At 50.6% G+C, this 142,202-nt stretch overlaps 2 protein-coding genes across 2 annotated transcripts; one reads left to right on the forward strand and one right to left on the reverse strand.

Annotated features, from left to right (window-relative positions):
- Positions 1–13,159: 13,159 nt before the first annotated feature.
- Positions 13,160–70,251, forward strand: PPP4R1 (protein phosphatase 4 regulatory subunit 1; the record flags this gene model as incomplete). The annotated part of the gene is made up of 23 exons (XM_080714728.1): positions 13,160–13,166; positions 13,235–13,279; positions 33,824–33,959; positions 35,413–35,519; positions 36,291–36,433; positions 37,246–37,392; positions 41,312–41,419; positions 42,011–42,076; positions 42,680–42,838; positions 43,621–43,748; positions 45,771–45,912; positions 50,241–50,319; positions 50,650–50,730; positions 51,597–51,980; positions 56,082–56,245; positions 57,639–57,731; positions 59,629–59,814; positions 61,229–61,390; positions 63,963–64,063; positions 66,096–66,216; positions 66,297–66,431; positions 67,147–67,288; positions 70,088–70,251. 23 exons carry the CDS (start codon positions 13,160–13,162, stop codon positions 70,249–70,251), a joined length of 3,000 nt encoding a protein of 999 aa, XP_080570854.1.
- Positions 70,252–100,334: 30,083 nt separating this feature from the next.
- Positions 100,335–117,401, reverse strand: RALBP1 (ralA binding protein 1; the record flags this gene model as incomplete). The annotated part of the gene is made up of 9 exons (XM_080714390.1): positions 117,107–117,401; positions 114,678–115,121; positions 111,330–111,679; positions 109,390–109,551; positions 108,070–108,201; positions 104,725–104,832; positions 101,691–101,812; positions 100,702–100,825; positions 100,335–100,577 (listed from the first exon to the last, which is right to left on the reverse strand). The coding sequence occupies exons 1-9, from the start codon at positions 117,348–117,350 to the stop codon at positions 100,335–100,337; spliced, it is 1,929 nt and encodes a 642-aa protein (XP_080570516.1). The 5' UTR covers positions 117,351–117,401.
- Between the last annotated feature and the right edge of the window lie 24,801 nt (positions 117,402–142,202).

Genomic DNA, 142,202 nt, shown 5'->3' on the forward strand with positions numbered 1-142,202 from the left:
ACCACGCCCGGTGACAAACATTCATGGTAGATGTGGATAGTGCCCATCTCCTGGTCTTGTCTGACTCCTGTGAGGACTGGAAAGAGAAGTCTAAACCAGGCATGGTGCACACGCCTGTGGTCCCAGTGCTTAAGAGGCTAAGACAGGAGGATCACAGGTTCCAGGACAGCCTCAGCAAGTACTGAGCCTCTCACTAAACTAGGGAGACCCTGTTTCCAAATAAAAAAGTAAAATAAGGCTTGTGGTGTAGCTTGGAGGTAGAAGGTCCCTGGGCTCAATTCCCAGTACCACACACACACGTTTAAAAAAATAATAAGTAGAACTGGGGTGTAGCTCAAAGGTGGAATGCCCCAGGGTTTAATCCTCTATACCATACAGAAAAGAGGAAGGAGGAGGAGGAGGAGGAGGAGGAGGAGGAGGAGGAGGAGGAGGAGATCTATAGTTATGGCTTAGTGAAAACCATATCAAAGAATTAAATCCGTGGTCTGAAGAATTTCCTAAAAATTTTTGATTTCTAGTATTTAAGGATTTGGAATTTCACATCGTTCTCAGTTCTACTTCTACAAACGCTTTCTTTTTTATGGAAATAAATTGTGGTTTTGCTTCCGAAGATGGAGTCAGCCTGAGATGACGGGTATCTGTTCCATACTAAATTTAAGAGACATTTTTGTTGTTTCAAGTCCTGAGGGAGGAAGATAAGCCAGGTGCTATCCTTCGGATGCTAAGCTCCCTCCGAGCTTGGTGACAGTGGCCAGGACCCTGAAGAGGCGGGGCCTAGAGGGAAGTCCCCAAGTCGCTGGAGGCGTGTCCTTGAGGGGATGGGGGCGGGGCTTAGCGGGAGGTCTGGAAGTCTCCAGTTGGGAGGGGGGTTGTAAATTCGTTTGAAAACCAGTGCTTCGGAACAATAGATTTGAGGATGTTTGCTTTAATTCAATTAAATAAACAGTAGTTGAGCCCCACTACGTATAGGGCCTTAGTTACAAAACTTGCGGGGAGTACAAAAAGGTTTTTTGGTGTATGTGGTACTGAGGATGAAACCCAGGGGCATTCTACCTCCGAGATACACCTCCAGCCCTATTTTTTATTCTTTATTTTGAAACAGGGTCTCACTGAGTTGCAAAGGGCCTCACTAAGTAGCTGGGGCTGTCCACGAACCCAGATCCTCCTGTCTCAGCCTTGAATGCTGGGATTACAAGCGTGCGCCACCACGCCCGGCTCAAAAAGAATTTTAGTTTCATAATCGTGCAGTGCCAACCCAGTTCCTGGTAGAGAAAACAAAAGTGAGGGTGAGAACAAACTGAGATCATGTCAGAGCTGAACCCGCTCTGCCCTCAGCCGCTGTGGGAGCTCGAGGTCCCGCCAATGGCGCAGTGGTTGGGCCCAGGAGCCTCTCATTGTGGAGTCCCCCTGGCTGGCCAAACACCCCTGGAGAAGGAGGTCACACTGAGGAATGGTCAAGGTCACTGGAACTGCACGGGCAGCTGTGGGGTGGCTGTGTGGAAAAAGAAGGACCTTAGATCCTGAGCCCTGGACAGGAACTGACATAGCTCATTTCACACACACACACACACACAAAAAAAAGGAGGAGGAGGAGGAGGAGGAAGGAGGAGAAAGGAGGAAGGAGGAGGACTGAAGGACTCTCACATTCTTTCTGTAAGCCATGTGCTTCAAAGATAATGAGACTATGCATATTATATAAGAAGTTAAACGCTCACCTCTATTAGGTGACAGGGACAGGGCTGAGTCTCAGCCGCTGCTTCACAGCCATACTTTCCGTGTTCATGGACAGATCGACTAGTTTATTACTTCACTTAAGTGCCAAGTGGTCAGCCGGGTCTGTGTTCCCAGTACTTGGGAGGTTGCAACAGGAGAATCACAGGTTCATGGCCAGCCTCAGCCACTTAGTGAGCTCTAGTTTCAAAATAAAAAAGGGCTGGGTGTAGCTTATGCCCCCAGTTTCAATCCCCAGTGCCACCAAAAACCAACAAACCAACAAATAGTCCTGCCCTGTTCCTTCATTTGTTAGATTCTAAGGAGAAACTTTTAATCAAAGGCAAAATGAACAGCTTGACAGAGGGCTCGCTTCCCCCTGGACTCACGCACCTCCTTTGGCTTAGACCTGGGCGTCTTCCAAGGGGCTCAAATGCTGGAGCCCAGTCCCCGGTCGCAAGGTGCAAGGTGGGCCTGGTGGGCCTGGCTGGAGGGCACCTGGGACAGGGCCTTGGCTGTTACCGTGCCGGCCTCCTCTGCCCTGTGTCCTCACTGCTGTGCCCTGAGCAGCAGTCCTCTCCCACGCCCGGCTGCCATGACGTTTCTGCCTTGGAGCCAGCCATCCCTGGACTGAACCCCCGAAGCCACGAGCCACATAGCCCTTCCTTCCTCTAAGCTGTTCTTGTTGGGTGCTCCAGTCACCGCAGTGCCAAGCTCACGCAGCACCTAGCCCACAAATCATTGGCTCGTTTTAGATAATGTGTGATTGTAGCCCTAACCTTGGTTGTTATTTAATGCTTTTAAACAAGATTTCTTTCCTCCTCACCTGCAGGGAAGAAAAAAGGACCAGAAAAGCCATGTCCTAGATGTCACCTACTGAGAGTCTTGAAAATTGTGGCTCAGTGCGCAGCGGACCCCAGTCCCACCATGGCTTCCCTTCCCAATGTTTTGGTTACTCAAAGTTTGAAAATAGTAAAAGTTCCACAAACAGGCAATTCAAAAGCTTTACTTATTTATATCTGTGGTGCTGGGGATGGAACCCAGGGGCATTCTACCTCCAAGCCACACCCTGCCCTGCCCTACTTTATTTTTTATTGGAAACTGGTCTCACTCGGTTATGGAGGAATCTCACTAAGTTTATGCGGCTGGCCTCAAACCCCAGCTCCTCCTGTTTGAGCCTAATTCCTACACTTTACATTACACAGTGTTGAGAATAGACTCCGTCCCCCACGATGTGGGAGCGGCTGCCCTCCACACGCCCTGCCGCTGTGACTGCTGACAGTCATGCGCTGGAGCAGGCCGCATGGGCTGAAATCTTCCAAACAGTGAGTCCTAATAAGTCTTTCCTCCTCTAAGAAAACAAAACAAAACAGAGGTGGCTGGGGATGTGGCGTGAAGGTGGACTTCCCCTGAGTTCGAGTCCCAGTACCAATGGATAAATTAAAAACAGGCACTCTTCTGAGTAGTGTGGTGAGGTCCCGTGCACCCGTTCCACCCCACACGGGACAGGGCGGGACGGGAGTCGTCCCGTGGCCAGGCCGGGCGCGGTAGCTACCACTAGCCACGCTGCCTGTCGCTTATCCCACGTTTTACTTCGCGGCTCTATCAGCCATCAGGTAGACCGGTACAGCACTGCGGGGCCTGTTTTCAAATAACCCTTATTTTACTTGTTAACGGGCCAGTGTAGTGATGCTGGCAATTTTACAATTATTCTATTTTATTAGTAGCTATTGTCATCAACCTCACCGTGCCTAATTTATAAATTAACCCTTGTAACTGCATGTTGCTAGGGTTGGAGAGGGCTGGAACCTGCCCCCTAAGAGTTGGAGTGCTGGCATGAAACCCCCACTGTGACGTATGAGGACGGCGACAAACTGATGCTGCCTCTGACGCTTAGGGGCGGGACTTGGGAGTTGATCAAGATTAAAGAAGGGCATCGGGGTAGAGCTCCAATCCCTGCTTTAAAAGGCTTTCCCGGGGAGGAGCCGCTGGCTGCACTCTGAGAACGGAGGTGCAATCCTGCCCCTCAACCCCAGGGGGCAGTCAATCCCTGCTGACAAAATGTTCTCAGCTATTGATCGAAAATGCAGATGTTCTCCAATAAACAGCACCGCTGAGGTAACAAAGAAAACCACATAAATATGCTACAGAAATTCTTCTGACATCTTGTGTTCTAGATGAAGACAGGCAGACAAAATAGACCGCTCGGTGGCGCAGGGGTCAGGAAACTATTTCCTGTGATGTTGTTTTCTCCGAAGCCTCGATCTGTTTTCCTTTCTCTGTTTCTTCTGCCCACTATTGTCAAATAAGCCCATTTCCTACACATAAATTTTGAAAATGTAAGTTTTTGCTGGGTGTGGTAGTAGAGACCTACAATCCCACTACCTGGGAGGCTGAGACAGGAGGAACTGAGTTTGAGGCCAGTCACAGCAACTTAGCAAGGCCTTCCCCAGCAACTTAGTGATATCCTGCTTCAAAATAAAAAATAAAGGCCAGGTGTGGTGGTGCACGCTTGTAATCCCAGCATTCGGAAGGCAGAGACCGGAGGATCGCCGTTCTGGGACAGCCTCAGCCCCTTAGTGAGCCTCACAACTCAGTGGGACCCTGTTTCAGAAATGAAAAGACTAAAAAATAGGTCTGGGGGTGTAGCTCAGAGGTACAATGCCCCTGGGCTCCACCCCCAGTATCAAACAAATAAATAAATATAAATAAATAAATAAATAAATAAATAAATAAATAATAGGGCTGGGCGTGTAGCTCAGGGGTACGATAGCCCTCAGTCCAATCCAAAGTACAAAAAAAAATAAAAGTCCATGTCCTAATTCCTAGAGTCTTATGTAGCCAAAGGAATCTTGTAGTCATGATTAAATTAATGGTCTTGGTATGGGAAAGGAATACTGGTTTAGAAGGTGGGCCTGATATAATCGTAAAAGTCCTAAAAAAAAAAAATGGCATAGAAAGAGAGGTGGTTGGCCTGTGTTGGAACGGCCAGAGACAAGTTTGCTGGTTTGGAAGAAGCAGGGAGGAGCCCAAGGAAGGCATGGCTCCTCCAGCAAGGACCCCAGCGCCGCGGCTTCCAGCCGGCCTCTGCCCCAGCACTGAGAACATGGGTTGAGTCGTTCAAAGCTGAGCTTTGCGAAGCTGTGACAGCATCAGTGGAAGAGGGTGCACTGCTCTGACGCTAGCTGCTAGGCCTCAGAGGCTTCCAGTCACGTGGCCCAGCTATTCCGCTCCTAGAGAGTCAAAAGCTCACATCCACAAAAACACGCGGAGATGAATGTCTGTTGTTCGTATCAGGTGAAAAGTGCCAGGCACGGTGGCGCGTGCCTGCGAGCCCAGTACACAGGAGGCCGAGACAGGAGGGTCACAGGTTCTAGGCCAGCCTCCACAATTTAGTGAGACTCTGTTTCAAATAAAAAATAAAAAAATAAAAAGGGCTGAAGACGTAGCTCCGAGGTAGAATGCCCCTGGGCTTCACCCCTAGCAACACACACACACACACACACACACCCCTCAGGAGTTTTACAGAATTGTTATGACACAAAAAAAGATCTTTTTTGCATACTTGGCCTGAATAAATTGAAAAAGAGTAGTTAGAAAGTTACAGCATGGACCTGAAGTGTTGAGACCTTGGGGAGCACTTCTGAAGAGAGACAGGAGTGTGACTCGAGACGTTTCAGTCACAGAATCATCAGGATGAGCGGTGGCGTGGACGGGGCCGCGGGCGGGAGGCAGGAGCGCCCCTCGACGCGGTGCGGTGGCCCAGCGCCTGTGATGGGCGTCTCAGGATGGCACACGCTCTACTTCCATTATTCTGGGGACTTCCACATTCAAATTCTAACCCTCCGCCTCGCTCACTGACCCTTGTGGAAATATTTGTATGCACTTTGGCTTCATTTTGTTTTGTTTTATGGGGCATGGACAGAAGACAGGAACATTCTACCTCCAAATTATGCCCCGGACCTTTTGTTTTGTTTTGCTTTGAAACAGAGTCTTGCTCAAACACGTAATCCTCCTGTCTCAGTCGCCCAAGCACTGGGATTACAAGTGTGCACCACTACGTCCAGCACGGCTTCCTTTTTAAAAATGGTAATATCAATATCCAGTTCCTAGGGCCGTTTTTATAGTTAAGTCAGAAAGTAAGTACACAAGACCACTCAACATAATGTCTTGTACATTTATCTAGAAATATTTCAAATCTAGTGCATGTCATCAAGGGGAAGTGGGGAGGAAGAGGCACAGGATATCCCGGTACATTTTTTTGCAACTTCCTGTAAATCTGTAATTATTTCAAAATAAAAAGCTAAAAAAATGTCCTCGCGGTCGTGTGTGAACTGTATTGTGGGGTCCTGCTAACACTCATAAAGTGAAGGAATCAAGATTCAGGGACACAAGCACCTTCTGTCACCAAAGCGTGTAACTCGTGTTACAAAGAGTCAGATTAGAAGACAAGCACATTCTTGTGCTGTGACAGGGCGGAGAGAGTGGTTGGTGTGAAGGGGATTTGGAATCAAGGTAAGGTCCAAGCTTCTCCAGCGTTGAAAATAAGGTTTGCAGCCAGGGTGGCGGCGCATGCCTGTGATCCCGGTACTTGGGAGGCTGAGACAGGAGGATCGCAGCTTCCAGACCAGACTCAACAACTTGGTGAGGCCCCCAGCGACTCAGAGAGACCTTTCTGAAAACAAAGCATACTAAAAAAAAAAAAAAAAAAAAAAAAAACCAACAACAGAAACTGAGCAAACGGCAAACCGTCTTCTCTTAGTTTCGTTTGACTCCTCCATTGGGACTCAGGGTTATAAACATTTCCTCAATACGTGCTCTACCAGAGATGATTCTGGTAGGTTCTTCCATGTTGCTGTAATTGTGATCGCCGCTAGTGCTCCCTGGAGCCTAAGAAAGGCGGGAGGAAAATTAGTACTGCTGTTTTGTTTTTTGTTTTATTTGAGGGTCTGGGGAAGGAACCCAGGGGCATTCGACCTCTGAGCTACACCCCCTGCCCTATTTTTTATTCTTCATTTTTATTTTTATTTTTTTAGTGGTACTGGGGTTCCTGGAAGCCCTTCTACCTCCGGGCTACACTCCCAGACCTATTTTATATTTTTGAAACAGGGTCTCTTAAGCCAGCGCGGCTGGCCTCGAACCTGCGCGATCCTCCTGTCTCCGCCTCCCAAGCGCGGGGATTACAAGCGTGCGCCACCACGCCCGGCATATTCTTTATTTTTTTGAAACAGGCTTTCACTACCTTGGCAGAGGGCCTCACTAAGTAGCTGAGGCTGTCTGTGAACCTGGATCCTCCCGTCTCAGCCTCCCGCATGCTGGGATGACAAGCGTGCCACCACGCCCGGCTAAGCACTGCTGCTTTGATCAGCTCATGCTTACTGTTTCCACATCTTAACTTTTCTTTTGTCTCTTTTTGGTGCTGGCGATTGAACCCAGGGGCCTTCTACCCCGGGATGTATCCCTAGCCCTATTTTTTATTTTGAAACACGTGTCACTAAGCTATTGACAGTCTTGCTAAGTTGCTGAGGCTGGCTGGACCCTGTGATCCTCCTGTCTGGGCCTCCCAGGTACTGGGATCAGAGGCCAGCCCCACTGTGCTCAGCATGTCTTGGTTTTTCTAAAGAAATTTAATGTGTGGAACAAATTGTCCAGGATGTCTGTACCTTGGCTGGAGGAAATACAGAATTCCTCAGTAGAGAATCCTTTTAGCTCCACTAACCTGGAATGTTCTGGAAAGCCCTAGAGTATTCCCCAGCAAGTAAGAAACAGGGGCTTTGTTTTTGTTGATACAGTTTACAGTCATGGTTGTAACCAGATGTCTTGTTTTGCTCAGAGCAAGGCTGTGCTAGGAAATTTGGAGCTGGGCTAGGTGCAGTGGGCAGGCCTGGGCTTCTGTTGTGACCACAGGCACCTCCTGCTCCTGTACATGCAAAAAGAACAGCCCAGATGGGGTGACGCTGGGGGATTCAACTCCTTAGTTGCGCCTCCCCCTCCCTCCCTCCCCTTCCTTTCTTCTTCTCCCCCCCCCCACCCTCTCTCGTACTGGGAATTAAACCCAGGGGCATTCTATCTCTGGGCTATACCCCCAGCCCTTTTTCTCTTTCTTTCTTTCTTTCTTTCTTTCTTTCTTTCTTTCTTTCTTTCTTTCTCTCTTTTTTCTTTGTTTCTTTTTTTGTGGTACTGGGGACAGAACCCAGGGGCATTGTACCTCTGAGCTACACCCCAAGCCTATTTTTTAGTCTTATTTTTTTTGAAACAGGGTCTCACTGAGTTGCGAAGGTCCTTGCTAAGTAGCTGAGGTTGTCCACGAACCGTGATCCTCTGGTTTCAGCCTCCCAAATGCCGGGATTACAAGCATGCACCACCATGCCCGGCACCTTTTTCTTCTGAAACGGGGTCCCCCTTGGTTGCTGAGAGTGTCACTATGCTGCTGAGGCTGTCCTCGAGCCTGCGATCTTCCTGTCTCAGCCTCCCAAGAACTGGGACTACAGGTGTGTACCACCATGCTCAGCTTCTCCTCCCTTTTGGGGGGAGGGAAAGCGGGAGGACGAGGCCAGGGTCTTGTGCGCGCTGGGCACGCAGTCTACCTCTGAGCTAAATTCCGGCCCTCCTTCACTTCTATCTTGAGGCAGGGTCTCGCTAAATTGTCCACACTGGCCTCGAATTTGTTATCTTCCTGCCTCAGTCTCCAGGCAGCGGGAACTCCAGGCGTGCGCACTACGCCCAGCTGGCTTTCCTTTCTCGGGGGTGTGTGAAAATGTATCTTTGGCTGATGTGACCAAAAAGAGATCAAGTGTCTTTGAAAAACAAAACCGTAAACGATGAAAGCTCGGGGAAAGGCTAAGGTTTCCCGCTGTGGAATGTCAACTTGACACTGAGCTTTAGCAGGGGCTAGAAGGAGCCGAGAGATGGGGATGAGAAAATTTCACACCAATATTCACCTGAAGCAATACACGGAGACGCACGGGCATGAGCCTTCAGGTAGCAGATAGGCAATTCACTTTAATTTATTTTCTTGCCAGGCATGGTGCTGACATCTGTAATCACAATACGTGGGAGGCAGAGACAAGAGGATCATAGGTTCAGGGACAGCTTTGGAAACAGAGCAAGACCTTCAGCAACCTAGACACCATGTTTCAAAATGTAAAATAAAATATTCCCTGGGTACAACTCAGAGGCAGAACATCCATGGGTTCAACCCCTAGTACCAAAGAAAAGAAAAAGGATTTTTTAAAATTCGAGAGAGGCAATCTATGAGGGGCAATACAGCAACCTGGTTCTAAAACCAGAGGTAAATAAAATGAAGGTTTAAAAAATTATTTAGCCAGGCGCAGTGGTGCACGTGTGTAATCCCAGCACTGGGGAGGCTGAGACAGGAGGACAGTGATTCGCAGACAGCCTCAACTACTTAGTGAGGCCCTGTTTCAAAATAAAGAACAGAAAATAGGGCTGGGAGTGTAGCTCGGAAGTAGAATGTCCCTGGGTTCCATCCCCAGTACCGCAAAATAAATAAGTAAATAAATAAATAAAAATAAATAAAACACTAATAGATCTGCCTTTTATGTGCTTTAACCTTCAGGAATTATTCTAAAGTAAAAAGTAAATGGTTCAGTCAGTGATATAAAGAGTAATGGAATAGTTATGCAGTGTCAGGTGGGGCCTTTCAGGTTTTGTTCTCTTCATTACCAGTATTCTCCCCAAGATTATATATTTGTGTTTGAAAAACGAAGTACATAAATTTCCAAGGTTCCTGGGCAGCTAATGGAAGTTTTTGCTGTCATTTGGAAGAGGGTTTATTTTTAAAAAGACCTTAAGGATGGGCGTGGTGGTATATGCCTATAATCCCAGTTCATGGGAGGCTGAGACAGGAGGATTGCAGGTTGGTGGCCAGCCTCAGCAACTCAGTGAGACCCTGTTTCAAAAGAACGAATAAAACAGGGCTGGGAGTGTAGCTCAGAGGTAGAATGCCCCTGGGTTCAACCCCCAGTACCGCAAAAATTAACAAACAAACGAATGAATGAATGAATATAAAAATAAATTGACCCGACGCTTTCCCTAATCTGCCGATGTCAATGGCAGAGCAGAGAAAGAATTCTGAGTTCCACAAGGCAACAGAGGCACCAGTCTATAAGCCCAGCTCCGCAGGAGTCTGAGGCAGGAGGATTGCAAGGTGGGGGCCAGCCTGGGTAATTTAGTGAGACCCTGTCTCAAAACAAGAGACACGAGCCTCCAGCCTTCATGACAGGGAGTCCCAGCCACCGGGATGTGAGTGCAACTTCTGTCCTTCATGTTGTGAAAGCAGACCCCGGGCACCACGTGGGAGAGGGGCTTCTGCCCATGACGGGAGAGGGACGTCCATTGTCCACGACGTGGGAGCGGCTTCCTGCCTCCATGATGCGAGAGTGACTTCTGTCCCCGGTGATGTGAGCGCGGCTTCCGGTCTCCATGACGTCCGCGCGGTGTCCCTCCATGCTCCCTGCCGCGGTTGCCACTGGCATTTACACTTCGGAGTCAGCCTTATATGGACTGAAACATCTAAGACCATGAGTCCTAGTGAATCTCTCCTCCTCTAATAAAATAAATAAGGCAAAATAGTAACTATTACCTTATTATCTGTCAACAGGTAGGATTATTAAGATAAAAAGTGACCGGGCGTGGTGGCGCACGCTTGTCATCCCCGCGCTTGGGAGGCGGAGACAGGAGGATCGCGCAGGTTCGAAGCCAGCCGCGCTGGCTTAAGAGACCCTGTTTCCAAATAAAAATATAAAATAGGTCTGGGAGTGTAGCCCAGAGGTAGAAGGGCTTCCAGGAACCCCAGCACCACACACACACACAAAGTGAACATCTATAGCAGTGCTTAGCCTTGGAACATGGTGTTTGATATTAGTATAATCAGCATTTGACATTTTTCTAGGGAATGTGATTTTGATGTCTAAGAGTTTGTGATCAGAGTCAAACTATCAGAGTAAACATTCCCAGTTCACTGATTTTTAAGTTGTGTGACCCTGGACATGGTACTAACTCTTCTAAACCTTAGTTTTTTTTTGGGGGGGGGGAGTTAGGGAAGGAACCCAGGGGCATTTGACCTCCGAGCCACACCCTGTGCCCTATTTTTTATTCTTTATTTTGAAACAGGGTCTCACTGAGTTGCAGAGGGCCTCACTAAGTAGCTGAGGCTGTCCGCGAACCGCGATCCTCCGGTCTCAGCCTCCCGAATGCTGGGATTACAAGCGTGTGCCACCACGCCCGGCTGCCTTAGTTATTTGGACTATAAATTGAGATGGTAAGAGTGCCTACCTAATAGGATTATTGTATACAATTTTTGTGCAGTAAATTTTCAATGACTAATAGTTAATATTTCTATCATTCTCAGCATGAGGCACAGAATCAGGCACAGAATGAATTTTTTTATAAGTATTTGCTGAATGACTAAATCAATCTGAATACTAAAAACACACACACACACACACACACACACACACACACACAAAAAAGACACAGAGGGATGGGAATGTTAGCTCAGGAAGAAAGTGCCTCCTGAGCATTGTAAAAATAAATTAATAAATAAAGGTATAGTTCAGTAGTAGAGCACACATGAAACTCTGGGTTTGATCCCCAGTATCACAGAAAATAATAATAATTCTGACCTCTTATTGTTCTCTGGCTGCTGGACAAGCCATAGTTTCTGTTATCCACAGGCTATATTGTAAGTAGATCTAAGGTTAGGGGTGCATAGAACAGGGTTGTAGTTCTTTGTTTAAATAGAATTTTTATAAGGAAGAAGTAGTGCATTTTAAGAGATAAAACCATTTATCTTTGAGAAAGGAATACAGAGAGAAAGTCAAATATAAAAAATATATATATATATATATATGAGGCTGGGAATGTATGTAGCAGCCACTTGTAATCCCAGTACTTGGGAGGCTGAGACAGGAGGATCACAGGTTCGAGGACGGGGCAGGGGCAGTAGCTCAGAGGTAGAATGCCCCTGGGTTCCAACCCCAGGAACATAGAAAACAAACAAAAAAAAAACAAGTGATGTGACTACAAACCATACTTTGTAAAGAGCCTGTCACAATGTATAACTCAGCTGAGAAATGACATGGGAAGGCAGCCGCCCTCCCTCTAGAGGACACTGAGACACCACTTTGGCTGCCCGGCTACCAGTGAGGCGTCCTGGGTCCTCGGCTAGCATCTGGCAGGTAACCTTTATTTTCTCACCATCTCTGAGAATTTCTTTTTTTATTTTTATTTTCTTGCGGTAATGGGAATCAAACCCAGGACCATTCTAACTCCAAGATACACCCAGCCCTTTAATTCTTCATTTGGAAACAGGGTCTCACCAGGTGGCAGAGGGCCTCACTAAGTAGCTGAGGCTGGCTGCTAGGCCGCGTTCGTCCTCAGCCTCCACGTGCTGATCACAGGCGTGCGGCACCGTGCCCGGCTCTCTAGAACTTAAGCCTGGCTGCCCTGGGCAGCTGTCTTTGTCAGCCCTGGCCGAGGCAGTGTGGGCACGCTAGGTTTTGTGTTGTTATGAGGAGACCACAGGTTAGCCGGACAGCTGATTGGCTGCTTGCCTTCTGCCGAGGACCGCTGTGGGTATCAACACAGCCAGTGTGGAAGGGCTGCTGCCCATGACTGGAGTCCATTGAGACTGGTTTCTGCAGGCAGTCTATGAATTTCCAACTCCCTGTGGGCCAGAGTTAGCGTCGGCTGACTTCACAGGGGGACTTCTGCAAGGGAAGGAGACGTGACAGTTTGGCTTTTAGTCTTAATTATTTTATATCTGTGAAAGTTAGATACACATTTGGAGTTAGTCTATTTTTGTATGTATGTATGTATGTATGTATGTATGTATGTATGTATGTATTTAGCGGGTCTGGGGATGGAACCCAGAGGCATTCGACCTCTGAGCTACACCTCCTGCCCATTTTTTTGTTCTTTATTTTGAAACCGGTCAGTAGAGTTGCGGAGGGCCTCAGTAAGCAGCTGAGGCTGTCCCTGGCTGGGATGACAAGCGGGCGCCACCAGCCCGGCTCCCTGTTTTTATCACTCAGATTTGTGCGTGTGCGTGTGCGTGTGTGTGTGCGTGCGTGTGTCTACCTCAAACCTCTACCCAAGCCTATCTCTTTCACCTGACGCGGTGTCTGCGTTGCAGAGGGCCTGGCCTGGCGTCCCCGGCCCGGCTGGCCGCCGTCCTCCCCGTCCTCCCCCCCGCGGAGGCCCCCGCCCGCCGGCTCCCGCCTCGGCGCCGGCGCCCTGGTCGCGCCCGCGGCCCGGGTTCGAGGCCAGCCCCGCGGTCCGCACGGGCCGGCCTGGCGCGGGCGGCGCGGGTTCGAGGCCCGCCGGCCGGGCGCGGCCGCGCCGTGACCCCACAAAGGCCGCCGCCGCTCGCGCCGCCCGCCGAGGCCGGAGCCGGGCGGCCGCCCCGCCCCACGCAGCCGGCAAGATGGCGGGTAGGCCGCGGCGGGCCGGGCGGCGGGCGGCGGGCGGGCGCGGGCTCACGCTCCCCTCTCTCCCGCAGACCTGGCGCTGCTGCAGGAGGACCTGGCGGAGGACGCGGACGCCGGTGAGTGCGGGCGGCGGGCGGCGGGCGGCGGGCGGCGGGCCCCGGGCGGGAAGCGGCCTCCGCCCCGCCGCGCCGGCCTCCCGACCCTGCGGCCGCAGGTCGCCGCCCTCCCGGCCCTCATCCTCCCCGCTCCCGGTCCTCCCGGGCTCTCGATCCTCCCCGCTCACCGTCCTCCCCGCCACCCCCCCCCCGGCTCCTCATCCTCCCCGCTCCCGGTCCTCCCGGCCCTCATCCTCCCCGCTCCCGGTCCTCCCGGGCTCCCGGTCCTCCCCGCTCACCGTCCTCCCCGCCACCCCCCCCCCCGGCTCCTCATCCTCCCGGCCCTCATCCTCCCCGGCTCCCGGTCCTCCCCTCCATCCCCGCTCTCCGTCCTCCCCGGCTCCTCATCCTCCCGGCCCCCGTCCTCCCGGCTCTCGGTCCTCCCCTCCATCCCCGCTCTCCGTCCTCCCCGGCTCTCGGTCCTCCCCGCCACCCCCAGCTCCTCATCCTCCCAGGCGCCCCGGCCTTCCGTCCTCCCCGCCTCTCCCTCCATCCCCGCTCGCCGTCCTCCCTGCGTCCCCAAATCGCCGTCCTCCCGCTCCCCACCCTCCCCGCTCGCCGTCCTCCCCTGGCCTCCTGCAGGCGAGGTGTACCGAAGGTGTTGAGCGCGCCCGCAGGTTGCCTGGGAGGCCTGGAAGTTGTTTTTTTTTTAAGAGTTGATCCTTTTATGTAGGAAAACAGGAACAAGGAACCCGCATGTTTCTTGCCACTCGCGCCGCCGCCCGGGAGCCCGAGGCGGTGGGCAGAGGGAGCCCGCTCGGACGGGCCGGGCTCCGCGTCCGGGAGGAGCGTGGACCGGGCTGGAGACAAAGGAGAGCCGGTGGGGGTGGGCCGGCCTGCGAAGGAGGCCCGGCCCGGGCCGGGGGAGTGACGCTGAGCCCGCTGCGGTGCCGGAGCCCCGACCTGGGCAGCCCCGGCGACGCACTGATAACCCGGCTCTCCCGACCTCACTAAACTCTGTTATTTTTAAGGCAACTGTATCTTGTTTCAAACTTACCTATTGCTAAATATGTCTTGGCTTATTTTCTTAAATAGCTGCCTTAAAGGGAGCAGTGAAGTCCAGCTTTTCCGTTGCATTTGATGGGTTTCCTTGGCCACTCGTGTGCCTAATAGTATGTTTAAGATACTAGTGGGGGCAGCTGTTGATTCACATCGCGTGTGAGCTCAGGACTGGAGAGGAGGCCTCCGTGCCATCACAGGACAGGGGCTGTTCTTACGTTCAGACTGGCAGGTGCGTTGGTCCGGTTATAACTACTGATGGTGGTGTGGTGCTGAAGGACAGGTGCGGTGGTAGCTCTTCCTCCACATCCAGAGCACACACCTGGAGGGAGGCGCCGGGGAGACCACAGCGAGCTGCCCAGGCCGGGAGGGCGCAGCGTGCCCCGGAGGGCGTTCGCGGTTTAGTGAAGGCAGAGGACCCAGGCTGGGGCGCACTTGGCCGACTCACACCACCTCTCAGTGTCTGCGTGCCGCCACTGGTGGATGGGCAGAAAGACGGGAGTCTTCTTCATGGAGTTGTTCGGCCGGCACACAGTAACGTGGTTGAGTCAGCTGGGACCGTATCTGGTCAATAGCGGTGGCTGTGTGTGCTGTTCTGGGTTAGCAGCAAGGGTGGCTTGAAGCAAAAGCGAGGAGGGAAATACTGGAGTCACATTACGCCACAGAATCCGCATCCTTACAGATGCTGCTAATGCTTGCGTGCATGTGTGTGTGTGTGTGTGTGTGTGTGTGTGCATGCGTGCGTGTGCGTGTTGCTGGGAATCTTTGTTTTTGTTTTGAAACAGGGGCTTTGCTAGGTTTCCCTGAGTCTTGCTAAGTTGCTGAGGCTGGCCTTGAACCTGCGATCCTCCTGTCTTGGCCTCCTGAGTACTGGGACTGCAGGCCACCACACCCAGCGCATTCAGCTTCTTAAAGGTTTTGCTCCTCGTCTGCTTTAATTTAGGATAAAACCACAGATATTTGAAGGCACCGTCTATTTGCAGTTATGATTTAGTTGAACTTTGTTAGAGAAACAGCTCGTTTTTCTTGGTTGAAGTTTTTACACAAGGTTTTTTCCCAGAATGTTGAGGAACAGAGGATCTTTGGCCAGTTAAGAAGCACTTGGCCTGTGTGGTGAAGGGAGGGAGACTGAGGCAATCTGGCCGTGCTGTCTGTCCAGAGGGAGTTAGGGAGGGAGGGAGAACTGGAGGAAGGAGGAGGCTAGAGATGAGTGGGGCTGGGGAGCCCAGAGCTGGGCCGCCAGCTTGAGCGTGAGTTCTCAGGCAGTTAAGGAGGCCAGCCTCCCCAGGTGGTCACTCGGCCGCCCACTTCAGCCCTCTAGGTCTGGGCCAGCCCTGGGAAGAAGATATGTTCTAGGCGGTTCCAGGCATGCTCCAGGCCCCGGTTGCCTTTCTAAGTGCAGAATGGCAGTGATTGTGTAGGGTGGACCCCAGGGAGGTACATGGGCCGCATCTTGAAAGGGTGGCTACTGCCAGGCTCTTCAGGAAGTCTCGGGCCTTTTGTTTAATGTGTTTCAAGCCCCAAAGTCTTTGTATTCTGGGGGAAGGGACAGTGACTGGCTTGGCTTTGAGAAAAAAATCCCTTAATCCGAGTAAGCCAAAATGGGTATATTGTGCTAAATATCAAATAGCCAGAAGGTAAATAAGTAAGGTCATTATTAGGTACTATTAAAATTGGGTCTAGAAGAATAATACAATAAAAAAATTTCTTTTAAGTTTAAAGGTAATATCCTCACCGGATTTGTACCTCGGTGGTACAACACTTGCCTGGCAGACTTGAGGCCCTGGGTTCAGTCCCCACTAGTGGGGAAAAGAGTTTTCAATGTTGTCTCAGGAAATATCCTTTGAATTACAAAATGAAAGCACACAAGTTACTCCATTTGAATATGTGTCTGCAGATTTCAGACTTGGGTAAAAATTCTTCATTTTTTTTTCTTTTGGTACTGGCAGTGGAACCCAGGGACATTCTACCTCTGAGCTACACCCCTGCCCTATTTTTTATTCTTTATTTTGAAACAGGGTCTCACTGAGTTGCAGAGGGCCTCACTAAGTATTCGCTGAGGGCATTTTATTTCTTTTTTGGAAACAGGGTCTTATGCCTTGCAGAGGGCCTTACTACGTTGCTTCAAACCTGCCATCCTCCTGTCTCAACCTCCCAGGTACTGGGAGTACAAGCACCACCATACCCGGCCAGATTGCTAGATTTCTAAGATAATTAAGATAAGACTTACGAGATTTGATGAGCTAATGTTCATAAAAATAATTTCATTGAAGAAGTTTGATTTACTGGGCGTGGTGGCGCACGCTTGTGATCCTAGTACTTGGGAGGCTGAGACAGGAGGATCGCGCAGGTTCAAAGCCAGACTCAGCTACTTAGTGAGGCTCTCAGCAACTTAGTGAGACCCTGTTTCCAAATAAAATATTAAGAAATTAGGTCTGGGAGTGTAGCCCTGAGGTAGAAAGCCCCTGGGTTCCACCCCCAGTAACACACACACACACAGTTTGATTAAAGGTTAAACTTTTATCAGAGTAACATATTGAAGAATGCTTTCTTTTTTGTGCTACTAGGGATTGAATTCAGGGGATTCTACCTCCAAGATATACCTCAAGCCCAGTTTTATTTTTTTATTTTGAAACAGGGTCTGCAACTAAGTTGCAGAAGGGCTCAGAAGGTTCCTGAGGCTGGTGGTGAACCTATGCTTCTGTCTTAGCCTCCCAAGTACTGGAATTGCAAGTTTCTAGCACCACGCTAGGCTCTGAAGAATTCTATTTTATTTTATTTATTTATTTTTTGTGGTACTAGGGCATGGAACCCAGGGGCATTCTACTTCTGAGTGACACCTCCAGCCCTATTTTTTATTCTTCCGTTTGAAACAGGGTCCAACTGAGTTGCAAAAGGCCTCACTAAGTAGCTGAGGCTGGCCACGAACCAGGATCCTCAGTCTCAGCCGCCCAAATGCTGGGATTACAATCGTGCGCCACCACACCTGTCTGAAGAACTCTATTTTAAAAGAATGGTTGACTAACATTTTTAAAGAATGGCTAAATAACAGTAGTGTTGGAAATAGTTTATTCTTCCTCGTTGTCTTTGGTATTCTACTATCTAATATTGAAAAGTCAGTTAAAGCCCAAAGGGTCTATATTATTTTCTCAAAGAACAGAACTCAAAGTTCAGACAGAATTTTAACCTAGACCTTTTGATTTTAAATGTTGTCTCCTCTTAAAATCGCCTGGTTTACGACATTCTGCAACCCAAATTTGTCGTGTAGGCAGTTTGTTTGAAACTCTGCTTAAAACACCACTGAAAGTTAATTTAGGGTGCTGCACATGGTTGGGTTTAACCTGGGAAGAAATAGGACGGAGCTTGTGTCAGGTGGCTCCTTTAGTCTTTGTTCGCTTTGTTTTTGGTCCTGGGGATTGAGCCCAGAGCATTCTCCCTCCCAGCACACCCATCGCCCTTTTGCTTTCTGTTTTGAAGAGCACGCGGCCGGGTTGCCTGCTGAGGCTGTCCTGGACCCGCATCCCTCCTGTCTCAGCTCCCGAGTCCTGGGAGAACAGGTGTGCAGGCCGCGCCCACGGTTAACTTCAGCCACAGCGAGGCGTCATGGCGGAGAGCTCTCGAAGCTGTGCCACAGAATATACCATGCCACGGGGCTCTTTCGTTGTGGAAGTTTGGGATCAGTTCACTTTACTCCCTTCTTCCTGTTTGGGCAGGGTTGAATTAGAGTGCAGAAATGGTAAACTCAGAATGAACCCAGGGTAAGTGCCCTGGTGGCATTTCTCTGTCTCTAGCCTTCCATAGAGTGTGTGTGTCTGTGTGTGTGTGTGTCTGTCTGTCTGTCTTACAGTGGGGCTGTTCTACCTCTGAGCTGAGCTGAGCTACCCCTTACCCCAATTTTATTTTTATTTTCAAATAAGGTCTTGTTAAGTTGCTGAGTTTTTTGGCCTCAAACCTGCGATCCTCCTGTCACAGCCTCCCAAGTATTGGGGTTACATGCATGCACCAATGCAGATTTCAGGTTTTTTTGGTTTTTTGCTTTTTTGGAGGGATTAAACCGGACATTCTACCTCCCAGGTACACCCCAGCCGTTCTTTTATGACACAGGGTCTCCCTAGGTTGCTGAGGGTCTGGCCACCTTGATGAGGCTGTCCTCAAACCTGCAATCCCCCCGTCTCCACCACCCTAGTAGTGGATTTCAGGTGTATGCCGCCCCCAGTTCCCTCCCAGCATGTTGATGGTCCCACAGGCCTCGCCACTGGGGGAGGGGAGCAGTAGAAAGGCTGTGTGTGGCTAGTAGGCCGGGGAGTCAGCAGAGCCCCAGGGAGGGGCCCTCAGCCTGCTGCTGTTTGGGTGTTATTTTCCAGGGATTTGAGAGGGTGAGTCATGAGGTTGCCAGCAGGCTTTGATTGCCAGCGACAAGACTGGACAGGAGACGTCCTTACCCAGAGATAGAATGAGATAGCCTGGAATAAGCGCTTTCCCCAGTGTGCACAGCTGGTGATGCCTTGGTGAACGGTTCTTGGCTGAGAATTTTTTTTTTTTTTTTTTTTTTTTTTTTTGGTGGTACTGGGGTTCCTGGAAGCCCTTCTACCTCCAGGCTACGCTCCCAGACCTATTTTATATTTTTGAAACAGGGTCTCTTACGCCAGCGCGGCTGGCTTCGAACCTGCGCGATCCTCCTGTCTCCGCCTCCCAAGTGCGGGGATTACAAGCGTGCCCACCGCGCCCGGCTTGGCTGAGAATTTTTAAACAGCACAAAGGGCAAGCATTTTATAACTCTGCATGGCCTTGGAGCTGCACGGCCAGAACACAAATAAAAAATAAAAAAGTACAAACAAACCCACCCAAACAGAATAGAGTTTTCGTTCATTCTTGCCTTTGAGAGACGCATAGCCTTGCTAAGGAGACTTAGAAGATGGCTGCGCTTCCATCCACTGGTTCAGTTTCTGGTCCTTCGCCTCCGTCTTCCCTCATGTCAGAACGAAGGCTGTATATTCATTTATTAGGCTGCTGTTACGTTGCTCGGTGTCTACGTTGATATACAGGTTCATTTTTTGTGGCACTGGGGATTGAACCCAAAGGCACTTTGTCACTAAGCTACACTTCAGCCCTCAGCCCTTTTTATATTATTTGCTTATTTACTTATGGCACTGAGAATTGAACACCAGGGCACTTTACTCCAAGCCACACCCCCAGTCCAATTTTATTCTTTTTTAAATTTGGAAACAGGGTCTCACTAGGTTGGTGAGAGTCTCACGACTTGCTGAGGCTGTCCTTGAACCTGAGATCCTCCTGACTTAGCCTCCAAAGTACTAGGATTACGCCAAAGTACTGGGATTACAGGCGGCGGCACCACGCCCAGCTGGGTTTTTCTCTCTTAAAGAATTATTGGCTAGCTGGTAGGTTCTGATTTTACTTTGCCTACCTATAGGACCTTGGCCCTGCAGGTTAAGACTACTCCCCATATCAGGTCTGTTAAGGGCCTGGACTCGCCCTCCTTACACCACAGATCCTTTGAATGGACTGGTCACCTCGGGCCCCCTCTTCCTCAGAGACGGCTCCTGACTCGGCTTTGAAGCCATTTCGCTCCTCAGCTCCGTAGCTTTAGGACCAAGTTGCTTTCACCGAAGCCATCATCAGTTGGTTGGTATTTGAGTGTTTATCATGCAGCCATTCCAGGAGATATCTGGAACTACTGCCTGCTGAATGGTGGTGTTCCGGGGAACACTGGCTTCTTAAGTCTTCGGCCTGGGTGTACATTCTGGTCTTGCCGTTTACTGTCTGGATAGCCGAGCAAGTTGCGGTGCCAGCTGTTTTCATGTTGGAATGCTGATGGTTTGGGACCGCCCTCCGCGTTGACTGTTGCAAGTAAAGCTGGTGTGAACATCTCATGTGTGTATTTAGGAATAGAATGGCTGCTCAGCCTTCTTGTTTTCATCTTTTTCTTTGGTTCTGGGGATTGAACCCAGGGGTAACCCACCTCTTGACTGTACACCAGTCTTTTTATTTATTTTTTTTGAAACAGAGTCTCACTAAGTCGCAGAACCTGGCCTTGAACCTGCATTCCTCCTGTCTTACCTTCCAAGTACCCGATTACAGGTGTGTACCACTACTCCCAGCTGAATAAACAGTGCACATCTGGAGTGAGGGCTTCAAATATCCACAAAGGCAGTAAGTTACCATGTAGCCACCACTCAGCTCCGACTTTGACCCAGCCCCTCTAGGGAAGAGGCAGCTGGGTGCTTACCCGGAGTGGTCACTCCAAACGTTGCTGCTGAGACGTGGGCTTGTATTCAGAGTCGGATTTTATATAGCTCATTTTTGCATTCAGGTGTGTCCGATTCATTTTGGTAGAAATAACTTGTTTATTAAAGACATTACTAACTGATGGTAATTTGGACCTGGGTTAAATCACATTTTATATTTGGACCACCTATAGAAAAGGGATTAGTAACCAAGTGCTTGGGGCAGTGAGGGTAAGGAGAGTTTTTTCTCACTGACAGCACATCCCTGATGCGGGATCCACGCCTGCACATCTTGGGTGGGCCACGGGCTGCATGTCAGATAGAGTCCAGCCCCTGACCGTGGTAACTGGTGTGACAGTCAGCGTGCCGCTGCCCTTCCTGTTTCCCTGTGCAGTCTTACCCTGATGGCCACAGGCCTTGATTCCAGGACCCTCCTACCAGAATCTGAGGGTGCCTCGGACCCTGCTACCCATGGCGCGTTTGCATGTAGCTGTGTGCGTCCTTCTGTGTGCATTGAACCATCCCTGGTGGCAGTATCTAATGTAGTGTAAGTGGTGTGTAAGTAGTTGTTGGGGTGTATTGTTTGGGTAATAAGGAAAGTTAGTATGTAGAAGCAAGGGGTGTGTGTGTGTGTGGTACTGGGGATGGAGCCCAGGGGCGTGGCATTCTACCTCCGAGCTATACCCCCAACCCTATTTTTTAAATTTTTTATTTGGAAGCAGTCTCTGAGTTGTGGAGGACCGCACTAAGTAGCTGAGGCTGTCCCTGAACCGTGGTCCTCTGGTCTCAGCCTCCCGAGTGCTGGGATTACAAGTGTGCGCCAGCACGCCTGGCTGGAAGCAGGGTTTTAAAGACTGTTTTGGATCTGAGGTTGTTGAATCCTACTTTGCAAGAACCAACCTATGGCTATGGACTATAGCTATACTGTGGAAAATAGGCTTGCTGCGAATTACAGAATTGTTTGTTTGTTTGTTTGTTTATTGTTTTGCGGTACTGGGGATGGAACCCAGGGGTATTCTACCTCTGAGCAACACCCCCAGCTCAATTTTTATTTTGAAACAGGGTCTCACTGAGTTGCAAAGGGTCTCACTAAGTAGCTGAGGCTGTCTTTGAACCATGATCCTCCTGTCTTGGCCTCCCAAATGCTGGGATTACAAGTGTCCTTATCAGAATTTCTGATAAACATTTATATTGTCTCAAAGCACAGACTGAATTTTGACGTACCTGTTAGCTGAGGCTATGTTTCTAAGGACTGAATTGCATAGTCCTCACACATCTTTTTCTATTACTTTTCTTCCCTCAAGCAGTGACTTAATTGGGTTTTTGCCATGCCACTAGACTGGGTGGGAGAGTTTTCTCAAGGGCCAGGTGGTAAATACGTTAGGTTGTGTACCACATGGTTTCTCTTTTTACTGCTCAGACCTGCCATGGTAGAGTGAGATAGCTAGAGACATTATATAAACGAATAAACATAGATGTCTTCCCATACAGCAACTTAGCAAGACCCCGTTTTGAAATACAAAATTGAGGGAGCGTGATATAGACGCCAGGGCGCGCTCTCGGGCCATGGGTGTGGCGGCTTGAGGCGGTTGTCTGAAGAACTCAGCAGCTCCAGGGCCGGCATGAACCGAGAGGCGCAGGGACAGGGAAGAGAGGTGGGCCTCGGTGGCGCAAGCAGGTGTCATGGCGTCCCCTCCCTCCCGAAGCCAGCTGTCACGGCACGTGGGCATCTTCAAGTTGATGCTCACCACTTCTGGGGAAGGTCTTATCTGCAAAGAATGTAGTGCACCGTGTGTTACAAATATTGACACTGCACAAAAGAAACCAGCGCTAAGGTGAAAGGTGGACGCCGTAGCACGTCGATACACACTTCCATCCATTGAAAATACTCGTGAGTAGACTCCTTAAATTGGGAATTTCACACTGTTATTTCTTCTTCTTGACCTCTTCTCATTTCCCACAGATTTTTGTCCTAATACGGTTTTGGGGAAGGAGCACTGGGAATTGGACCCGGGAGCATTCTACCTCTGAGCCTATTTTATTTTTTTATACTGAAAGGCCTGCCACGTCGCTAAGGGTCTCACTAATGGTGAGGCTGACCTCAGACCTGAGATTCTTTGACATAGCCTCCCAAGTGCCGGGATGCCAGCGTGGGCCACTGCGCCAACTTTATCCTAGTTCATTTTTTATACCGGAGTCTTCGATGGCCTGTGACATTTCTTTGCAGCAAAAATAGATAAAGATTTAAAATTTTAACTTCCTTGGCCATAAAACTTAAATTTTTAAATTATATTTTTATTAGTAGTACTAAAAAATATTTACACTTAATAAGATCTTTTTTATTTTTTTATTTTTTATTGGTGCACTGTGTCATACATCATAGTAGGATACAAAAAAACTTTTGTAGACATACATGCACACATCGCCCAATTAGCCCCTACCCGATCCCCACTCCATTCCCTCCCCATCCCTCCTTCCCATGCTTGGCTTAGTGGTTGACGTCTAGTATTATAGCAATTTATCCAAAATTAGAAATGATAATCTCATGTAACAGTTTGTCTGATACCAAGCTTTTGATAACTTAAAGATAACATTTCAATATTTCTTTTTGCTTTCTTTCTTACCAGAGAATTTTTTTTTAGGCGAAACTATCATATATTTATATATTTATTTTTCAGAAAAAATCTTTCCTAATATGGAATATGGACTCTAGATACCCAAAACGATCTTGAAAAAGAACAAAGCTAGAAGATATATATTTTCTGATTTCAAACCATATAAAGCTACAATAATTGAAACAGTGTAGTACTGTTCTAAAGGCAGATATATAAACCATTGGAGTTAAATAAAAGCCTAGAGATACATTCTTCCATATATTGTCAAGTTATTTTTGACAAGGTTTCCACAAACATTTGGTGGAGGAAATACTAATTTTTTAACTAATATTGTTGAAAAATAATAATTACATGAAAAAGAATAAAATTGGACCCTTACCTAATCCCATATACAAATATTAACTCAAAATAGATAAAAGACCTAAATATAAATCTTAAGACTATAAACTTTTAGAAGAAAATCTGGGTCATAAAACCTCACAACATTGAGATTGGCAGTGATTTCTTGGATATGATTTCAATGGCACAGGCAACAGAAGGGTATACAAACTCCCTAAAAAATAAAAAAAAATATTGTATATCCAAAGACAATGTAAACAGAGTTAAAAGTTACTGATAGAATGGGATAAAATATTTCCAAATGCTATATCTGAAGGTATATTAATATTCCAACTAGAAATCCTAAAAATTAACAACAGTAAAAGCAAACAATACAATTTAGAGATAGGTAAAAGACTAACATAAATAATGAATCTCCACAGATAACCAATCTTAGTTGTCTGTTGGATGGAAACTCTTGTTTCTCTGGTTCTGGTGTGTATTACCTATTTCTTCTTTGTAGTTAATCTCTTTGAGTATTTTCTCTAGCGCTGGTTTTGAAGACATAAATTCCTTCAGTTTCTGTTTGTCATGGAAGCTTCTTATTTCTCCATCTAATTTGATAGAAAGTTTTGCTGGATAGGAAATTTTTGGCTGGAAGTTGTTTTCTTTCAGAGTTTGGAATATGTTACTCCAAGCCCTTCTGGCTCTCATGACTTGGTTTGGGAAGTCTGGAGTGATTCTAATTGGTTTGCCTCTGAATGTCACTTGGCCCTTTGTTTTTGTTGCCTTTAAGATTCTCTGCTTGGCTTCCACATTGGTAATTTTGACAATGATGTGGCGTGGGGATCCTCTTCTCCTATCCTCTCTAAAGGGGGTCCTATAAGTTTCCTGGACCTGTGTATCGACCTCTTGCTCTATGTTTGGAAAATTTTCTGCTATTACTTCCTTGAAGAGATTGTTGATCCCTTTGGTTTCACCTTCTTTTCCCTCCTCTATTCCAATTATTCTTAGGTTGGCTCTCTTAAAATGGGCCCATATTTCTTCAATGTCAGATTCCTGCTGTCGGATATTTTTTTCTAGATTAGAAACTATGCGTTCATTTTTGGAATGATCATCTTCTAAGAGTGAGATTCTAGTCTCCATGTGGTCTAATCGGTTGTTTGTACTTTGAATTGAGGCCTTTACTTCATTAATTGCATCCTTTATCTTTTTTGGCTCTCTCTGAATTCTTTTCAAAACACCTCTATTATTTCTACAGTTATTTTCCTGATTTGATCTTCTATAAATCTCTGAATTTCTGTTTTATTGGGTTCTGATGTTGTGGGGTTGTGGGCATTCATTGCTCCATTGTTATTCCTCTTTCCCATGATTTCGGAAGTTTGTGCCTTATCTGGGTTCTTCCCTGGGTCACTACAACTTCACTTAAGATGCTCTGGATCTCGAGTCTGTAGTATCTCAGACCCCACTTCTCCTTTACTGGGTTGTATTGCAGAGTCTCAGACCCAGGGAGTCAATAGAGGCTGCTTTAGACTGTGGGGGGTGCCAGGTTGTGCCTTCTCCTATGTTGTGATATCTCTGCCACCGCCACTCCCCCACTGTGTCAAGTCCCTGGGAGTACAGTACTGGGATTTCTCCTCTGGGGCCCCCAATTTGACTCACTCTTGTTGAGTACGCAGACGGAGCTTTAGTGGACTTGGTGAATTCACTGCTGCTGCCGCCGGTGGCAATATGGCGCTGCTGCCACGCCCTCGGCTATGAGGCTGGTGTATTTCTTCTCTGGTTTTGAGCTTCGCTCTGAGTCCCTGCAGCGTGTGCTGAGCCCAGCCTCTGGGAGCTTTAGACACTCCCTGTGCCGAAAAATCTGCCGAATCCTGCCCGGCTGTTCCGCAGCGGCTCACCTCGGCTTGTGCCCACCGCTTCTCTCTGGAGCCTGGTGGGCTGTTGAGTGCGTTGGTCTGGAGCCATCTGGTGAAGTTGCCGCTGCCGCCGGCAGTAAGGCACTGCTGCCGCATCCTCGGCCATGAGGCCGGCGTATCTCCTCTGTGGCTCTGAGCTCCATTCTGAGACCCCCTCCTCTCTGGGGCTGGTGATTTTTTTGTTTCTCTGGTGATGGTGTTTTCTGGCTATGAAAGGCGCTGATTTTGTGGTAATAGAGATTGGTTGTTAGCGGGGCTCTTAAGCCCCGCTTTTCTCGGTCGCCATCTTCCTTAATAAGATCTTATTGGAAAGCCATCTAACAGATGGAATGTGTGTGTGTGTGTGTGTGTGGTACTGAGGATGGAACCCATGGGGCATTCTACCTCTGAGCTACACCCCCAGCCTGATTTATTTCTTATTTGGAAATAGAGCCTCACTAGGCTGATGAGTCTCACTACTTGCTGAGGCTGTCTTCGAACCTGTGATCCTCCTGTCTAAACCTCCCAAGTACTGGGATTACGAGCACGCACCACCATGCCTGGCTAACAAATGGAATTTTAAACAATTATATATTCATGTGTGAATAGAATTTATTGTTTAGAATGAGATGTCTAGCATCAGTTTCAGCTGTACATTTTAGAGTTATAAGCACTAAGAAACCTTACTGACATACATAAGCCGATGGGAACAGAAAGCTATCTCAGACTTCCAACTCAATCACCAAACATTTAAAAAATTATTTCTAATGCGCTTTTTAGTCTTTTTTTAAAGCAAATCATTAGAAAGCCCCTGACTGGAAGTGGGCTTAGTCTTTAGAGAGCTGGCCTCTTGCTATCCCAGCAGTATTTTAGAGGCCCCTTTGTTTTGTCTGGAAGGTTTTATGTAGCTTTCAAATAGTTTAGAGGTGTGTCTTTTTTTCCTTTTTTTATTTTAGCTTTTAGTCAAATGGGATACAAGAGATTTGTTGAAAAGGCTCAGCTCCAAGACCTGCAGGCACATTTTCAAGATAGAGAACGGGCCTGGGAGATCCCTCCAAGTTCTCCACTGACACTGCCCAGGAAAGCCCGCGCGCCACAGGGTTCCAGAGCTCAGCTGCTGTAGGAAGGCTCTGCTCTCTGGAGGGTGCTGGGAACCGTAGGAGGAGTACACAGTACTTCCAGCGGCTGGTTAGGTTTGGGGAAAAGAGAGGTGAGGGTCAACATGCCTAGAACTTCATGTTTGCTACTAAGGAAGTGGGGATGCAGAGTCGTGTGGAAGAGCTGATTCCCCAGATTCACACGGGCGGTTTAGTTCGCAGAACAAACGCGGCAGCGAGGTGGCACTTCAGTGAAGCGCTTGCACATGGTGGGGCTGGGCAGGAGAGCAGGAGGGGCCCCGCGATCCCGGTGACAGCCAGCCTGCAGCTCCCCAGGGAGGGGGCAGGCTGTGAGACAGTGTGCCTGAGGTCAAAGGGCCAGAGCCTGAGGTCAAAGGGCCAGAGCCGCACCTGAATCCCAGTACTGGGAGGCTGCACAGAGCTTCACAGCCAGCCTCGGCAACCTACTGAGACCCAGTTTCTAAGTAAGAAGTGAAATAGGGCTGGGGGTGGAGTTCAGAGCCATAACCCCCCGCCCCCCGTTCAATTCCCAGTACCACAAAAAAAGAAGGATCAGAAAAGGAGAAGAGTGCTAAGAGGTGGAAGTCTCAGGATTGTGCGTGTCCAGGAAACCTCGGAATCTGAGCAAGTCGGCTTTGTGAGATGCTGTAGGAAGGGCCTCGAATGGGAGCAGGCCGCGGGGGCTTTGGAGAAGAGGCGCAGGGATGGGAGGAGGAGGGAGGGAGGCTGCCCAGAGAACTGCGCCTTTAAGAAGTGTGATGGCAGCTGGGCGTGTAATCCCCGCGCTTGGGAGGCTGAGACGGGAGGATCGCGCAGGTTCGAAGGCAGCCGCAGCTGGCTTAAGAGACCCTGTTTCCAAATAAAATATAAAATAGGTCTGGGAGTGTACCCTGGAGGTAGAAGGCCCTGGGTTCCATCCCTAGTACCACCAAAAAGAAAAAAAAGAAGTGTGATGGCAGGTCAGACCAGCCAGCCTGGGTTGTAGATTGGGGTGATGCTGCCCTTCTCTGGCTCCCAGAGCGCAGTGGCCACGAGTCTCGGGCCACTTGTTGGCTTCACCATGGAAGCACTTTCTGAGCCGAGTCCTAGGGGAGGTGGCTGGTGTTCAGGGGCTGAGGAGATGGATGTGCTTACACCGGACGAGGCAGTGGAGAGCCGGCCGCCTCCTTCCTCTGCCGCCCCCGTCCCTGGGCAGGCGCTGTCGGAAGTCCTCCCTCACGTCGACCTGGGATGGCTGGCGTTCACACTCGCACAGCACTGTACACTCCTGTGCGCCTGTGTGGATAGTACAGGAGGGAGGAAAGTTGGTTTGCTGACGGTGGTGCCGGGCTCTGCGTGTGCGTGTGTTAGAGGCGCACTCTTCCTCTGCGCTACACCCCTCGCCTTTTTTATTTTTTGCACTTTTAAGAGAATAAAAATTTGGACCACCTTCTGAAAGAATTATAAGGTTTAAGAATAGTAGCCAGGCGTGATGGCATGTAATCTCAGTACTTGGGAGGCTAAGACAGGGTGAGGCAGGTTCGAGGCTAGCCTCGGCAGCTTAGGGTGACCCCATTTCCAAACAAAACCACAGCAGGGCTCGGGTGGAGTTTGGAGGTGGACACACACACGAATAAATAAATAAAATTTAAAATAGCCGGTGGGTTCCATCCCCAGTACCACACACACACGAATAAATAAATAAAATTTAAAATAGCCGGTGGGTTCCATCCCCAGTACCACACACACACGAATAAATAAATAAAAATTTAAAATAGCCGGGCGTGGTGGCGCACGCTTGTCATCCCCGCGCTTGGAAGGCGGAGACAGGAGGATCGCACAGGTTCGAAGCCAGCCGCGCTGGCTTAAGAGACCCTGTTTCCAAATAAAATATAAAATAGGTCTGGGAGTGTAGCCTGGAGGTAGAAGGGCTCCCAGGAACCCCAGTACCACCAAAATAAATAAATTAATTAGTGAAATAAAATAAAACCGTGTCTCTGGTAGATCATCTATGGGAGTGTTGTTTGTCTGCGTGTGTTGTTGCTGGTGATCTTTGCCTTTTAACTGAAATAGTCCACTTTATTTAATCATTCTTTGTTGGATCTAGGTTCACTGTTTTGCTAACTTTTTTTTTTGTCTTTGATTGTTTTTTCTCTTATTCTTTTGCTGAAATTTTTGGGTTAACTGAATATCTTTCTCACGTTCCATTTTAATTCTTCTGTGGGCTTCCTTCTTCCATGTTTTAGAGAGTACTCCTAGAATCGCAGTCTGCATCTTTAACTAGCGCAGTCTACTTAAAGTTAACACGCCGGCTAAGCGTAGGCCCTTGAGCAGGCCAGCTCCGTGCCTGCGCCCTGGTGCCGCTCACGAGGGCGCTGCACTGCCATCCTCAGTAGTGGTCGTGGGAACTTTTTTTTCTTTTTTTTGCGGGTCTGGGGATGGAATCCAGGGGCATTCTACCTTTGAGCTACACCCCCAGCCCTATTTTTTATTCTTTATTTTGAAACAGGTCTCACTGAGTTGCAGAGGGCCTCACTAAGTAGTTGAGGCTGCCCATGAACCACGATCCTCCTGTCTCAGCCTCCCAAATGCTGGGATTACAAGCGTGTTGCCACCATGCCCATCTGGTTATGGGGATTTTTAGTAGAGATTGAACCCAGGGTCATTCTGCCCCTGAGCCAGCTATACCCCAAGCCCTAATTTAATTTTTATTTTGAAACAGAACCTCACTAAGTTGCTGAGGCTGGCTGCGAACCTATGATACTCTCCCAACTTCTGTGACTACTGGTGTGCCCACCATGCCAGGCTTGTGCCAGACTTTTGCAGTGTGACTGAAGTGACTCAGTCATCAAAGCCTTATTGCCTCCATAGAGGCAGGGTCCATAGTCTGACTAGTCCAGTCCGGAATCGGTGAGAAGATTCCTTAGGTAGCGGCTGGGGGGGCGGGGGATGATTGAGGCCAGAATGATTCTGTGACTGTGATGGGCCCGCAGTCTTGGGATATAGAGGTGAACCTTGTCACCAATGTCGGTGCGAGAGTGGAGCCTGGAATACAAACGTCAAACAATAGTGACCAAAGATTGGAACAAAAGCAGGTTTGTTACCTTCTAGGAGTGTGTTTCTCAATATGGTTTTGGACAGTCCATGTTTGAATTAGTGGGACCTTTATTAACCACTCCTCGTTGGGTGTGACTTGGGAAGTACTCGGGAAGCTGAGACAGGAGGATTGCAGGTTTGAGGCCAGCCTCAGCAAATTAGCGAGCTCCTGCTCCAAAATAAAAAAACAGCCAGACCTGCTGGTGCATGCCTGTAGTCCAAGTACAGGGGAGGCGGTGACAGGAGGGTCGCAGGTTTGAGGACAGTCTCAGCAACGACGACTCTCAGCAGCCTAGTGAGACCCTGCTTCAAAATAAAATAGGGCGGCTCGAGGAGTAGTCAGAGGTAGAATGCTCAATCCTCAGTACCAAACAACAACAACAAACATCAATGCGAAGGGTTGTGGGTGTGGCGCAGAGGTAGAGTGCGCGGGGTTCAGTTCCCAGCACCTCCTCCCCCAACCGCAGAACGCTTCTGTGCCTCGCGGGGCGCTCCAGTGCGGCTGGGGTGCGCTCCGCGGTGCTGCCTGGAATGCAGCATGTTTGGCCGTTGTTGCTGGAGGACTCTCCCTGCCCCTGCTTTTAGGAAACAGAATCTTCATAACTGATGTTTATCTTTAAGATGAACAACGTGAGACTCTGATGAAACAGTTTGGTCATAGTCATAGAATTCTAGAGCCTGCATAAGGTGCCTGGGAGGTCATGTTATCTCAACAGTGTCAGGGCCGAAGGAGGAAACTGAGCCCGAATGAGTGTCCGCGTGGCTGTTACAACTCTGATTCATGATGAGTAAGGCACTTCACCATGAGTTGCAGCGCAGAGGCCGTATAAACATTTTCTGCAGTATGTAAGTAATTACGTAGGTGTTATTTCTAATCCAATTTGACAGTCTCGACCTTTTAATTGGGATGTGTAAACCATTTGTGTTTAATTGTACCTCATGATTAATGCTGGGCTTTAAATCGCTGTGCTCTGTGTGTGTGTCACCTCGTCCTTGCTCTTTCGCCCTCTCTTTCTCCTGTTCTTTCTTAGGGCCTTTGTTGGCTCGCAGCTGCCGCCCGGTGGCTTTGGAGTCTGGTGGCGAGCCTCTGGAGCTGGTGAGCAGCCCTTCAGCCGACACGCTCTCCACACCGGGACGGCCACGCAGAGCGCTTCGCCCTCTGCTCTCCTGCTTAGTCGTATATTTTACTCATATATATCAACTCTACATTTTATGTTTCTTATACAGTACATATTCTTTGCTTTAAGCAGTCACTTATCGTTTAAAGATATTTCAACAAATAAGAGAGCCTTTTTGCTGACTCCCGTGAGCCATCGCTGATACTCTTCCTTATTTAGATCCAGATGTCATCTGCTCTCATTTTCCTTTGCTTGAATGACTTTACTGTTTCTTTAGTTGTTGTTGTGGTAATGGGGATCGAACCCAGAACATCCCACCTGTGAATTATACCCTCACCTATTTCTTTCTTTATTTATTTAGCTGGAATCGAGCCCTGGGCATGTCTACCTTTGAGCTACGCTCCCAGTCCCATTTTGTTTTATTTTGAAATAGAGTCTCACTAGGTTGATGAGTTTCACTCATTGCTGAGGCTGTCCTTGAACCTGCATTACTACCGTCTCAGCCTCCTGAATACTAGGATTATAAGCATATGCCACCACTCCCGGATCCTTTTTATTTTTTATTTTGGAACAGGTCTCACTGTGTTGCTGAGACTGGCCTTGAACTTGCGCTCCTCCTGTCTCAGCCTCCCAAGTATTGGGATTACAAGTGTGCACTACCATGCATGACTGGCTTTAGCCTTTCTTTTTCTCTTTCTGTCTTTCTATCTTTGTGTGTGTGTGTGTGTGTGTGTGTGTGTGGTAGTGGGGATTGAACTCAGGGGCATTCTTCCTCCGAATTCCACCCCTAGCCCTATTTTTTATTCTTTATTTTGAAACAGGGTCTCACTAAGTTGTTGAGGGCCTCACTAAGTAGCTGAGGCTGGCCTCTAACCCCGATCCTCCTGTATCAGCCTCCCAAATGCTGGGGTTACAAGCGTGCGCCACCACGCCCGGCTGACAGGCAGAGTTAGAGCAGCCATGGTCTCTCGAGTTACCCCTCCACGAGCCGCCCAGCCCCTTGCTGCCATCGGGTTCCTTCTGGCTGGCTGTTCCTGTCCTCTGTGGCGACGAGGGCGGATCACTGGGCCCTTGACCCTGCCCCTGCCAGGCTCTCTCCTACTGTGGTTCCAGTGTTCACCCCAAGGCTCCCAAAGGTGGTGGGACCCGGGGAGGCCGATGCACCCTGGGAGCGCACCAGGGCAGAGAGCCGAGGAGGGCGCGGGCCAGCCTCCCCAGGACCTCCCCAGGCAGTGCGCGCCAGCCTCCCGCCCCCAAAGGGAGCTTTTACATTTGTAGTTGGATTTTTTCTAGTGTCAAAAATAATAATTTCTTCCAGTTTGTCTATTTTTTTTTTTTACCATTGAAGTATGGGGGTAAATTTGGTCCGTAATGCTCCCATCTTTACCAAAGTGGGGAAAGCATGTTTGGGTGTCTTTCAAAACAAAAGTTAGTTTTGTTTTAGCAAGTTAAAATAGCTAAACGTGGCTGGGCTGCCTTTCGTAGTTTCTTTCTGGGAGTAAATAGCTCTCTCTCAGTATAGGGTTCAGGGCAGGCGGTTCACGCGATGGGCCCATGCTGTGGCTTCAGTACTTTTAAAATAAGCGTTTTACATAGCAGGAGCTGCCCCTGTACAGAGAGCTGGAGCAAGATAAACCCTGCTTGTGAGCGCTGAGCAGACTGGCCACGGGAATGCTGAGCGCTCGCTCACTCTGCGGGAAGTTTCCCTGGGTCAGTGGAGGCGAGGTCCTGCCCTCGCCGCCTTGGCGACAGTAAGAAGACCTAGCAGGCAGAGAGCGCGGGTGCAGCCGACCGGAGGCCAGGCCGGAAGAGTAAGAGGAGCTGTCCAAAGCTCTTACTCTACCAGAAGAGCCAGCTCTCCTTACGTCCTGCTCTGCCCGGCCCTGGTGCGGCGGCCTCATCTCGGGATCTCCCACCGTGTGCCCCCACTCCGAGAACTAGGACTTCTCCTGATTTGTTGACTGTTTCCTTTCGGCACACAACTGCCTTTCAGATCTTTCTGTTCTTGTATTTGAAACAAAACCGTCCCCACTTTTGCTCTGCGGCCTGCTTGACCTAGCCCTGCGGGCGCCCTGGTACACTCCGGGCTCCCTGGGCCTCTGGTGCCCCACCTCTGTTGCTGGCCCCGCTCCCTGCATGGAAAGCGCCTCGAGGTGCCTCAGGTGTCCACCCAGCACGCCCGAGTACAGACTCGCAGTCCTCTCCTCGGCAGTATCTGCCGTGCGATCATACCTTGAAGCTCTCTGCCTGCGTGGTTCTTGGAAATCGTTGCCCTCTGGTTCGTTTCGGCCATTCTGTCTTTTCCTCCCCTGCAGCTTGGCCTGCTTCTAGCCTTGCCATGGTTTTTTGTTTTTGTTTTTGTTTTTACAGTACTGGGGATGGAACCCAGGGGCATTCTACCTCCGAGATATACCCCAGCCCTATTTTTTATTCTGTGTGTGTGTGTGTGTTCCTGGGAATGGAACCCAGGTGCTTTTCTACTTCCTGTCTACACTCCCAGACCTATTTTATTTATTTTGAAACGGGGTCTCACTAAATCGCTGAGAGCCTCACTAAGTAGCTGAGGCTGCCGCGAACCTCCTCGATCCTCCCCTCTCAGCCCGGGATTCCAAGGCTTGCGGTTTCTGCCTGCCTTCTTTCTAATGGCCATCTGAAGTGGGCGTGCTCCCAGTGAATGGTAACTCCTGGAAGCAGAAACAATAGCACTTTTTCCTTCACCTCCCCAGCCTGTAGTCTAGCATGTGGCACAAGGGACTTTAGTAAATATTTCTTTAAGGAATATAAGTACACTGGTGGTTTATTTTCCCTGGCGAGTGAAGTCAGACAGCGGTTTCACTTATCTTCAGACTGCAGAGTTGACGGTGCCAGTGCTTGGCTTGTAAGTGTCCTGACTGAACCGTGGCCCTCCATCCCTCACATGGCCCGTGGCGCTGACCTGTGCGGTCGACACAGTCAGGACTCCTGCAGAGGACGGCGAGGGCCCGGCTGCTCGCGGCTTCTGGGTGGACGCGGCTCTCTGGAGGCCCCGCCCCGCTCCGGGAGCTTTCGCGCTGCTCAGGCAGGCAGAGGCACTTTGTGGTGTCGCAGGACCATAAGAGCATTTCTGATGTCTCTGATAGTTGGTGTGGATGACTACAGCTCAGAGTCTGATGTGATTATTGTACCTTCAGCCCTGGACTTCGTCTCACAAGATGAAATGTTGACGCCACTGGGGAGACTGGACAAGTATGCCGCCAGCGAGAACGTGTTCAACAGGTGCGTGGGGCTGCGCGGGCTGGGAGAGGCCGCCCACTACTGTCAGGAGGAGAGTAAAAGCGCCACTCCAAAGCAGACAGGGCTGAGCCCCAGCCTGTGCTGAGGTGCCTGGGCCATAGGTGTCTGCTCCTCCGTCCTGGTGAGCTAGAGCACTCCTGATCTCCGGCAAGAGGACCGCTGGGAGTGGTGCACTGCTGGGAGTGGTGTACCGCTGGGAGTGGTGTACCGCTGGGAGTGGTGCTGGTGTTCATACAGATCGCTAACTGGGGGATGTTACTCCTTTGACACGGGATGCTGTAGACCTACTGTGTGCAGGGGTGCTCAGGGCACGTCAGCTGTAGCACGCCAGGAGTCAGGGTACATTGTGTCTCCAACTGTGGGCTCCAGACCACTGTCTCAGACTTTTTTCTGGGAGATCAAAAAGTCCTTGTTCAAATTTGTAGAGTACAATTGTACAAAATTCATAATAGCGCCAAAGTGTGGTAGCGCACACCTACAATCCCAGTACTTGGGAGGGTGAGACAGAAGGATTGCAAGTTTCAGGCCAGCCTCAGCAATTTAGGGAGGTCCCCAGCAACTTAACAAGACCCTGTTTCAAAATAAAAAAAAAAAGCCGGGCGAGGTGGTGCACGCTTGTAATCCCCACGCTTGGGAGGCGGAGACAGGAGGATCGCGCTGGTTCGAAGTCAGCCGAGCTAGCTTAAGAGACCCTGTTTCCAAAAATTTTTTTAAAAAAATAGGTCTGGGAGTATAGCCCAGAGGTAGACGGGTTTCCAGGAACCCCAGTACCACCATAAATAAATAAATAAGTAAAATAGGCTGGGAATGTAGCGCAGAGAGAGAATGCCCTGAGTTCAATCCCCGTAACCCCTTCCCTGTCTCCTACACAGTCATAATAGGAAAGACAGCACTTTGTGTAATGAAAAGCAATTATATTTTTCCATCATTATGATAATTGAAGGATAATTGAGATGAATTCTTAGGAACTTTCGAAACTTGCCAAGCCAACTAAAGATAAAAAAATATATTTTGAAAATGTTCAATCTCACCTATAAAATCAATATTGGCACTTGCCACTTAGGAGATTACAGGTTTGTTTTATTTTTTATTTTTTTATTTTTTTGGTGGTGCTGGGGGTGGAACCCAGAGGCTTTCTACCTTCGGGCTATACTCCCAGACCTTTTTTATATTTTATTTGGAAACAGGGTCTCATTAAGTTGCTGAGAACCTCACTAAGGGGCTGAGGCTGGCTTTGAACCTGTGTGATCCTCCTGTCTCAGCCTCCCAAGCACGGGAATTACAGGCGTGCACCACCACACCCGGCTTGATTACAGGTTTGTTTTAAAATGTAGTTAGGAAATAGATGTCTTTAAAAACCATATGGATTTTAACTTTTAAAGTTCTAAATATCTACTGAGACCACTGGACACTATAATTTTCTCTGTCTGTGCAGACAAATGGTGGCCCGGAGTTTGCTAGATACGTTGAGGGAAGTCTGCGACGATGAAAGGGATTGCATCGCTGTGTTGGAGAGAATTAGCAGATTAGCTGACGATTCAGGTATGTGCTTACACAGTACTAAAAAAAAAATAGTGGTTTTTTTTTTTGTGTGTGTGTGTGTGTGTGATATTAGGATTAACCCAGGGGCATTCTACCTCCAAGTTACGCCTCCAGCCTGATTGTATTACTTGGAAACAGGGTCTTCCTAGGGTGCTGAAAGTCTCGTTACGTGCTAAAGCTGTCTTCAAACCTCTTGTCTCAGCCTCCCAAGAATTGGGATTGCAGGTGTGCACCACCCTGCCTGGCTGAAATGTGCGTTTTAATGTAGTAAAATGTACATAACATAAAACTTACCACTTTAAGTGAATATTAAGTTATAAAGTCGTAATCTGCTCACAGTTGTTCTGTGTGTGCTTGTTTTAGAATGGTTTTAGGGAGGGCCGTATTTTTTTACTTGTATCCAGTCTTTAAGATTCGTCCCAGAAGTTCTTGAGTCGTGGCCTTTACAGGTGATGCCATATTGTAGTACTGACGTCGGTATCGGGTGAGGCGTTTAGCCCTTGGCAGGGCGTTACAGTGTAGGCGGTGTACCAGTGTATCCGTTTTCGGGATTATTGCTTGGTGTGTCCTGTGGGTTGGGTTGAGTTCCTCCTCTCGTTCTGTGTGCGTTCTGTTCGTGGTTGTGAAGAGTGCCTGGGACTTAGAGAACATTTCTCTGAGTCCTTTTCATGCGGAATGAGGACCCACGCCCAAGGTGTCCTGCCAAGCAGCCGAGGCCATGGAGGACGAGTGAGGGAGGCTGCGCCCGCTCACGCCACTGTCGTCCAGCAGAGCCCACCGTGCGAGCGGAGCTGATGGAGCAGGTGCCGCACATCGCCTTGTTTTGTCAAGAAAACCGGCCGTCTATACCCTATGCTTTCTCCAAATACTTGCTGCCGATCGTGGTTAGATATCTCGCAGATCAGAATAATCAGGTGAGAGTTCCTTTTCCCTCTTCGTAAAGAAATTTCATGTAGCATAATGTACGCAGAATGGCCTAGCCTAGGTAATCTACTTTACTTTTTCCTCTCTAATTTTATTATTCTGCATTTCAAAAACAACGCGTGGAGCCAGGCGTGGTGGTGCACACTTGTAATACCAGTACTTGGAAGGCTTGAGAGGAGGATTGCAGGGTCAAGGGCGGCCTTGGCAAGTAGTGAGACATCACATCAGCCTAGTGAGACGCTGCTGGAAGTTAAAAAAATAGGCCTGGAAGTAGAATGCCCCTGGGTTCAGTCCCCAGTAAAAATCACACACACACACACGCACACACACACGCACACACACACACACGCACACACACACGTTACTTTGTGAGATCTTTATGGGCGTAGCTCTTGTGTCCTGCGTCATCTGTTATGATATAGTCTAACAAATTCTGTTTTGTAATAGTTGAAGAAAATAGCCCCACATATTTAATCGCAAAGTTTTTCAAGTTATGTATTCTTTTAAGTTGAAACGAGAAGTCTTCAAATTTGTAAAAATCAAGTGATAAAGTTTTACTGCATTGTGTATGTACTTTGTTTATTTAATGTTACCAGGAACTGAGCCCAGGGCAGTCCACCTCTGAGCTGCAACCCCAGCCTTGTCTTCTTCATTATTTTGAAACTAGGCCTAAGTGGCTAGGCTGGCCACAGCCCCGAGCTGCTTCCGTCTCGGCCTGCCCAGTAGTGGGATTGCACACATGCGCCACCGCACCGGCTGGTTCTTTCCTACTGTTTGGATTTGTTCTGTGTTCCCTCCGTAGGTCAGGAAGACAAGCCAGGCGGCATTGCTGGCTCTGCTGGAGCAAGAGCTGATCGAGCGCTGCGACGTGGAGACCAGAGTGTGCCCGGTCCTCATCGAGCTGACCGCCCCCGATAGCAACGACGACGTGAAGACAGAAGCCGTGGCTGTAAGTGGCCCGGCCACAGGGGCTCGACCCCGGGCTGCTTGGTCTCGGTGGCGCAGCAGAGTGGCCATGCGGGGTCAGGGTTGGGGATGCAGAGAGGGCAGAGGCTTGCCTCACACAGGAAGTCACCACGTGAGGCGGGAGCGAGACGAGCGTTGTGCGGTTAGACTTTAAAAGGAGGCGCTCTGCGACGCTTTCCTAGACGCTGCTCGAGGGCAGGGGAGGCACGGGAAGCGATGCGGGCTCCTGCCCCGCACGCCGTGGTCCTCGGGGTCAGCAGAGCCACGCCAGCAATCCTGATGCGCTCTCCGTGGTGACTCTGAGGACACCACACAGATTGTTTAGCTACGCATGGAATCAGGTCATTGTGGGAGGAAGTTCTCTACATGCTGTGCACATTTGGTTATTTGAGAGCCATGGTAATAAACAGGACATCACTCAGAATTTAGTAGTAATGTGATTCACACCTACGGTTTCCTGAGTTCGTATAGTAAGAATTCTGATAGTGAGTTAGAAAAGTAATGCATTCATCTGAAAAATTATTCAGAATGTTGGGATGATAAGTATTCACTATGCCTAAAAAAGTACAGTTTTGTTGATATAAAAATTGCAACAAACTTTTAAAGGTCTTCTGGATCACATCAGGATGAGATAAGTTTGACCCTTTCTCTAATTTCTTTCCCTTGAAAAGCTTCCTGATTTCATCATCTTATCTTTAGATACTCAATTACCACTGAATAATACATCTGGCTACTTTTCAATAATGCTTTTGAGGTAAAATTTGCATAACATAGTGAACCATTTACTAAAGGCAGGGCGCTGTGTACATTCCCACAAGGTGGTGCTGCCTCCTAGTCCACAGTGTTGTTTTGGGGAGCTGGGGCGCTGGGGATGAGCCCAGGGCCATTCTGCTCTGAGCTCCCACGCAGCCCTGTCCACCCTTTATTTTGGAGCAGGTTCTCGCTGGCTGGGAGGGCCTAAGGAGCCGCAGCTGGCCTCCAGCCTGTGTTTCTCCTGTCTCAGCCTCCCGGTTACTGGGATGACAAGGGTGCACCACCACGCCTGGCTCATTTGTTTTTTTCAGGACTTTGTCAACAAATGAACTCAGTTTTGGTGTAGTGGTTGGTTTATATTAAGCAGTTTAACTTGCTGTTATATTTTTTGAGATGGCATTTAAAATGAATAAAACATTATCATAAAAGCTGTCTCCATCACTGGAGGGAAGCCTGCGGTTCCTGTGCAACTGGGTTATGTTTATCTTGTCATGCTTGGCTTTTCCTGCCTCCCAGTATTCTTTTTTAGAAATAACTCATTCTAGACAGGCGTGGTGGCGCAGGCTTGTAATCCCTGCACTTGGGAGGCTGAGACAGGAGGATCGCACGGGTTTGAAGCCAGCCTCAGCTACTTAGTTGAGGGTCTCAGCGACTTACTGAGACCCTGTTTCCAAATAAAATATAAAAAAGGTCTGGGAGTATAGCCCAGAGGTAGAAAGCCTCTGGGTTCCACCCCAGTACCACCAAAAAAAAAAAAAAAGAAAGAAAGAAAGAAAAAGAAAGAAAGAGAGAAAGAAAGAAAGAAAGAAAGAAAGAAAGAAAGAAAGAAAGAAAGAAAGAAAAGAAAAATAACTCATTCTAGGCAGGCGTGGTGGCGCACACTTGTAATCCCAGAGCTTGGGAGGCTGAGACAGAGGATCGTGCAGGTTCGAAGCCAGCCTCAGCTACTCAGTGAGACCCTGTTTCCAAATAAAATGTAAAATAGGCCGGGGTGTAGCCTAGAGGTAGAAGGCCCCTGGGTTCCACCCCCAGTACCAAAGAAAAAGAAAGAAAGAATTCATTCTAGCCAGGTGTGGGGATACACACTTCTAATCCCAGTACTTGGGAGGCTGAGACAGGAGGGTCACAGTTTGCAGCCAGTCTCAGCTACTTAGGCCCTCTGCAACTTAGTGAGACCCTGTTTTAAAATAAAGAATAAAAAATAGGGCTGGGGGTATAGCTAGGTGGTAGAATGCCCCTGGCTTCCATCCCCAGTACTACAACGAAAAAAAGAAGGAAGGAAGGGAGGGAGGGAAGGACGAAAGAAAGAAGGAAGGAAGGAAGGAAGGAAGGAAGGAAGGAGAAAAAGAGAAAGAATTCATTCTAAAAAGCTTGAGTTGTCCTACTTCGGTGGTAGAGTGTGACTTGGATTTTTACCAGAGCCTGGCACTGGTTCAGAAGGCAGAGCCGGCTGGGACGGAGGAGGTGCAGGTGCGCCTCGCGTGCCCACGATGCGGCTGGGATGGTGCTGAATCTGCAGGCTCAGCTCAGGGAGAATTCCCGCATAGCCATCCATGAACATAACGGAGCGCTCTGCTTATTGGTTCACATCGGCTGCGCGCGTGCGTGTGTGTGTGTGTATGTGTGTGTGTGTGTGTGTGTGTGTGTTCATGTTTTTTAACATGATGATCTTAAAGATTTTCAATCATTCATTCCTCATTTATAGAAATACAGTAGATTTAGCCGGGCGTGGTGGGCACACTTATGAGCCCCGCGCTTGGGAGGCTGAGACAGGAGGATCGCACAGGTCCTCAGCCAGCCTCAGCTATTTAGTGAGGCTCTCAGCAACTTAGTGAGACCCTGTTTCCAAATAAAGTATAAAAATAGGTCTGGGAGTAATAGCCTGGAGGTAGAAAGCCCCTGGGTTCCACCCCCAGTACCACACACACACAAAAAAAAGAGTGAGAAAGAAAGACAGACAGACAGACAGTAGACTTTTATATTCTTGTGTGTGTGTGGTATTGAGGGTGGATCCCAGGGGCTTTCTACCTCCAGGCTATACTCCCAGACTACTTTGTGTTTTATTTGGAAACAGTGTCTAAGTTGCCAGAGCCTCACTGAGTAGCTGAGGCTGGCTTCGAACCTGTGCGATCTTCCTGTCTCCGCCTCCCAAGCGCGGGGATTACAAGCATGCGCCACCACGCCCGGCTGATTTTTATATTCTGACATGTCTTCTGCAATATTCTTAAGCTCACTCATTTGCTTGGTGATTTCTTTGTAGCTTCATTGGGATTTTCTTTGTACGCAGCCATATATATATATATGCCTTTTGCTTCTTGTTCTATTTGCAGTGTAGGAATATAATTGATAAATGATAACAGATTTCTCTCCGTATTCATGGGGAGGACTGTATTTCTTTGAGAAAAAGCTACGTTTTGAATACACTTACCCCTCTTACTCCTCCCTTTGCTTGTTGCACTGTGGAAAGGGCCGCGCGTGTACACGGAACTGGCCTGGCTTTATTGAGGCTGAGAATTGCAGACCAGGAAGCGCTCACCAGCTTCAGCAACACAGCGCAGGTCAGCGGAGTGTGGTCTCAGCCTAGCATGGATGCGCTAAGCCTACATCCTTCTGAGGGAGAGTCTTTTCTTTTGCAGTCACTTTTTTTTTTTTTTCAGTACTAGGGATGGAACCCAGGGACATTCTACCTCTGACCTACACCCCCAGCCCGATTTTTTATTCTTTATTTTGAAACAGGGTCTCACTGAGTTGCGAAGGGCCTCACTAAGTAGCTGAGGCTGTCTGCGAACCACGATCTTCCTGTCTCAGCCTTCTGAATGCTGGGATTACAAGCGTGCACCACCATGCCTGGCTCTTTTTTTAGCTTTTAAAGTTACTTGGCAAAATGATTAACAAGACAATAAGTCATATTGATTAATACAAATAAAAATGAAATGTTTAGAATTCTCTGCTGGGTTACTGTACACTGAGTATTTATTGGTTAATTTTACCAGTAATGGCTAATATCTATTTGTCTGTTTCTTGAATAAGACGAAGCGATTCATTGGCTATGACTGTTATGTATGATGCTGTCATACCTGGTTCCCTAAGTGTACCTTTACCACGCTACCCAGCCTTAAAGATACTTTGGTGTTTCTTTCTACTGGTAGATCATGTGCAAGATGGCGCCCATGGTTGGGAAGGACATCACAGAGCGCCTCATCCTCCCCAGGTTCTGTGACATGTGCTGTGACTGCAGGATGTTTCACGTGCGAAAGGTATTTCCAGAGCTGTTTGGTTTTGCTTTTCCATTTAAGAACACGTACTTCACCGGGCATGGTGGCACACGCTTGTAATCCCCGCACTTGGGAGGCGGAGACAGGAGGATCACATAAGTTAGAAGCCAGCCTCGCTGACTTAAGAGACACTGTTTCATAATTTTAAAAAGTATAAAATAGGTCTGGGAGAGTAGCCCGGAGGTAAAAGGGTCTCCAGGAATCCCAATACCACCCAAAAAAAAAGAACATATAGTTCTAATGTGGCTTATTTTTTGTTTCTTTGTTTTTTGTGATACTGGGGATGGAACCCAGGGCCATTCTACCTCTGAGCTCCACCCTCAGCTCTATTTTTTATTCTTTATTTTGAAACAGGGTCTCACTGAGTTGCAGAGGGCCTCACTGAGTAGCTGAGGCTGTCTGCGAACTGTGATCCTCCTGTCTCAGCCTCCCAAGTGCCGGGATTACAAGCGTGCGCCACCACGCCCGGCCATAGTTCTAATGTTAATGGATGCATATGTGACGTTTAGTAGATGGTTTTCTGGGGACTTCATAGGTCATGTTGTAAAATGTGATTGATGCTTTCACTGTCAGGTCTGTGCTGCTAATTTTGGAGACATTTGCAGTGTAGTTGGCCAGCAAGCTACTGAGGAGATGTTGGTAAGTTCACACGTGTAAAGGAGTAAAGAGCATGTCACAAAGTCTGAAGTGTGAACACCCTCCAGCTTCCACAACAGTCCTATGGGGTAAACCAGAAAATTAGGCCTTTGAGGTTAGCTTCAGTTTCTGTAATCTGGCCACTTAAATTGTATTAGGATAAGGACAGTTTGTTAAAAGCACAAATACACGTATAAGCAGAGACTCGCTGTTACCTTTCCCACTTGCTTTAAGCAAATCAGTGCTCATTTATTCAACTGAATCTGTAATGTTCCTGCAACCCTAGGTATTTTGGTGGCATAGTCAATCTACAGGTTGGTTTGAGGTCGTGATACATTGGCTGTATGTGTTTAAAGTACAAACTCACTTAAACTTTCTACGAACCTCCGGCCTGCAAAGAATTTCAGATGCGAGCTCCTGGCGACAGGTGTCATGGGGGTGTTTTGTGTTTGCATCATCAGTTAGGACTTAGGTGGGGTTAACTAGAATGGCGAGTGTTGATATTAGGTGGGTTTCCTACTACCCCATTCAGTGTCTCAGGCTGAGGCTGCAGAAGAGGGCAGCAGCGCAGGCCTCCGCTTGCTGACGCCCCTCTCCTCGCCACAGCTGCCCAGGTTCTTCCAGCTCTGCTCCGACAGCGTGTGGGGGGTCCGTAAGGCCTGCGCGGAGTGCTTCACGGCGGTGTCCTGCGCGGCGCGGCAAGAGACCCGGCGGGCCCAGCTGTCAGCACTGTTTGTTAGCCTGATCAGCGATCCTTCTCGTTGGGTAGGGTTTTAGCCTTTTTTGTAAAATAATACATTTGTGTGTTTTAAAGTAAACATGATCTCATAATTAAGAAAGAATGTATCATTTGACATATATTGTTACTCATCCTTTTAAGAGTAGACACTAGAAGCCAGGTGTGGTGGCACAGGCCTGTAATCCCAGTTCTTGGGAGGCTGAGATGAGAGGGTCGCAGGTTCAAATCCTGTGGTGCTCCCCACACGGACACTCATTGGTAACAGTAGCATATGGCTACTGTTTGTGAAATGTGTTTCGATGTTTCTGATGGGGATGTGCACAGTGCTGCCCTGCCTCCTTGACGTGAGCACGCTAGTCTTCCCTGTCTGGAAACACCAGATGTACATGTCACGTTTCGTTGACTTACATTTTGACAGTCTTGGTTTTCTTCACTCTCTATGTTCTTGAGAATACAAACATTTTTAAATACTTGTTTTATGCAAATGTTTTATCAGAGCCGTGCGTGGTGGCGCACGCTTGTAATCCCAGCATTCGGGAGGCTGAGACTGGGGGAGTACAGTTCGCGGACAGCCTCAGCTATTTAGTGAGACTCTCTGCAACTTAGTGAGGCCCTGTTTCAAAATAAAGAAGAAAAAATAGGGCTGGGGTGTAGCTCAGAGGTAGAATGCCCCTGGGTTCCATCCCCAGCACTGCAAAAAAAAAAAAGATAAAATGACTTCAGACCATGGAGAGGAAATTCCGTGGGAGGGCTCGTCTTAAGACCTCCTCTTTGTGGTCGCATTCTCTCGTTGTCCTCTCCCCACCAGGTCCGCCAAGCAGCTTTTCAGTCTCTGGGACCTTTCATATCTACTTTTGCTAATCCATCCAGCTCAGGCCAGTATTTTAAAGAAGAAAGCAAAAGTTCTGAAGAGCCGTCAGTAGAAGACAAAAACAGGTATAATCTTAAAAATTTGTTTTGCCCTGTTGTCCGATTGTGACTGTAATTCCCACTGTTTTACGATACATATTCTTTGGAGGGTTTGCTATTCCTCTTGAAAATAAAGTTTGTAGCCTCATCCTGCAGATGCGCTGTATATTTAAACACCGGTTACATGTTGAATAAGAGGATGCCTGTAGCAAACTTAGCTTGGTACTTGGGTATAGAGCAACTAAGTGGTAGAGTTTATGGTTTTTTAATGTTTATTTAATAGCAGATGATTTACCCAGTAAAGTGCTTGTTGGTATTTACAATATATTTATTAATTTAAAAGGTTGGATCTTTTAAAATTTGGTTTTAAGGAATTGAACCTAATTTAAGAGCATGTTTGATTTTGTATGTAGTTCATTTCTGACAGTTATTTTTTCTTCCAGTTGATTCATTTAATGTGGATTTTGGATTCTCTGTCTACTAAATAATAATTACCGAGAGAGAGAAGCATTTTAATGCATTTTAATGATTAACCCTAAATTAGCTAAATCTTATTAAGTAGGTTATCAAGTAGTGTATTAATCTAATAGTAACCAAATTTTTAAGTAAAGCTGGGTCAACTCTGATTTTCATTTTTTAGAATTTTTTGCATTTAAATGTTTCAGTCGAATTCATTGTTCCATGTAGAGTTTATTATGACACACACCTGGGGAAGCGAGCCAGCTGGGAAGTACCTGCATGGGGAGCGGCTGAGCCGGCAGGGCGCAGGGGCGCTCGGTGTGAGCGCCGCATCCCTCCTTGTGGGCGCTAACGGGCGCTTCCTTCTGAGGTCTTGATGCCGTGGCTTTTACCTTCTTGGTGTTTGACATGGCAGTTCTTCCTTCCTTCTCTGCTGCCTGGTTTTGCCGTTTTGCTTGCCGTCCCGCTGCGTGGTCAGACAAGCTGAGTCCTGCCCGCTGGAAAGGAGGAAGCGTCACTGTAAGGCTGCCTTCCTAGCGAACAAAGCAAAGCCGTGGTCCTGTTGAAAGCCTCTGTGGGAAGGAGTTTGACTAGAACAATACGAGGGCGGGACTGGTACCTGGTTTGCGTTTAAGTCAGCCTACTCTTTTTCTGCCCGTCTAAGTGTACCGGAGACAATTGCATACGTTTGCTTTGTGTTTGAATCTGGAAAGGATCTAGCAGTGTACATTACGGAGCTTCGTGTGGCCGGGACACCACTGAGCTCAGAGGCGGGGAGGCAGCCGTTCCCTTCCGTCCCCTGCAGCCAGACGCCCGGCTGTGCGCCAAAGGGACCTTTTGCTAAAACCAGTTGTAGTGGCTAGTGAGGACGTCTGCTGACTGGTGGTAAGTGATGTTTTGGGAACATCTCTTTGAACAGCTAGTGGAAGATGGTTTACTTCCTTGATTCGTTGCATCGTGACGAGCTGTACCTTACGGTCAGGTCACACCATTTAAAACAGCGGAGCTTCACTCTCACCACACTTGTTGAAGTGTGGTGGTCGTGGTGGAGGGAGGAGAGCCTGGCGAAGGAAGAGCCGGCTTGGGTACTGTCGGGCCTTTGCGGACTTAAACTCCCTGCCTCTACAGGATCTTATGAATTACCCCATGTCTTTGAGCCCTGAGGTTGTTTACCCTCCCTTTAGTACCACACTAGCTTTTGTGTGTGTGTGTGGTACTGGGGGTGGATCCCAGGGGCTTTTCAACCTCCGGGCTGTACTCCCAGACCTATTTTATATTTTATTTGGAAACAGGGTCTCACTAAGTTACTGAGAGCCTCACTGAGTAGCTGAGGCTGGCTTCGAACCTGTGCAGTCCTCCTGTCTCAGCCTCCCAAGAGCTGGGATTACAAGCGTGCCCACCACGCCCAGCTCTAGCTTTGTTTTTTAGGCAATCTTAAAACTGTTGTGCTGGGAAGGTTGACTGACTGATTACGTAGAAATTATTGAGCACCTACTACAAACCACATACTACAAATAGGAAATTAAACTCGGCCTCTGTTCTCAAGTCCTCTTGGTGACCTCAAGTTCATGTCGCCGCCTCCTCGGTCAGCAGCAGCAGCAGCCCTCTCCTGCCCTCTCAGGACACCCAGGGCCATGTGCCCGGCTGCCCACAGTGCGGGTGCTGGAGCAGTGACCTTTCTTTGGTTGTGCTTTGGCGCGAGCCAGCCTTGGCCTTCACCGGCCGCACACTGGTACACGACATTCTTGAATGAATGTCTAGGGGGTATGGCTCTGATCTCCAAAACCTGAAGCACGAGCCAGAGGTGCTGGGTTTTGTTTGTTCGGCTTAGTGCCAGCCATGTAAAACTAAATGGTCACTGGCATGAACTTGAAAGCCTCGGCTTGTGTTAGGGCTGGGTTGAGCAAGCTGACGGCCTACGGGCGAGGAAGGTGCACTGGGGGCTTCGCTCCCATCACAGACCCCGCTCCAGCCGGCTCTCCCCCAGGCATCTCAGCCTGAAGTCCTCGTGCTCAGTTTCTAGCGTCACGGCCTCTGCGCAGGAGCTCTGAGCATGCTTACAGCACACCGGGCAGAGAAGTGGCTTCAGTTCTCTTTGGGAGACGTCTGTGGCCTGCCCTCGTGTCTTGTACCACGTCCCCAGGACAATTTCCACCGAGCAGAGGCGCAAGTCTCTGGGTTTTCACAACCCATCCTTGTGTGTCCAGAGCATTCAGAAGTCATGTTGGAGCTGGCAGCGGGACCTGGTGTCCTTTGCTCCCCAGCCCAGGAGAGCCGGGCTTGAGGGATGGGTGCTCCTGATGGTGTGAAGGCGCCGCCACATAGGAATTCCTCCCAGATCTAATACCCAGGAACTTTTCTCTTTCTACTAGTTTTCTCTTAAAAAAAAAACATATTAAGTTTGGACATAGCAATGAGTTTACATGTCAGACAAGGAAAATTACCAGCCATTCTCTATTAGATTTTGTTACCAAGAGAAATAAAATTGAGGTTTTTTTTTTTTTTTTTCTAGTACTGGGGATGGAACTCAAGGATTTACCTCTGAGCTACACCCCAGCCCTATTTTATTTTTTATTTTGTAACAGAGTCTCACTAAGTTGCTGAGGGCCTGGCTAAGTTGCTGAGGCTGGCCACGAACCTGTGATCCTCCTGTCGTGGCCTCCCAAGTCCTGGGGTCACAGGTGTGCGCCACTGTGCCTGGCGGAAAATTCCATCCTGATGCTGTGGTGGGGCGGGAACAAGAGACTCTTCAGACCCTAGAGTGGTTTTACGTTCGGAATGACCTTCGGGCTCCTTTTCTCTGTGTTTCAATGGGGCTTGCTGTAGTTTGTCAGCTAGTAGACGAGGTCTTAAACAAGGTCTAATGTGTGGGTCTCCCTTCCACCCCCTTGCTGAAAGTACTTAAGTCTATTTTTAAATTCTTCTTTGGATGTTTTCATAAAATTTACAGAAATACCACAAAGAGTCCTTTATAACCTCCTAAATTCTTCAAATATTAATGTTTTGCTCTATTTGCCTTATTGGTTCTTTTCCTGAATTCTTTAGAGAATAAGTTTAGATATGATTTCTTTTTACCTCTCTTAGGTACTTCACTGTATTTCTTCAAAACACAGACATTAATATGTAACTGCAGTCCGAGAACTCACATTAGGAAATACATGTAGATGTAATTCAGATCTCACCAATTACCCTTCTAATGCCATACTTATTTCAAATTTGTACCTTATTCAGGTTTTATGTAATTTCGTTGGTACGTTGTAATCAGACGTCTTAGGTTCAGTGTTACACAAACACATGTGCACAAGGTCTTGGTGTGCTTCTCTTCGGGCCTGCTGCCCACCCTCCCTGATGTAGTGGTGGGGTCGGTTAGTGCTGCCTTCAGACACCGCACGGAATCATCTGAGCTGCTTTTTCCATCAACTCTTCCTTTTCCCTTTCCTACCTCTGTCCTCCTATCCCTTTCCACGATTCTATTGGCCATTCTCAATCCTTTCCACAATTCTATTGGCCGTTCTCAATCCTTTCCATGATTCTATTGGCCGTTCTCAATCCTTTCCATGATTCTATTGGCTGTTCTCAATTACCAAAGTCCCTGTGTTTCCTGTTTTGTTTCTAACTTAAGACCTTGCCTTCCCGAGCCTGGCCGACCTCACTTAGTACTCCGGCTCCGTGTACTTTTTTTTTTTTTTTTTTGGTGGTACTGGGGTTCCTGGAAGCCCTTCTACCTCCGGGCTACACTCCCAGACCTATTTTTACATTTTTACTTGGAAACAGGGTCTCCTAAGCCAGCGCGGGCGGCTGGCTTCGAACCTGCGCGATCCTCCTGTCTCCGCCTCCCAAGCGCGGGGATTACAAGCGTGCGCCACCACGCCTGGCTGGCTCCGTGTACTTTTCCGCGGATGACCTAATTGTGGTTTTTGTTTTAAGTACAATTTCATTGTGTGCCGTTCATCTGCTGACAGGCAGTGAGGCCGGTTCCTTAATTTGGCCGTTGGGAGCTGTGCTGTTCTAAACAGGATGTGCATGGATCACTGCAGATCTGACTTAACTCCTTGGAGAGCCCCAGAGGCGTGGCATTGCTGGCCCCACGGGGGCTCCCTTCCTGTCTTTTAGGAACCTCCACAGGGTTGTACTGATTTGCAGTACCATCAGCGTGCACGGAAGTGTCCTCTGCTTCACATCCTCGCCAGCGAGTCTTATTGCCTGTATTCTTGATGATTGCCATTCTAACTGGAGTTAGCGGGAACCTGAGTGCAGTTTTTATTTACATTGCTCTGATTGCCAGTGATGTTGAGCATTTTTATAGATTTATTGGCCATTTGTATTCTTCTTTTGAGATGTGTCTATTCAGTTCAATTCTCTATTTTTATATGCTTTGAATAAGGACAGTGGTTAGAAAATATTACATGACTTAGGCATCTAGAAAACGCATTTGTTGCGCATAACCGCACGAGCTTCGAGAGCTCTGTGCCAGGGAGGCCTCGCGGGGTGTCTCGCCGGCACCTCGTTTTCAGATAGGAAGCAGTCAGGGAGCCCAGAAGCTCCGTGCCGGTGCTGACGGCGCCGGGTGAGACCATGCGGCTCAGGTCTTGTCACGGTTGTGTTATTTCTTCATACCGTATACCAGGCTACGGAAGGAAGAGAGACGGCGGCGTCTCCGGTGCCGTCACTGCGCTGTGCTTTGGGTGGCTCGGGTGTCCTTGTGACGGAGAGATTTCCTGAGCGGCGCACGGTGGCTGATGACTGGGCCCTTACACACGTGTTCACACAGCACTCCTTCGCACGGTTCTTCTAAGACTCCTGCTTTCATACCTTTTTTTCGCGAAGTCCTGGGGATGGAGCCCAGGGGCTTTCTACCTCTGAGCTACACCCCCAGCCCTATTTTTTATTCCTTTGAATTTTGAAACAGGGTCTCACTGAGTTTTGAAGGGCCTCGCTAAGTAACTGAGGCTGCCTGTGAGCCGCGATCCTCCCGTCTCCGCCTCCCGAATGCTGGGATTGCAGGTGTGCGCCACACGCCCGGCCTCTGTTTCCTTTTATTGTGTGTACTTAAAGGCACATAACATTTTAAGGGAACACCCTTAATTTCCCCCCCCTATATTCACCTTACATTTTTTTCTGTTCTTATTTACCTCTTACGTTTCTTAGAGAGTTTCTTCAGCTGTGTGTGATGCTGCACACCTGTAATTCCAGAACTTGAGAGGCTAAGACAGGAGGATCACAAGGCCAGTCTCAGTAACTTAGTGAGACCCTGTTTCAAAATAAAAAATAAAGGCCGAGCGTGGTGGCATGTACTTGTAATCCCAGTACTTGGGAGGCTAAGACAGGAGGGTCACAGGTTCAAGTCCAGCCTTGGCAGCTTGGTTGAGACCCTATTTCTAAATAAGAAATAAAATCAGGCTGGGGTGTAGCTTGAAAGTAGAATGCCTCTTGGTTCAATCCCAGGTACAAATGAATGAATGGAGGTGTGGCTCAGAGGTAGAATGCCCCTGGATTCAATCCCTACCACAAAAAAAAAAAAAAAAAAAAAAAGCAAGAGACAGCTGTCCCTTCGCCTGGTCGCTGTGCTCCCTGTGTCTTCGCCTCCAGTCCCTTCGCCTCCTGCCCTTCCTCAGCCTAAATACATGGTCACCATTACCTTCCTTTCTTTTTGGGGTGGGGGTACTGGGGGTGGAACCTAGGGGCTTTTCTACCTCCAGGCTATAATCCCAGGCCTATTTCCTATTTTATACTTTATTTGGAAACAGGGTCTCAGTCAGTAGCCGAGGCTGGCCATGAACCTGCGCGATCCTCCTGTCTCAGCCTCCCAAGCGCGGGGATGACAAGCGTGCCCACCACGCCGGCTCTTTCCCGCCCTTTCATACGAGAGAGCCTTCGTGCTGGCGTGCTTTGAGCTTCATTAATACTTGTCGCCCTACTGACCGTGCCTGCAGGCCAGTCTCCCATCTCCACCTCTTCCCGTAGACATTGCTAGCTTAGACGTCGGCAGATGCCCGACACCCTGCCACGCCTGACTCTGCTGGCCTTTCCCCTCGACGGCTCCTGCGTGTCCCCTTCCAGGGTGCTTCCGGCATCTGGCCTGGCCAGGAGCCTGCCGCCTTCCAGCTTCCTCCCTGTTCCTGCCTCCGTCACGAGAGCCGTGCGCGCGGCCTGCTCTGCAGCCCAGACACCGCCTCTTGGAGCATGGCCGTGTCACGAGCCGGCTAGAAGTCTGAGTCCTCCTCAGCTCCAGCTTATTCTCTGCGCTGATTTCAGAGTGGCCTTTGGAAAAGGCACCTCAGTGGCATCTTTTCCTGATTCCTCTGTTAGGTCTGGCAGCCAGGGGTGATGCAGAGTAGCCCAGTTCAGTGCAGGGGTCCGAGCCGTCCGTCCCTCTCTGGCAGCGCTTGCATGCTCTCGCCCTCGCTTGCTTTGCTTTGAGCACCGTCTTCCCATCACCTCGTCAGCACTGATTGGCTTTTCCGCGTAGGCAGCCGTCCCTTCCTCCAGGGCCTCTCCCACCGCCTGCAGCTGTACCCTAAAGACAGGCCCTCTTCTCTGCTGGCCCCTGGTGGTCCTCCAAGGCTTCCTCAAGAGACGAGAGGGAGGGAACGTGGCAGATAAGCAGCTCTCACTACTTAGATGGGGGAGCACCGCACGGGCTCAAGTCAGGAATCGGAGTGTTTCTCCCTAGCGGCCAAGTCGTAACTTCCTTTTGGAAAAAGCTTCAAGGATAGTGATGAAAACTGGAGAGAAATAGAAAAACGCTTTATTTACACTTGATGAGATTTTAATATATTTTGAGAGGCAGGTAATATTTTCTGCTGTTATGTAGAGCTTTTCCTTTTTCTTTATTTATATAAACCAGAAAGCTTTAATTCTCAGCTTTTACTTTGCTAGTGGAGCAGAGCGGCAATGCAAATAATCCTCAGAATCAATGTTATTATTGATGTAAGAACAATAAAAATAGTATTAAAATTAAAACTATATGTATTGTAAAATGCCCTGTAGGAATTTCTTCCTACTAGTCTTCTTTAGTTCCTACTGTGGAAATTACCCTTGGTGTTGTGTAACCCCAGGATTCTACACGTTGCCTTCTCTAACTACAAAAATGGTCGAATATCTAGACTTACGCTTAAGTTGTTTACATATCTGGATACAGAACACAGCAGGTGGGAAAAGAAGCTTTCTAAGTAGCGTCCATCATTTATTCCGTTCTTATGGACAGTCTGTAATTTTTGCTGTTTGTCTAAATGCTGTGTGTAGTGTCTTTCATTGGCTTTTTCAGTAATCACTTTTATACTTTCATGTTGTTTTATTTTTCCCAAATGAAACAAAAAAGGCTCGGAGATCCAGACGTCCGCGGGGACGCACCGAGCAGGCCAGGGGCCACTTCCCCAGGTCCCAGTGTCGTGCCCTGTGGCGCCCCCCTGCAAGGCCCTCCCAAAGACATGGCTGCAGACGCTGTGAGCGCCCCAGTGGGCAGCTCTCCGAGCGCTCTGCCCTCTGCAGAGCCTCAGGAAGCAGCTGCAACCGAGAGCCATCCGGAGCCCAGCCCCAGCACCGCCGCATCCCCAGAGCCCGCCGTCGCAGACCAGGAACTGTACAACTCCTTCCGTTTCTGGAGGACTCCCCTTCCTGAAATAGACCTGGACACAGAGCTGGAGCAGGACTCTGGGAAGAGACCCGGCCCGGAGCAGCCAGAAGAGGCTCCTGAGGTCCCCGTGCCAGCCTCCCCAAACATCACCATGGCCACCAGGAAGGAGCTCGAGGAGATGATAGAGAACTTGGAGCCGCACGTTGATGACCCTGACGTGAGAGGTATGCAGGAGGCCGCTCACCAGGCTTGCTCTGGAACGGCTCCAGAAGCACTGGCTTCCTGAAAGGGTGATAGATGCTGGTTAATCTGATATTTAGAAAAGTCTCATTTGCGATCGGCTTCCCGGGTTTCCCTTACTACAGCGTGTACAAGTATGTTGGTTCACAGGTCACTCTGAAAACTTCCGTTACCCAGAGTTTACAGTCACTGTCATGTATGTATGGTACTGGGGATTAAGTCCAGGGCTTGCTTTCTCTGAGCTACACCGCAGCCCTCTTTATTTATTTTTTTAATTTGTTTTAGTTTGAAACAGGGTCTCAAATGGATGGAACTAGAGAACATGATGCTTAGTGAGATTAGTCAGTCACAGAAAACGAAAGATGGGATCTCGCCCCAGCGTGTGGAGACTGTTATAGGAGAGGGCCATAGGAGGCGCTGTACACCTCCTATGAAGCCGCAGATGAACAGAGGAGGCAGCCTGACCCAGGGGAGGGAGGCTCCCCAGTGCGCCTGGCGAACACTCACGAGCACATCAGTCGCCATGCCAACACGGGAAGGAGGCAGGGGAGGGAGCGGGCGGGCACCATCTTGTACTCCATGAAGATGCAGGACTACATACAGTGCACAGAGAGAGAGAGAGAGAGAGAGAGAGAGAGAGAGAGAGAGAGAGAGAGGAGAGGGAGAGGAGGGAGGGTGTCTAAAGTGCCGAGGGTCTCACTGAGTTGCTGAGGCTGGCTTCCTGTTACAGCCTCCCAAGCACTGGGATCGGTTTGTTGGCACAAGTGCCACCCAGACTCCTCCACTCTGAGCACCACCTGACGGTGTCAGCTCAGTGCTGCTTAGAGCGGAGGCGTCCGTGTGGGGGAGGCCCGAGCCCGCTGGCCGTGAGGACATTGCCCTCCCTTTCCTTCGTAGGCACCTGACAACTGCTAATTGAAATACTGAATGAGCTGCTGCTTTAAATTTTTTCAACAAATAAACCAAAACCGATTTACATAGTTCACTTTTTAAGAGACCTGTGAGTACGTACAAGTCTCAGGATATGGTGCTGTTTCTGAGGATGGCAGATTCTGTACCGTGTGAGTTGTTTCCTCACTTACACACCACAGCTGAGGAGCCGCAGCGTCAGGACCGCCGCATCACGTGACTCCTCCCAAGTCAGCTCCCACCTGCTCCACTTCCCTGCTGTCGCCCTCTGTCCATGTGACAGCGGCGCCAGCACCGGCCATGTGCTCGGCTCCGCGGTGCCGTGAGCGCAGCATGCGTCCAAGAGCAGGGCAGTGGGCGCGGGCGCGGGGCTGCAGCTTGGCTGCAGAGCCTCCAGCACTCGGTTGCAGTGACATCTGAGGATGTGCCTAGTCTGTGTTCATTTAAGGGACACCATAACTTTCCATCTTGGCAGAAGGGGTTTTGGTTTTTGGAGGGAGCGTGTTAATTTGGGTGCTATTTCTTTCCTAATCTGTCCTTGTAGGGCACTCATTTTCTTCCCACTGTCGGAAGATGGTTGTCTTTTGAAGACAGCGCTGATCTGGGACTGCACGCAAAGCAATATGCACTAAGGTTCTGCGGCCTGCAGGTGTCGCCGTGCCTCAGCAGACGGGGAGGGCTCACGGGGCGCCCAGGCATCTGCCCAGCCACCAAGGCACGCCTTCTTTTTTCTGTTGCCAAGTGGGAAACAATAGCAAGACTTAGGGTGTTTTTCTTCCCCTTTTTTTTGTTTTGGGTACTGGAGATTGGACCTGGGGGCATTCTGCCTCCAAACTACACCCCAGCCCTATTTTGCCTTTTATTTTGAAACAAGGTTGCACTACCTTGCTGTGGCTGGCGTGGAACCCGCATTAGCCTTTCGCGCACAGGGACCATAGGCATACACTAGCGCTTCGCCCACCGTGTGCCCTTCTAAGGCAGTGTTTGCTTTTAGGCACATCTTGCTAATGTGAATTTTTTCCTGTAAGCACCAATGTCCTTTTTTGTGTGTGTTTCTGGTCATAAAATTATAACTGTGTTTTTATAGACTACAATGAGATATTTCTATCAGGAAAAGAAAAATCCTTTGTCAATCTAGAACAGAATTGATCCTACCTAGTAAAACATGAAGAAGGGAGAACAGCTACCCTTCCCAAAAGACTGACCTAGTGTGTTGGAGCTTTTCCTTCTGAGTCTTGGCATGCAGGACAGCCGGGCAGATTCAGATCGGAGCAGTGGCTGAGCGGAATTGCTCGCCTCTGGCTTGATCTACACCCCTGGGTTCAAGCACTGTAGGGCACACTGTTCACCAAATGACAGGAAGATCACAGTAGCTCTGCCCGGCACCTCGTAAAGCCGTAGACGGCTGGAGCCTGTGCTCTGAGAGTCTGCGCGCTGCTGCGCTGGCTGTGGTCAGTGCTGCGGTTGCCTGCCTCTCTCCATGACCGGCCTTGATGTGCAGGGTGCAAGCCCGGTGTTACTGCGGAGCACCACCAGTTCATGGGAACAGATGCAGCAGCGCTGGAAAAAAGATAAACTAACACGTAAGGCGTGCTCTGGCCAGCAGCAGGCTGCGGAGGCGAGCTGCCAGCCCTGTCGTCCTGCAGCTGAGGGAACACACCAGTGGGAAGCCACTTGGGGCCGGGCCTGCGGAGCAGGGCCACCCTCGGGCTCACCAGCGTGCCTGCCGGCCTCACTGCTGTCCTTCCCTTTCTATTTCCTTCTGGCTTTGCAATAGAGATTTGACTTAAGCTGCATCCAAGCTGTTTATTAGTTCTTTACATCAGTTTCCCGGTTCAACAGATTTTAGTTGAGTTGAGGAAAAGAGCCCTTAGCACCGTTACCCTGGTAACAAGCACCCTCCTGTAGAAATGAGCAGCTGTGCGTGCCGCCTGCCTTTGCTTAACTGAGCGGACAATGACCTGGACCAGAACCTCCCCATGTCGCATTCCCGCGTTACTGAAACAAGAGAAATGTCCTGAGTGCTGCTGTTGTATTGATGAGTTGTCTGCAATAGTTATTATTTGTTTAAATAAATTTGAACAGCCAGGTGTTGTGACGCACGCTTGTAATCCCTGTACTTGGGAGGCTGAGACAGGAGAATCACAGGTTCACGGCCAGCCTCAGCTACTTAGTGAGGCCCTCTGCAACTTAGTGAGACCCTGCTTCAAAGTAAGAATAGGGCTGCCGGGCGTGGTGGCGCACGCTTGTAATCCCCGCGCTTGGGAGGCAGAGACAGGAGGATCGCGCAGGTTCGAAGCCAGCTGCGCGCGCTGGTTTAGGAGACCCTGTTTCCAAAATGAAAATGTAAAAAATAGGTCTGGGAGTGTAGCCCGGAGGTAGAAGGGCTTCCAGGAACCCCAGTACCACCAAAAAAAAAAAAACAAAGTAAGAATAGGGCTGAGAGTGTAGCTCAGAGGTAGAATGCCCTTGGGTTCCATCCCTGGTACCACCAAAACAAATAAATCTGAACATGAACTTGTATTGCTAGCTTGAAGTAAGTGCTGAACAATAGGTTTTGCTAAGTTTCTCACTTCTTGGGTGGGCAGAAAGAAGACTTTTTCTGAATGTGAACCCTTTATAATGATCGCTAGAAGAAGAGCCACTGTCTGGCGAGGCTCTCATTGTGGCTTGCTGCGAGGACAGTCCCTATGGTATCCCTGTGTTGGGGACAAAGTACTAATTTTTCATTTTCAGAAGGACTAAAGGAAGTGCCGTGGGATGAGACGCGATGTCTGTGCCGCGCAGCCCCGCCCCACCTGTAGCCGCCCTGTTTGTATTGGCAGGGCGCGTGGCTACTCTCCTGCTAACTAGCTTAGTAAGTAAGCCGGGGCGGTGTGCTCCGTCTCCCCAGGCGTGGCTGACTGACACCGAGACCACCTCCAGCTACTGCACGCCTTCCTCCTTCCTACTAACGCAGAATAATGACCAGTAGTGGGTAAACATTTAATCTTAGGAGAGCGTATTAGTTTTCAGGACTAACTGGTCTACCATAGTGAGCATTTTTTCAGCTTTTTGATGGCAGGGTCAAAAAGTGCCATCTAGTGCTGGCGCGTGGCGTGGGTGAGCGAGCTGGGGGCGCCTGCCCGCCCGCCCGCTCCCTGCCCGCCGTGCTCACTTGCCGCCCCTGCCTGCAGCGCAAGTGGAGGTGCTCTCGGCCGCCCTGCGCGCTTCCAGCCTGGACGCTCACGACGAGGCCAGCACGGGCCAGAGGAGCGAGCTGCGCGAGGAGCCGGGGCCCCGGGAGCTGCCGGACTGTCCACCTAGCCAGGACGACGCTGCCATCAGCGCGGCGGCCGAGGTAAGCTTCCACGTGGCCAGCCGCTTTCCCGTAGCGGATTCCGTCCGGTCCTGGTGTCTCGGCCCTGAAGTGACAGTCTCGCCACACCTCTGCATGGCCGGATCCGCGGGCGCGTGCCAGGTCGCTCGCTGCAGTGAGCCAGCTTAACGGAACAAAGCCCTTGGTCAAGAATCAATCAGCCTAGCCGGGCGTGGTGGCGCACGCTTGTCATCCCCGCGCTTGGGAGGTGGAGACAGGAGGATCGCGCAGGTTCGAAGCCAGCCGCGTGCTGGCTTAGGAGACCCTGTTTCCAAAATGAAAATGTAAAAATAGGTCTGGGAGTGTAGCCCCGAGGTAGAAGGGCTTCCAGGAACCCCAGTACCACCAAAAAAAAAAAAAAAAAGAATCAGTCTTCCCTTTCCTTTTGAAGAGGCGCTTTGTTTCTGGTCTGACCATTTCACTGCAGCGAGCAATGCCATATTCTGAGCAGAAGCTCGGGCCTTGAGGGCCAGTGGCATTGTCTGGACCGAGTGTGAGAGTGGCACTGTGCTGGCCTCACTGCGCCGGGGCTGTGCGTCAGTCCTCCCCGACTCCCCACCTCGCTGCGCCGGGGCTGTGCGTCAGTCCTCCCCTATGTCCCACCGCACCCCTTTGGGCCGCCTGGCTGGGAATCTGGACTTCCTCTTCCTTGTTATGTAAACACAGAGAAGGAATATAGCGCTCATCACTAGCAGCCGGTGGTCCAGATCCCAGGGCTCAGAGCTAGCCCACCCCGTGGGGTGCCAAGCCTTGCTGTTCTGGGGCTCTGGTGAAGTCGGCGTGGCAGAGATCCGCACACCAGCTCTGCAGTGAAGCACTGGCCATTTGGAGATTTGACTGCTACACTATGTCTGCCCTTCACCAAGGTCTTTGGTTTTTGGGGAGAGAGATGATATGTTAAAAGTAGATGTTTGTGGAATGAGACTTTAACAACTAAGAATAGACACAGTAGAAAGGAAGCGACATGTGACAGCTAGTGGCCCGCTCAGTGCTGATAAACGATTGGCCTGGGGCACTCGGGCCATTTCACAACTGCTTTCACGTGTCCTTTTCAGCCACCTTCACTTTTCTGGGATTAGTTTTCATACATTTAGCGGCTGTTCAGCAAGTTGGAATTACAGCAGGGGGAGCCGTGGCGAGGCCTTAGGGGTGCTGGCCTTTTGCCTTGTGCGCGGGTGGAGCCGGGGCCTCCACAGGCTGGGCCTGCGCTGCGCCACTGAGCCGCCCGCCCAGGGCTCCTGTGCGTGCGGACTTCTGAGACCAGGGTGTTTGTGTGTCACTGTCTCTGACGGTCTTGGGAGGTCAGTAGCGCAGGGAGGTAGCGCAGGGAGGTAGCTTGCGGGAAGACGGCTCTAAGCAGATCTCTCTCCCACAGAATGTGGAGTCGCCCCTTCACTACATCCACGACTCTGACGTGAGCACCTGCAGCAGCCTCAGCCCTGACGAGGAGAGGAGGTCGAAAGTGCAAGTGAGCCCCCCGCTCTGCCTTGTCCGGCTCTCGCTCTCTGAAGCCCCCGCTGCCCTGAGCGTGGCTTCTCCATAACGAGTGTCTTAAAAATCAGGCGAGCATGGCAGACTCGTGATGAGAAAATTTCAGTAGTAGTGTGCAAACACGCCTCTTCCTCAGACCACGTCCCGCCACGCTCTCCCAGGACTTGGTGCATATGTGCACATACACGCGTGCCCCTTTTCATCCAAGACAGATAGGATCACCCCGTGCCACCGAGGTATCCCCTCATGCCAAGCTGCCAAGAACCTACAGCTCAGTTCTGGAGGTTAAAATGGGAAAGCAGGGCTCCGAGCCGCCACACAGTGCCAGCGTCCGGTCGAGAGCTGCAGAAGTGGGAACGTGTGTGGGCCTCGTGCTGTGCACCTTGTGGTACGCTGCGGCCGGCGCTCCTGCTATGCGCTGAGAGCCCCGCCGTGCCCTCGGCGCAGCTCCCGGTGTCCAGTGCTTTGCACTGAGCGTCATGGGGTCTCTGCGGAATAGATTGGCCCTTTTTTTCCCCAGTACTGGGGTTGAACCCAGGAGCATCCTCCCTCCAAGCTACACCCCCCACCCTATTTTTTAGTCTTTTATTTCTGAAACAGGGTCTCACTGAGTCGCGAAAGGCCTCACTAAGTAGCTGAATTGCAAGGGGCCTCACTACGTAGCTGAGGCTGTCCGCGAACCGTGATCCTCCTGTCTCAGCCTCCCAAATGCTGGGATTCCAAGCATGTGCCGCCACACTTGGCATTATTTTTTATTTTGAAGCAGGGCCTCACTGAGTAGCTGAGGCTGGCTGTGAACCGCGATCCTCCTGTCACAGCCTCCCCAGTACTGGATCATAAGCATGCGCCTCCACACCTGGTTATCTCATTCTTTTAATGAATTTATTCCAGTTTAGCTTATTTTTGTGTATACAGTGTCATTTAAAAAGCAGCGGAATATGTTTCTTCCCACTCATCCGTTTCGTTTCCTCAGAATCAGCCAGTCTTGCCTTTTTTTAGATATCTCTTTCCAAAACCACATTACACTTAATTAGCAAAAGAACTAACTATATATACTTCCTTCTTCTTTTCCTCTTTTGGGGGCAAACTGCCCCTCCGGCCCTTTTACCTTTTGTTCGAAATCGGTGTCGCTGGGTTTCTGCCCGTTTCACTTAGCTCCCAAGCACTGGGGCTGCAGCTGCACGCCAGCACGCCGGCTTTCCCTCCTGTGGTACAAGCAGGTTGCATACATTTCAGCTGCTGCAGATAATTGCTTAAGTGCACGTCTAAGGAACACAGGGATTTGTTGTGTGGCTTTTGTTTTGTGGTGCTGGGGATTGAGCTCAGGGGTATTTTACCACTGAGCTATATCTCCAACCCTGTTTTATTTTTATTTTGAAACAGTCTCACTAAGTTGCTGAAGTTGGCCTTGAACCTGTGATCCTCCTGTCTCAGTCTCCCAAATACTGGGGTTAGAGGTGTGGGCCGCCGCACCCTGCTCGGTAGTTATTGTGTATTACAACAGGTGACTAGCCGGTGGGAGGCTGGGGCAGGAAGACCCCAAGGACCGTACACTTTGATAATCATGGGTGCGTCTGTCCCACTCACGTGTAGGCCGTGATCTGCTCTTGTGGTGCTGGGCCTCTTCTCATGAGGCTTTGAGTCTGGTGGCTGGTTCTGATTGGCCATCAGCGCGTCACCGCTTTGAGACCTTACCCGTTGTTCTCACCTGTGTATGCACGTATTTTTCCTTCAGCGGGTGTTTCTCGTCTCTGAAGCTTCGAGACACCTAAAACTCTGACATTAGAATCTATAGACTTACGGTACCTGCCCACCTAGTGCCTCGCCTGTCGGAAGCCCCTGTGCCCGGGGCCTCACCACCACCCTCCCCTTAGGACGTCGTGCCTCAGGCGCTCTTAGACCAGTACCTGTCCATGACCGACCCCTCGCGCGCGCAGACGGTGGACACCGAGATTGCCAAGCACTGTGCGTACAGCCTCCCCGGCGTGGCCCTGACCCTCGGCAGGCAGAACTGGCACTGCCTGCGGGAGACCTACGAGACGCTGGCCTCAGACATGCAGGTGAGTGGGCCGGGAGGGCAGCCATGGCGCGAGGACGCAGCGAGCCCACCTCGAGGCTGAGCTGGGCGCCTAGCTCGGGCACGCCGCTTCTGGGCGCACCCCCAGCACCGCCACAAAATGACCCTAAAGAGTTTGCTGGGTCCCAGAGCGCACTCGGCGTTCCAGGGGTCGTGCATGGATGAGCTTGGCCCTGGAAGGTTTTATCTCTCTGAAGTCAGAGCCCCACAGAGAGACTTCTTTGCTGTGATCTGACATACTCAAAACCATCATCACATTTGACACACTGAAGTTCTGAAGTTAGAAAATGTGTCTGTCTGGGGCCTGGTGCGACCAGTGCTGCAGACCAAAGGCCTGCCTTCACATTGCTCGACCCAAAGGCGCTTCGAACATCGTAGAACTGCAGCACTGCCCGCCGCTCCGCTCTGGTCCCGGGCCCGGGGCGCTGCAGACCAGCCGGGTTAATGGCACTCGTCTCCCAGTCCCCACGCGCCCTACGCCCTCCCCACTCTGAGGAGCGCAGGTCCGCGGGGGACCGAGGTCACTGTATGTGGAGCCCGCGTGGGCTTTGGGGACTCAACCTTTCCTTTTGCTGAGTCCGGGTTCTTCGTACCAAACTTTTGCCCCTCTTCCAAAAAGCCCCGTTTTTCCAGTGAACTCCATCCCAGGTACTAGAGAAAGTAGTCTGGGCTGGGGATGTAGCTCAGCTGGAGACACCGGTGCGGCAGCAGGAGGCCCGGCAGGGTGCTCGGCATCTCAGAGAGATGCACGTGGACAGGCTTTGCTTCTTTTGTCTCAGGACTGGGGGTTGAACTCTCTGACTCTTGAGCCGCACTCCAAGCCCTTTTACTCTTTTACTCTGAAGCGGGGTCTCAGTAAGTTGCTGAGGCCTCCTGCCTTAGCTTCCTAAGTACCAGCTGATTAGGCTAATTTATACTGAATAGGAACGCTTCTCCCTCAAACTTCATGGTGATGAAGCTTCACCGTTTTCAAGGAAACAGTGCCTCCGCATGTTAGAGGCTGAAAGTAATCTTGTGCAAACAAAATGGAAGCCTTCCTCATCTCTGCGGTCAGGCCACCAGGCCCGCCGGAGTGCATGTGCCCGTGCTCAGGCGCTCCGTGCTGGATCTGGACGCGGGGCCACAGAGGCCCAGGCCCCATAGGGTGCCGGATCCTTTTTTGGTGTCGTCTGTGTTTATTCCACAGACGTCTGGGATTCTTGTGGCGGGCGCCTCAGACAGCTGGAGTGATGGGTTTTCTTAAATTCTCACTTGACAGTAGTAGACATTTAAAACGCGGTGTCCAGGATTTCCACTGTTTCTTCTATTCTTATCTAATATTTTGAGGTGAATAACATTCAAGGAGCCAGGTCCTGCGCACTTGGTGTAGCTTGCTGACACAGTTCTTGTTTCTGCAGTGGAAAGTTCGAAGAACTTTAGCCTTCTCCATCCACGAGCTCGCTCTGATTCTCGGAGATCAGCTGACCGCGGCAGATCTGGTCCCAATTTTTAACGGATTTTTAAAGGACCTCGATGAAGTCAGGATAGGTGTCCTTAAACACCTACATGATTTTCTAAAGGTAATTTTTAAATTCTTTAACATAAAAACAATAAAATTCAGCCAGTGTGGTGACGCACACTTGTCATCCCAGCATTCAAGGCTGAGACTGGAAGATCGTGGTTCGCGGACAGCCTCAGCTACTTAGTGAGGCCCTCTGCAACTCAGTGAGACTCTGTTTCAAAATAAAGAATAAAAAATAGGGCAGAGGGTATAGTTTGGAGGTTGAATGCCCCTGGGTTCCATCCCCAGACCCACACACACAAAAAGTAAAATTCCTCTATAAACATAAAATCTTGGGTTTTTGTTCTGTTTTAGTTAACTTTAGTGATTAGTAGGGTTTCTGTATGTGCCTTTGTAAGGAAATGTACAGCCATGAGATGAGTTGAGAGCAAGATGTGACTTAAGAAGCAGTCTCCCTGGGCATGTGGCACATGCCTGGAATCCCAGTACTTGGGAGGCTGAGACAGGAGGACCACAGGTCCAAGGCCAGCCTCAGCGACTGCAGGACTCAGCAACTTAACAAGACTTTCAAAATAAAAAACAAAAGGGCTGAGGGTGTATAATACTTGTTTTGGGAGGTGGAGGCCCTGGGCTCAGTCCCCTTGGGGCCGGGAGTGGGAGGTAGACAGTCCGGGTCTGGTTATGCTGTCTGCTGCTGTCACTTGAATTTTTTTTTTCAGTATTGGGGAGGGAACCCAGGGACATTCTACCTCTAAGCTACACCCCCGACCCTATTTTTTTTATTCTTAATTTTGAAACAGGGTCTCCCTGAGTTGAGTAGCTGAGGCTGTCCACGAACCACAATTCTCCTGTCTCCGCCTCCGAAATGCTGGAATTACAAGCGTGCGCCACCACGCCTGGCTCACTTTAATTTTTTAACTTAAAAATAATTATGCTAGCATTCATTTTCAAGTGGTGTTAGGTCATGGTTACAAGCGTTTGTGCCTTTCTCTTTATCAAAATTGCTGAAGAAATGTGTTACTACTTGGATGGACTGAGATGTGGAGGCGGGTTGTCACGGCTCCGGAGTCTGTACTCCTTGGATATGGGGTCTCTGTCCTCCACAGTGAAAGGGCCTGATGTTTTACAGATTGTTTGATCCCAAAATACTACCGTTACTCTCACCTTGAAATACTGTAAGACTTACATTTTGTAAGTAATTGTAAAAAAAAAAAACCAGCTTAGCACAGTGGTGCAGCCCTACAATCCCAGGACTTGGGAGGCTGAGACAGGAAGCTTGCAGGTTTGCGGCTAGCTTCAGCAGCCTAGTGAGGCTCTCAGCAAGTCAGTGAGGCCCTCTCTGTATTAACAGCAGGGGCCGAAGGTGTAGCTCCGAAGTAGAATGCCCCACCACCACGGGCAGCTGAGCCGGCACCGGGACCTGGACCCCGACCTGGCCGACAGCTGCCATCACACTGCCCGTAAGACGGTGTTTGGAAAAAGACCAGGGCCACATACACAGACATAGCCTGTCTACTAAACCCCCTGGTTTAATCAGGATCAAGTGGTAGCAAGGGGCTCAGACACATCCAGACCCAGGGGCATGTGCAAAGCAACCTAAAACTGCCGGGAGTGTCAAAAGCAGGCGGGGAACGGTTCTAGATTTGAGGCTGGAAGAGACAGAACTCTCTTTCTTTTTTTTTTTTTTGTGCTGGAGCTTGAACCCAGAGGCTGTCTACCTCTGAGCTATACCCCCAGCCGTATTTTTAATTTTTGAAACAGGGTCTCGCTAGGTTGATAGAGTCTGCTGCTTGCTGAAGCTGGGCTGGAACCCGCGATCCTCCTGTCTCAGCCTCCGAGCACTGGGGTGACAGACATGCCACACCACGCTTGTCTTTCTTTCCGCAAACATTTCTGAGTTTGTACTCATAAGAACTATTTCCCGTCTTATACCATTTTTTCTCCTTTACTTCATATTTTTTTTTTCTGACAGTAAAAACTCTGTTTTAAATAACATTTATTTGTCCAATTCTACAAGATATATAAAATCATTTCAGAATTATTGCCAGTAATATAATTCCAGCGTCAGCTGAACCCTAGTGACGATCCGCGTGTTCTGTGCGTCGAGCACAGCGCCGTGGGTGCCGGCCCCGGGTTGGCCGGCTTCCTCCCCGTGATTGGCTCGCAGCTCATGTTTGTTCCCATTATGTCAGTGTTAGAGTTTCTCTGCTGCTGCCTGTAACCCTGCTTTGACGCACAGGTAGGGAGTTAGTTACTGGTACATTTCTTCTCTGTGCTTGTACTTAACAAGTATGTACTGAGCACCTCCCGTGTGCGCCGTAGCGCCGTGCACTGGATTGACACACCTGGTCCCTGCCCTCGGCTTCCGAGGTGACAGGATTTCCGTGAATAACGAGCGTGAGCGCCGCACGTGCCTGATGGGCTAGGGCGGGCCCTGCCAGCCCGGAGGACGCTCTGTGGTCAGTGGGATCACTCAAGGAAAATGAGTTAACACCAGTTTTTAGAGCAACTAGGTGCAGGAACCACACTTCTTCAAAACAACCCTATCACCCTGCCTATCTGTTAAGCAGCCTTGTAAAGAAGCGCCTGTGTGTTGTCTTCATAATGAGAAAGGTTTGATTCTCCTCCAGCTTCTCCATATTGACAAAAGAAGAGAGTATCTTTACCAACTCCAGGAGTTTTTGGTGACAGATAATAGCCGGAACTGGCGTTTCCGCGCGGAGCTAGCCGAGTAAGTCCTGAGGTTTCTGGATGGGTCGCGGGCGGCGTGGCCTCCTCGGAGCCTTTGCGGCTGGGCCCCAGCCCCACCTGACCTGTGCCTTTCCCTCTGCAGGCCACTCGGTGGCCTCGAGGGCCCCGGGGCGGCCAGTCCTTGCTGAGTGCTGGGGCTCTTTCGTGCATGAGTGCCCCACCCCAGCTCGCTGCAGGCTGTGCACCCTGGCAGGGCTCAGGTAAAGCCCGGGATCTCATTTGGGTCCCTCCTCGATCCTCGGGGGCCATGCGCTTGGGCTGTCTCAGAGCTCCAGGTCCTGTGACCACCTGTTTCTGCCCATGTCTGTGGTTGGTCTCGGCTGGGCTGAGAGCGTGTCCTCCTGCCCCCTTGTCCTGGGTGGAGCGTGAGTTCTGACCTTCCCAGGGCTCAGCCTCCGCCCGGAAGCATCTCCTGCTCACACCTGTCTCCCGCCTCTCTCGGGGGCCTTGTGGAAGGCAGTGTTTCCAAGGTGGCCGAGCTCCCTCAGGTCTTAACCCGCTGCCAGCCAATGAGCCAGCCCCACGTGGCCGGCAGTGCCCGATCCTAGCCGGCTGCTTCTGCCTTTTTACGTGGAGCAGGTGCCGCTTCCATCTGTACGAGACATTCTGGGCATCGGATCCGTCCGTCCTTGGAGAGGACTTGCCCTCCTTGGGAAGTAGGGTTACTTGGTGCCAGGAAAGCCCACCAGCCCTCAGGGTGGCAGGGCATCACGGGAGGGCCTGCCTTCCTCCACTGAGCACACGTTTCCTCCCTCGGCCGCTCGGTCTTGATAAGTCCACAGCTGTCTGGGGACTGTCTTGAGACCCCCCATGGTGGATGGACTTCCTCAGCACACGTCACACGTTCCTGTGGGGAAAATGTGTGCCACATTCCAGCTGCACGTGCTAAAACACGCTTTGGGCTCTCTCTGTCCTGTGTCTGTTCAGTCTGCTTTCCGTTACCATACTGAACCACCTGATGCCAGGAGTGTTTACGGGGGTGGTATTTGGCTCTTGATTCTGGTGGCTGCAGGTACAAATACGGTGCTGCTCTCTGGCTGCATTGTAGACAGCACGCGGAGAACAGAAAGGAGAACTCACCGCCAGGCCTGCGCAAGGACCCGAGCCTGGGGCGTGGCTGAGGTCCCTGGTTTATAACCATCTGCTCTCTTGGGAGCTCACCGGTCCCACGAGACCTGGCCCATTCCTGCAAGACAGCGTCAATCTATTCAACGGCAACACCCCCGCAACCTCATACCTCCCACCAGGCCACCTGTGTGTGTGTGTGTGTGTGTGTGTGTGGTACTGGGGATGGAAGCTAGTGGTATCCTACCTCCGAGCTACGCCCTCAGCCCTATTTTTTTAGTCTTTTTATTAATTTATTTTTTTTATTTATTTATTTGGTGGTACCGGGATTCCTGGAAACCCTTCTACCTCTGTCTACACTCCCAGACCTATTTTATATTTTTTTATTTGAAAACAGAGTCTCTTAAGCCAGCAAGGCTGGCTGAGAACCTGTGTGATCCTCCTGTCTCTGCCTCCCAAGTGCGGGGATTACAAGCGTGCGCCACCATGCCCGGCTAGTCTTTTTATTTTATGAAACAGAGTCTCACTGAGTTGCCAAGGGCCTTGCTAAGTAGCCTAGGCTGTCAGCGAACCGTGATCCTCCGGTCTCCGCCTCCCAAATGCTGGGATTACAAGCGTGCACCACCACACCCGGCTACCTGGCCACCTCTTAAAGGCCCTCACCTGAGTGTGGTCACACTAAAAACCACACTTGTAGCACGGGAGCCTTTGGGGACCAGAATGCCCCCCTGGGGCACGGCCCCACAGCCCTTGCGTCCTCGAGTCCTGTGGGGCAGGCGGAGGCCCGTGCGCTCCCGCAGGTCCCCAGACAGTTCTGCAGGAGAGGCCTGCACTGCAAGTCTGTGTGTCACAGCGTTCGGTCTCCGGCGCCCCACGTGGTGACAGGGTAACGCTTTGTCTTGTCTGGCTCTGAACCTCAGTTGGCTTTGTTTTTGTCATTTACCCAGGCAGCTGATTTTGCTTCTAGAATTATATAGCCCCAGAGATGTGTATGACTATTTACGTCCCATTGCTCTGAATCTGTGCGCAGACAAAGTTTCTTCTGTCCGTTGGATTTCCTACAAGTTGGTATGTTTTAAGCTTTTCAAAACATGTTTGACGAGCACACTGTCGTCCAGACCCATAACAGAGCGGTCCCTTCCCCCCAGGTCAGCGAGATGGTGAAGAAGCTGCACCTGGGCCCGCCCGCCACCTTCGGGGTGGACCTCATCAACGAGCTGGTGGAGAGCTTCGGCAGGTGCCCCCGGTGGTCTGGTCGGCAGGCCTTCGTCTCCGTCTGCCAGGTAAGAGGGCCGGGCGCGCGCTCTGAGGGCTCTTCTCCCGTGTCTCAGCCGTCTTCCTTATTGTTAGAGAACGGGACTTTACCGCCTGACCTTTACAGGACACGTGCTTCTCGGCTGGGCCTCAGCCGGCTCACCCTCCCAGTCCACCTGGCACATGTAAAGCAGTTACAAACCGCCCTGTACACGTGCCCTGTACGCGTGCCTCCAGACCACACGTGTACAGCGCCATCCACAGACACACACCACACCCCTCGCCCAGCAGCCACTGGACCCGGCACACCAGCCTGCACGCCGTCTGTCGTGTGGGGACTTAGTGTTTAAACTTAATGACACATGACAGTTATGCCTACTCCTAGGATACATGTGATGTTCAGTACTCGTAACTGGCCTTGTTCCAGTCGGTGTGAGAGTGTCCATCATTTCTAAGAACAGTGTTTTCCTACTGCGCCTTTGAAGCGCACGGTTGAGTGGCTCCGCACAGTCGCCTCCTGTGCAGCGGCTGCCCAGGACTGACCGCACATGCCGACGGCTCCTCACGCCGCTCGCCAGCCCTGCCCGCTCCTCACCGCTTTGCGGGGCTGGGTTCCCACGTGCCTGGAACACTGGCGAAGTCAGTGGCCAAACCCGCGCCTCCGAGGCCTCCCCACAGGCGCCGGCGGGCTGGGGTCCTGTGCTGAGCCGGCCGAGCCCTGAGCCCTGCCTCCTCCTCCTCCAGACTGTCATCGAAGACGACTGCCTCCCCATGGACCAGTTCGCTGTGCACCTGATGCCTCATTTGCTGACGCTGGCAAACGACAGGGTTCCCAACGTCAGAGTGCTGCTCGCAAAAACCTTGAGGCAGACTCTTCTAGAAAAAGGTAGGTGGGGCGGCGCTGAGTGGGAGAGACCAGGGCCAGGCGCTGCGCAAGGCACGTGGCTGGCTCACGCGCTTCTCCCAGGGAACGGGACACACAAGGTGGAGGCTCAAGGCTGGCGTTCTGCGGGCCAGCGGGCTTTGCCCTGGCACATCTCGCTTCTGCCATTAAGCTCAGTGGTCTGGAGATTGGTCTTCAGCTGGAGCCAGGGGAGCCAGGCCTCGCTGCGCCCGCTGGGCTCGGGCACGGGCTCGGGCACCGGCTCGGCGCGGTGAAGGCGGCAGCCGGCCGCGGTCTGCTCAGCGCCAGCTTCTGCGGCTGGTCTCCGCGGTAGCCGCGCCGCGCATGCGCTCCGAGGCAGTCGATGCAACTTGGATGAGGCGCAGAAGGAAGTTCATAGTCGGTCACCTTTGTTTGTTTTGTTTTGTTTTTCGTCACTCATGTAAATTTTTTTTCTTTATTCTTTATTCTGAAACAGGGTCTCACGAGTTGCGGAGGGCCTCACTAAGTAGCTGAGGCTGTCCTCGAACCTCGATCCTCCTGTCTCCGCCTCCCAGTGTTGGGATGACAAGTGCACACCACTGCACCCAACGTGTGGCCTAGGGATTGAACTCCGGAGCGCTCTACTTCCAAGCTCACTCTAGTCCTGTCTTATTTTCTTATTTGAAACGAGATCTCACTAGATTGCTAAGGATTCTGCTGAGTTGCTGAGACGGGTCTCCAACCTGAGATCCTCCCAAGGACTGGGTACAGGCCTGCACCACCAACCCTTCTTGACTTGGTTTTGAGAGAGTGCTGTAAGTGTGTGTGTGTTTAGAAGTACTTTCTAAGTAAATTAAAGATAAAAGGCATACTATCAATATATTTCTTAGTCTAATACTCCTACCATTAAATATCATAGATTTTCCCATCATAAAAACAATCCAGCCATGCTCAGTGACACACACCTGTAACCCCAGTACTTGGGAGGCAGAGAGAGGAGGATTGCAGGTTTGAAACCAGCCTCAGAAACTTAGACCCTGTTTCATAACAAAAAAAAAAATTTAAGGGCTCGGGGAAGGGGTGTGGCTCACAGGTAAAATGCCCATGGGTTCAATCCTCAATAACAAACAAAAAGTCACAATAAATCTCACAATTCTATTTATTCTAGAAATTTTAATTTCTCTTATAACAAAGGAATTTTGTGGAGGGGGGTCCTGGGGATGGAACCCAGAGGCATTCGAACTCCGAGCTACACCCCCAGCCCTATTTTTTATTCTTTATTTTGAAACCGGGTCTCACTGAGTTGCAGAGGGCCTCACTAAGTAGCTGAGGCTGTCCGCGAACCGCGATCCTCCTGTCTCAGCCTCCCGAATCCTGGGATTACAAGCGTGTGCCACCACGCCCGGCTTCAAAGGAATTTTTTAATTTTTGTGATTAACAGTCTTGTTTAAAATGACTTAAGAGACGGGCATGGTAATGCACGCTTGTAATTCCAGCATTTGGGAGGCTGAGACAGGAGGATCTGGGTTTGAGGACAGCCTCAGCTACTTAGTGAAGCACTTCACAACTCAGTGAGACTCTGTTTCAAAAATAAAGAATAACCGGGCGTGGTGGTGCACTCTTGTAATCCCATGCTTGGGAGGCTGAGACAGGAGGATTGCGCAGTTTCAAAGCCAGCCTCAGCAACTAGTGAGACCCTGTTTCCAAATAAAGTATAAAATAGGATTGGGAGTATAGCCCAGAGATAGAAAAGCCCCTGGGTTTCACCCCCAGTACCACAAAAAAAGAAGAAGAAGAAATGAAGGAAGGCCAGGCGTGGTGGCGCACGCTTGTAATTCCAGCTCTTGGGAGGCTGAGACAGGAGGATCACACAGGTTCGAAGCCAGCCTCAGCTATTTAGTGAGGCTCTCAGCAACTTGTTTCCATAAAGTATAAAATAGGTCCGGGACTATAGCCCGGAGGTAGGAAGCCCCTGGGTTCCATCCCCGGTACCACACACACAAAAACAAAATGCCTTAAGAAAAGCCAGGTGTGGAGGCGCACACTGTAATGCCAGATGTGGGAGGCTAAGACAGGAGATCACAAGTAGTGCAACTCTAATTGACCTAGTGATACCCTGTTTCAACATAGAAGTAAAACACAGGACTTGCGGTGTATGTTGGAAGGAGGGTGCCTGGTTTCATCCCCAGTACTACACATGCCAATCTAACAACTTAGCAAGATCTTTTTTTAAAAAATAAAAAGGGAAGCCGGGCGTAGTGGCGCACGCTTGTCATCCCCGCGCTTGGGAGGCGGAGACAGGAGGATCGCGCAGGTTCGAAGCCAGCCTTGCTGGCTTAAGAGACCCTGTTTCCAAATAAAATATAAAATAGGCCTGGGAATGTAGCCCGGATATAGAAGGCCCCTGGGTTCCATCTCCAGTACCATCATAAATAAATAAAAAAGGGAGCCGGGCGTGGTGCCACAGACTTGTATCCCAGCATCCGGGAGGCTGAGACCTGAGGATCGTGGTTCGTGGACACCCTCGGCTACTTAGTGAGGCCCTCTGCAACTCAGTGAGACCCGGTTTTAAAATAAAGAATAAAAAATAGGGCAGGGGGTGTGGCTTGGAGGTTGAATTTCCCTGGGCTCCATCCCCAGACCTGCAATCAATCAATCAATAAATAAATAAATAAATAAATAAGGCTGGGATGTAGTTCAGAGGTAGAATGGCCCTGGGTTCCACCCCCAGTACCACAAAAATAAATAATTAAATAAAAACAACTAAACTGCACGTCAGCCTGACCTTCCGTGCCACGTGGTTTGGTTTTGTTTTTCCAGAATATTTCCTAGCCTCTGCCAGCTGTCATCAAGAGGCCGTGGAGCAGACCATCATGGCCCTGCAGATGGATCAGGACAGCGATGTCAAGTACTTTGCAAGCATCCACCCGGCCAGCACCAAGATCTCAGAAGATGCCCTGAGCACAGCTTCCTCAACCTACTAGCAGCCCAAACCGCGGCGACCCCGGCGGTGCTGCCGCGGCTGGGAGGGAGGAGGACACCGTCGTCCGGCACGCTCGTCGCAGGTGTACGTTGTCTGTGCCCGAGGCCGGGTGTGGGAGACAAGAGCAAGTACGGGAAACACTACTATCTTGACTTTCCGGGAAAGTCACTTCTCAGAGGATTCTAATGTCACCAAAGCCTTAACTCCTTCCGTCTTCCTGACTGACTAAACTTGAATCGGCAGAGCATTTTCGAGCATTTTCGTTATGGAAGGGATGAGATTCGCAGAGGCCTGCGCTGCTTTCTCCTGGTGTCATCTGCTGGCTGGTGCGCGGGTGTGACAGCCGCGGCCCCCCGCCCGGCGTGGCAGTTGTTGGCAGGCAGGCCCGGCCGACGGGCGTCTGGCTGGCTGAGGCCGGAGCTCCCGCGGCTCGCCCATGGCCGACTCCGGCTCCTCATGCTGGTCACGCCCGGAGGGAGTGTCTGAGCACGGCGCGGCGTTTCCAACCTGATGGGGCGGCTCTGAGCCGCGGCCGTTCTCCACGTGCTCACGTGTCCTGGCCACTCTCAGGAGTGCTCAGTCCTCAATCATGCTGCCAGAACCGTCATGGCACAAGTTCTCTTGTCCAAATAAAGTTTATTAATAAGATCTATAAAGAGGTATATACACTTTGGATTGTTTTCTAGATGTCTACAAATAAATGCAATTTGTCACCTGTGTTAATGATTTAGCATAAAACGGGGAAACTAGATTAAAATATGTCTTTTAAGTAGTTCAGTGTCTCTTTGGAGTCTGCCTGTGTTCCTGGGCCCAGGTTCTGCTCAGCAGACAGCAGGGCCTCCCCCAGGACCAGCGGGCAGGGACAGCTCTTGTCCTGAGACTGAGGACAGAATCCCTGGGCTCAGTTTCCTCATCTGTAGGCTGGGAATTAGTCACACCTTTCCTGTTTCCCAGGGGTGTTTGCGCCATGGGAGGCCACATGAGCAGGTGGCTCTACGTCGTGTGCGTGGCCGGGCGTGGGGCACGTGCCTGTCATCCCAGTACTTAGGGGGCTGAGACAGGAGGATCGTAAGTTCAAGGCAGCTTCAGCAATTTAGTGAGACCATGTTTCAAAATAAAAAGTAAAATGGGACTGGGGGAGGGCAGTTCAGAGGCAGATCACCCCTGGTTTCAGTCACCAATACCACACACACACGCATACACACGTGTGCAAGAGCCAGGCATGGTGGCGCACACTTGCAATCCCAGTACTTAGGAGGCTGAGACAGAAGGATCGCAGGTTCCTGGCCAGCCTCAGCTACTTAGTGAGACCCTGTTTTGAAGTAAAGAATTTAAAAATAGGGCTGAGGGTGTAGCGTGGAGGTAGAATGCCCTGAGTTCAATTCCTAGTACTGGGGGGAAAAACCCAGTATGGTGCTATAACGTCGACTGCTCTCAAGCCTGGTGATCCGGTTGGCCCAGTCCCGCAGTGCCGCCAGCCGCTGTGCGGTCCTACTCCCTCAGCCAGTGGGGCTCCGCGGCAGGCGAGCTGGGCTCAGAGGCAGGCTGCCCGGCAGGCTCTCGCAGCCCCGCGTCTGACTTGTTCTTGCTTCCTTGCTAGCCCAGATGCCACGCATTGGGAATGTGTGAAAGGTGTGAGATGAACACAGAAAGGTGGGTGGAGCGCGCGGGGCAGGGGCGCCAGGGGCCTGGAGGCCTGGGGCAGCAGAGCGGCTCCTGCTGCACAGCTTCTCAGGTTGAGTCCTGCGCTGGCTACAGTGCACACGCCACCTCTCACTGTATCCTGCAAACTACATGAGACTCAGCTAACGGCTGTGTGTGATTTTTAAGCAGTGGCAATGTTAATGCAGTATATTTTGGGGAAAAAAAACTTGGACCTGTAGTGTGTGTGAGCATCTGAGCACTCTAGACCATGCGGGCCAGTTCTCTCTGGGCTTGTGCTGCTGTGCTGGAGGGCAAGGGACTAGGCCCCGGGGCCTTCCACCTCCACCATCTGCCCCAGCCCGGTCCTAAAATGGGGTGTAAGTTACCATGCACCGGCCTGCACCTGTGCTACTCCTGTCTCAGCTTCCAAGTACTGGGGTTACGGGTGTGCACTACTGACCCAGCTACTTCTCGACCCTGCTGGGGACCGCCCTCTGACCCCTCAGGTTTCACAGGGCGCCCAGACCACACTGGAGCTTTAAATCTCAATGCAGTAAATACAGAATTATGTACAGGCCCTGTGTGGTTCAGCAACTTTAATATATGCATTCATGTGCTGGGCGTGGTGGTGCATGCTTGCAATCCCAGTGTTAAGTAAAATAAAAATTATGCGAGTAAAATAAAAAATAATGTGAGTATGGCAGAGTGTGAAAAACACAAGAGAAGTCCAGTACACGTGGCATGTAAAGTTTTAATGGCACGGCTCTCCCGGGGATCAGGGCGAGGCACCGTGGGGGCCCACACACCTGTCCAAAGCCAGAGGACGCGGGCTCTCCTTTTCAAGGTATGCATCTCGCGAGATGGGGGATTTACTCGCGGGAATGCCCAACTCTCGCGGGGGTTTCGCCCCCCCCCCCCCGCCCGAGCAGAGGTCATGTGACGCAAAATCACACGAGTGCAGGACCCAACTTATCATCCCGGCCTTTTTATGGTAGGGATAAGAGATGATGATTGGGCCCTCTAGCGACTTCCTGTTGTCAAGGGGCATCGTCAGGGGCCCCAGGCCGGGAGGAGTCGGGAGTCCAGTCCCCCAGAAGGGGGGGCATGTGGGTGTGGCTGCAGTGAGAGTCGGAAGTTACCCTGGACAGCTTGGTGATGTGGTTTGAGGAGACTTTTAACAGGCAAGGTGCTATTAAAGAAAAAAGAAAATCATGAGATTGAGCAGGCGACCAAAAAGGAGACTGGCTTACTCACTACCTGGAGAGCTACCCTGAGCTGGCAAAGAGGATGGAGGTTGAGGGATCCAGGAGCCGTCAGTCTTCAGCCAGGCCGAGTAGGGCCAGCGGTGGGGCCTGGTCTGGAAAGGTGCTCCCCCTGTGCTGAGGCACCTGGGGCTCACCCTTCCCTAAGGGCACTGTTCCAGTGGCCCTCCTGGGCACACGCCGGGCACGGTCTGATTGGTGGGCATGGCTTTACACCACTTCAGGCAGGCTCCTGGAGATAGTCGTTGTTGCAGTCCTCCACCCCTAGGTGGCGCTCCAGAGGACTGAGCCGCCATCGCCAGCCGAAGGGCAGCTACCAGGGATCTGCCTTTTGGCAAAGTCAGCATGTACACTCCATCTCCACCTGTTCCTCTCTGGAATTAAAACTTTAAATGCCATGTTAACCAAGTCTCAGATAGGAGTTTGTGGATCGTCCTCAGCCTTCCTAATTTTTTGAAAAGCCTCCTGAGTTGGTTCTGTCAGCCACGACGGACCTACACTCACACACAAAGAGCACGTCCCAGGGCGGGTGCCCGGCAAGAATGGCAACGCGGACTCCCCACGGGCGGCCAGAGAGTGTCATCCCGGCCCTGGCGTTTCCCACAGCACCTAGGGTGCGCCCGAGCGGGCCGGAAAGGGAGCCAGAAGCCAAACATGTTTAGGACCGTGCAGAGCCAGCCGGGAGGCCACCCAGCAAAACTGCAGTCTGGCACGGGCCAAGATGGCGACTGTGACATCACCAGACAGCGACTGCACGCCATCACAAAATGGTGGCTGGCGGGAAAATAAATGGCAGCTGATGGGGGAGAGCATTTGGAGGAATACCAGACCGCTTATAAAGTTTCCTAACTGTTCCTGGGCCACCGCAACTCATTTCCCAACTCATATCAAGGCAGACAGGCGCTCAGGGCATCTGCTAGTTTAAAGGTTTGACTTCCCATAATTGGTTCGCGGGCGGAAACGAAGAACAGGAAATGGGCGTCCCCGATCTCCCAGCTCAATTGTTCAGAAACGGAGGTTAAGATATCGGGAAGGACATCTCCATCCCTTCTCAAAACCGGAGGATGACCTGGTCATCCTGGTCCCAGTGGACCGGGAGACACTGGGGTCACCAAGCGCTTGGATTTCGGGGTCCCAAGGGACTGGAAGACCCACGTCCAGAGTCCACTAACCAAGGGAAGGAGGCAGCTTACCAGAGTGAAGCGTTGCCAGCCAGCGCCGGCTGCGGCAGAAGCGCTGAGAAGCTGCTGGGGGTGCGGTGGAGCTGGGGCGCGCGGTGCCGGTGGCTGGTGTGGACGGCACTGGCGGCCGGCGCAGGTGGAATCAGCGGGGGCACGCAGGCGGCATGGCTTGCCGGGCCTGTGGCGTGGAGACAAAATGGCTTCCAGGCGCGTGCCAGACACTGAGGCCGGGCCCTGAGGAGCACCGCCAGGGAGCCTGGCTCAGACGGGTGGAACAGAGCAGCAGCAGCGAGTGGGGCTGCACCTGGCGCAGGTGGCTGTGGCGGACACCGAGGCCGGCTCTGCGCCGCCCAAAGAGCCTGGCTGGGGCGGGCGGGGCAAACCAGCCAGAGGTCCCGGCAGTGACCGGAGCGCCGGGCTGGAACGGCGGTTTTAGGAGGTCCAAGCAGCAGGCAGAGGTCCTGGCCCGTGCAGGCGGTCGGCAGGCAGAGCAGTGCCAGCATCACCCAAGGAGCCTGGCTCGGGGCGGGTGGAACTGGCAGCCTGGTGGCCAGCGGAGCCTACATGCCCCGGCGGTGGTGGCTGCGGCAGCGGCAGTGGCTGGAGCAATGCCTGCTAGCGGAGTGCTGGTGTGGGACCTTGCAGTTGAGCTGCTGGCAGGTCGGAGAGTCCGGGGCTCAAAAAGAGAGTAAAAATAAAGAGAAAAGAGAACAAAAAGAAAAGAAAAATGGGGAGGGACCCAAAAGTCCTCCCGGGTTTCAGCACCAAATGTTAAGTAAAATAAAAATTATGCGAGTAGCCAGGTGTGGTGGTGCACACTTGTAATCCCCGCGCTTGGGAGGTGGAGACAGGAGGATCGCGCAGGGTCGAAGCCAGCTGCACACGCTGGCTTAGGAGACCCTGTTTCCAAATAAAAATGTAAAAATAGGTCTGGGAGTGTAGCCCGGAGGTAGAAGGGCTTCCAGGAACCAAAAAAAAAAAAAAATATATGCAAGTAAAATAAAAAATAATGTGAGTACGGTGGAGTGTGAAAAACACGAGAGAGGTCTGGTACACGTGGCATGTAAAGTTTTAATGGCACGGCTCTCCCAGGGATCAGGGCGAGGCACCGTGAGGCCCGCACACCTGTCCAAAGCTAGAGGATGCGGGCTCTCCTTTTCAAGGTATGCATCTCGCGAGATGGGAGGGTTTACTCGTGGGAACGCCCAATTCTCGCGGGGGTTTCGCCCCCCCATCCCCGCCCGAGCAGAGGTCATGTGACACAAAGTCACACGAGTGCAGGACCCAACTTATCACCCAGCATTTGGGAGGCCGAGACAGGAGGATCCAGGTTCGCGGCCAGCCTCAGCTACTTAGGCCCTTTGCAACTCAGTGAGATTCTTTTAAAATAAAAATTTTAAAAAAGGTTTCTATTTTCCTCCATATATACATATATATAATGAGAAAACAGCACGTGTCCTTTGCAGAAGCTGAGAGTCCCGTTCCCTAGCAGCAATGGATATCTCCCCGCTGAAAGCAGAGGCCCACAGCCTCACCACGGAGAGCGGGACCCGCTGCTCCAAGCACACCCGGGCCCCAGCGCAGCACAGAGGAGCGCGGCAGCCATGAGCAGAGGTCTCCTGGGACGCCCGGCGCAGCGAGCCGGCCCAGCATTTTTCTTACATAGTATATTGTCCAGAATTCCTGCACATGTGTGGCAGGAGCAGTCTATTTTTGGGAAGATTCCCTCAAAAGTTCAAGGTGGATTTGGTTGGATCTGACTGCCTCTCCTGAATACTGGCCGCCACCCCCTGTTTGTTCCCTCCTAGAGTATGTTGTTGTTAAGAATTCCTGTACATGTGTGGCAGGGGAAGTCTGCTTTCTGATCTCTTCTGGGATATCCCTCCAAAACTCACTTTTCTTGCAGTGGCGGGTGCCCCTCTGCTGTCCTGCCTCTAATTCCGCCATTTTCCACTCTCTCTCCTATATTTCAGGTAGGAAGTCATGACTGGAAATGTTTCTGTGTTGTCCCAATCAGCTATTAAATCAAAATCTGTTGTTCAGGGTTTCTCAGAGGGATGCATGTCCTATTCAGCCGCTGCCAACCTACACCGCTCTGGCCATGGTCGCCGCTGCGGCCGCCGCCGCCATCTTCCTCCCTCTTCAATATTTTTCTTTCTCTTCAATATTTTGTAATAAAAGAAAACAGTACGTGTCTTTTGCAGGAGTTGGTACTTAGTATCAATGTGTTTTATCTCCCATGGAAAGCGGGATCCGCTGCTCCGAGCACCCCAGCCCCAGCACAGCGCAGAGGAGCGCAGTGGCCAGGAGCACCCTTGGCTCCCGGGACAGGAGGCACCGGCCGACCCGACTATGCTGGACTCCATCTGACGCACCCCAGGCATTTTTCTTACATAGTATGTTGTCCAGAGTTCCTGAGCAGGAAGGCCAGGTCACTCTTCTTTCAAGGAGATTTCCTCAAAAGTTCAGGGTGGATTAGGATGAATCTACCCGCCTCTCCCCGATACTGGCTGTTGCCGCCGCCATCTTGGCCCTCCTCCCGAGCACTTCCCTTACATAGTATGTTGTGCAGAGTTCCTGAGCATGCGGGGCAGGAGCCGTCTTTTTGGGGGGAGATTTCTCCAACAGTTCAAGGCGGGTTGGATGGTTTTCTCTAGCTCTCCCGAGTACTGGCCACCGCTGCCGCCGCCGTCTCCACCATCTTGGTCCATCTCATCTTTCTTATATTTGTTAGGAAGTCATGGCTATAAATATCTCTGTATGTTGTCCCGATCAAAAACCAAAATCTGACGTCCGGGGTGCCGGGGTCCAGCCCTAGCTAGAGTCGGGGGTCCGCGAGCAGTGGAGTGAGGAGTCGGCGAAGTGTGGCGGAGAAACAGCCACAGACGCAATGGAGAGTGAAGCTGCTCTATTTACTTTCGGTTTTGGCAAGCGTTTTATACTTTCTTTTTTGGCTACATTCTACTCTTACAATTTTTTCTAGAAATAATCCATCAGGAAGTATACAAAGAACTAATACATCAAGGTAAGGTGGCAGACGGCCAGGTTTCTTTTTAAGGGAACATTTCCTCTTACAAGCGACCATGGAAAAGATCAGAAGTTTATTATTAACTACTAATGTAATATCAAAATAATATCCTGTACTAAGCATTATACTCTCTGATTGATATACATCATTGTTTTTTAATTAATAGGCACTACTAAGGAGAGGAACGTTTCATACTTTCCCATGTCCCACCATCTATTTTGCTGCTGTCCACGTATCCCTTGTACAACCAAAGGGGGTGGGGTTACTGGGGGTCGGTAGCCACTCTACCATAGCCTATCCCGATTAAATATGCTGGCTTTTTAGAATTCATGACGTAGGAACAGCTTGTCTTGGCTCTCTTTTAGGTGTATTGTTAATATTGCTTGGGAAAAGCCTGGGGAGGATCGGTTGCCTCTAAGGCTTGTTCTGCTTGTTATTGTCTGAGTCTTTATAGAATTCTTGTTAGATCAGTTATTTGGAAATTTAGGTGGAACTCATACATAAATGTTACAGTTTTTGGGAGTAAATCTTGAATTATTTAAAGCAATTTGAAGCCATTAATAACATGAGTCTCAGGTATCTTTTGGTAACAAAGCCAATTCCAGAAAATCCCCAAGTCCCCACGCTTAATACTATTCCCCAGAAGGAGATGCCGCGCCTGTTCCAGGGAATGTCTGCCATGCAGCGTTCCTGCTAAAACGAGCCTTGCTCAGTTTTAGACTGAGAAGAAGGCGCAGCACCGGGGTTTCTCAGAGGAATACCTGTCCTATTTGGCCGCTGCCGGCCATCACTGCTGCCGTCTTGGCCCTCTCTGATTTTCTCCCTCCTTTAATTTTTTTTTTTTTTTTTTTTTTTTTTGCAGGTCTGAGGATGGAACCCAGGGGCCTTCTACCTCTGAGTTACACCCTCAGTCCTATTTTTTTTTTCTTGGTTTTGAAATAGGGTCTCATTAAGGCCTTACTAAGTAGCTGAGGCTGTCCGCGAACGGTGATCCTCCCATCTCAGCCTCCGGAATGCTGGGATTACACGCATTCGCGCCACCACGCCCGGCTTCCTTTAACCTTTTAACATCCTGGTCTGAGTATTTTGGATGAGTGGGAAGAAACCAATCGGGTACTGTTGAAATGGGGGGTTTCTTCTGAGCCCCCAAGATGAAACAGGGGGTTTCTTGAGAAGAAACTCGGCGTTTCCTTACCGGGTTCTTGTCTGCGGTGAGCGAAGAATGACACCTGCAGACCACAGGAAAGGGAGTAAATGGTTTATTGGAAGCAGCAGGGAATGGGGAAAGGTGGCCGAACACCCCAAAGGGGCTGTCGGAACTCTGGGGTCCAGCACCTGCCTTCAGGACAATACTTGAGAGTATCCCAAGCTGAATGCCTTCAATTACAAGCTGCTTTCTTCCAGAGTCCACGCGATCTGCCAGAAAAGAATAGGGAAAAGTGGCAGAACACCCCAAAGGGGCTGTCGGGGCTCTGGTGTCCAGTAGCTGCCTCCACATCACTACCCGAGTGTCACCCGAGCCAAGTGGCGTCAATTGCAAACTACTTTCTCCCAGGGTCCACGCAATCTGCTAGAAAAGAGGTGCAGGTCACCCCTAGGGGCCCTGGTTGGCCTTGATGTCCAACAGAGGCCTTCGGTTCACTACCCGAGTGTATCCCGAGCCACGTGCCCTCAGTTGCACTCTGCTTTCTCTCAAGGCTAACACGACCTGCGAGAGAGAGAGAAAAGCTCCCCAAAATGGGAGGGGATCCCCGAGAGGGAAAAACCCAATTTGGTGGCTGCGCTAGGGATTTTGCCGATGTCTGCGTGTCCTCTTTTGGTTGTGGTGAGTTTGGGATTTGGGGAATTCTGGGAAGCAGCTCTCAGAATTTGCATAGAGTATTTGCAAGTCCTTTGAAGAGTCTCCTTTCAGTAAAGTGTCAGACTTGCTCCAGTGATGGCTCCTGGGTTTGTTGATTAGTAACCAGATGGTTTTGTGAAGCTTTGGTCCTTCTTATCTCTGAACCTTGGCCCCTCGCCCGTCAGGAAATTAGGTTTTTTCTACCAAGGCCTCTTCCTTATCTGCCTATTTCCTTTCATCTCCTCACTGTGGGCAAAATGTGTAGAGGCCCCACTGACTTTAGGGCCACCTCCTTTGCTGTCTGATCAGCCAAATTGTTGCCTCAAGCCTCAAGGGAGTTCCTTTTTTGATGAGCTGGACAATGGATAATAGCCACTTTTCTTGGGAGCCAGATGGCCTTCAGGAGGGCTAGGATCTCAGGGACATTTTTTATTTCTTGTTCTCCTGAAGTTAGGAGGCCTCTTTCTTTATATATGGCCCCATGCACATGGGCAGTGGCAAAAGCATAGCTACTGTCTGTGTAAATATTAATAGTTTTTTCTTTTCCATCCTGGAGGGCTGTATCAGAGAATCAGCTCTGCTCCTTGGGTCCAAGTCCTGTGTCCCAAGACTTGGGGCCATATTACCTTGTTGGCTGATACCACGGCTGCACCAGCAAATCAAACCCCATCCAGGATGAAACTGCTAAGATCTGTGAAGAGTTCCTTGACGGCTGCTTCCAGGGGGAATCCTTTAAGTCAGGTCTTTTTCCTGAAACTCACTGAGAACCTCAAGGCGGTCATGTTGGGGTGTAGGTGGGTCACTGGCAGTTGGGTAGCTGGATTTCGAGGCAATGTAGAGAGAAACTTGACCCTCTGGGCACCAAGGAGTAAAGTCTGATAATGGGTCAATCGAGCACTGGGAATCCATCAGTCTGGGGGAGGCTGGATAAGAGTGTCCACTGCATGGAGTGCCACGGTGTGAAGTCCTCAGCCCATAGCTAGCCTGGAGGCCTCCTTAGTCAGCAGGGCTGCGGCAGCTACTGTTTGTAGGCAGTGTGGCCACCCTGAAGCTACATAGTCCTGACATTTGGAAAGGCAGGCTACTGGCCTTTGCCCAGGTCTCCGGCTTTGGGTAAGAACCCCCTTGGCAGTACCCCCTTGCATCAACATCCAGCTGAGATGGTTTTTCTAGGTCGGGGAGAGCCAAGGCAGGCACCTGGATTAGGGCCTTTTTTAGAGCCTTAAAGGCTTTTTCTTCTGCTTCTGCCCAGCACGCCTCCTCTCCTGCTCCCCATGTGGCTTCATATAACGGGCTTAGCTATTCTGCAAACCCTGGTATCCACAGACAGAAATAGCACACTGCTCCCAGAAATTCACAGTTTTGCCATTTTATGGTAGGCCGGGGAATCTGCAAGCGAGCTCGAACAGATGAACCGGGAGGCTTCGGTTTCCTTTTCCCAGGTGGCTTGGAAACAGCACATCTGGGCCTCTTTTGCAGACACTCTATAACCTAGTTCCGGTAATGTCTTTAATAAATCCAAGGTTGCATCATAGCATTCAGACATAGTTTGGGTTGCCAGAAGTAAATCCTCCACATATTGTAGCAAGACAGTCTTGGTTGAGCATATCTAAACATTTGCAAATCTTGACTTAGGGCTTTGTTGAACAGAGTCAGTGAATTTTTTCATCTCTGGGGAAACCTAGTCCAAGTTAGTTGCCCCAGAGAATCCTCCCTCTGGATCAGTCCATTCAAAAGCAAACAGGGGTGCTTGGTGGCGTGATGGGGTGTGTCTATACAGTGCCTAAGGAGATTCAGCCTGAGCGGCCTACGGCCTAAGGCAAAACTTTAAGTAAAGTGATTCAGCAAAAAAAGGGGCAAAGATGGCGCCTGGAGGAAGCTAGGAAGGCGTGGTTTCCCCATTCATTATGGGTGGGGAGACTGAGCAGTTTTTCCCTTTCTACCTTTAAAGGAGCTTCCCGCACACATGAATGGCTCATGTACTGGCCTGGGATTGGCTGTAAACTACGTGCTAGTGATCTTTATCCCAGATAGGCTATTTCTCATGGAAATTCCCCTCGTGGCTTAGTGCTATATAAAGAACTGCTTGGAGAGAAATAAATGAGATCTCACTTGACTTGACTCCCGGCTCGTGGGTTTGTGTTCGAGTCGTCCGGTACTCATCATCTCTCCAAGCCCCGTCAGCTGTCGGGCTGGATTCCCGACAGTCTGGTGCCCCATGTGAAGACCCCCTCTTCACCCCCTAACAAAAGAAATCGCTGGCGAGCAATCGGTCTTCGGGTGAGTATCCCCCCGTATATTAATATGGGTATTAATATGGGGAAGTTCAGTTCTAAACCTGACCCTGCCCTAGAATCCCTTCGACTCTTTCTCAAGAGCCGAGGACTTGGTCTCGCTGATGACAAAACCGCCCAGGCCTGGGGGTGCTTCCTAAGATTTGCCCCGTGGCTCCCCGAAAGCAATCTTTATGATTGGGATACCTGGGATCAAGTTGAGGGGCTGGTTAGGAGAGCCCGGACAGAGCAAGGGGAGATCCTCCCTCTTGCAGTTCTCCCCACCGTCTCTGCGCTTAAAAGTTGTTTTCCCCTGCGACCCCCGGATAAACTTGCTGACTGTATCCCCAAGCCAGCAAAAAATGGGGCCGCCGAGCATACACCCCCTCTTGTCCTAAAGCCCCTAAGAGAAACCTCCCAATCCTCTTGGGGATGCCAAGGACTCCCCACAGCCCCTTTCCCTGGCCAATTCATTCTCCGTACCCTCCCCTCTGCCGCCATATGCGGGCGAAGCGGGAGCCGGAGGAACCCTAGTGGAAGGGCTGGCCCAGCAGGCTGCGCCTCCCAGGCTGCCTCGCGGCTGCACCTCCCTGCCAGCCCCAGCCCCAGCTCGGAACAGGGCTGCGCGCCCTGCCACCACCCTTGCTTGGTGGCTGCTGATCCTGGGCTCCGCCTGTTGGCTGTTTCTTCTGGGCTCGGCCCTGCTCCGAGGGCGCGAAGGGGCCTCCTTGATTATTTATCCCACTTTTGTAAAAGGAATGGATCCTCAGCCCCCAGAAACCATCTTCCAGCCTGTAAAAGGATCCCCCCAATTCAAAGAACCTTTTTCCATAGCCCTAGCCCTGCAAGGATTTTTTGAGTCTATAAATTTATTGTCAGATAGTTTATATGTAGTAAATTTGTTACCTACTTTAATAGATGCTTATATTAAATTACATGCCAACCCCGCCATCCCCTTAACCTATGGCATGCTTACAGGGATGGCCGAGCCACATGCCCCCTCCATACCAGGACCAGGTTAGGGCAGCTACACTGGCGGCATGGAGAAAATTAGACGATGGGCCCACTGAGGCCCCTATTGCGGCAATCACTCAAAAGCCCGGTGAGGATCTACCTACATTTATAGAGAGAGTTTATAACAGCCTTGGGAGGAGGTTTCCAGCCGGTCCACTGGGAGACAAGTTTGTCAAAATGCTAGTGTGGGACAAAATGACAGCCAATCATAAGCTGGCCTGCGCAGGGTTGAAGGGACATGCTTTAGAGAGATGGATTGTGGCCTCTTGGGACGTTGGCTCTATGAGCCACCAACTCCAAACTATGGCAGCTGCGGTAAAGGAAGGGCAACGGGAGGGCCTACAGACTCTGATACAGGTAACACAGCAATCAAGGGTTGCCCCTGCCACGTGTTTCAGATGCGGAAAGGAGGGCCATTTCCGCCGAAAATGTGTGTCCCAGGCCACGCCTCCTATGGGAGGTGGAAAGAAAGTGGAAACCCCCCCGGACACCCTGCCCCAAATGCCTTAATGGATTTCATTGGGCCCGGGACTGCCGGTCCAAACTTAACTTAAAAGGAGGAGCCTTTAACCTCCCAAGGGGGCTTCCCCCAGCCCCGTTAAAAAAGGTGAACGGTTCCACCGAGATCCATTGGACGGTACCTCTGGTGACCGGGTTAAGACCCAAAATGGTGATCACAATTGGAGATAAAAATTCTAAATGTTTAATTGATACTAGAGCTGATCGAAAGGGAGTCGGGTTCAGATCCCCAAGTCCGGAATGGCCGAGATGGTCGCCGCAAGGCGTCCAGTGCGGTAACGCGATCAATCCCGGAGAAGCCGGCGGGAGCCCCGGGGAGAGTTCTCTTTTCTTTGTGAAGGGCAGGGCACCAGGAAATGGGTTCCTCCCAAGAGAGGGGCCTGTGCCTTGGAAAGCGTCACGGTTCCGGCGGCGTCCGGTGAGCTCTTGCTGGCACTTGAAAATCAGGGGGAAAGGGTGTAAATTTTGCGCCGGGCCGCAGCAGGTCTCCAAGGTAAACAGCCTCTGGCATGCTGGAACAACAACAGTTGCACATGGGACAATAAGTCCTAAAGAGATGGGCGAGTGCCGTTCAAAAGGGACAGGCGTTCAGAAGGGACGGGTGATGGCCTGCACAAAAGTTCAAGCCCTATCTGTAGAAGAGGCCATGGGGAGAGGATTAAAACACAAATATCCTCAAATCCCTACTAAGGATTTAAAAAGAATTGTTCGCACTTGTAAATCTTACTCCCCCCCTTCAATCGCCCGGAGTCAACCCGAGAGGCCTACGCCCCAATGGATTATGGCAAGTGGATGTAACTCATTTTCAACCATTTGGAAAACTCAAGTATATTTTTGTTTCCATAGATAACTATTCCAGGGCTGCTTGGGCCTCAGCTCATTCGGGTGAAAAGACAAAACATGCTCTAAGTCACCTTCTTCAATGTTTTGCTATTCTTGGTGTTCCCGAACAAATCAAAACTGATAATGGCCCTTGTTTTATTAGTCAACATCTCACCTCCTTCCTTCAATTATGGAAAATTATTCACACTACGGGCATTCCATATAACCCAAAAGGACAAGCGTTAATAGAAAAATATAATCATACCCTAAAAGTTCAATTACAAAAACAAAAGGGGGAGTCGCTACCCCCACATGATCAATTAAGAAAAGCATTATTAACCCTAAATATTTTAAATTTTTCAAAAGACTCCAACCTGTCCCCTTTTCATAGGCATTGGACCACAGAGATTCCCTTTTCCTCCATCAAAGTAAAATGGAGAGATCCCCTGACGGGATGTGGAGGGGCCCAGATCCCCTCATAACTGCAGGAAGGGGCTTTGGGTGTGTCTTCCCCTATGATGATAAAAGACCACTTTGGGTCCCAGCAAGAGATATCAAACACCTGCCTACAATAACTGGTAATTATGATTCCAGGGAAGAGGAAATCCCTGAAATTAGTCCTTTGTTTTTATTTTAAAAGAAGAGAGTCATGAAAACCTTAATGTTCGTCATCCTGTACCTGCAAATACGGTATAGCATGCCAGGCTTTGGAGACGCAGGTAAGGCAAGGGAAATATTAAATGCAGGCCTTTGCACCCTTGCCTCCCTGCTCTCCGATATAAATATTATCCTTGAAGAGAAATCAATGCCCATCCCCCCCTTTTGATTGGGGAGGGGAAAAAAGGAGAGCAGTTCAAGCCATTCTGCTCTTAATCGGCCTGGAGATTACTGCCAGAACTGCCATGGGTGCAGCTGGCCTTGGGATGGCCTTTGAGTTACATAGGAGACTCCCTCCGAATAACTGATGGTGTTAAGTCTGTCTCAGAAATTGTCTGAGACTTACAAGCCCAATTAGATTCCCTAGCCTATGTGGTATCACAAAAAAGATGGGTATTGGATTTATTAACAGCCGAAAAGGGAGGCATCTGCTTATTTTTGCAGGAACAAGATAAGATTAAGCAGCTCCAACATGATCTGGAGAGGTGGCGAGGAGATCTTCAGGAGAATCCGTTCTGGACCGGCTTTCATGGACTTTTGCCCTATTTTCTTCCTTTGTTGGGCCCCTTGCTGTTTATCATAGTTTTGTGCATCACAGACCCCTGTGATTTTAATAGATTAGTCCAGTTTCTGTTAAAATCAACCAAATAGAAGTGCATTACCAAAGGCTTGCCAGTACAGAAAATAAATATTAGGATTGGCGCTCTGAATATGACCACCCCTCTCCTGCCTTACAAGTTCCCCAGATGGGGAAAATCGTAGCATGTTGAAGGGCTGGTAGCCAATGACGGGTAAGATTCCCAGGGACCATGGAAACCTAAGACAGGAAGTCCAGCATCGCTCTGTACTATCCAATGATGGGTAATCCCTGGTACTCGATGGGGACAACCTAAGACAGGCACAGTCCCAATAAAATAAAAGAAAAAGGGGGATATGATGGGGTGTGTCTATACAGTGCCTAAGGAGATTTGGCCTGAGCGGCCTACGGCCTAAGGCAAAACTTTAAGTAAAGTGATTCAGCAAAAAAGGGGCAAAGATGGCGCCTGGAGGAAGCTAGGAAGGCGTGGTTTCCCCATTCATTATGGGTGGGGAGACTGAGCAGTTTTTCCCTTTCTACCTTTAAAGGAGCTTCCTGCACACATGAATGGCTCATGTACTGGCCTGGGATTGGCTGTAAACTACGTGCTAGTGATCTTTATCCTGGATAGGCTAGGCTATTCCTCATGGAAATTCCCCTCGTGGCTTGGTGCTATATAAAGAACCGCTTGGAGAGAAATAAATGAGATCTTGCTTGACTTGACTCCCAGCTCGTGGGTTTGTGTTCGAGTCGTCGGTACTCATCATCTCTCCAAGCCCCGTCAGCTGTCGGGCTGGATTCCCGACATTGGCGCATGTTTGTAATCCCCAAGCTTGGGAGGCGGAGACAGGAGGATCGCGCAGGTTCGAAGCCAGCCTCAGCTGGCTTAAGAGACCCTGTTTCCAAATAAAACATATAAAAATGGGTCTGAGAGTGTAGCCTGGAGGTAGAAGGATTTCCAGGAACCCCAGTACCACCACCAAAAAAAAAAAAAAAAAAAGCAAACAGGGGCTGACTCACCTCAGTCAGTGGTAGGCTGAAGAAGACATCCTTTAAATCCAGAACCCTGTAGACAGGGCAGCTAGGTGGCAGGAGTTAGGCACAGTGGGGTGGAGAGATTCAACCCTTTTCTTTACCACTCTCAGATTTCGTACAGGCCAAAGTCATCAGTGCCCGGCTTCCGAACAGGTAGCAGAGGGGTGTTCCAAGGAGACTTGCGTGCGGCCAAAATGCCAGATTCAAGAAGTCATTTCCTATGTTTGCTCTTCTCCATCTGGCCTTTAGGTTAACTGAGTATTGCCTGGCTCTTACTGGGAGCGGTCACTGGTCACTGTACGGCAATCGGCTCGGTGTTTTGCTAGACGCGGGGGGTTGTCTTCTGCCCAGACTCGAGGGACCTGTGACTTTAATTTATTTATTATGTCAGTCTGTTCTCTCTCATCTTGGTTATCAATCTTCACCCAGCAGACAGGTTACAGGATGTGCGAGGGGCTCGCCAGCTTAGTGAAGCACTGTTGCCTTGAAATGAGAGGGTGGCCTGGAGCTTTTGCAGTAAACCACGCCCTAGCAGGGGTGAGGGTGCTCTGGCATAACCAGAAACGAATGGGTGATAGCTCCTTTTCCCAGATTAGTAATTCTGGCTTTAGTCCAGGGTAGCTTTGAGTTTTCCCTGTTGCTACCTGGATAGATACTTTATCCTTTGACAAGAATCCACCTAATTCTGAGCTGGTGGCTTCAGTATCTACTGAAACGTTAAACAGGAGTGCCCCTACATTCAGAGTCACCCTGGGCTCCCGGGGGCTCAGTAAGAAGGAGCCCCGACCTCCTCAGTCCTCTTCAGTCTCCGTTAATGGTAGGACCGGGTATGGGCCTTTTTCCTCTGAGGGCATTCGTTTTTCCAGTGGTCCTCCTCCCTACAGTAGGCACATTGGTTTCTATTTAGCAGAGGATGCTCCTGGCATCGTTTTTTGTCTCTTACAGACACTTTTCTTGGACCAGTGGACCCAGCAGAGGAGGAGGTTAATAACATCTTTCCAGCCGCTCAGCCTGTCTATCCTCCAGAGGATCTCTGTTATTGAATACCTGCCGGGAAATTTTCACCAATTCAGATAGCACCTTTCCCTCAAAACCCTCCAGTCTCTGTAGTTTCTTTCTAATATCTGGGGCCAATTGGGAGACGAATGCCACATTAATGTGGCCCATTTATTTCCAGGGCCTCGGGGTTTATGGGAGTATAAAGCCGGTAGGCCTCTAGAGGGCGCTCAAGGAAAGTGCTCGGTGCCTCTGAGGGCCCCTGAATGGTCTTGTTTACCTTAGACAAATTGGGGTTTTGAGCAGCTGCTTGGACCCCCACGGAGAAGAGTCTGGCCATACCGCCCAGAAACTCCTTACCTCTGTCACCATTAGGGTCCCAGTTTGGGCGGGCGCTCAGGAAAATGGCTTCAAGGCAGTTGGAATGGGAGGTAGGGTGCTTATCAGGACCCAGGACGGACCGCCGCGCTTCATGGCACAAACACTCCCTCTCTTCAGAAGTGAGAAGGGTCTGGAGCAGCTGCTGGCAGCCGTCCCACGTGGGCTGGTGGGTAAAAAAGACCAACTCAAGGAGAGAGGTGAGGCCCTGGGGGCCTCAGAAAAGGAGGGATTCTGATGTTTCCAATTGTAGAAATCACTGGTAGTGAAGGGGGCATAGACCATGAAAGGGCCAGAGGGTGATGGGGCCGGCGCAGGGGAAGAATCGGCCCATATGCTGAGCCCCCTGAGTATGGGAAGGGGGGAAAGCGGAAGGGTGTCGGAGAATCAGGGGAGAATGGGGCAGGCGGGGGAACAGCAGGGAGAAGCGGGGGGGGGGGGTAAAGGGAATTTAGGATGGGGTCGGGTCTGAGGACTTGTTGGGAGTTTGAAGACGTTCCGGGAGATTAAGGGTGGGGAGGGGAAGAAGAGGCTCTAGAGATCTTAGGACGGGCAACAAGAATAGCTCTCTTTGTCCTCAGTTGCCAAGCACTTGAAGGTGGGAGATCACACAGGCATGTCAAAGACGCTATCTCTCCAAATTTTTTTTCTTTTTTGCAGGTTTGGGGATGGAACCCAGGGGCATTCTACCTCTGAGCTACACCCCCTGCCCAATTTTTTATTCTTTACTTTGAAACAGGGTCTCACTGAGTTGCAGAGGGCCTCAGTAAGTAGCTGAGGCTGTCCACGAACTGCGATCCTCAGGTCTCAGCCTCCCGAATGCTGGTATGACAAGCGTGCACCACCACGCCCGGCCCAAATTTGTATATAGGCTGCTTGATCCGGATGTCCTGGCTGACCAAAAATAACCCATTGGACCTGAAGGTCCGTGGTGCCCTCTGGTGTCCAGCTGGCCTCGAAAGCTGGCCAGTCTATTTCACACGATCTGTGGAACAAATGAGCCAACCACGTACAGTGGCATGATTCAGAAAACACTGCAGGATGTGGGACAGACGTCTGCTGAGGGTCCTCGCCCACGACAGAGCCCAGCACAGCAGAGCCCAGCACCAAACACAGGCCACAAGATCAAGACAAAGACAGAACTAAAAGACAGAAACCAGCCGGGCGTGGTGGCCACGCTTGTAATCCCCGCGCTTGGGAGGCGGAGACAGGAGGATCGCGCCAGTTCAAAGCCAGCCGCGCTGGCTTAAAGGACCCTGTTTCCAAATCAAAAAAGTATAAAAATGGGTCTGGGAGTGTTAGCCTGGAAGTAGAAGGGCTTCCAGGAACCACCAAAAAGAAAAAGAAAAAAGAAAGAAAAGAAACTAAAAGACAACAGATATTTGACCAAAACGGCGTTAGAGAGTGAGGCTGAGGAACGTCTACCTCTTTGCCGACCCAAAGACCTCACAAGGACCGACATCTCGACATCTCGTTCCTGAAAGGTTCGAGTCCCCCTGCCCCACAGGGGGCGGGGCTGCAAGCTAGGAGGTGGAGCTCTGCGATTCCAGGAGGGGACCATGCCTCCCGGTCAGGAAGAAGAGGGTTCGGAGAGGAGCCCGAGAGGGAGGGAGGCACTCTCCCCCTGCCACCAGCCCCCACGGCCACGCGGGGGCTGGAGGCCGATCTCCCACGAATAAAGACATCCGTAATACCGATTATGGATCTCCGCGTGTCTCTCTGTGCGACTGGGGGACACCCCAATCTACCTTTCAGTTCCCCCAGGAGGAGAGTGAGCGGCTGCGGCCAGCGGGTCTGGTCTCTCCCCAGAAGGTCGTGACCTACCCGAAGTCCAAGCGGCTGCACCAGGCGTCCAGTCGTGGGCTCAGGGCGATGGCAGTGTGTGGCCCAGGAGCGTCTTCTTGGGGGCTCCCCTCTATCCTCTTGGCCGGAGCGCCACGAGGCCGGCAAATTTGAGTTCCACCAGCACCTCCAAAATCCTCTCACAGATCTCGGCTGGGCCTGCAAAATGTTTGTGCAGGTTCAGCGAGGAAGGGGAGGCTCAGAGTCCCGGGGAAAGTGCCAACTGAGCCTTTATCAGCTGGTCAGCGGGGGTACCCTCAGTCTAGAAGGCTCACTGGAGGGCGCGCCGTCTGCCGGGGACAGGGTGTATATAGGGGAGGAAGAAGAGAGAGGAAAACAGAAAAAACCCACAGGCAGGTGGCGGCCCCGGGGCCAGCAAGCCACCTTCCAGCGCAGAACAGGTGGCCCAGATCTCAGAGGAGCTTTTGTGTGGAGGGAGCGGAAGGGAGGGGCAGGAAGTGAACCTGTGCAGAATGGCTGGAAGCAAAGGGATGCCTCCAAACAAACTGGGTTGCTGTGGTTCTTACACCACAACTTAGCAAGACCCTGCTTCCAAGTAAAAAGGGCCGGGGGTGCTGGGAGGCAGAATACCCCTAGGTCGGGCCGGGCGCGGTGGGCACGCCTGTCATCCCCGCGCTTGGGAGGCGGAGACAGGAGGATCGCGCAGGTTCGAAGCCAGCCGCGCTGGCGTAGGAGACCCTGTTTCCAAAAATAAAATAGGTCTGGGAGTGTAGCCCGGAGATAGACGGGCTTCCAGGAACCCCAGGACCACCAAAAAAAAAAAAAAAAAAAGAATACCCCTAGGTCCCATCCCTGTACCAGTGGGGGAAAAGGAAGATACTCAGGGCTTCTGGGCGGCTAAGGGAGGGAGAGGCCAGGAGTCCGAGCGTCCCTGAGCTGTGCTTGCCGGGTCTCCCCGGCCAGGTCCTGGCCCTCTGGGTGACCTCGCCACCTCCAGTCGGAGTTCCCTCCGTCCCTGGCCCTGGAGGGCCGGCTTGGGAAGTAGCCTCCTCGTTGTAGGTGACCTTTGTTCTGAAATCTTGGAGATATCTGTGATGGCAGACCACTTTGTTCTTCTAGAATTCCTGTAAGTGAAGCGGAAGACAAAGGCGCAGCCCGCAGCCTCTGGGCCTGAGTGCTCTCCAGGGTGCTGGCGGGGAGGAGGGACAGGGCTGTCCTCAGACTCGGTGGCACACGCCTGAGATCCCAGGGGCGGGGCCTGGCATGGGGGCGGGGCCCAGCATGGTGGGCGGGCGGGGCCTGGCGTGGGGCGGGGCCCAGCGTGGTGGGTGGGCGGGGCCCATTGGGCAGCAGAAGCCGCCTGGGGGGGTAGGTAGGACTGTAAGGAAATGATTGGCGGTGCAGCCCCACAGTGACATTTCTGGGTAATATTCCAGGCGGGTGAAGAGGTGACTATAGGGAGGGCCGGGCGTGGAGGCGCACATTTGTCATCCCAGCATTCGGGAGGCTGAGACTGGAGGATCATGGTTCGCGGCCTGCCTCAGCTACTCAGCCGAGACCCTTTGCAACTCAGTGAGACCCTGTTTCAAAAATAAGAGACTAAATGGGGCTGTAGCTCGAAGGTACAATGTTTAAAAAATAAAAAAGGCTAAGCTGAGTGTGGTGGTGCACGCTTGTAATCCCTGCGAGGCTGAGACAGGAGGATCACACAGGTTCGAGGCCAGCCTCAGCTACTGAGTGAGGCGCTCAGCAACTCAGTGAGACCCTGTTTCCAAATAAAATATAAAATAGGAGGTAGAAAGCCTCTGGGTTCCATCCCTAGTACCACAAAAAAATAAAATAGAAAGTAAAAAAGACTAAAAAATTGGTGTGTAGCTCAGAAGTACAGTGTTCCTGGGTTCTATCCCCAGTACTGCAAAATGAAAGAAAGAAAGAAAGAAAGAAAGAAAGAAAGAAAGAAAGAAAGAAAGAAAGAAAGAAAAAAAGGAAGAAAGAAAGAAAGAAAGAAAGAAAGAAAGAAAGACAGACAGACAGACTGGGAGAGGTAAACAGCAGCCCAAGCTCAGCAGGGGCTTTCAAATGAAACCTTTAAACTGGCAGTGGTGGTGCACGCCTGTGATCCCCGTACTTGGGAGGCTGAGGCTGAGAGGAGCATGGCAGATTCAAGGACAGGCTCAGCAATTCAATGAGACTCTGTTTCAAAACAAAAAATAAAATGGGCTGGGTTTGTAGCTCAGAGGTAGAATACACCTAAGTTCAATCCCCAGGTCCACAAATAATTGAAAAATAATAATAAAATGAATCTTCTAATGAACTGGAGAAGAAACTGAGTCTGGGAATAAATGTAGAAAAAGCGAGTGTGTGCTCTGTTGTACTTCCGCGGCCTTCCACGCCCGCCGTCCTCACGTGGGCTGACCCTGTGGCAGGGCTCAGGGAGGGACCTGGCTGCCCTTCGCTGGGTTGCTGCTGGAGTCTGCTGCCCCTGGTGGCTCAGAATCCCAGAGGCCAGGGTCCTTTCTTCCTCTGGGAGACCAGGTCCTGACTCGTGATAGGATGGGCGAGCGCCCAGTCCTCGAATGCCTCTGCTGGAAACTCTGGGCGGCGTGTCGCTTGCTTTTACTAATTCATTTTTGCAGTACTGGCGGCTGAACCCAGGGTTGTTCTACCTCTGAGCTACACCACCTGCCTTTTTTTTGTTTGTTTTGAAAACAGCGCCTCGCTCAGTTGCTGAGGCTGGCCTTGAACTGCAGTCCTTTCAGCTCAGCCTCCCAAGTACTGAGATTACAGATGGGACCACGCCTGGCCAGATTTGATAACTAGCAGTGCTCAGAGGGACCTTAAACATTTCCTTTTGCATTTTATTTCTTCAGCAAATGAGTGCTTCAAAGGCGGTGTGCTAAAGCCCACGGGGCTGGCCTCAGGCTTTGGGGACACGGTGGGCGAAGGAGGTGGGCGAAGGAGCGGAGGCCTGGGACGGGAGCTGCGGGAGGAGACATGAGGCCTTAGGGACACTGCCCTCTGCCCGCGGCCTTCCTGTCCACCTCACTGTTACTAGGCAGCGGCTTCCTTTTAGTGCCTGAGGACTGAAGCCCACCGCATGAAAATAAGACCATTTACTGCACCTACCTTTGTGTATGTGTGAGCGACTGCGAATCAGGCCCAGGCGCTCTACTACTGAGCTATACCCAAAGCCCTTTTAACATTTTATTTTGAAACACGGTCTCACTAAATTCCCACCTGTAAACCGCACACCTGCAGGGCTCCCCTTCCAGTCGCCCGAGTACTCCTAAGTAAGTCCTTGATTCTTTTTCCCATTCCCTATAGAAAGTTTAATAGTTTTGTCTTACAGAAGTTATCTCAAGAATTCTCGGGCCACACATGTGACTCAGTAGTGGAGGAGCACCCCTCCACTGCGCACGGGCGTGGTTCCTTCCCCAGCACCTGAAAAACAAAAGTTCCGCCCAGCCAGGTGTGGGTGCGTACCTGGAATCACAGCGCTTAGGAGGCCAAGACTGGAGGCTTGCAGATTCCAGGCCAGCAGCACACCGTAACTTAGACCTCGTTTCAAAATAAAAGAAAAGCCAGGCGTGGTGGCGCACGCTTGTAATCCCCGCGCTTGGGAGGCGAAGACAGGAGGATCGCGCAGGTTCGAAGCCAGCCGTACTGGCTTAGGAGACCCTGTTTCCAAATAAAAATATAAAATAGGTCTGGGAGTGTAGCCCAGAGGTAGAAGGGTTTCCAGGAACCCCAGTACTACCAAAAAAAAAAAAAAAAAAAAAAAACCCAATAAAATAAAAGATAAAATAGGGCTGGATGTAGTTCCATGTATCCATGGGTTCAATTCCCAGTACTATGAGAAGAAAATTTTCCTTAATCTTTTTTTTTTTTTTTTTTTTTTTTTGGTGGTACTGGGGTTCCTGGAAGCCCTTCTACCTCCGGGCTACACTCCCAGACCTATTTTTACATTTTTTTAAATTTGGAAACAGGGTCTCCTAAGCCAGCCACGCGGCTGGCTTCGAACCTGCGCGATCCTCCTGTCACTGCCTCCCAAGCGCGGGGCGTGCGCCACCACGCCCGGCCCTCTAGAAATCTTTAAAAAATTTTTTTAGATGCATTGTGGTCATACATCTCAATGGGGTAAAAGTCGGCAGCATCTTTTTAGAAATCCTGAAAAGGTGAATAATCAGATTTTAGTCTGTGTGATCTTACGGACATTGCTGTGAGTTTATTTCTGCCAAATGTTTTCTTTTTCTTTTAGGTCAAGCTTTGCTGATTTGCATTTGATAGGACTTGACATTTGCAGGTTTTCTTTTCTTTGTTTCCTTTTTCTTTTGGTACTAGGGACTGAACCCTGGGCTGCTTTACCTCCGAGCTACACCCAGACCTCTATTTCTTTTCTTTTTCTTTCTTTCTTTTTTTTTTTTTTTTTTTCAGGACTGCGGATGGAACCCAGGGCCATTCTACCTCTGAGTTACACCCCCATCCCTATTTTTTATTCTTTATTTTGAAACAGGGTCTCACGCCAGGCGTGGTGGCGCACGCTTGTGATTCCCGCTCTTGGGAGGCAGAGACAGGAGGCTTAGGCGCGCTGGCTTAGGAGACCCTGTTTCAAAATAAAAATGTAAAAATAGGTCTGGGAGTGTAGCCCAGAGGTAGAAGGGCTTCCAGGAACCCCAGTACCACCAAAAAAAGAAAGAAAGAAAGAAAGAAAGAAAGAAAGAAAGAAAGAAAGAAAGGAAAGAAAAGAAAAAAAGAGGGTCTCACTAAGTTGCAAAGGGCCTCACCAAGTCGGGGCTGAGGCTGTCCATGAACCACCATCCTCCCGTCTCCGCGTCCCAAATGCTGGGATTACAAGTGTGCACCACCACGCCCGGCCCATTTTCATTTCATTTTATTTATTTATTAACATTATAGGGCAGGCGAGTGGCAGCTGCGGGTTCCGTGCTGACCCGAGCTGTCAGTGTCTCTCCAGGTTACTCTTGCATGCAGGTGGGGATCCCGTGGCCTCATGTTTATTTTAAATCAGGGTCTTGCTAAGTTGCTGAGGCTGGCCCTGAACCTGTGATCCTCCAGTCTCCTCAGTCTTTAGTCAGTAATTTTCCTTGTAAACATTTTCTCCTGATCATGTTTCGTGTTAATAAACCAGCAACTGACCGTTGGGTCTGTGGTAGCTGTTGAGTATTGCTCTGGATGTCCTATTAGAAAATCAGGCACAGTTCTTGGCAGAAAGATCCTAGACCAAGCTCCTGTGCGGCTCCGAGGGCGTCTCTCCCCGTCCTGCCAGTCCCTGCACACCCAGCACAGGGGAGCAGAGCCAAGAAACACGCCAGGCGGCCGAGTCACACTGGCGACCATGGCCGCAGCAACAATCGCTGGCAGCGGCCAAGTAGGACGTGTATTCCTCCGAAAAACCCCGGACGTCAGATTTTGGTTTAATATCTGATTGGAACAAATATAGAGACATTTATAGCCATGACTTCCTAACTCAAATATAAGATGAGATGGACCAAGATGGTGGAGACGGCGGCGGCAGCGGCGGCCAGTACTCGGGAGAGCTAGAGAAAACCATCCAACCCGCCTTGAACTGTTGGAGAAATCTCCCCCCAAAAAGACGGCTCCTGCCCCGCATGCTCAGGAACTCTGCACAACATACTATGTAAGAGAAGTGCTCGGGAGGAGGGCCAAGATGGCGGCGGCAACAGCCAGTATCGGGGAGAGGCGGGTAGATTCATCCTAATCCACCCTGAACTTTTGAGGAAATCTCCTTGAAAGAAGAGTGACCTGGCCTTCCTGCTCAGGAACTCTGGACAACATACTATGTAAGAAAAATGTCTGGGGTGCGTCAGATGGAGTCCAGCATAGTCGGGTCGGCCGGTGCCTCCTGTCCCGGGAGCCAAGGGCGCTCCTGGCCACCGCGCTCCTCTGCGCTGCGCTGGCTGGGGCGCTCGGAGCAGCGGGTGCCGCTCTCCGTGGTGAGGCTGTGGGCCTCTGCTTTCAGTGGGGAGATAAAATCCATTGCTGCTAGGGAACGGGGCTCTCAGCTTCTGCAAAGGACACGTGCTGTTTTCTCCTACTAAAATAATAATAATAAAAAAAAATATATATATATATATATATGGAGGAAAATAGGACCTCTGTACACGTCCTGCCCACAGGGACAGGAACCAGAGCCTGTCGTGGGCCGAGGCCGGGCCTGGAGCCTGTTGCACGGCAGGCCTGGAACTGGGGCCGCTGCACAGCGAAGGGCCAGCAGGTTTCTTCAGCTGTGTGGCCAGCAAGCAAGAGAGGCGGCCTCACCTCACCTCACCTCAGCAGACTTCCAGACCCAGGTGACCTCTATTAAAAAAACGGGTCGTGAGTGGATCATCCTGTCAGTTACTCACCTTCTGGCTTTCAGGTTTCCAGTGAGTGGGAATAAGTGTGGAGAAACAAGCTCTAACACATTGTTGGTGGGACTGCAAGCTGGTGCAACCACTTTGGAGAACAGTATGGAATCCTCGGAAGGAAAACGGACTTACCACATGATCCAGCAATGCCACCTCTGGGTGTCCACCAAAAAGAATGAAAACCGAAATACCAAACGAATGCGTGAGCGACCGTGTTCACAGCGGCACAGCTCACCACTGCCGAACTGGAACCAGCCGAGATGGCCTTCAATGACGAGTGGATTTCAAAACCATGGGATGTGTACACAGTGGAATTTTGCCCAGCCATAAGGGAGAACAAAATTATGGCATTTACAGTGAAATGTCACAAAAAAAAAAAATAAGAAATCAGATGCTTTTCTTAATGTGCAAAATACTAGGGAGAAATGGGTGACAGGAGGACCTCTAGATGAAGGACCCTGCAGAGGAGCAGTGAGGGTGACTACCTGAGGGGATGGAGGGGGATGAGGGAAACGCTTTAAAGCACGTGACGGACTTAAACACATCAAAGTCAGCCAGGAAGCCAGGCACGGGTAGGAGGGGAGGGAAGGGGCGAGGGGCTGGGGAGGGGCTGACTGGGTGAGGTGTGCATGTATGTCTTCGCAAGTGTTTTACCCCATTGAGATGTATGACTGCAGTGCACCAATAAAAATTTACTAAGAAAAAGGAACACCACGCCGGGAACCACAAGGTGTGTGTACACAGCCTCTACTGCTGAGTCTCACGAAGTTCCTGAGGCTGGCCTGGAACCCGCGATCCCCATGTTTCAGCCTCCCAAGTAATGGATTACAGGTGTGTGCCCCAACACATGGTTGGCTTTGGCTTCTAGTAGCTGGTAAACCATGCATGGTAGCACATGCCTGTAATCCTAACACTTGGGAGGCGGAGACAGGAGGATTGCAGGTTTGAGGCCAGCCTCAGCAATTTAATGAGACCCACAGCAATTCAGTGAGATCCCGTGTCCAAAAAAAAAATAAATAAATAAATAAAAAATAGGGCTGGGAGTGTTGCTCAGAGGTAAAATACCCCAGGGTTCATTCCCAAGAACCAAGTAAAAATAAATAAATAAATAAATGTGCAGATGGTAATTTAGAAAGGTATCTCTTAGCCAGGTGTGGTGATGCACCTGTAATCCCAGCACTTGAGAGGTTGGGATAGGAGGGTCACAGGTTTCTGCCAACCTCGACAACTTTGCAGACCCTTTACCTCAATTTAAAAAGGGCTGGGGTGGAGCTTGGAGGCAGAATGCCCCTGGGTTCAATCCCCAGTACCACCAGAAAAAGAAGGTTCCTCTTGAGTGTTAATAATGGACCCCAGTCCTAGGGAATCTTAGGCAGAGGTTTTCTGCCCCTGAGCTCCACCCCCAGCCCTAATTTTTATTCTTTATTTTGAAACAGGGTCTCACTGAGTTGCAGAGGGCCTCACTAAGTAGCTGAGGCTGTCCGCGAACCACAATCCTCCTGTCTCAGCCTCCAGAATGCTGGGATTACAAGGGTGCACCACATGCCCGGCTTTTTTTAACATTCTGGCTAAATTGCTGAGGCTGGCCTTGAACTTGTGATCCTCCTGCCTTAGCCTTTTCCGTACTGGGCCAATAGGCATGGAGCCTTTTGAGGTCAGGATTGTCCCCATTTTGTTGGTGAGACACTGAAGTCCCACAAGACTAAACAGCTCACTGAGGGTTCTGCAGAAGGCAGCGGGGTCCCCGCGTGGAGCCCAGTGCGTTTGGTGAGGCGGCCGCAGACCGAGGACAGCCGGAGCCTCAGGGCTGTCCAGGGCCGTCACGCTCCTGCTTGAGCGCAAGGGCACTCCGCCGGGGCCGCGGCCGGGCCCTGAGCAGTCCTCTTCCATTTCCGCTGAACGAGAAACACCAAGATCTTTTCATTTGAGGCAGAGTCTCACCGAGGTGCCCGGGTTGGCCTCAAGCCTTAGTTTACGTCTTCTTTTGGTGCTGGGGGTTGGATCCAGGGTAACTCTACCTCTGAGTTACAGACCCAGCCCTTCTGTTTTTTTTTAAGTTTTGAAACAGGGTCTAAGTTGTCGAGGGTCTCGCTAACTTGCTCAGGCTGGCCTCAAACCCACAACCCTCCTGTCTCAGCCTCCCAGGTCCTGGGACCACAGGCGCCCTCACCAGGTCTGGCTCCTAGAAGCGCTTCCTAACTACATCCCCAGGGTCCGCTGTCCACATGAGCATATCTCCACCCTCTGCCTGGCTCGGGGCCTTCCACTTGGGCCAAGTGACAGCAACGGCACCAGCCAGGGACGAGACAAGAGGGCATCAGGACAGTGCCCCTGGGGCTCAAACGCCATGTTTGTTTTTAGGATATTTTAGTATTTGCATGGGAAAGCGTTAAACAGATTGTTAAATAAAATATATCCTTTAGCACAGAAACCGCTGTAGTGAAAACTACCGTGCACACACCCCATCCCACCCTGGAGCCGATCCCCGGTCTCACACCTCATCAGCTCCAGAACCTGGAGGCACGAGAGATGGCCTGTGAGCCAGAACTCTGCGGACACGTGCACTCAACTACAGAACGTACCTCTCAAAATGCAGAGCCTGCGTCTGCGTGCGCTCTAAATGACCGCGGATTGAACTCGGGGGCATTCTACCTCTGAGCTAGACCCCCACTCCTTTTGATTTCCCTTTGAGACGGGGTCTCCCGAAATTGCTCAGGTGGGCCTCAAATCCACAATCCTCCTGTCTCAGCCTTCTAAGTATAGAGATTATAGTCATACACCACTGTGCCAGGTTTAAATGACAGATTTTTTGTGTGTGAGTACTAGGAATGGAACCGAGGGACATTCTGCCTCCGAGCTGCACCCTCAGCCCTATGTTTTATTCTATATTTTGAAACAGGTCTCACTGAATTGCAAAGGGCCTCACTACGTAGCTGAGGCGGTTCACAAACCACGATCCTCCCTGTCTCAGCCTCCCAAATGCTGGGATTACAAGCTTGCACCACCACACCCAGCTTAAAATGACAGATTCTATTTTAATTGTAGAATATTTTGAAGCAAAAAAAGAAAATGAAAACTTTTTATTCTAGACCAGTTCATCCTGGCCACGCTAATCATGGCTGGCCTGTGATGAGTCCTCATTTCAGGTCTGAAATAGACTCCTGTGAACCGCGGCAGGCCCACGCGGCCACTGCACAGGCGCGAGGCCGACTGCCGGGCGGACAGCGGGGCAGTCACAGCTGCGCGCCGGCGGCACCACGTGAGGCAAACGCAGGCCCTGCTCACAGCCTGACGGCACCTGCAGCAGCTGCTTGAAGCCCCGGGCACTTGGTTACTTCAGAGACAATGTGTACAAAACACCAGAAGCTTTCAGGTTTTCCCCCCAAATGGCTGTTGAATTTATTTGATTGATCAGTAATGGTTGTGGCAAAAATTAGTGAACCACGTGGAGACATTTGTAATGAAATACTAATTTTAAAAACCCAGGACACCCTGATAGAAATTAGAGTTACACAAACAAAAGGAAAGAAACCTCCAATATATTTCCAGCAAATATAAAGTGAATGTGGCGCATCTGACAGGACAGCAAGGCTTATACACTTAAATCTGACACCTGACCATATTTCCAGTCACCATAATATCTTCTCTCCAGATTTAAAAAAATAGTCTGCTGATTTCTATAACAAAGCTTTTTTCGTACAAAAATCAAATAATGGCCAACAAGTCACAACAGTGCAATAGGTAGAGGATTCAAAATCGCATCAGAGGTGCTGAAAATAAATACTAAGGAGGAGGAGGAGGGGCAGAGCCCTGCGCGCCGCTGGGCCAGTCCTCCGCAGAGCCCACGCGTCGTCCGCCATGAGCCGGCCTCACGGAAGCCTCAGCGCCATCCAGCCCGTGAACCGGGAAAGAAAGGCCAGGGTGGGTCACAGTTGGCATGAAAGGAGTCATTTCTTCTCTGCTGCTCAAGCAGGTCACATGGGAGCCCTCAGCAGGTCACGGGACACTAGAGACGATTTTCAATTTCTTTAGGAGCAAACATATGGCTTATTCAGGCAGAGACGCGCACATTCTAGCCCAAGCAAGCGTCCGAGTCGTCTTGTTTTCGCTGGAGGTCAGCTGTGTGAGGCCGTGGTTGCAAAGCCTCTGGGCGGCCAGGTCCAAGCCGCCTGGCCGGCCGTGCTGCAGAGGCCTGCGGTCTGGCAGTGGGGGGCTGGAGCCCAGCGGCTCCGGCAGCCTCTGCCTGCCCCGGCCAGGCCGCCGGCTCGGCTGAGGGCTCGCTGGGCCTGCGGACAGTCACGGGCCACGGGGCGGCGGGGCGGGAGGCCGCTCCCAGAGTGACCTGCACCGAGTGTGGAAGGCACCGCAAGGAGGCTCGGTGCACGTGGCCCTGCGCCTCCACCTCTAGAGAGAACCAGGTCCTGACTCTGCTGTGATTGAAAAATGAAAAAGCAAACAGACGATTTTTGGTTTAAAAAGAAGCCACTCAAGGGTTAAAAGTTATTTTAAGTTAACAAAGGAAATTAATTTTCAAATAAGCCGACACTATCTGGAACACTCATCCGTCCATAAGCCCAGCGTCCCCGCTTGGCCTCGCAGAGCCCGGGGCTGGCCGGGCCAGGTGCGTGGCGGGGAGGCCTGCGAAGGCAGGTGTGGCCGCGGCCAGCACTCAGATGGGCGTCTCCCTGCGGCCCTTGACGGGCGACGGCCGGGCCGGCTCCTTGGCCGCCTTCGGGGGCTCCTTGGCGGCCTTGGGCTCCAGGCCGCCCTCGCGCGCCGGGGCCTCGTCCTCCTCCGGCGCCGGCGGCTCCCACTGGGCTCGCTGCATCTGGAGCAGCCGCAGCTGCACACGCAGCTCGATGATGGCCTCCCGCTCCTCGTGGATCGCCTGGTTCAGGTGATTGTTCTTGATCTGGGGAGACAGGAGGGCGCTGGCAGCGGGCAGGGCGCGGGCCCGGCGGGCAGCCACGGGGCAGCAGGAGTCCAGTGGCGGCGAGCCAGGCCAGGCCGGGGTGCCCGGGCCCCCAGGCACTCACCTCCAGCTCCTCGTTCTGCCTCTGCAGGTCCTCCAGGATGAGCTGCAGCTCCTCCTCGTCCTCACTCTCGCTCTCGCTCTCGGAGGAGCACTCCTCGGTCTCGCTGCGGCCATGCTGCTGGCGACTGGGCAGACGGAGGCAGCTTGACGGAGGTGTGCAGCCTGCCATCCCTCCCCACGAACCCGCCCAGCACAATCATGTACATTTACGTACCATTCCTATAAATAATCTTCTAACTTTTTTGTGTGAGTGTGGCACGCCTGAGTGCTCCGCCTCTGAGCAATACTCCAAGCTCTATTTTACTGAGAAACAGGGTCTCGCTAGACCGCTGGGGCTGCAAGTTGCCGCTGGCCTCCAACACGCCACGCCCTGTCCAGTCCCCCAAGTACTGGGGTTGCAAGAGCCCGCGGCATCCGCTAGAGGCGGCCTCTCACTCCGCTTCTCTTTTTTTTGGCACCAGGAAATGAACGCAGAGGAATTCTGCCTCCAAGATACATCCTTGGCACATTTTTATTTTTTGTTTTGAAACAAGGTAGGTTTCTGAGAGTCCTGCTGAACTGCCGAGGCCAGCTTCCGACCTGCCTCCTTCTGTCTCAGCCTGTCAAGTCCTGGAATGGCAGTGTGTGCCACCACGCCCAGCAAAATGCCATTTTTGTTTGCTTGGTACTGAGGATTAAACTCAGGGGCACTCTACTTCTGAGCTACACTCTCAGCTCTATTTTATTTTTGTTTTTGACACAGGGTCTCACGAGGTCGCAAAGGGCCCAAGTTGCCGAGGCTGCGAACCTGCGATCCTCCTGTCTCGGCCTCCTAAGTAGTGGGATGACAAGTGCGCGCCACCACGCCGGCTAAAACACCATTTTTAAGACCTAGTATATGAGAACTTAAAGATGATTAATATCTGAAGTCTAATTCTCTTACAGAAAAGTCCGAGAGCTGAAACCGTTCTGGTTACGCTGAAGTAAACGTTCTGGAAACCTGGGACTGACCTCTGGATCTCCGCGATCTCGGCACGGAGCCGCTCGATCTCCTCCTTCTCGGCGGCGATCTGCCGGCGCAGGAACTGCTCCATGGTCAGGAGCTCTTCCTGCTCAGTCAGGATCACGTTCTCCTGCAGCAACAAGCACCAGCACACCGTCACGGCGCAGTCCTGAAGGCCCTGCCTCGAGGCTCCCACGCCCGGAACCCCGTCCAGTGCCGGACAAACAAGTTAGAACGGCACAGCCAGACACGGCTTCTTCAGAAAGGCTTACTTGGAAAAAGACGGCTAGGTTGTTTTGCTTGCTTGCATTTATACTGGGAGTAAAGCCCAGGAGTGTTCTACCACTGAAAGACGTCCTCATCCCTTTCTACTTTCTGTTTTGAGACAGGGTCTCACTGAAGTGCTGAGGCTGACCGCAAACCTGTCTCCTCCCGCCTCAGCCTCTGGGATTACAGGTGTGCGCCATCACGCCCAGCCTGCACCTTTCTCAGCAGTGAAACACCACAGCAGAACCCATGCCCACCGTTTGCAAAGGTTTCCTATGAGCTCCACACAGAACACAGCCAGGGTACAAGTGATAAGACCTGCTTTGACGCCTCTCAGGAAAGAGACTCCAAAGGGCCACAGCGGCCTCCTGTAACAGTGTTACCAGGAAAGAGGCTGTGTCCGCGCCGGGAAGAAGGAAGGGCAGCCCTCAAACCTTTCCTGGTCACCACTGGCCACTGTCCTCCTCAACCCATGTCCCCAAGATCAAGGTGGCAATATTCTGACTTCACAGGTTATCACTTCTAAGACTGACTGAAGCCAGGCACGGAGGCACACACCTGTGACCCCAGCACTGGGGAGGCTGAGACAGGACGATTGCAGGTTTGAGGCCAGCCTCAGCTACTCAGCAAGACCTTGTTTCAAAATAAGTAAAATGGGGCTGGAGTGTGGATTAGACGTAGAACATCCCTGGGTCCCATCCCCAGTTCCACAGACACATGGAAGGAAGGACGGGACCATTAACAAGCAAACAAAACACCTGAGTCACTGGTCTTAATAAAAAAATGAGGAAAACAAAAAATAAAAACCCCACCACCTGCCCCTGACCCAGACAGCCCTTCCAAGCCAGAGCAAGCCCAGGCAGACAGGTCTCAGGAGCGGCAGGAATCCGCTGACGGCGGGGAGTGGATGCACTCCTGAGCACGGCCTTCCAAACACACAGGCTGGCGAGGAGAAGGCTCCGCTCAGGTGTGAGCGTGACCTGCGCCAGGGCCTGGGAAGCGCTCGCTCAGACTGATGTGCTGTGCGCTACGCGCTGCCATGCACGGAGGTCTGCCTCCGCCTCGGCACGTCTACGCGGCTGACGTGCCAAGAGACAGCAGGGTGAAAACCTGGAATCAGCCAGGCGTGGTGGGCACGCTCATGATCACACAGGCTCACAACCAGCCTCAGCTGCTGAGTGAGGCTCTCAGCAACTCAGTGAGACCCTGTTTCCAAATAAAATATAAAATAGGTCTGGGAGTGTAGCCCGGAGGTAGAAAGCCCCTGGGTTCCACCCCCAGTACCACAAAAAACCAAAAACAAACCTGGAAGGAAGACCTGAGACCTCACCCTCTTCTCTGGGGAGCGTCCTGTGTCTTGACTAGGAAAACCAGTATGCTTTTTCCAGAAGGGACAGAATCGTCTGAAACTGGCAGGCCATTAAGTGACCCACACCTGACTGTGCGGCCGGAGCACCGCTCCTTTCTGTTGAGCTCTGGGAACTTCCAGAAAAAGTAAGGCAGACCGAGACACCCAGAACAAGCTCGCCTTCACGCAGCAGCGGGCACAGCGGGCGCCCGACGGCCCTCACTGAGCCGAGGAGGGGGAGGCAACAACGCCCTCCGCGCAGCCTCCCCGCCGAGGACGAGGCCGGTGTCCAAAAGCACGAGCAGCAGCAGAGAGCAGTTCGTCTACGCCCTTCCTCGTCAAGAACCCCAAAGCTTAGGATCTTACAAACATGTTTTAAGGCATTCAGAGTCCTATCTTAGAAGTATGGAAGAAATACCACTAATCTGTAAGTCCAGGGAAAGGACCTCTAAGTAGGACCTGTGTGCAAACGAAGCGAAACCAAGAAAAACACTTAGGGAAAGCCCACCAGGAGCCCGCCAGGAGCCCGCCAGGAGCCCACCAGGAGCCCGCCAGGAGCCCAGCCAGGTGCAGCACCAGTAGTTTCGCTCTCGATAGTTGAACATTTTTGCAGACACAGCAGAAAGGAGGCCCAAACACCACAGGCAGAGCCTTGGGAATCTTCTCATCATTTTGGTTAAAAGATCTATCATGAGCCGGGCGTGGTGGCGCACACTTGTAATCCCCACACTTGGGAGGCTGAGACAGGAGGATCGCACAGGTTCGAAGCCAGCCTCAGCTACTTAGTGAGGCTCTCAGTAATTTAGTGAGACCCTGTTTCCAAATAAAATATAAAAAATGGTCTGGGAGTGTAGCCCGGAGGTAGAAAGCCCCTGGGTTCTACCCCAGAACCACCAAAAAAAAAAAAAAAAAAAAGATCTGTCGTTGTGCTTCTCAACTCATCTACTGACATGGCCCCTGAGCAATCTGTGAGAAACCGGGAGGCTGAGGCAGGAGGGTCACAGGTTCTAGGCCAGCCTCAGCAATTTAGCCAGGCCCTCAGCAACTCACATCTGTTTCAAAATAAAAAAATAAAATAGAAAGGCAGGCACGGCAGCACTCACTTGTAATCCCCGCACTTGGGAGGCTGAGACTGGGATCACAGGCGGGTAGCCAGCCTCAGCTACTTGGTGAGAGCCTCCACAACTTAGTGAGACTCTGTTTTCAAAATAAGGAATAAAAAACAGGGCTGGAGATATAGCTCGGAGGTAGAGTGCCCCTGGGTTCCATCCCCAGTTCTGCAAAATAAATAAATAATTAGGATAAAATAGAGCTGGGGTGTAGCTCAGATGCAGAGCACACCAGGTTCAATTCCCAGTTGAATAGGCGCGCGCGCGCGCACACACACACCACACCTCCTTTGCAAAGTGGAGACTGAGCTTGGTTACCTGGGCGAGGAGAATGTTTGTGACTTCATCATTTTCAGTCATCTCTTCTTTAGAAACATCCTCTTTTGAAAGGCTGGCTATCTCTTGTGCAAACTTGGTTTCACACTCCTGGCATGGAAGCAAACGAGAGCCGGTCAGCCTCCCCGCACGCTCCAGACACCCACACCGTCACCAGCACACGGCTCCTTGCTGCTTCCTGGGACCCCAAACAGTCACAGAAATAAGGAAAGCGTCTGACTGGCGGCGCTGGCTAGCCGGCCTGGAGCACGAGCTGGGGGTCTAGTCTGCAGCCACACCGTGGAAACGCACGATTCGGGCTGGCGTGCCCACTGGCACCTTCTGGAACCCTCCCGCGCAAGTTACCTCCTGGGAAGCTTTTCTTTCCGGTTTTTGGTGGGGGGAGGCTGCCAGGGTGCCAACGTTTTTTTCTTTTCTTTTTGTGGCAGTGGGGATTAAACCCAGGGGCACTGTACCTGAGCTACACCCCCCAGCCCTATTTTATTTTTATTTGGAAAGAGGGTCTTGCTAGGTTGATGAGAGTCTCACTACTTGCTCTGAGACTGTCCTTGAACTGCAACCCTCCTATCCCAGCCTCCCAAGCACTGGGATCACAGCGTGCACCACCACGCCTGCGTGCACCACCACGCCTGCGTGCACCACCACGCCTGCGTGCACCACCACGCCCGGCAAGATGTCAATTTAAAGCATATGACCGGATGAGTTGGAAAGTGTGTGGAGTCAGGTAATACCGCCGCCAAGCCTTTGCCCAGTCCCCGCCGTCACCAGCCTGCTTCCACCACGTCTCCCTTCTCCTGAGTCTCACATGATCTGGAGCTACTGGCAAGTGGTCTTTCCACCTGCTTCTGAGCACATTGCTTTGAGATTCCTAGTTTTGTTGTTTCTATCAATATTTTTTATGGTAGGAGGGATTGAACCCAGAGGATTCTACCACTGAGCTACACCCATAGCCGTTTTTATTTGGAAACAGGGCCTCAAGAAGTTGCTGAGGCCGGGAGTGGTGGCTCACGCTTGTAATCCCCGTGCTTGGGAGGCGCAGGTTCGAAGCCAGCTGCGCTGATTTACGAGACCCTGTTTCCAAATAAAAATATAAAAAATAGGTGTCTGGGAGTGTAGCCCGGAGGTAGAAGGGCTTCCAGGAACCCCAGCACCACCAAAAAAAAAAAAAAAAAGTTGCTGAGGATGACCTTGAACCTGTAATCCTCCTGTCTCAGCCTCACAAGTACTTACTGGGATTACAGGTGTGCCACCAGGCCCGGCACTTGGACGTCTCTCAACACGACCCTAACCGTGGCTCTCTACCCTCTCCCGGTCTGCAGGCGCTGACCAGTGCTCTGAAGACCTGCTGCTGGGTCCCGCTGCTGAATCTGTGCGGGCGTGTAACTGGGTCTACAGGTGCAAGAGTCCATCTCTGGGCGGGGCCTGGGGGCTGAGGCAGGAGGGCCACAGCCTCAAGGCTGAGGCGTCAGTAAACTTAGCAAGACCCTGTTTCAAGACACAAAATGAAATAGGGCTGGACGTACAGATCAGAGGTAGAAGACCCCAAACACACACACACATACAGTCTAGCTTTGGTGCAGCTAGAAAACAAAAGGCCCCAAGCAATCAACGCGTACACTGCACTAGGAAGAGCTCGTCCTCCGACCTGTGCCTCTGCACCAGGACCGCTGTTAGGTAAACAGACCCCACCCTGCAAGCCCTCCCAGACGCCCGCATCCCCACTACACTGCAGAGCTGGGCTCATTCGAAATGCTTTAAACTTCCCAGCAGCCTCTAAGACCTGACCAAGAGCCAGGCAGGTAACTGTGGCGCCCTGCTTAACCTGGGAAGCGGCTCAGGGAAGGCTGCAGGGAGCCCCGAGGACAGTTTTCCAAATGTGACCCCACGGAGCCTCGCCAGGCCCCGGGAGAGGCCCCAAGCACCCCAATCATTTGTGTACAGGACTGATGTCTTCACATACCTCTTACTACCCTCACATCTGACAAGTCTCCTAAAAAGGGAGACCAGTCATAAAGGGACCCTCAGAGGCTTCTCCCCCTCTCTGAGAGGGTCCACATTCTCCCCTGAATGTGTATTTCTTGCTTTCCTAAATAAACTTGTCTGTAGCTCTACCCTTTGTCTTGAAAATTCTTTTCTAAAGCCGGGCGTGGTGGCGCACGCTTGTAATCCCAGCATTTGGGAGGCTGAGACCGGGGAGGATCGTGGTTCGCGGCCAGCCTCAGCTATTTAGTGAGGCCCTTTGCAACTCAGTAAGACCCGGTTTCAAAATAAAGAATAAAAAATTGGGCAGGGGGTATAGCTTGGAGGTAGAATGCCCCAGGGTTCCATACCCAGACTGCAAAAAAAAAAAAAAAAAAGAAAAAGAAAATTCTTTTCTAAACCTCAAGCCTGCCACAACTGAAATGACAAAACAACTTTTAGTAAAATCACCTTTTTAATTAAAAAAACTCATATTTATTTTATTTTTTTGGGTGGTACTGGGGTAGAACCCAGAGGTTTTCTACCTCCAGGCTATACTCCCAGACCTATTTTATACTTTATTTGGAAACAGGGTCTCACTAAGTTGCTGAGAGCCTCACTAAGTAGCTGAGGCTGGCTTCGAACCCGTGTGATCCTCCTGTCTCAGCCTCCCAAGCGCGGGGATTACAAGCATGCGCCACCACGCACGGCAAAACTCTCAAATTTAAATGAAACATTTGACTCAAACCAGGCTGAAGTCATAATCCAGAATAAGGCACATTTGAGTGATTAAATTTCCCATCAACAAATTTTGAGACATGTCCATGTTATAATTTTATTATTCTTTAAAATTTCTTTTAATTTTGCAGTACTGGGGATTGATCCCAGACATTCTACCTCCAAGCTATACCCAGAACCCTATTTTATTTATTTTGAAACAAGGTCTCACTAAGTTTCAGAGGACCTCTCTAATTAGCCGAGGCTGGCTGCGAACCTATAATCCTCCTCTCAGCTGCCCAAGTACTGGGATTACAGGTGTGCACCACCACATGTGGCAACATTATGTATTTCAAAGAAATACTTCGCTGGGAAGGGCGCAGTGGTGCATGTCTGTGACCCCAGGACTTGGGATGCTGAGACAGGAGGGTCATAGGTTCAAGGCCAGTATCAGAAACTTAGCAAGCCCCTACTTCAAAATAAAAAACAGAACAGGGCTGGAGTATGGCTCAGAGACAGAATGCTCTTGGACCCAATCCCCAGTACCACCAAAGAAAAATAAAAAAAGAGCAATAGTATATGAAAGACTCCAGCACATTCTTTTTCTATTTTATTATAAACATCATATACCAAAATAATAAATTAACTCACTTGTCTTTTAGCTTCTCTCAGTTTCCTTTTGAGGGCCGTCAAAATTCTTTGTACTTCCCATAATCTTTCTTCTTTAAATAAATCCTTTATCCCACCCTGCAGATCTCGATGTAAACAATTCAAAAGAAATTCCTACAAAATAATAGTACACGACACACATAAAGTAGCACTCCATGTCTTAGTATCTAAAGATAATATGTCATTTTTAAAGATGTAGAATCAGCTATTTTCTCATTTTCACTGAGGGGATGAAGTCACCGCACAGCTTTTTCAGACAGGACTGACAGCCCTCTTCACTTGCCTTCCTTGGGCGTTCGGTTCCCTTCACCTGTCTCTTCACACTGGCTGATCGTAGTGAATTCACACCCACACCCGTCGCCCTCCCCACACCTCACCGATGAGGAGTGAGCGCGGAGTGAGCGCGCAGAGCCGACAGGAGGGAAGAGGAGCAGGGGTTTGACAGTGTGTACGCAGATGGAAGATCACACGCGTGTACACTGTTGTTCAAGGGCGTGTACAATCACCAGGATTGTTTTGAACACAGTGGGAAAGCCCAGAATTTGGCCTCATTCTTGGTTCCGTAGACTAGTAATCATGCGACACACAGTAAATTAATTAACTTCCATAAATTCCAATTTTTTTTGTGTGTGGAACTGGGGATGGAACCCAGGGGCATTCTACCTCTGAGCTATACTCCCGGACAGACAGATTTATTCTTTTTTATTTTGAGACAGGGACTCATTAAGTTGTAGAAAGCCCCGCCAAGTTGTGGAGGCTGGCCATGAACCCGAGAGCCTCCTATCTCAGCCTCCCAAGAACTGGGATTACAAGTGCACGCCCCACACTCGGCTTCTGCTACTCTGATGTGTATGGCCAGTAACAGCAGCGCTGTCCAGAGCAGCAGGCAGTGCTGGGTGTTCTAACGCCTGACTCGAGCCGAGCTTCCTATGCCTGACCTCATCTGGGAGGCCTTTGTGTTCATCCCTCCTGGGAGACGAACCATTTTGAAATGAGACTGCCAAGGGTTAAGGAAACTAAACAATTTGCTTAAAACTAGTGTGTTACAAATAAGGAACAGATCAAGAATTTAAAGCCAGGACTTCTCAAGATTTAAAAATCTCCACTCAGATCGGGCACGGTGGTCCACACCTGTGACCCCAGTACTTGGGAGGCTGAGGAGGGGTGGCAGGTCTGAGGCCAGCCTCAGCGACTCAGTGAGGCTCTTGGCAATGGAAACTACCCCCCACGGGACGTGGAGGAGCTGCCCGCCTGCCTGCGGGCCGCGCTGAGCAGTGGGCGGCCTCGTGAGCCCGGGCGCACCTGTCTCCTGATCTCCTCTTTGATGGCCGCCTGGGTCTCGGGCAGCGTGGGCATCGTGGCCATGTTGGACCACCGCAGAGGCCTCGTCACTGGCTTTAGAACCACATTTCCAAAGAGCTCCTGCACATGCGTGAAAAGCACATACAGGACACGATTGCTGATCTAGGGAAATAAGAGATGTGCAGGAAAGTGATTAAATCGCCATTTTATTCCATCTGTGCTAACAGAGTACAGCATTTAATCCTGAATGGAAACTCCTCAGGACAGACAGACTGCTAGTAGCCAAGTGAAGAGGCAAAATCTGAAGGAAGTCATGGCACAAGCCACAAAAGGGCACAAAGGCTGATGAGCAGCAATCTGGGATCTTCTTTGACTATAATTATCAACTGACGAAAAAATCTAATGTTCACACGCGCACGCACTTGCACGCCCCTAAACGTGGCTCTCCTGACACTAGGCAAGATATTAAGAGCATCTGCTGGTATGAAGCTGCCGAGACTGGGCCTGGCTCCAGAGGCAAAAGGCTCCCAGGCTCAGGCGCTCCAGCGCTGTCAACAGTGACGCCCCGTGCGCTGGCCAGGCCCATGGGCCAGCAGCAACGCGGAGGCTCTGCTGTATGTCAGACTCATTCTTAGAACACATCCGGACCTTCCGTGATGCCACTCCCCACAGTATGGTAATATTAAATAATAATGAAATCATTTCCTTGTACTTACTGGTATTTTATTTAGGCCAAATAAGAAAAGGAAGATAATGGATGTAGTCTTCATTTTATGCCCTCTTTGGAACCAGTACACTAGGTCACTGACCACAAATCACTGTCCCTGTTTCAAGTAGCTGAGGCTGGCTTTGAACCTGCGCGATCCTCCTGTCTCCGCCTCCCAAGCACGGGGATTATAAGCGTGCGCCGCCACGCCCGGCTCGAGAGTGTTTTCTTTACTAAGATTCTTTCGTTGCTTATTGATTTTTGCTTACTTTGGAAGCAAAATGTTTCTCAAATTTCTCAACATATAGTGATTATTCATATTAGGATTTCAAAATCTGGTAAACACGTACTCTGCAGCATCAGCTGAGTAGTGGTAAAGGATCATGGATGTTGTAAAAGATCCAGTCAACATACTACCCAACACCGAGTGCTTCTAAGACCAAGAACCCAGGTTAACAGTCCCTTTGGGGGGCCGGGCGTGGTGGCTCACGCTTGTAATCCCTGCGCTTGGGAGGCGGAGACAGGAGGATCGCGCAGGTTCAAAGCCAGCCACACTGACTTAAGAGACCCTGTTTCAAAAAAAAAAAAAAAATATATATATATATATTAAAAAATAGGTCTGGGAGTGTAGCGTGGAGGGAGAAGGGCTTCCAGGAAGCCCAGTACCACCACCAAAAAAAAAAAAAAAAAAAAAAGAGTCCCTATGGGGTTCATCTTTACAAATTAAAACCTCATTAAGCTGGGCGGGGTGGTGCACACTTATAATCCCAGCATTTGGGAGGATGAGACCAGAGGCCCTCTGCAACTTAGTGAGACTCTGTTTCAAAATAAAGAATAAAAAAAAGGGGCAGGGGGTATAGCTTGGAGGTCGAATGCCCCTGGGTTTCATCCCTAGACCTGCAAAAATAAAACAAAAACTCATTAAATCCTCAACCAAGCAAATTAATGCTAGTCCTCCACAACTACAGAAATGGTCCCTAACTGCAGGTGCTGGGCTGCTCCCCCATGACAGAGCACTGCCATAAGGGGCTGCGCTCTCAACCCACAGAGGTGTGTGGTATTCAAGCTTCACAGCTCTAAGCAAAGCACAAATATGCTGGTCATCCTTCCCGTCGACACCGTCCACTCGGACAGACAGGACTAAGGCCTGTGGCTAGGCTGAGCCGTCTCCGTCCCAGGCTCCCCGTGCAGGCCAGCGACAGAGCCTCGGCCCGCAGCGGGCGGAGGAGCACACCTGCACAGTCGGGCTGAGCACTATGGAGATGTTCTGGATGTTCATTTTCGTCTCCAGCTCCTTCTCGATGACGTGGTCCATGTGCACCACGAGCCAGGAAATCAGAAGGTAGTTACACTCGGGCAGCTCCCCCAGCAGGCGCTGGAACGCCTGCACCTTCTCGCTCTCCGTGGCCCTCCCACACGCCTCTTCAAATCGGGGCACGAGCTCTTTGGTAAGCAAATTCTCTGGTAGGTCTCGCAAATACTGCTTCAGCAAGCTGGCTACGGTGTTAGGCTCGTAGTCTTCCAAGTTCGGAGATTCTTCCCGGTCATAGGCCGCCTTCAGTTCATCCACCTTTGATTTGATTCCTTAAAACATAGAAGTTCACAGGAGAGAGGACACCAAGAAAAAAAATCAAACCAAACACACAAGCTTGCTTCACCACAACCCTACCCCTGCTGAAGGGATCCGAGAACAGCCAGCTGGCCAGCCACAAACCTCGTGTGTGTGTGTGTGTGTGTGTGTGTGTGTGTGTGTGTGTGTGTGAGGGGGGACTGGGGATGGATGCCAGGAGCAGTCTACCTCCAAGCTACTCCCCGGCTCTATTTTATTCTTTAATTTTGAAACAGGTTCTCACTAAGTTGTGGACAGCCTAAGTAGCCAAGGCTGGCCAGGAACCCGCGATCCTTCTGGCTCAGCCTCCCAAGAACTGGGATTACAAGTGTGCGCCACTGGGGCCGGGATGTAGCTCGATGGCAAAGCGCCTGCTTTGCAGGTGTGGCGCTCTGGGTTCGATCCCCGGTTCTTAAAAAAAAAAAAAAAAAAAAAAAATTTGTGTGCCATTATGCCTGGTTAACAAACTTTTTTTATTTATTTTTTTTTTAGGTGGTACTGGGGTTCCTGGAAGCCCTTCTACCTCCGGGCTACACTCCCAGACCTATTTTTGCATTTTTATTTGGAAACAGGGTCTCCTAAGCCAGTGCGCACGGCTGGCTTCGAACCTGCGCGATCCTCCTGTCTCCGCCTCCCAAGCGCGGGGATGACAGGCGCGCCCACCAAGCCCAGCAACAAAGTTTTTGAGAGAAATTATTTGTCTGCACAAGGGTCAGCAAGCACGATTTCACAAAGGACTAAACTTCAAGAACAAATTTATTCAAAACCTAGGTGATAATTAAGAAATTAATACTCAAAGCAAAACTGATATATTAAGCAATTATGCCAGGAGAATAAAAAAGAAAAAAATATTTATTTATTTATTTATTTTGGCATTGGGGATTGAACAGAGATATCTACCTCTGAGTGATACCCCAGCATTAAGTTATTTTTATTCTGAAACAGGGTCTCACCAAGTTGCAGAAGCCTCATAGGTTGCTAAGGCTGGCCGAGAACCTGCCATCCTCCTGTCTCTGCCTCCCAAGCGCTGGGATTAGAAGTGTGTCACCACACCCCGAAAAAATTTTTTTTAATTTAAAGGCACCTAGCCTGATGTGTTGGTACACTCCTAAAACAGAAGGCTTGCAGGTTTGAGGACAGCATACAGAAACTTAGCAGGACTCTGTCTCGAAAGAAAAAAATGTTCAGGGCTGGTATAACTCAGCTGGGTGAAAAACAATCCCCAGTGCTGAAAAACAAGAACAAAAACAAAGCAAACAAAAACTTAAAGGCAGCTAGGGAAAAATTAAACCACAGCCCGCGTAAGTCGTTCACAGGCAACCAGCTGCTGTTTCTAACTTGTGCAAGACTAACACCACAAACTGCAGATGAGCGTACCTAACGCACGCCCAGAAGCTGTCCTAAGGCCCTCCGTGTGCACGGGGCAGTCCCGGGGACTGAGCCAGAGGCGTCCTGTCTCCAAGTGTCTCTGTCCTATCGTATTTTTTTGTGTGTGTGTGGTACTGGGGTTCCTGGAAGCCCTTCTACCTCCGGCCTACACTCCCAGACCTATTTTATACTTTTTAAATTTGGAAACAGGGTCTCTTAAGCCAGCGCAGCTGGCTTCAAACCTGCGCGATCCTCCTGTCTCCGCCTCCCAAGCGCAGGGATTACAAGCGTGGCCACCATGCCCGGTCCTATTTTTTTTTTTTTTTTTACTATGTAACAGGGTCTCACGAAATTGCTGAGGCTGGCCATGATCCTCCTGTCTCAGCCTCCCAATTACTGAGATTACAGGCATGCGCCACTATGCTCAGCTAATATAATTAAATTATATAAATTACATAAGATATAATTTACAAATTATATAAATAATTATTATTAGTTATTATTATAATTAGTGCTGGGCATTGAACAAAGGAGGTTTCTACTTCTGAGCTCTACTCCCAGCCCTATTTTATTTTTTCATTTTGAAACAGGGTCTCATTAAATTATGGAGGGACTAAGTTGCTGAGGCCGGCCTGCCATCCTCCTGTCTCAGCCTTTCAAATACTGGGATTACAAGCGTGTGCCACCATGTCCAGCTCTAAATTACTTTTTTATAATTAAAAATTGCATTGCCATTTTATTCTCTACAAAATAGCAGTACTGTAGCCAAAGTACTCTTAGGATGCTAAATGGTCAATAGTATGCTATCTACTGGATTAAAGGTTTTCACAAGCACCAAAAATACCTGCCTTTTCTCAAAAACGTTAAGTATCAAACCTGCCTGCTATAAATGTATAGGAACCAAGTAGGTGGAGAAACTCTCTACGTAGTCTAAATGAGTATGACCTGCAAGATACATTCTGCTTGGTGTCAGACACAGTACAAAACACATCCTTGCCAAGCGTGAGATAGCAAGCTCCGTCCTGGCTGTGGGTAGGCAGGCAGTGGCCTCACGTGGCTCAGGCCCCTCACTGTCCCGGCCTACCCACTTAGAAAATCGTGCTCCAAGCCGGCAGCCTGCTCAGAGAACACACCGAGTTGCGGGTGCCGTGCAGAGCTCCCGGCACCTGCTCTCCTGCCTCCCCGTGGCGGCGGAGGCCCTGGCCCAGCCTCTCCAGGCGGAGGGGCCCAGCCAGGCTCCGAGCACTGCCCTGGAGGCGGCGCCCACACCACTTCAGTGTCTTCTCCAGCCTCGGCAAGCTCTGCATGCTCAGAGGCAGGGAGGGAGAAGGCCTGCAAGGCTGAGGCTGAGTCAAGGCGGAGGGAGGCAGGGAGGAGGCCTGTGGCAGCAGAGGCCAAGCCAATGCTCGGTGGCAGGGAGGCACACAGGCAGGGAGGCACGCAGGCAGGGAGGCATACAGGCAGGAAGGCTGGCAGGTAGGGAGGCAGGGAGGCAGGGAAGCTGGCAGGGAGGCAGGCAGGGAGGCTGGCAGGGAGGCAGGCAGGGAGGCTGGCAAGGAGGCTGGCAAGGAGGCCAGCCGGCCGCCCGGCGCCCTCGCCCCACACCTGACACACGGTAGATGCCCTCGCACTTCATGCCGTGCCTCTCCACGTGGTCCACGCACTCGCGGAACACGGCCGGCAGCCGCACGCCGTCCCACACCATGCTCCTGGCCACGGCCTCGGCCAGTGGGACACCGAACACCGGCCGCACGCTCGGGGCGTCGGCCTGCGGCGCGTCGGCCTCGGGCAGCGGCTTCTTCTTCTTCTTCTTCTCCTTCCACTGCTTCACGACGTCGGCGGCCGTCAGGTCCTTGGACTTCTTCTCTTTGTGCTTTTCTTCCTTATGCTTTTCTTCTTTGGGCTTCTCTTTTATTTTAAAATCCTTCTCCTTCTTTTTGGAGAAGCTGGGCTTCTTGAACACATGGATGCCCTTGGACCTCTTCATTTTGGAGGGGCTCTCGGCCTCGTCCCCGGAGCTGTCCTCCTGGAAGGCGGCATAGCCCTCGGCTGCCAAGGAAACGCAAGAGTGTGCTTAGACACTGTTTAGTGTTAACTGTCCACATGCGTTCAAAAAGAGAATTAAAGACAGAAAGCGCCTCTTGGCACTAGCTCTCTGGCTCTCCACTCAGGGCCAAGAACATCTCCTTGGGGTGTCTACTAAGAGAAAGAAGGCGCAGCCACGACAGCTCTGACCACAAGGGGGCGACAAGCAGCCAGCAGTTATTTTTTATTTTTTATTTTATTTTTTGTAGTACTGGGGGTGGAACCCAAAGGCTTTCTACCTCCGGGCTATACTCCCAGACCTATTTTATATATTTTTTTGGAAACAGGGTCTCACTAAGTTGTTGAGAGCCTCACTAAGTAGCTGAGGCTGGCTTTGAACCTGTGCGATCCTCCTGTCTCAGCCTCCCAAGCACTGGGATTACAAGTGTGCGCCACCACGCCCGGCTCTATGTGGTTTCGTATTATACAGTAGATGTGTAAGTGGAATTCTGGCAGGCCAAATATACACACATATAAAACTACTGTGCTCAAGATTCTCCTGCCTCAACCCCTGGAGTAGCTGTGGCTAAAGGCAAATCCAGCTACATCTGTTGTCTTTTAACTTTTAATACCTATAACTGTGTTTCATTCCTTAGTTAACTACAAGTTATAACAAAATTTAAGATATTTCAGCCAGGTGTGGTGACACACACTTATAATCCCAGTACTTGGGAGGCTGAGACAGGAGTATCACAGGTTTGTGGCCAGCCTCAGCTATTTAGTGAGGCCGTCTGGAACTTAGTGAGACCCTGTTTCCAAATAAAGAATAAAAATAGGACTGGGGGTGTAGCTCACAGGTAAAATGCCCTGGCTTTGATCCCCAATACTGTAATAAATAAATAAATAAATAAATAAATAAATAAATAAATGGGCTGGCAGTGTAGCTCAGAGGTAGAATGCCTCGGGATCAATCCCCAGTACAAAAAAACAAATAAATAAAATAAAACAAGCAGTACAACTCTATGACAGAGTGCACTCTTGGGAGAGGCAGCGATTCCCTTTGAAGGGCAAGAAAGGGGGATTTCTAGCTGCCAATAATGCTCTACTTTCAAATGAATGACTACTTTTTTCATTGTTCCAATAGTATGCCCCAAATGCCCACAAAGCTGCCTAAGCTGGGTGTGGTGGGGCACACCTGTACCCCAGGACTTGGGGGGCTGAGAGGAGAATCGCATGCTGAGGCCAGCTTCAGCAACTGAGTGAGGGTCTCGGCAACTTTCTGAGGCCCTGTTTCCAAGAGCTTAGCTATTGGGATAGCTTGGAGGAAGAATGCCCTTGGGCTCAAGAGAGAAAAAAAACCTACCTAAGAAAATAAGATCCTATTAAGAAAATTCCGGCCGGGCGTGGTGGCGCACGCTTGTAATCCCCGCGCTTGGGAGGCAGAGACAGGAGGATCGCGCAGGTTCGAAGCCAGCCACGCACGCTGGCTTAGGAGACCCTGTTTCCAAACAAAAATGTAAAAAAGTAGGTCTGGGAGTGTAGCCCGGAGGGAGAAGGGCTTCCAGGAACCCCAGTACCACCAAAAAAAAAAACCAAAGCCAGCCACGCGTGCTGGCTTAGGAGACCCTGTTTCCAAATAAAAATGTAAAAATAGGTCTGGGAGTGTAGCCCAGAGGTAGAAGGGCTTCCAGGAACCCCCCAGTGCCACCAAAAAAAAAAAAAAAAAAGAAAAGAAAAGAAAAGAAAATCCAATATCTATTTTTTAAAGTTATTTGAGTGACGTTTTAAAATATCCACTGGAAAGCTTTTACTATTTCTGGATATTTGGTATTCTGATTTGTGAAATTAAGGCTACTGAATACAACTCCAGGATACAGAAGCCAAGCTCCTGAGAGATTAAGAAGTATCAAAAGAGCCTCTGGTTGGCCAGACTTCCAGAGGACAGCCACATGACTGCGGTGCGCTCAGTCCACAATATGTCAAAAGCAAAGAGAAAAAAACACACTTACTCCTTTTTTCCTTTTTCTTAAATTTTCCTTTCTTCTTCCCATGGTCTTTCTCATCATCAGACACCACTTCAGGAGGCTCGTGCAGGACGTCATGGGGAGGCGAGGGCTCGCCCGTCCGGTACAATCCAGGAAACTTTGTGGGGCTGATCTCCTCAGAGCTGGGGGTCCTGGTCAGCCCGCTGCCGTGCTCGGCCCTGCGGTGCTCACTGGGGCTGCTGGTGGGGGGCAGGAAGCACTCGGTCATGCTGAAGCCCTGACAAGAAAGGGAGCGGTCTTCTCTGCTACCTATCCATTACACCTGTGCAGAGAAAAGACATCAGCAGTCACCCAGCAGCACCCAGGAAGCAAAACTCAACGACCAGCGCCGCAGCCCATCCTGCTTTACCCATCAAAACGTTCTCCTCATGACCCCTCTTTGAAAGTGGGTTTTCAGCTGAGTGCAGCAGCGCATGTCTCAATCCCAGGACTTGGGAAGCTGACACAGGAGATGGCAGGTTCGAGCCAGCCTCAGTAGCTTAGTGAGACCCTGCTTCAAAATTTATAATAAGGCCGCTTTCCATACCTGGACGCAAACCACTCCAGAGCCTCCTCTGAAGTGTTGCCGGGTCACCGCAGGCTGAGCTGCGTTCAGCTCTGAAATGGCCCATGGCAGGCACTTCCCCTCCCTTACGGGCCTACCTCAAACGGCCTTCACTTCTGTAAGTAAACCTTGTGCATTTCCCATTGCGCCTTCTGTTTGACTAAGGTTGTATGAAATAATTTCAAGGTGCCATGACTTGGCTAAGTCTCTAACACTACATGGCGCGTTGGGATTCTGATAGATCTCTAACATATCTGAAGCCACGAGTTGGATCCATCTAAAGTATCTGGTGCTCTGACCTTAGGACACATTTTTCACATATGTGCTTGCACGTCACGACTGCATGGAAGCTGAGATGAGAGGCCACTAAGTCACGGTGTGTGAAGTGTCTGACAAAACAAAGTGGTTTAATGATAATGGTTTTTGTCTGATTTCTTGATTTTAGGGGTAATCTGTAACTCTTAAAATTAAACAGAGTAAATGTAAAAATACAATAAATACTTTAAAGTGCTTTGGGCTTTTTAAGGTGTTTTGAGGTCTTTAAAGGCAATACAGGTTGCTGGGCATTGGCTTTCTAGCCAATGTACAATTTTATATACAAGATCATAAAATGCTTTAATGGGGAAACTATCAGAAATCATAAAGTATGTTGTTTTCGTTGGGAAAGAATAATTTTAAGCTAAATGTAGATTTAGGAAAGAATGTACACTAAGGCATGGGGACCGGCCAGGACACACAGCGGACCCTTGGAGAAGAGCCAGGCAGACCTCTGCCTCGGGCTGTGGAAGGCCCGGTGCCTGTGGGGCCGCAGCGGACTCACCTGCCTTTGCTTGAGAGGGGGACAGGGAACATTCAAGTGAGTCTGGGCGTGAGAATGTAATCAAACCTTCTCTAGGAAATAATTAGTGTAAAGTCATTCACTACCAATTTGTAATCTTGTATAAGCCCGTTTGTAAATTTCTATTTCCTGAAAACTACAAATACCAAGCCCCTCAGCGTTCCAATAGAGAAAAATTAGCCAATTGCACAAGACTGAAACCACACTCCCACCAATGAGTACAGCACCGAGACCTCCGTTAGGGATAAAAACTGGGCAGACTTCCCACGCAGTGTGCCTGCTCGCCGGAGTTCAGTTGGCGACACACCCTTCTTGCACAAAGTAAAATCACCTTGCTGAGCCATTTAATAAATAAATAGACAATAAAAAGGGTTGGGGTATAACTCAGAGGTAGAATGCCCCTGGGTTTAAACCCCAGTACCAAATAAATGAATTCAATTTAAAATACTCTTTTATTTTATTACATTCCAAGCATTGTACATTTTAATTTTCATAGTTGAAAGCACACGGATCTCCAAGTTTTGGATAAGTAAGCCAATGAAAGTCAAAGTTCTCAGCACAGAACAGAGCTCCTTTTAAAAAGAACTTACTAATAAAAAGGGTTTAAGTTAGACTGCTATTCAACTTAAAATCTTCCTATTTTTAAGCTGTGACCGGCCATGAATAATAAATCACAAAGACTACACCTACACTTGAACAGTTCATGTCAATGTTCAATTTACAACAGTTAAAGCGATATACTTAATGGTTCGCGTAATTACAGGCCGCCAACTACAGTTCTATGTTCCATAACTGGATGCGTTCATGTGTGCCCACGGTTATCCATGTGCAGCAGTCACACTGGACAGAGGAGCCTCAGTACTCGGTGCCGGAGTACACACGAAGCGGCCCGCTGCAGCAGCACTGCGGGGAGGGAGCGAGCTCGAGAGCTGCTGCTTGACAGGTGCACGGCCAGGGCGGCGCAGAGGAGCTCGTACTCTTCTCAATGTCACTGTGATACTAAGTTGAAATACTACTGCAATCACTTTCTGTCTTAGTACTAGATGTTAAGGTCATTTTACAGTTTTAAAGACCCATAAGCCAGCCGGGCGTGGTGGCGCACGCTTGTAATCCCTGCACTTGGGAGGCTGAGACAGGAGGATTGCACAGGTTCTAAGCCAGCCTCAGCTACCCAGTGAGGCTTCCAGCAACTTAGTGAGACCCTGTTTCCAAATAAAATATAAAAAAGGTCTGGGAGTATAGTCCGGAGGTAGAAAGCCTCTGGGTTCCACCCCCAGTACAACCAAAAATAATAATAATAAAAATAAAAAATAAAAATCCATAAGCCTTAAGTGAATAGTCTAATAAATCTGGCCACAAAGCCAAAAAGACAAAGAAATGTCAAAAAAGAAACTGTGAGCTATGATAGAAAAGTTAATTTCTTTAAAAAGCAAAAAGGTTTTCTTTATAAGTCAATGAGAACAAATCAAGAGAACCAGACAAAAGATGTTGACAGGAAATTCATAGAGAAGCTAATATCTCACAAATATACCATGAACAAAACAATGTTCAATGATAATTTTAAGACAGAGCTATTTTTCTACTATTATACTGGCAAAAAAATACGTAAGATCCAGTGTTGGTAAGGATATAAGTAAACAAGGATCATGAAAATATCTATTAATGGTCCACGTATAAGTTAGTACAATCTGGCAATATCTATCGACATTTTTAATCAATTAATTACTTAAATAAGTTTTCAATAGTGGGGATTGAACCAGGGGCATTCCATCTCTGAGCTATAACCCAGCCCTGTTTTTTATTCTTTATTTTGAAACGGGGTCTCACTGAGTTGCAAAAGACCTCACTAAGTAACTAATGCTGGCTGCAAACTGCGACCCTCCGGTCTCAGCATGGCAAGTACTGGGATTACAAGCATATGCCACTATGCCGGGCTATCTGGACATCTTAAATGTATTCTCTTTAATCCGGAAATTGGGAATTTATGTTGCAGATATACATTTACAAGATTAAAAGTGAAAATGCTTCGGCATTGTAAAAGCAAAGTCATGATAATCAGTAGAATCCACTAAATTGTGGTTTATCCAAATAATGGGATATGAAGTCACACACATGCAAGCATGGTACTGAACTCTTGTAATCCCAGTACTTAGGAGGCTGAGAAAGGAGGATCGCAGCTTTGACGCCGGCCTCAGCAACTTATTTTGTTTCAAAATAAAAGAGAGCTGGGAGTGTAGATCTGAGGTAGAATGTCCCTAGGTTCAATCCCAGCATCAAACAAAAAAGTGAATAAACAAACGCAGGAAGAAGGACAAGCACACTAACTGCCTTGACATAAGGCAGTAAGGCCCTGCCCCCTCGGAGGTACCCGAGGCTGCTTCCAGAGAGAGGGGAGGAAGCTCAAGGCCTGGCACCTGCCATTCCTGCAAAGAGCCTGGGCACTGGGTCAAGGGCGGCCCTAGGCGGAGTCCATCTGTGCCTGGGATGTGCCCCTCTGCAAAGAGGTGAGGGGAGGGGAGGGAGGCCGCTGCTCCCACCGCGCTGCCCTCAAAGCAGGCTGCCCGCGGCTAGCAAGGCCCCTCTGGTCAGCCTCTAGCCGGCTGGACATCACTACAGCGGAGCCTGGGGCTGGAAGGGGAAGGGGGCGATGTCCTTTTAGATACAGGGCTCAATGCTCTGCTCTGCTTGCCTCTCCTAGGCCCCTTGCTAGAGACATGTGTTGTAACTGCTGTGGATGGCACCCCAAGACCAAAAGGTTTACAATGCCTTTAACTTAGAGATGTAGAGAGCTAATCTTTACCCAGTCGTTCCTACTCCTCCCAGAGTGCCCCACTCCTTTAATGGGAAGACTTTTTGTTTTGTTTTGATGGTATTGGGAATGGAACCCAGGGGCCTTCTATCTCTAGGCTACACCCCCAGACCTTTTTTATATTTTATTTATTTATTTTTGGTGGTACTGGGGATGGAACCCTTCTACCTCCAGGCTACACTCCTAGACCTATTTTATATTTTATTTGGAAACAGGGTCTCTTAAGCCAGCGAGGCTGGCTTCGAACCTGCGCGATCCTCCTGTCTCCGCCTCCCAAGCGCGGGATTCCAAGCCCAGTGTGATTTTACTTAGAAACAGGGTCCCACTAAGTTGCTGAAAGCAACTGAGGCTGGCTTCGAACTGCAATTCTCCTGTCTCGGCCTCCCAAGTACTGGGATTACAAGCGTGTGCCACCGCACCCCGCTGGGATTTTTTTTTTCTTCCCTGGGAATAACTCTTAATTCGGCACCAATACATGCTCCACATTCCTAGGTGCATCAGTAATGAAGCCAGTAAAGACAAATACACTGGAGGGTATTTCATGCTGGGCAGACCCTCAGGTCTGGTCGCTAAAATCCCAGAAAAGGTAATTAGGGTCAGCCTGTCCCATCAAGCCAGAGGCACGCTGCGGCCTCAGCCTCTTATCAATAAACATCTTAAACATGTGCTTCCGTATTTAGGCTCACAGAAAATATGCCACTTATGGCCACGACTTCTGAGTGTTTATAAAACGCTACAAACCTATCCCTACTGAGACTTTACAGAACCAAGGCTCTGAAGTCAGGAGTAAGACTCAGAACACTCCTGTGAGTCTCTGGGAGACTTAAAGTGCCACCCAGGAGAACTAAGACTGAATCAGGAGACTCCATTCGGTGCTATTTCCTTATAACCACGTTATGTCTATGGACACTAAAAAGGCATCAGCTTGTCTCTTTTTTATTTTTTTTGCGGGTCTGGGGATGGAACCCAGGGGCATTCCATCTCTGAGCTACAGCCCCTGCCCTATGTTTTATTCTTTATTTTGAAACAGGGTCTCACTAAGTTGCAGAGGGCCTCCTAAGTAGCTGAGGCTGTCCGCGAACCGAACCGTGATCCTCCTGTCTCAGCCTCCGGATTGCTGGGATTACAAGCGTGCCCACCACGCCCGGCTGTCTCTTACTTTTTACATCATTTCCCCCCATAATGGGGATTGAACCCAGGGAGAGTCTACCTCTGAGCTATGCCCTATTATTTTCTTCTTCTTCTTCTTCTTCTTCTTCTTCTTCTTCTTCTTCTTCTTCTTCTTCTTCTTCTTCTTCTTCTCTTCCTCCTCCTCCTCCTCCTTCCTCCTCCTCCTTTTCTTCTTCTTGCAGTACTAGGGATGGAACCCAGGGGCATTCGACCTCTGAGCTACACCCTCAGCCCTATCTTGTATTCTTTATTTGAAGCAGGGTCTCACTAAGTTGCAGAGGGCCTCACTAAGTAGCTGAGGCTGGTCGTGAACCTGTGATTCTCCAGTCTCAGCCTCCCAAGTAGTAGGATTACAAGCATGTGTCACCACGCCCAGCTTATTCTTTATTTGGAAACAGGGTCTCACTAAGTTGCGGAGGGCCTAAGTAGCTGAGGCTGGCTGTGAACCTGCAATCCTCCTGTCTCAGCCTCCCAAGCTCTGAGATTTCAAGCGTGCACCACCACGCCCGGCTTTTACATCATTCTTCCAAGGAAAAGCAAACTCTTTCCTGGACGGGGCACAACAACATATTTATAAAGGTGTTTGTTGGATTTGTGGGCAACTGCCCACTTCCAGTTCATCTACATTACGTTGGTGCATGACTGGTTAACGTCTAGGTGGTATCAAGTCCTCATTTTCTTGGCAGGTACACTGCGTGCTGGAATAGCTTCTGCTTGACTTCCTGTTGTCACGGCCTAAATCGTGCGTGTTTTATTTTCCAGGACATCGAAGGACGATGGCTCTACAGCCGACAACAATCCCGACCTTCCTCCGTCTCCTTTAGATCAGTCAGGACAAGACTTTCGTCCTGGATAGGCAGGGCTTACAACTCTTGTCAGCTCAGAAACAGTTATAAAAGACGGAATTTGCTCTTCATCAACCCTTAGATTAAGGGGCCAAAATCTGGGGGCGGCAGGTGTGTGTGTGTGTGTGTGTGTGTGTGTGTGTGTGTGTGTGTAGTAGGATAGAAAAAATAAACTATTAGACAGAAAATAAACATATTGGAAAGGAAATGTAGTTTTATACCTTTTGTGGGGGGGCACTGGGAAAGGAACCCAGGCACTTTCTACCCCCAGGCCACACTCCCAAACCTACTTTTTCCCCCCACATTTTTATGTGGAAACAGGGTTTCACTAAGTTGCTGAGAGCCTCATTAAGTAGTTGAGGCTGGCCTGGAACCTGTGCGATCCTCCTGTCTCAGCCTCCCAAGTGCGGGTGTGTGTGTGTGTGTGTGTGTGTGTGTGTGTGTGTGTGTGTGTGTGTTACAAGCCTGTGCCATCACACCTTGCTCGGAAATAGAGTTTTAAAATATGAAAAATTCATTCTAAGTCCACCCTCTAAGGTGTGTTCTGTCTTAGGCAGAAGCCTCATGGGCCCACACCCTTATTCACAATGGATCCTCCTGCACCTGAAATTCCCAAGATGCTTAATAAACAAAGGATCCACCTGGAGGACAAAGGTCAGACACCACCACCCACCACCGGCCTGGCCGGGAACCTGAAGACAGGAGAGTCCAGACCCCCAGTGTGCGCCCCCACGCCCTGCGCCCCTCATGGGGTTCTATGAAAGAACGGAAAGGCTGCACACACACCCTGCTTGGGCGCCCCTCCCCTTCAGATGGCCTGCCTCCTCCCTCCCTCACTTTCTTAAGTAAATCCTCTTGTCTTTTCCTCCTGGCATGCGCAGCCACAGGAGCCAAGAACCCTACAGAATTATGTCTTCCTGTGACGTAAGAACTGGGATTACAAACAAGCACCACGCCAAGCTCTTTCAAGTTCTTTTAAATTGTGAAACAGGGCTTGCTAAGTAGCTGAGGCTGACCTCAGGCCTTCGCTCTCCTGTCTCAGCCTTCCAAGTCCTGGAATTCGAGGTGTCACCACGGTGCCAGGCAAGGAGCACAGCTTCATTCACATCCCAGAAGTGACCCTGCGTGGGGACGCCACGCACACGCTCAGCGCCTGCTCACGCTCCAGCCCGCTCACGCCAGCCTCCCTCTCGAGGTCTTCTCATGGCCAAACACACTCAGTCTCACCAAGGAGCTACTCACAGGCACAGGACTCTCGGGAGAGAAAACATCCCGGCACTGGACTGCGCTGATGGCTGTACACAGCCTGTGAACTTACCGAAAAACACTAAATTGTACCTTTCAAGGGAGGGGATTTCTTGGTATGTAAATTATACCTCATTAAAGCAGGGAGTGGGAGAAAGGGAGGTCGCCCAAGCACCAAGAGCAGCCCCTGCCTAGGGTCCTCCCTGGGCTGGCAGCACGGCTCCCTCTGCGCTCGGCTCTGCCTGGCTGGCTTACCCATAAGCACCGGCATCAACACAGCCAGACAAGTCCGCACAGCTCTACTCAACGCTACGGTTTCTTCTGTTCCTCACAAATGTATGAAAAGAAGGACTAAATCTTACGTCTAGCATTAAACTCCAATTCAGAAACTAACAAATGTTATAGGAGTTCAAATATTATAGGTGTCCTGAGGCTTCTGAAACTTTCGTGTACATTAAGCTGTGAGAAAATTAGTATTTTTTCCATTTACAAACGGAAAGAGTGAGGCTCAGAGAGCTCAAGAAACCGGCCTTAAACCACAGCAAGTAAGACTCAAAGCTGCTCCACTCAGAACACATCCCCACCACGCTGCCCTCTCATGCACTCAGAAAAGGCTGTCTGCAGAGAAGCACGGGCTAGGTCAGGACGGGAAGTCAAGCCGAGGCCATTCCCAGCCCAGGCCAGAGGGCACAGAGCCAACCGGGTGTGCGAGGGGCAGCGGCCTGCTCACTCTGTTCTGGGCCGTGTTACGCTCTACCCACCTCCTCCGCGTTCTCAGTTGCCTTTATTCAGCGTCCGCACTAAGCTCAAGACAAGGGCTTTGTTCATGAAACATTCAGTAGATTACACCATATAAACTATCCGAAGGAACCCTTGGTGAACTTTCCCCGCCATGGTATGAAGAAGCGGGGCCTTCAGGAGGTACCAGGTCAGGAGGGTGGACCCAGTAAGTGGGATTAGCATCCTCACCAGGGGCTGGAGATGCGGCGGTTACCCTGAGAGCGCAGACGAGGTACCACCACCCAGGAACCAGAGGTGGGCGGCCGGCGCCACGGCGAGGCTGGCACCTCCCAGATCCAGGACGATGGGCCGGCAATACCAGCTCATGGTATTTTGTTAACGGCGTCTGAACAGACCTAGACAACTTGATTCACACACTCCTGGGAACAGCTGGAACGGCTAAAAGCAGATGTGAAAGCAAGAGGGCCTGAACGTAGGAGGAGTTAACAATGAGTTAGCATTAGGATGGTGTTGGACCGGCAGGGAGCTACGGCAAGCTTAAAAGAAAGAGAAAAGCCGGGTGTGGTGGCGCACGCTTGTAATCCCCGCGCTTGGGAGGCTGAGACAGGAGGATCGCGCAGGTTCGAAGCCAGCCTCAGCTACTTAGTGAGGCTCTCAGCAACGCAGTGAGACCCTGTTTCCAAATAAAATAGAAAATAGGTCTGGGGTATATAGACCGGAGGTAGAAAGCCTCTGGGTTCCACCCCCAGTACCACAAAAAAAAAAAAAAAGAGAAAGACCTCCATGTCCGTGGTAAATTTTTTTTTTTTTGGTACTGGGGATTGGACCCAGGATCCTTCTACCTCTGATAGACCCCCAGCCCTATCTTATTTTTTATTTTGAAATGGTCTTACTAACCTACTGAGGGTCTCAATAAATTGCTTAGGTTGGCCTTGAACTTGATATCCTCCTGGGTTGGCCTCCCAAATACTGAGATTACAGGTGTGCACCACCATGACTGGCCAATGTAAATTTTTGTATAAATAGCCAAAGGTTTATTTTATTTATTTATTTATTTTAGGTGGTACTGGGATTCCTGGAAGCCCTTCTGCCTCCGGGCTACACGCCCAGACCTATTTTATACTTTTTATTTGGAAACAGGGTCTCCTAAGCCAGCACAGCCGGCTTCAAACCTGCGCGATCCTCCTGTCTCTGCCTCCCAAGTGCGGGGATTACAGGTGTGCGCCACCACGCCAGGCTGGCCAAAGGTTTTGTTTGTTTATTTATTTATTTATTTATTTATTTATTTAGTTGTTGTTGTTGTTGTTGTTGTTTTGGTGGTACTGGGGTTCCTGGAAGCCCTTCTACCTCTGGGCTACACTCCCAGACCTATTTTTATATTTTTGAAACAGGGTCTCTTACGCCAGCGCGGCTGGCTTCGAACCTGTGCGATCCTCCTGTCTCCGCCTCCCAAGTGCGGAGATTACAAGCGTGCGCCACCACGGCCGGCTAGCCAAAGGTTTAAAAAAAAAAAATCAGAAATTCCTATTTCTGAGACAAGAGGAAATCTGACATACTTTTTTTATTTGAATAAAGAATATTTATCCCTAGCCAGGTGTAGTAGCACATACCTGTAATTCTGGTACTTGGGAGGCTGAAACAGGAGAACGGTATGTTCCAAGGCCTGCCTGGGCAACTTAGTAAGATCCTGTTTCAAAATAAAAGATAAAATAGGACTTGGCTATCGCCAAGTAGAACAGCCCTGGTTTCAACCCTCAGATGTACATATATACACATAAAGCGCAACAAATGAATCCTTCTGCTCATCCAGAGGCCTACTAAGAAAACCAGCGGCCTAGCCCGTATGTGTCCTGTGTTTACAGTCAGCCCTGCACTCTTAGGGCTGCAGCATGCAGTCAACCAAGTGCGCAGCGACACTACTGGGAACTGCATCTGCACTGGATGTGCAGGCCTCCTCTCCTGTCAGCACTGCCTAAGCCATGCAGCTACAACTATGCATACTTTAATATCTACAAGTCTGAAACGCTGAAAACATCTGGTCCAAATATTTCAGTAAGCAATATACAATCTGTACTTACATGAAGTTCTAGAACAAGCATCATCTACGCTGCAGGACCCAAGAAGGGAGGAGGGGGGAGGAGGGAGGGCTGGGAGGAGGGGGGCGAGGAGGGAGGGGCAGGGGGAGGGGAGCGAGGAGGGAGGGCTGGGAGGCGCAGGAGGGCAGGGGGGCGAGGAGGGAGGGCTGGGAGGAGGGGGGAGGGGGGCGAGGAGGGAGGGGCGGGGGGAGGGGGTGAAGAGGGAGGGCTGGGAGGAGCAGGAGGGCTGGGAGGAGCAGGAGGGCAGGGGGGCGAGGAGGGAGGGCTGGGAGGGGGGAGGGGGCGAGGAGGGAGGGCTGGGAGGAGCAGGAGGGCAGGGGGTGAGGAGGGAGGGCTGGGAGGAGGGGCGAGGGGGGCGAGGAGGGAGGGCTGGGAGGAGCAGGAGGGCAGGGGGGCGAGGAGGGAGGGCTGGGAGGAGGGGGGAGGGGGGCGAGGAGGGAGGGCTGGGAGGAGGGGGGAGGGCTGGGAGGAGGGGGGGTGAAGAGGGAGGGCTGGGAGGAGCAGGAGGGGGGGCGAGGAGGGAGGGGCTGGGAGGAGGGGGGAGGGGGCGAGGAGGGAGGGCTGGGAGGGGGGGGGAGGGGGGCGAGGAGGGAGGGCTGGGAGGAGGGGGGGAGAGGGGCGAGGAGGGAGGGCTGGGAGGAGCAGGAGGGCAGGGGAGGCAAGCAGGGAGGGCTGGGAGGAATAGGAGGGGGGTGAGGAGGGAGGGCTGGGAGGAGGGGGGGAGGGGGGCGAGGAGGGAGGGCTGGGAGGGGCAGGAGGGGGGCGAGGAGGGAGGGCTGGGAGGAGGGGGGAGGGGGGCGAGGAGGGAGGGCTGGGAGGAGGGGGGGGTGAAGAGGGAGGGCTGGGAGGAGGGGGGGAGAGGGGCGAGGAGGGAGGGCTGGGAGGAGCAGGAGGGCAGGGGAGGCAAGCAGGGAGGGCTGGGAGGAATAGGAGGGGGGCGAGGAGGGAGGGCTGGGAGGAGGGGGGGAGGAGGGAGGGCTGGGAGGGGCAGGAGGGGGGCGAGGAGGGAGGGCTGGGAGGAGGGGGGGTGAAGAGGGAGGGCTGGGAGGAGCAGGAGGGGGGCGAGGAGGGAGGGGCTGGGAGGAGCAGGAGGGCAGGGGGGGAGGAGGGAGGGCTGGGAGGAGGAGGGGGCACCCTGGCGGCACGGCACATGGACCACAGCTGCAGACACTGCTAAGGCTCAGCCAATGGTGCACGTCAGCGCACAGAACGCACAGCAATAGACACTCCGCTGTCAAGTTCAAAGCCACGGATGCTCTACGCAGAGCCATTAACAATCCCGGCCTTCCTTTTCGAAAGCTGTTCCATCCATGCTTACGCCAATAACCCCAACGCACACACTCGGAACGACCGCGGCAGGAACGTGCCCTTCCAGCCCCTGCAGATGATAGAGAGTGTGCGGCTGGCTCCTGTACACAGGGCTGGGTTCTCTCCAGGAGAACTGAAGGTGAGAAATGCTGCTTCAGCAATATCTAACAAAGTCTTTGATTATAAAGCCAAAACCCAAGTTGTCGGAATCTGAGGTCCAGAAAATCTGCACTTTTGAGACTGAATACTATCACCAGAACAGCTGATGGCAGTCACTGTTGAGACGAAACAAACACACAGAGTTCATAAAACAAACCTCAACTTTATAACTTTAAACATTGCTTCCTCAAAGAACTAGGACATACATTGTTCTTAAAACAGGCTTTCTGCTGTTCCCAGCCTGGAGGAGCAGTGTCCTGCAAGACCACAGGAACACAACAGAGAGGGAGCAGTGAGACTGCTGGGCCGCGTCTCCTAAAACACACTTCCGAAAGTGAGTCCACGGCTGTGCTGAACCTGACGACTAAACGTCAGGCCTATCCCCAGACCAACAGCTTGCTGAACTAGGCTGCAAGTTCAACAGAGTTGATATTTAATAAATGTTCTTTACATAAATCCCAGGCTTAAATTCACTAGAAACAGGCAGCTTTTCTCCCTTTGTGGTTCTTTTTTAAAATTATTTTGTTGGTGTACTGTGTGTTGAGAAAAGCCTCTACCTTAAAGCTCAACAAGGGAATCCGAACCTGAGCCAATCAATACCCAGTAGAACGTAACTACTAGGGACTTATATTTTATAAGCCGCATTTGCAAGCACAGTTCATGCTTGTCTTTCACATGAAGTACAGGTGTCCCAGAACAAGAGGGTCTGGACCACAAGAGACCACTCGGAGCCCCTCACAATGCATGAAGGATCTGCAACAAGACTCCATGAAAGTTCAGGGCAGGGTCAGTTCCTATGGATGAGGAGCCTCAGAAACAACAGGTACCAAAGGCCGGGACCGCCTGCCGGCAGGAGCGCTAGGAGCCTGGGAACATGGAAGAAGTGTCTTAAAAATCTGATTAGTAAGCCAGTAAACAGGAGGACCTCCAGTCCATGGCCAACCTCAGCTACTTAGTGAGGCCCTCCACAACACAGTGAGACGTGTTTCAAATAAAAAGAATAAAAAATAGAGCTGGGGTGTAGCTTGGAGGTAGAATGTCCCTGGGTCCTATCCCTAGTACCATAAAAAAAAATCCTGACTAGTTCTAAAAATCATTTAAGATTCTTTAGTAGTAAAATAAAGCCATTTTTAGCTGGGTGTGGTGGCGCACGCTTGTAATCCCAGTTCTCGGGAGGCTGAAAGAGGAAGCTGGCGGGTTCCTGGCCAGCCTCAGCTACTTAGTGAGGCCCTCTGTAACTTAGTGAGACTCTGTTCCCAAATAAAGAGTTCCTACAAAAGCTAGACAGTAGACTAAGCAAAGAGGAGACTTGAGATTCTTCCCTGGAGGATCTCAAAAGGAAGGCCCAGGAAAAGCACGCGTGTGACCAACCAGTCCAGGTGAAGCAGAGGGGTTCCCAAGGACTAGTGGAGCACACACACAGGAGTCGGTGCAGGGAGTAACCAGGTGCCCAAAGGCCCACTGCAGCTGCTGGGATAAATCTGTCCTAAGATCAGAAAAACAAGGAATGAAAATAGACAATCATGCTGGGCGCGGTGGGCACGCTTGTCATCCCAGCATTCGGGAGGCTGAGACCCGAGGATCGCGGACAGCCTCAGCTACTTTGTGAGGCCCCCTGCAACTCAGTGCGACCTGGCTTCAAAATAAACAATAAAAAATAGGGAAGGGGATGTAGTTCAGAGGTCAAATGCCCCTGGGTTCCATCCCCAGACCTGAAAAAAAAAAAAAAAGAAAAGAAAATAGACAACCATCAACTCTAGAAGAAAGAAAAGGTGGGCTAGAAAAGGAAACTGTGCCCTCTTCCTGATCTGGGTTATACAGTATTTGTCTAAGTATCAAAGGAAAACAATGAATGCTGATTTAATCAACCACCAGGACGGGGTCACAGAGGACGAAGAGCACGTGTGGGCAAGATATAAACTCCCATCTACCCCTACCTTGTTAATAACACCAACAGCTGGCACCACAGAACGGCTCAATTATATTACCTCAAAATAGGGAAAGAAATACCAGAAGGCATAGCCAATAAAAAACAAGACTGCGAGGGGTACAAAAATGAGGCAGGGAACAGTGTTTTCCATTTGAGTTGTTAGTGCTGCGTCTGTGGCCCCACGACCACCCCAGGCTCAGTGATTCTCTAGACTCAAAACTCGAATACAGTGCTCACAGCTATGGTGCTATGAAGAATACAAAGCAAAGACAGCACGGAAAGGCAGACGGGCAAAGCCCAGCTCCAGGAGCTGCGCCGCCGTGCCCGCAGAGCCACGCTGCGCATGTCAGGTTCTTCCACCAACAGTAAACACAGGCACCGGCAGCTCAGCCCCGAGCCCAGGGTCTCTGAGAACCCATCACACAGTCACCCTGTACCGTGCATGTCCCAGAACTCAAGACCCCGGGAAACAAGCAGGTGCTTGGCATCGACCCTGCTCGTGCAGCCGGGCGCGGCCACTGATGAGGTCGGGACCTTGGTCTCATGCTCAGGATCTGTTTACGGGGCAGGTTCCCAGACACCAGGCCTGGCCGAGGACGATCTCCAGCCTGCTGTGATCATCCTGTGCTACGCAAATCCCACTTAACTGCCTAAGCTAACCTTGTGAAATACTCTGAATCTGAAAAAGTGCATGTCTACAAAAAGCCCATTTGATTTCTTAAATGGACCTTGTAAAATATTCTGAATTTGAAAAAAATAATGTTTCACAAAAAATATTTTAAAGCTTTTAAAATAACAGGGACTTTCTCTTAAAATATGTTACTGTTTTTAATTGTTTTTACATTTATGAGCTGAACTGGGACCAAAAAATTCTTCACACTGAAGAGGCACGTTTTAGGCTCCATGTCGCCAGACACTGAAATCCTCCCAGAATCACATCTGAAGCTTGTGCCTGGAGCCCAGCAGATGTAAACTAGCATTCACAATTACAGGCCTGACAGTAACTTCTCCTGTACACGCCATAAAACAAGTATTCTCCAACATAGCGCTGGGTAACTAATCCTTCAGATCTACCAACAGTTGTGCAGGTTGTACTTAATAGAGATTTTAGTCTCTGAGCTACTCTGTTTCTAGACCTTCTTATATTTTATTAGGCCCAATCTTTTAGTTAGTCTCTCCTACCCCGGTGCTCACTCTAATGCTCTTAAAGTACTGCAGCACAGAAATCCACTGAACTACCCAGCGATTCAAGGCTTCCACATCTTTCCAACAGTCTCACCTAAGACTGAAACAATATGCCTAAAACAAGATGCACAGATAAAATACAGGAAAAAATGTGAGGGATAGTATTTCTTCTTCTTCTTCTTTTTTTTTCAGTACTGGGGACGGAACCCAGGGGCATTCTACCTTCGAGCTACACCCCCAGCCCTATTTTTTCTTTATTTTGAAACAGGCTCTCAACTGAGTTGCAGAGGGCCTTTTCTAAATAGCTGAGGCTATCGGTGAACCCAGATCCTCCGGTCTCAGCCTCCCGAATGCTGGGATTACAAGTGTGTGCCACCGTGCCCGGCTGATAGTAAGTGTTCTGAACCGCTTTAACATACCCCTGGAATCCATCCATCCACCAATCAATCAATCAATCAATCAATATGTGAGGACTTTTTCTGACAAAAAAAAAGGATCCCAACAATCACACAGAAATTATTTAAAAATGAATCAAACATATTTTGGAATTGAAAAAGACAATAACAAAAGAGAAAACTTTACTAGAAGGGTACAACAGCTGATCTGAACAGAACAAAGAACCAGTGAACTTGAAGACAGGTCAATTAAACAGATGAGTTTTAGGGCCAGAAAGAAAAACAGAAAACACAACAAAGCCTAACGGGACACCATGGTACATAACCAAATGCACTTAACGGCAGTCCCCAGAAGATGGGGAGCAAGAATGTCTGAGGATGGCAGCCCCCAAGGTCCCAACGCGCCCGCTCGTCAAACTCCCACTGGGGTTAACGCGCAGCAGGACGCGCCCTGCACAGCCGAGGACAGAGAGCTCTGACAAGAGTGACTCAACCAACACCGACAGCTGCCTTCTCATCGGAGCCCAGGACCCGGGACCAGAAGGCGGGGACACAAAGCACCAGAGGAAAGAAACCTGCCCAGCAAGAATTCTTTATCTGGTGACATGATCTTCCAAAAATGAAAGTGCGCCGGGCGTGCCGCGCGGGCTTGTAATCCCAGTGCTCGGGAGGCTACAGGACCACGGCAGGGCTGAGGCCTCAGCTACTTAGTGAGACCCTGTGTCAAAATAAAAAGAATAAAATAGGGCTGGGACTACAGCTTGGAGGTAGAATGCCTCTGGGTCCTATCCCCTGTAAAACACACACACACACACACACACAGCAAAATTAAGACATTTTTAGCCTAAGAAAAGCTGAGAGGATTCCTCACTCCTACAAGAAATACTAAATGCCTCCTCTATGCTGAAGCAAAAGGACACGAGACAGTAACTGAAATCCACATAAAGAAATAAAGGATGCTGCCGGGCACGGCAACACATGCCTGTAATCCCAGTATGTGGGAGGCCGAGATTGAAGGACTGCAGGTTCAAGACCTGCCTCAACAATTTAGCGAGACTCAACAACCTAGCTAGACCTGGTTTCAAAATAAAAATAATTCAAAATAAAAATTAAAAAGGCTGGAGGTGTAGCTCAGAGATGGGTTCAATCCCCAGGGAGAGGGGTCTGCAACATAGGTGTGTGTGTGTGTGTGTGTGTGTGTGTGTGTATAGTACAAGTGTATTTTTGTTTGCATCTCTTTCTGTTCTCCTGATTTAAAAGACAATTACATAAATCAACAATTATAGGCCAGTGCTGCAATACAACCAGACAGACAGAATGTGTGTGGGTAAGGCACAGGGAGGAGGGACACCAGGACACCGAGCTAAACCACACTGCCTACACAGAAAGGTGTGACTGGAACCCAGGGCAACTGCCAAGAAAGCAGCCTGGAAATATTTAGCAAATGAAACAAGAGGGAATTAAAACAGTGGCCAGGAAAGAAAGCAGAAATGGACATTTCTTAGGGGAACATTCCAGACCCAAACCATAATGCCTACTGTCAACAAAAAATACTGTAAGTTGAAAGGGCGAGAGAGGGAGAATATCTTTTTTTGCTACAGAAAAATAGCAGCATAAGGCTGGGCACCGCGGCCTGGTCTAAAAGTCCCTGGCAACTGGAGATGGAAGTCAGTGTGGAGCCCCTCACCTCCCGCCTTTACCCTTTCCTCACAGAGCTGGGGCAGCAGGTTCAGCCCTCTCTATCTTGAACTCACCTTGGGGCCCATGAAAAATCTCTTCACTAGCTTCAGCTCAGGTGTACTGAAAGAGGTTTATCTTGAATAACAAGACGCTCCCCTCGTCCAGGGAGGGGTACCTTCCAGGACCCCAGTGGACACCTGAAATCAAGGATACGCCCTATATATACTTTTTAGTCTATTTACATTAAATAAAGTTTAACTTAAAAGTCAGGCACAGAGTTTGAAATCAGAATATTATAGTAATACATACATATCCATGCTTATGGATATAATATATATGTTTCACAGTAGCCAAATTACAGAACCCAACCTTAGGTGTCCATCAACAGATGAATGGACTATAGAATTATGGGATATACACACAATGGAATTCTACTCAGCAATAAAAAGAAAACCAAATTATGTCCTTTGCAGAAGAATGATGGACCTGGAGAACCTGATGTTAGGTTCCGGTGATGGTGTAGGATGAGCCAAGCCCAGGTGATGAGAGCGAGGTGAGCCGTACACACTGTAGCACGGCGCTCGGCTACCACTTAAGGGCTGCTTGGGCGTAAGAACTGCAGTAGCCCAAGAGAAGGTCTGAAAACCAAGGGGCTGCTAACCGCGCCCGGCCGAGGGGTACAGACAGCCGGGTCAAAGGGCGAGTCACATTCAGAGCAGGGCACAGCAGGCCTTCTTCCCTCGACTCAGAACAGCGTGCTAAACTCACCGCCTGAGCCGGGATGGCAGCGCACTTCAGAGGCTCACGGGAGGACCGCAGGTGTGAGGACAGTCTCAGCAATGTAGCAAGGCTTTGAGCAACCTAGTGAGACCATTTCTAAATTAAAAAATAAATAGGGTTGGAGGGGTAGCTCAGAGTTAGCATGCCCTTGAGTATAATCCCCAGTACCACACACAAAAAAATATATAATTTCAATTATTTGAGAATTTCCCTTTAATACTTTCAGACAATAATCTGCCACAGGTAACTGAAACCACTAAAAGCAAAACTGGGTATGAGGGGACTCATACTCAGGAAATTCCAAAGCCCTACAAATTCTATGCCAGAACTAAAGACAAAGACAGGAGGATCGGAGGTTCGCAGCCAGCCTCAGCCACTTTGCGAGGCCCTCCACAACTTGGTGAGACTGTGTTTCAAAATAAGGAATAAAACATAGGGATGGGGATAGAACGCAGAGGTAGACTGCCCCGGGCTTAATCCCTAGTACCACACACACAAGGAAAACCTCACTAGGCTGCCGAGGCTGGCTTTCAACCTGTGATGCTAAGTGTGTGTTTATGTCACACCCAGAAGTCTTACTCCAAGGTAAAGGTACCCAAGAGGAAAGAAAGCGCACATCCACCTCAAGCCTTCTACGTGAATACTCGCACCAGTATTACAGATGGCAGCCAAAAGGTAGAACCACCTGATAATGGCTTAAAACGCGGTAAGAGCGACTACCCCTCACCAGAGATACTGGGGTCAGAAGTGTCTCAGATTTCAGAATGCTCCAGGTTTGTTATATTTGCAGACTTTCCTGGGTGGGCATACCTAATCCAAACATCCGTAGTTATCAAATTTCACAGATGCTTCAGTAGAAGTAGGGCCTTTCTTTCTTTCTTTCTTTCTTTCTTTCTTTTTTTTTTTGGTGGTACTGGGGATGGAACCCTTCTACCTCCAGGCTACACTCCCAGACCTAGTTTATACTTTTTTATTTGGAAACAGGGTCTCTTAAGCCAGCACGCTGGCTTGGAACCTACAGATCCTCCTGTCTCCGCCTCCCACGCGCGGGGATTACAAGCGTGCGCCACCACGCCTGGCGGGCTTTTCTTTTAAGTTAACGTGTACTCTTGCTGGAGGTGGTTGGTGAAGCAGAGCTTCCTTTACGACGATTGCATTTTGGCTTCTGACACCATTTTCTCACGACTCCGCTGTCTCTCAACAGGTGCACGTCTCCCTTCCAGCTCTTCCTCGGGCTTTGGGGGTGTGGCTCTGCAGGGCCTACTGCTCGACCCTCTGCGGTCAGCGCTCTCCTGTGGTGTCCCTCAGCCAAAGGCTCAGCCCACAACTGCGGTGCGGTCTGGGGACTCACACAGCAAGCCTCTGGCACTGCAGACTGACACGCGCGTCTCTGGTCCAGCTGGTCCCACCCAGTGTGTCCAGAAGCTAAAACAGTGCTGCCCTCCAACTGTGCTCCCCTTCCTCAGTACTCCTGACCACTGTGCACTCGGGTGAAACCCGAGTCGACTTCCCTGTTAGCTCTTCCTCACTCCCCGGGCCCCAGTGATGCTGAGCCCTATGCCTCCCACTTCCCAAGTGTTTCTATTAAGTACTCCATATCCCACCCTCGCGCCTCAGTCTAGACCGTCTCGCACCTCAGTTCAGGCAAAAGCCTCCTAGCTAGTCTTTCTGCAGCCAATCTTACCTACCTCCATACCTTCCCAAACCAGTACCCATAATTCTATAATGCTCTTCCTAAAATGAAAACATGATGTCTTTTTCCTAACTAAATCCCGTAAGCGCTGTTATCGTCTCGAGGGGAAAGGCGAAAGTCCTTAAAATGGATTGGCACACATTACTTCTCAGCATCTACCTGTGCAGACACCATCTTTAGTTTGCCACCTCAACAAACCCTCAGAGCTATAAAGAAATAACCTTTTCTTTTTGTACCAGGAATGAAAGGAGGGGTGTTCTTCCTCTAAGTTACACTCCCAGCCCTTTTTATTTTATTTATTTTTTTATTTTATTTTATTTTATTTATTTTTTTTTTTTTGGTGGTACTGGGGGTGGAACCCAGGGGTTTTTACCTCCGGGCTACACTCCCAGACCTATTTTATACTTTATTTGTAAACAGGGTCTCACTAAGTTGCCGAGAGCCTCACTAAGTAGCTGAGGCTGGCTTTGAACCTGTGCGATCCTCCTGTCTCAGCCTCCCAAGCGCTGGGATACAAGCGTGCACCACCACGCCCAGCTCAGTCCTTTTTATTTTTAAACAGGGTCTCACTAAGCTGTCACGGGTATCGCTGAGGCTGGCCCCCAGACTCTAATGGTCTTGCCTTAGGCTCCCAAGCACTAGGATCAAAGGCACAAACCACCACCATCACCACCTCCGCACCACTTCTTAAAAGTATTTCTTGCCCTCTACTTGTCCTCGTCCAACTTCTCTTTCCCACCAATTTCTGCCTCAGTCACACCTAATCCTTCTTTAAGCTTAAGGACATAAAATACATTTACCCTGCCACACGGCTGGGGGTCAGAAATGGGTTGAGACAGCTTAGGTCTCTTTTTTTGTCCTGCCTCAGTGACGCCCATTTGCCTCTAAGATAAAGCTGCAATCACTCTGATGACACGTAAGTCTGCCCATCTGTACCGTGGCCTCCACCGACCTCCCCAGCTTCAGCTCTTGCCACCACCCTGCGGCCGGCGAGCAGTCCTTGCTGACCCTCTATGTAGTTTTAGATGCATTTTTTTGTTTGTTTTTTTGCGGGTCTGGGGATGGAACCCAGGGGCATTCTACCTCTGAGCGACACCCCCAGCCCTATTTATTCTTTACTTTGAAACAGGGTCTCACCGAGTTGCAAGGGCCTCACTAAGTAGCTGAGGCTGTCTGAACCGCGCTCCTCCTGCCTCAGTCTCCCGAAGGCTGGGGTTCCAAGCGTGCCCCATGCCGGCCTACACGGTTGTGATCACCTCCAATACACAGATTTTCCTAACCACTGCCTCTTCCACCGTTTCTCCTTTTCTTCCCATAAGAAACTAATCACTACCCTCTTCATACATCTACTAAACCTCCATACTTTCTCCAATCAAAACAATCTTAAAAGCCAGGCGTGGTGGCGCACGCTTGTAATCCCAGCGCTTGGGAGGCTGAGACAGGAGGATCGCGCAGGTTCAAAGCCAGCTCCAGCTACCTAGTGAGGCTCTCAGCAACTTAGTGAGACCCTGTTTCCAAATAAAGTATAAAATAGGGCAGGGTGTTGCCTGGAGGTAGAAAGCCGCTGGGTTCCACCCCCAGTACCCCCCACACACACACACACACATCTTAAAAACATAGAATGCCAGACAAGTGGTGCTCACTTGTAACCCCAGGATTTAAGAGGCTGAGACGGGAAGATTGCAGGTTCACAGACCCTCATCAACTTAGCAAGACCCTGTTTCAAAATAAAACAATAAAACAGGGCTAGAGGGGAAAATGTGGGTCAGAGGTAGAATACCCCTCTTTTCAATCTCCAGTACCACAGACAACAACAAAAACACACTGTGAGTGAGGAGTGGTGACTCACGACTGTTAATCCCAGTGATTGGGAATCTGAGACAGGAGGACCACAAGGCCAGCCTCAGCAACTTAGTAAAGCTCTCAATAACTTATCAAGACCCTGTTTCCAAATAGAAAAATGAAATAGGTATGGGGGTGTAGCTCAGCGGAGGAAGTCCCCTGAGTTCCATCCCTAATCACACACACACACACAAAAAATTGCGCCAGCCCTGGTGGCACTCACCTGTAATCCCAGTACTTGGGAGGCCGAGGCAGGAGGAATACAGGTTCCAGGCCAGCCTCAGCAACTTAGACCCTGTTTCAAACAAAAACACAAAAAGGAACAGGGGTTTATCTTGGAGGTAAAATGCTCCTGGGTTCAATTCCCAGTACCAACAAAGAAAATATATATACTGTGTACTAGTGGGCTTGTGGTGTGGCTCAGTGGTACAGGGCTTGCCTAGCATGCATGAGGCCCTGGGCTAGATCTCCAGCAAGAAGAAAAACAAGTGTGGACACCTGAAGGCCAGTGGTCTTATCCGCCTTCAAGCCCTCTCCTCTGGACACCGAACCTACCACACAGCGATCCCTATGTTCTAAATAACCTGCACCTTTCCTTGCTGCTTCTTACATATCTAACATAAGCTTCTGCTGGGGTTTGTTTTGAAAAAGAAAAGAACGCCCTTTTGGATAACATTCTGGACTTAATGTCTCCTTGTCAAGCAAACAACTGTGAGGTGTAAGCACAAACATTAAAGTTAATATGCACTTTCTGATCGACTTGCTCTTTCTACCTTAGGAGAGAAATGATCCCTGTAAGATCCATAAAAACACTATTTGAATTGAAAGCAAACTGGGTCAGTGTGCGTTGCTTCCAGATAGTTTTTAATGATTACTTATCAGCAGGCACTGTTACACCAGCAGGATGAGGTAGCTCGAGTGGATCTATGGGCCACTTTGAATGAAAAGTGGGAACCACTGCTGACTTCCTTCCTACCCCTACTCATCTTGAGGAAGAAACTCCATAACAAAATTTTCCAGGCACCGAGACGACCCAAGGCCGAAAGCGCGGTTACCTCTCTTGCTCGCAGGCTGCTTTCTTTTAGACCACAAGTGAGCTGATGCCTTATCACCACTTACATATGTGAACAACTGCCGAGTGTGATGGAACGCTGCCCACGGCGCCGCGGCATCTGAGCGAACGCGTCCACACTGTACAGCCAGAATTCAGCGGGCGCCTCCCTGAGGGAGCTGGGCAGAGCGCGAACTCAGCGTCCAACGCACGTACTTCTGTTCCACGCGTGTTCAAAATACCTCCAACTAAAATCTCAGTGATCAAGAACGCTACTAGGCCTTCGGGCGACCTGCCGCTTGCTCAGGCGGGACGCTCCCTAAGGAACCCCAGGCCCGGGCCAGCTTGATGACTTCTGCGAAGACCGAAGTGTAGGCTGTTCTGCAAAACCTGTTTCTCCACGACACGGTCAAAGAAGAGAAAGTAAGCGAGTTGACCTCAAGGAGGAGCCGCGTGGGCACAGGCATACTTGAAAGGACTTGGGGAAGGAATCTCAACGCCGATCCGTCCGTCCCTTCCCACCAAGCCTGACCCCGGGACCGCTGACCCCGGCGCCTCTCCCCAACCGCGGTGGGCAGGAGCGGGCGCTCGGGCCCAGGGCTCCCCAAGGCCAGCCCCCTCCCCGCCGGGCGCCCGAGGAGCCCCAGGCCCGCGGCCCGCCCGGAGGCCCGCCCGCCGGTGACCGGGGGCGCCGGGAGCCGCAGGACGGCCACGCCCCCGCCCCGCCCGCCAGGCCGGCGGGAGGGCAGCCCGCGACCCCGCACTGACCTGCGCCGGCGCCGCCGCCCGCGCGCGCCCGCGCTCACGCTGCCGCCGCCGCCGCCGCCGCCGCCTCCAGAGCTGCTCCCCCGGCCGGCCTCGGGCGCCCCATTCCCTCCCCGCCCAGCCCAGCCTCCGCCTGTTTACGATGATTGGGACGGAGCGGGCCGAGACGGCCCGGCGCGCACGCGCACTCGCTCCTTCCCGTCCTCCGCGCTCGGCTCTGACGGCTCGGGCCGTCTGGCGCGCGGCACCCTGGGAGTTGTAGTCCTTGCGGCCCAGCACCCAGCCAGCCCCGGCCTCTTGCCCCGGAAGCGAACTACAACACCCAGAGACCACCGAGCCTCCCGGGCCCCGGCGTTCGCTGCGGAGCGCGGGGCTCGCGCGAACGCGCCGGCGCCAGTGCTCTGCAGGCGCATGCGCGGCGCCGGGTCTGCGGGACTGGGTGGGAAGATGGCTCGGGAGTGCCCGCGGTGGTCCTGGGGAAGGAAAGGGCGCCCCTTCCCTCTTCACTCTGGCCAACCTGTTCCTCAGCCGCCGAAGTGGACACCTCTCGGGCCAGCCGGCTTCAGCCGCGCGGGCCCTGCCTCGGCGGGCGGGCGGGCGCCTGCCCGGTGGGACTCGCCGGCGTGCGGGAGGGAGCGGGCCTCCGCCCGGGGCTGCCCGCGGGGCGGCCGGCGGCTCGGCCTCGGCAGGGCGGCGCCGAGGTGAAGGCCGGCGACGGCCAGCTGGACGGGGAACAGAGCTCAACGCCGAAGGTGGCTCTGCCACGGCACACTGCCAGCTGGAAACCAGCGGCCCCTGGACGCCGCCGTGGTTTATACAAGTTGGCAGTGTTTTAAGGGAAAGGTTGGAGTTGGAGAAGACGATCCGCACAGCCACTTCCATCCCCACGAGCCACACCGTAGAACTTCACCTGTTTACACTGACCGCCGCCATCATCACCTGTTTACACTGACCGCCGCCATCCGGCTTGCGTTAAGCCCTCATAAGCTCTGAAATCGGCAGCAAGTCCCCCTGAGCTGTGCGTTTCCTGCCTCATAAAGCACCCCCTTCGCTGCCCACAGGTGGACCCTGAGGGCTTGGAAGATTTATCCGTGGCAACAGAACAGTCTCCCATGACCAGTGGACATGCTAATTACGATTACGCTAGTTACTCTGATTAATGCTAATAACTCTGCCTCTGACCACCCTTATTCGGTCAAAGGCTAAGCCCTGGAATGGCTATGTGGACGCAGAAGTGGGAGGGGGATTTTACCCGAGGTCACTGCTGGGGGCCGTGTTTCTTATAACACCAACTGTCCACCGTATAAATGAATGAGGCCGAAAGGGGGGCCTGAAAAATCAAGAGCTGGCAGAAGAATTTTGATTTTCGTCAGCGGCCGCGGCATATACAGCTAAATGCTGAGCACGTGAGCCAATGCACGTATCATCCCGCCGTGTATTATTTATGCTAATAGTGGTGTGGATCAGGAGCACGTTTACTGGCTGTCTCCAGAGCATTCTTTCCTCCCACTTTACACCGTGCAGCAGAACCGTTCCTTCAGGCTACTCGGGATTTCGGAGGCCATCATTTTGTAACCCAAGCAGAACCAATGAGCCTGCGAAGACTTGGCTGGGGGTTTCTGATAAACTGCAGTCTCACCGGGCGGTGGTGCACGCCTGCAATCCCAGTACTTGTGAGGCTGAGACAGAGAGATCACACGTTGAAGAACTGAGAATATTAACTTAGCTAAAGCCTGTTTCAAAATAAAATAGGGCTGGTGGTGTACCTGAGAGAGAAACTGCACGTGGGTTCAATCCTCCGTCCCACCAGAACAAAACACCCCGCAGCTTCCTGCTCATCTGTTAGAAGTGTACGAGTCTAGAAATGCAGCAACTGCTTTGCTCCTACGAGGGGAGCCCCAGGAAGAGAAGAGAATTCAAGGGGAGGATGCCAGTAGGACCTGAGGAGGTGTCGATACTGTTCAACAGAAGAGGTGTGGTGGTG

The sequence above is a fragment of the Muscardinus avellanarius genome (assembly GCF_963383645.1).
Source record: "Muscardinus avellanarius genome assembly, chromosome: 17".
Classification (NCBI taxonomy): domain Eukaryota; kingdom Metazoa; phylum Chordata; class Mammalia; order Rodentia; family Gliridae; genus Muscardinus; species Muscardinus avellanarius.